General features: G+C 36.5%; 9 protein-coding genes and 4 pseudogenes across 12 annotated transcripts; 9 read left to right on the plus strand and 4 right to left on the minus strand.

Annotated features, from left to right (window-relative positions):
• The first annotated feature begins 11,380 nt into the window (after positions 1-11,380).
• Positions 11,381-14,489, plus strand: LOC110759117 (uncharacterized). The gene is made up of 5 exons (XM_021961147.2): positions 11,381-11,571; positions 11,684-11,710; positions 11,954-12,076; positions 12,660-12,891; positions 13,033-14,489. The coding sequence occupies exons 1-5, from the start codon at positions 11,513-11,515 to the stop codon at positions 14,179-14,181; spliced, it is 1,590 nt and encodes a 529-aa protein (XP_021816839.2). The 5' UTR covers positions 11,381-11,512; the 3' UTR covers positions 14,182-14,489.
• A 2,202-nt stretch (positions 14,490-16,691) lies between these two features.
• On the plus strand, positions 16,692-19,908 carry LOC148292382 (uncharacterized). The gene is made up of 2 exons (XM_088245994.1): positions 16,692-17,069; positions 18,027-19,908. The coding sequence occupies exons 1-2, from the start codon at positions 16,848-16,850 to the stop codon at positions 19,440-19,442; spliced, it is 1,638 nt and encodes a 545-aa protein (XP_088102120.1). The 5' UTR covers positions 16,692-16,847; the 3' UTR covers positions 19,443-19,908.
• Positions 19,909-20,244: 336 nt separating this feature from the next.
• On the minus strand, positions 20,245-22,309 carry LOC110759107 (uncharacterized; annotated as a pseudogene). The gene is made up of 2 exons (XR_015826135.1): positions 21,554-22,309; positions 20,245-20,524 (listed from the first exon to the last, which is right to left on the minus strand). The product of XR_015826135.1 is annotated as an uncharacterized LOC110759107 (transcript).
• A 1,585-nt stretch (positions 22,310-23,894) lies between these two features.
• LOC110759106 (B3 domain-containing transcription factor VRN1-like) lies at positions 23,895-25,959 on the plus strand. Its single transcript, XM_021961137.2, has 3 exons — positions 23,895-24,357; positions 24,964-25,488; positions 25,564-25,959. The coding sequence occupies exons 1-3, from the start codon at positions 24,262-24,264 to the stop codon at positions 25,798-25,800; spliced, it is 858 nt and encodes a 285-aa protein (XP_021816829.2). The 5' UTR covers positions 23,895-24,261; the 3' UTR covers positions 25,801-25,959.
• A 4,134-nt stretch (positions 25,960-30,093) lies between these two features.
• Positions 30,094-31,638, plus strand: LOC148292383 (uncharacterized). Its single transcript, XM_088245800.1, has 4 exons — positions 30,094-30,159; positions 30,429-30,638; positions 30,775-30,843; positions 31,100-31,638. Exons 1-4 carry the CDS (start codon positions 30,094-30,096, stop codon positions 31,481-31,483), a joined length of 729 nt encoding a protein of 242 aa, XP_088101926.1. The 3' UTR covers positions 31,484-31,638.
• Positions 31,639-38,999: 7,361 nt separating this feature from the next.
• Positions 39,000-41,634, plus strand: LOC110759105 (uncharacterized). Of its 2 annotated transcripts, none has more exons than XM_088246016.1 (4): positions 39,000-39,449; positions 39,586-39,654; positions 39,911-40,453; positions 40,984-41,634. In XM_088246016.1, the coding sequence occupies exons 1-4, from the start codon at positions 39,153-39,155 to the stop codon at positions 41,632-41,634; spliced, it is 1,560 nt and encodes a 519-aa protein (XP_088102142.1). In that variant the 5' UTR covers positions 39,000-39,152. The 2 variants fall into 2 exon arrangements, with proteins under 2 accessions (XP_088102142.1, XP_088102144.1); XM_088246018.1 differs by having other exon boundaries at positions 39,911-40,435.
• Positions 41,635-41,678: 44 nt separating this feature from the next.
• On the plus strand, positions 41,679-43,417 carry LOC148292384 (uncharacterized). Its single transcript, XM_088245801.1, has 2 exons — positions 41,679-41,693; positions 41,970-43,417. The coding sequence occupies exons 1-2, from the start codon at positions 41,679-41,681 to the stop codon at positions 43,035-43,037; spliced, it is 1,083 nt and encodes a 360-aa protein (XP_088101927.1). The 3' UTR covers positions 43,038-43,417.
• An 821-nt stretch (positions 43,418-44,238) lies between these two features.
• Positions 44,239-44,962, minus strand: LOC148292385 (uncharacterized; annotated as a pseudogene).
• Positions 44,963-52,588: 7,626 nt separating this feature from the next.
• On the plus strand, positions 52,589-54,998 carry LOC148292386 (B3 domain-containing transcription factor VRN1-like; annotated as a pseudogene). The gene is made up of 3 exons (XR_015826418.1): positions 52,589-53,128; positions 54,014-54,519; positions 54,595-54,998. The product of XR_015826418.1 is annotated as a B3 domain-containing transcription factor VRN1-like (transcript).
• Positions 54,999-56,028: 1,030 nt separating this feature from the next.
• Positions 56,029-60,022, plus strand: LOC148292387 (uncharacterized). Its single transcript, XM_088246019.1, has 6 exons — positions 56,029-56,295; positions 56,412-56,438; positions 56,702-56,824; positions 57,787-58,033; positions 58,174-58,242; positions 58,800-60,022. Exons 1-6 carry the CDS (start codon positions 56,240-56,242, stop codon positions 59,769-59,771), a joined length of 1,494 nt encoding a protein of 497 aa, XP_088102145.1. The 5' UTR covers positions 56,029-56,239; the 3' UTR covers positions 59,772-60,022.
• A 4,406-nt stretch (positions 60,023-64,428) lies between these two features.
• On the plus strand, positions 64,429-68,230 carry LOC148292388 (uncharacterized). Its single transcript, XM_088246020.1, has 6 exons — positions 64,429-64,663; positions 64,762-64,788; positions 65,044-65,166; positions 65,991-66,237; positions 66,410-66,478; positions 67,074-68,230. The coding sequence occupies exons 1-6, from the start codon at positions 64,608-64,610 to the stop codon at positions 67,920-67,922; spliced, it is 1,371 nt and encodes a 456-aa protein (XP_088102146.1). The 5' UTR covers positions 64,429-64,607; the 3' UTR covers positions 67,923-68,230.
• A 683-nt stretch (positions 68,231-68,913) lies between these two features.
• On the minus strand, positions 68,914-75,930 carry ALDH6B2 (aldehyde dehydrogenase 6B2). Its single transcript, XM_021961146.2, has 19 exons — positions 75,786-75,930; positions 75,604-75,701; positions 75,180-75,251; positions 74,919-75,080; positions 74,740-74,818; positions 74,483-74,637; positions 74,033-74,096; positions 73,367-73,446; positions 72,688-72,753; positions 71,884-71,934; positions 71,620-71,771; positions 70,649-70,739; positions 70,344-70,424; positions 70,080-70,157; positions 69,766-69,801; positions 69,624-69,667; positions 69,452-69,530; positions 69,255-69,345; positions 68,914-69,111 (listed from the first exon to the last, which is right to left on the minus strand). Exons 1-19 carry the CDS (start codon positions 75,808-75,810, stop codon positions 68,999-69,001), a joined length of 1,617 nt encoding a protein of 538 aa, XP_021816838.2. The 5' UTR covers positions 75,811-75,930; the 3' UTR covers positions 68,914-68,998.
• A 5,899-nt stretch (positions 75,931-81,829) lies between these two features.
• Positions 81,830-83,330, minus strand: LOC110759113 (UPF0481 protein At3g47200-like; annotated as a pseudogene).
• Between the last annotated feature and the right edge of the window lie 28,560 nt (positions 83,331-111,890).

Below are 111,890 nucleotides of genomic sequence, written 5' to 3' on the forward strand. Positions count from 1 at the left end.
TCGTCGCCGCCGTCGTCGTCGCCGTCGTCGTCGTCGTCGTCGCCGTCGTCGTCGTCATCGTTATCATGGTTTTTTTTACCTTTCTTACGCAAGTATTTGATATGGGCTTGCATCTTCCGGATGACGCCAAGTAATTCGTCGTCGCCGTCGTCGTCGTCGCCGTCGTCGTCGCCGTCGTCGTCGTCGCCGTCGTCGTCGCCGTCGTCGTCGTCATCGTTATCATGGTTTTTTTTACCTTTCTTACGCAAGTATTTGATATGGGCTTGCATCTTCCGGATGACGCCAAGTAATTCATCCACTTTGCCTGACAACTCATCCACTTTATGCTTTGAATCATAAGAGGTGTTGGTGGCATTAGATTCAGAAATTCTACAGGAAGTACCCTGCACACGAAGACTAGAACCCACACCACGTATCTTTTTGTCCTTTCCAACCCCAAGTTCTGCAGACAAGATCCCTAATTGTAGCTTCTCAGGCACCATGATCTGATATGGTGGAGTATCATTCGGTGCACTTGAGGCCAGTTGTTCTTTCACTTTCTCCAATTCGGCTGCCATATTCTTCTGCAAGCAGAAAATTAACATGTTAGACATAAGTCAAAAGTATCTATAATAAACTTGTGAATTACTAAATTTATAGAACATTTAACAATTTAACTTTACCCCTTTTGCCTCAGCAACCTCATTGACGTATACGCCACCCTTCTTTCTGTACTGATGCATGGCTTGCCAGTTGCTGATATAAGTAGGGTGTTCTCCTTTCTACATTTTCTCAACAATAAAAAAGAAAATGAGTATTTCCACATATCTGAAAAACATTAAACCAAGAACACAAATTACCGTTTCAGCAAGTTCTTTATGTTTCAGGAATGGACGTGAACCCCCTGTATGATTAAATTTTATATTTTGCCTGTTTTTGGCATTGGCTTTGCACCGTCTCTGCATTAAGAGCGCATGTATAAAAATTGCATATTCAATCACATTAATAATTCTTTTCTTATTACTATTTAATTAAATTAACAACGGAGCCACTTCGTAAATCAAGTCAATTTATTTTTCATTTCAACTGTTTGAGGTCCGATATATGAACATGGAAGACAGACGACAACAATTATAGAGGTTGGGATTTGAAATTTACAACAAAGAACAAAGTATACGGTGTGTCATGTTCCGACACAAAAAAAATTTGTCATGTCATCTCCAATTAGGTCATTGTAACACTAGAAGATTAGCTCATAACCTTGTACAATTATTAATGCTAGGATCTATGTAGGACACCAATAGCCGAGAAAAAATAGGATCTATTATAGGTATATATTAATTATATATATGTATATTATAATATATAATATATATGGATATATTATAACAACAATATATGCGTATATAAGTGTCTATATGTACATTATAATATATTTAATACATATGTGTATATTGGAAATATTGGAGAGAAATATTGGAAATTTTCAAGTCAACCAAATTGATTCAAAGTTTACGGTTTACTCCGGTCTTTTTTACAAGAATCGAGGAAGAGAGAGAATGAAGATCAAAAGTTAAAGAATCACAAAGCGAATATTCTCCCGCGAGAATTTTTGCACAAACACATACTTTGAGAGATGCAATCCCATACTATAGAATTAATTAATTCTAAAAACCATTTTGTTTTTTAAAATGTGGCAGCATATGAATTAAGAACATATTAGATTATTATGGGCAGTGGCGGACCTATTAAGGCGCAAGGAGGTGCAGCTGCACCTCCTCTTGCAGGAAAAACCATTGTAGGTGCTTCAAATTGCCCCTTTGCTCAACTGGTGTACAGATTACCTTATTTCCATTTAACATTTAAGTAAATGTCTTTGTCCTTTTACTTTCATTTATTTTTATATTACTCCATTTACTTAAGTTTACAATGTAAATAAGGAAGTACCCCCCATTTGGATTCAAATAAAAATACTAGAAAATTAAATTCCCACCAAATCAAAATATGAAAAATCGGTTTTAGTGCTGTGGGGGTCTTTTTGTTCCAGCAGCCTGACGAATGGGCTTGGGCTACTGTAAGAGGAAGGGGGACAAAAGAACCTCCTGAAGCCTGAGTTCGAGCACTAGACTCCCAAAAGAATTTTTAAAAGACTTGTTGAAGCCTTAGAAAAATACGTTTGGGTTCTTTTCACTAATGACCAGAAGAATGTATTAAATTCATTGATGACTTAGCGTGAGGAGCTTGTGGCATGGGAGCTAAGTTCTCATGAGTTTAGCAATTTAAGAGAGAGAGAGAGCAAGGCATGAGCTTCCTACAGAGGACAAAAATTAAGACTAGGGCAGAGGAAAATTAGAAGGATTTTATCTCAGGGGAAGAGGAAAACAACGGAGGAAGAAGATTGGGTAGCTTGAGTAAGTTTCAGATCGCTTGACAAAGCTTGGTCGAGCTCTAAAAACTGGGTTGGCTTTCTGGGTAGCTAAGGTCCTCTTTTATAGCCACGAAGAACCCTAATTTTGGCTTAGTTTTTCCCCCTCTTTCATTGTTTCATCCCACTATAACTTCTTTGGTGAATTTCTCCCTTTCAAAGCGCATGGGTAAGGAACCCTTCATGGTTCCAAGGGTTTGACGCAGTTGGACCTCCCCCATGAGGGTGAGGCGCCACCTGCTTTTCTTATCAGTTTTCAAGATGGAACTCACAGAGGAAAAGAGAGATGGAGGGAGTTGTTTGTCCACTGGGTATTTCTTCTACATACATGGGTTTCCTTTGGTTCTTGCGATGGTTCCTTGTTGCTCACATGGGAGTTTTGATATGGGTAGAGCTCGATGTTGAATTTCTTATGAAACGCTGGGCTGGGCTTCGTGTAAAGCATTGGGGTTGTTGATGCTCTTCTTTCCACATGCTTTTGTCCAGCTGCTGGAAGTGGCTTATTTGTTTTTGGGCATTCTAACTACCGTGGATTTTCCTAAGTACTATAGCAGCCTATGGGATATTCTCCTAAGGCATTGGACCCCATTCTTCTCTCTCATGCTAACCCATGTATTTGGGCCCGGGGAATAGGCCTGAGTTCTAGTGCCCCCAAGTGGCCTAAAACTTCCATTCCTCGGTCCCTCAATAGGCCCCGTGAGCGCTCATACCCGTCCATACCACAACCCTCTCAGCAAGCCCCGGATAATTACGTGGCTTGGGCCCACTTGAGCTTGTAGCATGGCATGATGGCATCGCGTGTTGATGTGTCGCGCTTGTGCCCGAGTTTTATTGCACCATATTAAACCAATATCGAATTAAATGGCACCGGATAGGTTTATGGGTGCGAATTTATGAAGCCGTTGCGTTTTTGGCATGCTTGATTGGCGTGAGGCGTGGCCCATGGCTCGTGTAGGCGTATCCTACAATTTCCATTATGCCCCAATCGGGTTCCTTTTGCGATTAATCATTTGCGCCGGGCCGAGAATAAGCTTGGGCCTAGCCCTCTGGATTTTTGGGCCTCAACAAGTGCAAAATACGATTTAGGCTAAAAATGATGGCTCATTAAGTCAATATATACTTCATATTAAAATCCCATAAAATCAAGTTTTCTTATTTGATGTGTAAGGAATAAAAGCCGCCAAAAAATATCTTGAGAAAATGATTATTAAGAAAAACCATTTTTCATACTTAGTCAATATTGCACCTCCGCTAAAAAAAATTTGGGTCCGCCAGTAAATGCATGATGGATGATTAAGCTTCTGCTCTCATCGACGACGATGGACACAGCCTGCTCTTTTGCACAGAAAGCTCTCTGTACAGACACTCAAGTTTAAATAGAAATGGGTAGAAATGTCAATTGACATTCAAGTTAAATAAGACCAAAAGGACTTGTGAGGCCATTGACCTTAAGCGAATAAATTTTTTTTAAACAGATGACTAAACCCAAAACAGAACTTGCACATTTACTATATCTTAATTAGTTTCCATTTAATTGAGTGTTACCAAATTCTTCTTTTGTTTTGTTTTTTTAGTTTTGGTAATGGAGACCAATAGTTTCGATAATTATGTTGATTGTAATAACACTAGAGTCATCAAATTTATTTGTCAAATTCATTTGCTAACTATTCTTTCAGTTTATATATATAGTTATTCTCTCATCCGGATGTTCGCACGTAATTTGTGCGGATGCCATTGTAAAGAAGAAGGAGAGCACGGTGGGGTACTAGAAAATACATAGAGTCTGCACGATAATACATAGAGTCCTACTAATGCCAAATTGATGATAGATAGAATTAGGTCCAAGCCTTCCGGCTGGAAGGCTCAAACCTTATCTAGGGCGGGGCAGCTCACTCTAATTAAGGCTAGTGTCACGGGTGTCCCCAACCACATGCTATCGTGTTTCAAATGTCCTAAACAAGTCTGCAAGGAAATGAATTCATGTTGTAGACGTTTCTTCTGGGGCAATAATACTAAAGTCCCCCATGTTGCTTAGAACGACATCTGTTTGCCTCAAAATTTGGGAGGGCTTGGGGTCCGATCTGCAGACCACTTTAACCAGGTTGCTTTAGCAAAATTAGGCTGGATCTGTTTAACTAATTCTTCCAATTGGTCGGCTCAGATCATGGCTAAGAAGTACCTAAAGAAGGATGGTTTTCTTGAGGTTGCTAAAAAGACTTCACATTCGTCAGCTTGGAAAGCCATCCTTGATGCGCGTTCTGTGCTTCACAAAGGTATAAGATGGATTGTTGGTAATGGTCACTCCATCCCTTTTTGGACTACTAATTGGGTCTTTCCTTTTCCTTTACTAGATTTAATTCCTGTCTTTTTGAGAAATAATCTGAATTTGAATGCTTAAGTGTCAGATTTTATTCAAAACTAGGTTTGGCAACAGGACAAGCTCTCTCAAGTGATTGATGATGATATTATAGAAAAAATTTTAACAATTCCTTTGCCTTTATACCCTCTGCAGGATAAGTTAATCTGGGGGCCTAACCCCAATGGAAAGTTCTCTATAAAATCTGCTTACAATTTACAATTGCAGGATGAGCTGAGTCACCGAAAGGCCCCTCTTTTGAAGAAAATGTGGAGTTTAACCCTCCTCCCCAAAGTCAAGATTTTTTCATGGCTTCTTATCAGGAAAAGACTACAAGTTCGAAGCCATCTATACAAATATTTACCCAATATCAATCCAGAATGCCCTCTTTGTAAGAATCATATGGAGACTATTAATCACTTATTTTTTGAATGTCAGTTTGCAATGAACATTTGGAGATGCACGCATTTTTTCCCCAAAGATGCTCAACAGAATTTTGATGGTATTGATTGGTTGGCTATGCTACCTCATACTAAGGCTCCAGATGGCCCTAATGTTCTATCCAAAGCTCTTCTTCTTTGCTGGCATATCTGGGAAGCTAGGAACAATTGTGTTTTTAAAGATATTGCGCAGCACTGTTAAGCTCATAATTTCATACATATACATGCCCTATTTACTTACTTCTTTTGCTTAGTTTCCTAGATTTCTAAGTGATTTGCCTCCCTTTGTGTGTTTTGTAGGCCAATAGAGCAAGAGAGCATAATTCATGCAATTCAAGCATGTTAAGGCCTAATTTGAATGAAGGGAAGAAGAGCTTAATGACAAACTCATTTTGGCTACAGCCCCCTGCCAGTCCAGTTCCGTAGGTCACATTGCAAGCTTTGTTTCAGCAACCTACACAGCTCGGATGAGGCCGCATTCTTCATGAAAGTTGTTCCAATGGGTGTGTACTATACCATATCCAAACTTCAGCCCCATTGGATAAATATGGAGTCTGTTACCTAGCAAACACAGATCCATGCTCATGATGGATTTTATCAGCGCGCAAAATGAGTTAGCAATTTGTTTTGGCCTTAACTTCTTCCTCCGACCTTGGATTGGCCCCAATAACATATGGCTGGAAAGAAGACATTCTGAACTTCAATTTCGAGTGCTTAAAGTCCTAATTTGATTAAGAGAAGCCCAAGTTGTAAGCCCTTGAAGTTGCTGGTCATGCTGACCTCAGCATGTGCTGGTTGGATGCTTGGTCATGGTGAGCTAGGTATGAGCTATCATTTCTGGTTGGAAGCTTGGTCATGGTGACATGAAGATGAGCTAGGGCTGCTGGTGGGATCTATTGGTGAAGTGCATCAACCAATTCAAGATTTTCTAATACAAGTGCATCACCCAATTTAGATTTTCTAATACAAGTGCATCAACCATTTCAGATTTTATAAAACAAGTGTTGTATGCATTAGCCGTATTGAATTCAGATTTTCACTTCCCCTAGGCCTATAAATAGGGAAGTTCTCTAAGCTTGTAAACACACCCCAAGGGGGGGAGCTCTCAAACACTTCTCTAGAGCTCCCTTCCCTTCTCTCCTTCAAATTCTCTTAGTTTCTCTTTCTAGTTTTCAATTGTTATAATGAGATCTTTGTGCTGAAATTTTCCTTTAAGTCTTTCCAAGTTCTACTTTAATTTTCATTGTTATGTAAATTCTTTTCTTTAGTTTCAAGTTTGATTAGTTTCCAAGTTTCAATTATGATTTTTGTTCTTATTCATTATGCTTATAAGTTAATATGCTAGTTTGAATGATTGATCACCATTTAGGCTTGCATGTTAGCTATCTTGGTTTGAATTAAGAGTAGACACCATACTTTAATTCGAATTGAACTATGAATAGGAAGAGTATGTATGGACATTCGACAACAGGGATTAGATACATGCTTGGTTGTTTAAATTGTTCTTCTATGCTTAATGGGTTCCTAATGCTTAATTTTAGGTTAGACAACAAATGATCAAATTAGGGAATTAGGAACACAAGGTTATGACCACACACCATGGCTTAATCATACATTAGCTAGAATCAATCCGTTAATCTAATTGAACTTGGGAACTTATCTGCTTGAGTTAGTTATTTTCTTTCTTCCTTGTTTTATTTATTTCCCTTCTTTTTCATTTCTGTTTTGTGTAGGGAAAATGAATTGAATCATTCAATCACCAATCCTCGTGGGATCGACCTCGCACTTACATACGCTATACTACCGAACGGCTCGTGCACTTGCGAGTATCACAAGTTGAGGATGCAGCTGAATCCATTTTGGTGCAGTTGTATCTACACAACAAGCACCCCGCTAGAGCCCTTCTTGTGGCTGGGCGCATTGGGTTGGATTACTGGAAAATTAATTCGTGTCCTCCTCAGAAGCCCAATGGGTTAATTAACATCAAGTGGAAGCCTCCACCTTTGGACTGGATTAAAGTGAATTTTGATGGTTCGGTGCGTGGAAATTTGGCTGCAATTGGTTTTGTGATTCGTGACTGGAATGGTAATGTCCGGTTAGCTGGTGCTAAAAACTCAGGTCAAATGTCAATTACAGTTGCGGAGTGTTTGGCTCTTCAGGATGGCCTGGCTCGTGCTATTCATAATGGATGGAGGAAGATCCTGGTGGAAGGTGATTGAAAGCTAATCATTAACTGTATCAACAATGTGGCTTCGGTTCCCTGGAGCATTAGTCTCCTTGTGCAAGACATTCGATTGCTGAGTTCTTATTGTGAGGAGATTTCTTTTCAGCACATCTTTCAGGAGGCTAATTTTACTGCATATGCTGTTGCTAGTTTAGGCCATAATCTTGCCCCTTCCCGGTTGTGGGATCGTGGGCTTCCTCTAAGTTGTTTGGTTCCGTTTTATTTTGACTTGGTGGGGCCTGCGTGCCCGCGTGGCTTTCGGTTGTAGTTTATTTTGTTTTCCTTATCAAAAAAAAAAAAAAAAAAAATCGTGTATGAAGGACATTTTTATCATTTTCTGAAGAAAAAAAAAATTAGGGGCTTTAAAAATCAAGGCTTTATGTGATGGCACCCCAGGGCCGACCTTAAGTGAGAGGATGAAAATAGAAATGATTTAACTTTTGCTGTGAGTCTGTGAGGTTGGAGAACAAAAACTCAAGTTTTGTTTGCAAGGGAGAGGATGGTACCTAATGTCCAGGGGCGGACATATATAGGGACAAGAGGGGTCAGGTGACCCCATGGCAGCTGGAAAGGTAGTTGTGGAAGTCTTAGACGACTCTATGGCTGGCTGGTGTGCGACTCCAAAGGTCCACACCAGATGTTTGACAACAGGTTTGAAAGACCTTGCGATGCTGCTGCTGCGTGCAGCATACGCGAGGTCTTTTTTTAAAAAATCTCCTGGCCAAAACGACGTCATTTTGGTCCAGGCGCATTCAAGTTTTTTTAATGACCTGGCTTCAAAACGACGTCATTTTAAGCTAGCTTTAAAAAATAAAAAAATAAAAAAATAAAAAACAGAACAGAACCCACTCCTTTTTATCACATTCACGCCAGGTCTTAAATATGCTGATCTTTATATAAATTTCTTCATATATTACAATTGTACTAGTGCAAACACCCCTTTCACTTGCCAAGCCAGACTCACCCCCCAAATGAATATTTCTTCCTCCTCTCGTCAACAATTGCTTAAGGGGTTATTGATAGTGTTTTCATTAATGGATTAATGTTTGTGTTTTGATTAATTGATTAAGGCTTTGTGTTTTGATTACATGGACACTATTAGGTTTTTTTTTTATACATGTTTTGTGTTTTGATTAGTTGATTAGGAATGAAAATGCTATTGTTTAATTTTTCAATGTTATTTTTGTTTTTAAAAAAAATTTGAAACCTTTACACTATGTCTATGACCCATATTCTAAGTGCCAGTTTGGCATTGCTTATTTGGGGTAATAAGTGATTTTTTAAAAATTTTGGGAAGCCCAGCCCGTTTGGTAAACTATGAGAAAATCACTTATTGTTAAAAATTGCTGTGAGAGAAAGCTATAAGGGAAATCAGCTAATGAGGTGCTTTCATTTTCTGATTATGCGGGAATCAATTTCGAAGAGGCGCTATGTTTAATGATTATGCAGGAATCATTTTCTGATTACGCGGGAATTAGTACCAACAACACTATTAACAAAAAGTTTACCAAACGCCAAATTGCTTTCTGTTACAGCTAATTTCTCTCACAGCAAATTTGACAGCGATTATTTTCACAGCACAGCAATGCCAAACTGGCAGAATCCTGGATCCGCTGCTGCTAATGTCAAAGTGCTTTCTCTGTTTTGAACATTTTAATAGGATTAACGAGAGATGAGTTTTAATAGGATTAACGAGGGTTGAGTTCAGTTCATTGGAGGGACATATGATTTTTAAGTAGATGATATTAGAAGTCTCTTTTTTTTTTTTTTTTTCCAAATATTTTCCTTAACCAATCCTTAATATGAAATCTTTTTGGGCCATTTGGGAATGTTTATATAAGAAGCACTTACGCTAATTTTTAGTGCTTTGAAATTTTTGTTAAAGATATCAAGTGGTTCCTCGAAATCTGACAAGTACTTTTCAAAAAACGCTATTTTTTCAGAAAGCATTTTTATGACGCATATAAATTTTTCTGCAAAACAGAATCATAAATGTTTTTAGCTCTTCTAAAAGCACTTTCAAATGGTTTTAGCTCTTCCGTATCTTTGTACTAGAACTCAATTCAATTCAAGCTCCTCACACAATTAAGAGCATCTCCAGCACAGCAATAGAACCGGGCAAAAGGCCCCCTTCGCAAGCCCAAGGCAGCTCCAACGCTGCAGCCTGCAGCCCAGTTTGGCGTGGGTCCCACCAGCCCGGGCAAGCCCAAGGGCAGGTTTCGCCTGGGCTTCAGCTCGAGGGTTGTGATGTCAGCGAGCAAAAAAATATTTTAAATATCCAAAAAAATTCAAAAAAAATCCAAAAAAATTTCAAATTTTTTTTTTAAAATACCAAAAAATTATAGATGCTTTCCCTATAAATACATAACAATTTTATTCACTTTCTAAATTGTTTATATTTTGTTGCATAATCTTTTTTTCCTTTCTTGCCTTTGCCCTAGCCTTTTGGGATGGATTCTTGCCCTAGACTTAGCCCTCATGGGTGGAACCACAAATGGCAAGGCTGACACTATTCACATGAATAGTGGCAGCCCTTGCTTGCCCTTGCCCTTGCCCTTGCCCTAGACTTAGCCCTTATGGGTGGACATGCTCTAAAGCAAGGTCTTAAATATCGGAGGTATCAGAAATATCGGAAGTCAAAAAACATGGAAATATCGCAGGAAATATCGGGATATTATCTGTATCGGAAAAAATTGAATAAAAACCATGGAAATTGTAAGAAAAACTTGGAAATTTTTATTGAAACTTTGCAGGATGTTTATTTAGTCAATTATCTATTAGTTTATCACAAAAAATTGGAAGGAAATGCATTGCATGATGGATTTAACTGATTTAAGTTGATTATATAGCGAGCTGACAAACACCGTAAGTGTAGAAAATATGTAGTAATTAATGAAAGAAGATTAAACACACCATAATCATTTATATATAATGAATTACTACAATATTTTACACTTTATACATTGCATGGTAAGATACATGAGTGACTTAGTACCACATAGAGTTCCTATGAGGTTCAAAATTTTCACTATCTTCATCATCTCTATGTGTAGAGTAAGTATATTTTGAAGAGTAGTCATCAAATGATAAATCCCCAAAATAGTTTTGCATGTAATTGTTAACATGCCACTCATATGGATCCGAGATTGGTTGACATTGTCCATAAGCAAAATCATTTGAAGATTGAGTCTCGGATTCTTTCCATGAGTCGCTTGATTCCATCCCAACAGGAATGGGATATGAAGGGTAGGGAAATGGTTGGTTATGAGTATAACCATAGTTACTACTTATCTCATGTGAAAATTTGTTTCTTGCAAAAAGAATTCAAAACAAAATCATGTATATATATAAATATTTTAGTATTTTCACAAAAACATAAGTGATATGGTGGTTAAGGTGTTGAAGGAGTAAAATGGTTTTCACAAATACCATGTATATAAATATTTTTGGGTTTCATATCGGGATATTATCGATAATATCTCGATATATTGCCCAAATCATTTATAAAATATTGAAAATATCTTCCCGATATTATCGGGATAATATCGATATATTGACGATAACACTATAGTTAGTTGTTAAAATATCGGACTCCCAAAAATCAAATATTATCGGGATAATATCGGGGATATTATCGATATTTAATACCTTGCTCTAAAGGAAAAAAAGGAAGAAAGCAAAAAGTCATTTTCGTATTTGAGACGAAACAGCGGTGTTCATTTATAATATCGGGATAATATCGATATATTGACGATAACACTATGGTTAGTTGTTAAAATATCGGACTCCCAAAAATCAAATATTATCGGGATAATATCGGGGATATTATCGATATTTAATACCTTGCTCTAAAGGAAAAAAAGGAAGAAAGCAAAAAGTCATTTTCGTATTTGAGACGAAACGGCGGTGTTCATTTCCACCAAGCAGCGTACAATTACTATAGGTGACTACTCGACTCCCCAGTCCTAGTGAAACTTACTCATTAAGGCACTGTACGGACACAAGTCTTTATTTGGTTCACAAGGGGTCTTTCTTTCTCCAAGACTTTCAAATTCCAATCCCAGAGGACAGAGAAGCTGAAACTCAAGATGGGTTTTGTGGGTCTTCTTGGAATTTCTCTTCTTCCGTGCTTTGATGTTCTTGCATGGTATGCTTTCTCTCTGACTCTGCGAATTAATGAAAAACCTTGGTACATTTGAATTGCGCAAATTTTCTCAGAATATGATAAGATTTCATTTTGTTTGTGATTTACTTTGTAGGCCTCTCCTTGCTTTGGTCTATCCTCTGTAAGCCTCTCTTCCAGACATACATATCTAGCTATTCTGATGATGAGATACTCTGTAAAACGTTTTATTTTTTATATGTGTTTATAGTTATTTTGATCATGATGATATGATGAGGATAATAATAATGTGACCTTTGATTTAAAGATTTTGAAATGGGGTTTTTCCATAGGCTTAAGGCTGTATTGTTCATGTTGATACAATGATGATGATGTATTCTTTGATGATTATTTTTCTTTTTGACAGATATTGTTCCATTAAGGCGATTGAAACGAATTCCATTTCGGATAATCAGAAGTTGAATACTTATTGGGTTGTCTTCTCATTGATTTTGCTCTTTCAAAATGCTTTCTTGAAGTTCCTAGAATGGTAATTCTCCTGTTTTATTTAATTCCATAAATTGCTCTTTTTTGTTTGCCTAGTACATAAAAGAAATCAAAATTTGAACCATTGATATTGTAGGAAAGAGAATCAGTTGAACTTCAGCCAAATTTTCTTATTTTTAGTTGTAATAGTTTCACAGACGATGTGAAGGAACCATGCTCTGTTTAGATGTGGATGAAGACATGCCTAAAAGTATAGCATTATTTCAAATTTTCTTTTCATTGCTTTTTTCTAATTCATTTCAAAATATCAGATACATGTAATTCGTCATTCTGCTTCAGATTGTATTTGTTTCACCAAATCTCACATATCACTCATGTTTTTCAGAAAAATTTGTCTGTAAGGAAACTTCGTTTCGTATCCTTTTCTTTTTAAACTTTTCTTCCACTTGTGTGTTCAGAATTATAGAAATTAAAAATCTACCTAGTTAAACATCAGTTGAAGTCCTTTTGGATAAAATGCTGAAATTCGTTACAGCTTTTCAATATGCTATTATAATGAGGCTATTTCGTTACAATATTGGTTTCATCTATTTATGTTTCCTATTTGCCAATTCTGGACGTGTCAGGCTCCCGCTGTGGCCATACATTAGGATAATGATCGTCTTCTGGTTGGTGATGCCTCAGTTTGATGGTGCCTTTTATGTCTATAAACACCTTGTCTGTCCATGCCTCACCATGGACTCCCAAAATTTTACCAACTGGTTCAACGAGCGAATGAAGGAGTTGCTGTTTTGCGCTGAGGGGGAGAGATATGTAAAGGAGAATGTACATGAAGCTTTGGAAACTATTGCTTGCAAGGTAAGTAGGTAAAATTTGGTGAGAAAGATTTTAAATATCGGATACTATGATGATGTTAGTTGAACTAATGCTTCAGCCGTAAAGAGGCAAACAATTGAGCAACAATTTTCTTTTTGAAGCTCATTTTCATTGCATTTGTAGGTTAGTCAGGCAGAGCCTAATCTCACTGGGACTGAAAACAGCAAATATACTTCTAGGGAGACTAAAGAAAAAGCCATGGAGGTCGCAGCTGATAAAGAAGTTCTGAACACTCCACCTTCAAAGAAATCCCAGAATGAATGGACTTGTGTCATCAGTCAGGTAACCACCCAAAGTGGTACAACTGTTAATTCCCAGCTAGACTGTCAAAAACATAAGGCTGCATATGACGCACTAAAAATAAAGAACGAGGTAGAGCCCACACTTACTCAGATTGAAAACAGTACATTTGCGGCCATGGAGGTCGCAACGGGTAGAGAAGTTCTTGAGTCTTCAGTAGAAGTCCAGAAAGAGTTAACTCATGCTCTGTGTGAGGTAATGACTCCAAGTGAAGCAACTTTGGATCCGGAATTGGAAGAGAGGAAACCTAAGGTTATTATTAATGAAATGGTGCAAGGCCATGAAAATACTATTCCGGCTTCAGTTGCGAAAACTTCTGATGAATCTAAAGAGAAGCAAGCAGAGGGTGTATCCGGTGATGGACTGAAAAGAAACATTATTTTAAATTTTAAGGAAAACGTGCAATGCCAGCAACAGAACCCAAATGAAGTTTTAAGGATGAAGGGTTCTCGTCTGTGGTGTAATATTTGTCTTGTGGGCTGCGGTGGTAAGATTGACTTGATGTCTCATCTCAATGGAAGGAAGCATAAGGAAAATGTGCAAGAACTACAACAACAAAATGCAAATGAGGCTCCAAGGAAGAATGATCCACCTCTACGGTGCAATATTTGTCGTGTAGGCTGCTCCGAGATTAACATGGCTTCCCATCTCAATGGAAGGAAGCACAAGGAAAATGTGCAAGAACCGCAGAATCCAAGGAAGAATGAGCCGCCACCTCTGTGGTGCAAAATTTGTAGCGTGGGCTGCTCGGGTAAGATTGACTTGGCATCTCATCTCAATGGAAAGAAGCACAAGGACAAAGTGCAAGAACGACAGCAGAATGCAGATATAGTGCAATGGAAGAACGATCCCCCTCTATGGTGCAAAGTTTGTGATGTAAGCTGCTATACTTGGTTTGACATGGTATCTCATCTTAGTCGAAGGCAGCACTGGGAGAGTTTATCAACTAGAATGCAGGTTGTGGTGAGGTAGAGTTGGTAGTTCACATAACTCACCAAGATCCTATTTTGAAAGATGTGTGCTTGTGTTTCTTTCTGCTCTGTCTTTCTCTTTGTAGTAAACTTGAAGGACATTGCCTGGACCTAGAGAAGCGTTTTTCTGAAACAAAAAAAAAAAGGTGGGTTTCTCTTCTGTGTTTTCCAGGGGTAGGAATTTGTATCAACGGGTCGTGTTCTTGTCATGTTAAGCTATGATGAGTTTTAGAGGATACGAGTTTGCAAGAACACGATCCGTTTAACCAAATCATGTTAGCGGTTTATAAAATGAGTATTATTGCACAATTTGTGTAATGCACTAATAATTGTGTCATGCTAATCGCATGAGATGACTGAACCTGTTAACCTGTTTAGTAAACAAGTTAAGCCTTATGAAGAAAATAAATAAACAAGTTATTAAAGATTACACAATCTACTCAAATGCAAAGGGTTTGAAGCTCAAGTGGTTAAGAGAAGTTACTTATGCACCTGAAATTCTGTGTTTGAATTCCCTATCCCCAATATTGCTTGTCTCAAAAAACTCGGTTATACCAAATCAAATCACTTAACCTCTTTTTTTAATATAAATAATAGTCTAAACTACAAGGGTAAGAGAGGTTTCTCACACACATACACTACAATGGTGTCATGGGATTTGTACCTAAGACCACTGATTTACAAGTCAATACTGGGCTTAGACAGTTCACTTAACCTAAATGCAGAGGAGGGTTATTTTGTGAGTATTGTGCTTTGTGCTCATATCATTTCACTAGCATGGCAATTTCGTAATTAAATGAAACCAGGAGGGTTATTTGTCACTAGCAAGCACCGTACAAATTACAATTGCTGAAGGCGACTGCTCGACCCTCCCGTCCCTAGAGTGAAACTTGGGTTTTAAGGTTTAAGGTTTTTAAGTTCCCCACTGTACGGACACAAGTGTCTCTTCGTCAAGTCTTTCAAATTCCAATCCCAACGGAGGACAGAGAGACCAAACAGAAACGCTGAAGCCCAAGATGGGCTTTGTGCTTCTTGAATTTGCGCTTCAATGCTTTACTCTACTTGCATGGTGTGCTTTTTTTTTTTTTTTCTTTTTCTTTCGTTCTTTAAAAAAAAAAAAAATCTTTATTTATATGAGAATGAGTTGAGCCAATTTTCTCACAATTAATATTAACATAATAAGGTTTTCATGTTGTTTGTGAATTTTTTTTTTGCAGGCCTCTCCTTGCTTGGGTGTATCCTCTGTAAGTTTCTCTCTCCTACATACATATGTAACTTTCTGATGAGATATTCTGTAAAGCTCTAGGTTTTCTTTTTCAAAAAAAGAAAAAAAAATTATGTATATATACACTCTTTTAATCAGTGTGTAGAGTTCACTTTAGTATCTTTTACTTTGATGTTCTGCATAATTTTTTTTCAAATAAAAATGCAAGGAAAATGGGCGTGGTTTCGAAATTACAATTTATTAAGATGATGGTTGTTGATGCCTGAAATTGGTTCAACAGTCAGGTCGACCTGTCGACGAGATTGAGGTCGGGCAGGACCTGCCCGACCTGGACGTCCTCCAAAACCCTCAAGAGAGTTATGGTGCTTAGGGATTGCAACTTCTAAGTAGAGATTGAGCTTGGACTCACATTTCGGCCGACCTATCTTAGGTCTAGCCTGAGATAAAATGGCCTCTTAGGCCCAAATTCATACTTGGCCTTTATGGTCTTCCAATACAAGTCGAAACACATCTCAACTATGAAACAATAGTGATGATGTTAATAATAATGGGATCTTTAATTATTGATTTTGAAATGGATTTTTTTTATTTTTTCCATAGACTTAAAAACTGTTATTTTCATGTTGATACAATGAGGATGATTATTTTCTCTTTTGACAGATGTTGTTCCATTAGGGCGATTGAGAACAATTCCATTTCAGATACTCAGATGTTAAATACTTATTGGCTTGTCCTCTCATTGATTTTGCTCTTTGAACATGCTTTCTTGAAACTCCTTGAATGGTAATGCTGTTGTTTTATTTAATTGCATATTGCTCTTTTTGGTCGCCAAGTAAATGGAAGAAATTAAAATTCTGAACCGCGAATATTGTAAGAAACAGAAACTCAACTGAACTTGCAGCCAAATTTTTTGAAATCCTTTCTGTAATGTGGATCTAAAGTTGTTTATTTTCCCCCCAGAATTTTCTCAATTGAGTTGGTCATCCATGTCTCTTTTTATTTCTTAGTACGTACATTTAAACTAATGAAATACGTACTATTGAGAAGAAACAGAGAGTTTCACAAACAATTTTAAAGTTTTTCTTTTTCTTTTTCAAAATGATTGTGCCATATTCTGTGCGTTCAGCTTCAGACTATTTGTTTCACCAAATATTACATCACATTCATTGTGCTTAGTTCCATGGAACATCTACAAAGAAACTTCTACTTTTTTTCTTTTTAATACTATGCTTCCACTTTTTTTTCAGAATAATGTAACTAAATACCCCATCGAGTTAAAATATCAGTTAGGTTCTTTTTGATAGCTGAAATTTGTTACAACTTTTCAATGTGCTATGATCATGAGGAGGCTATTAGGTTACAGTATCTGTTTCGTCTATTTATGTTTTGCATTTGCCAATTCTTGATCTGTCAGGCTCCTGCTGTGGCAGTACATTAGGATAATGATTGTCTACTGGTTGGTGATACCTCATTTTGATGGTGCTGTTTATGTCTATAAACACCTCATCTGTCCATGCCTCACCATGGACCCCCAAATTGTTATCAAATGGTTCAACAAGCGGAGGAATGAGTCGTCGTGTATCAGAGAAAGCTTTCTTGCTGAGCTCGAGAGATATGTACAGGAGAATGGACCTGAAGCTCTGGAAAGAATTGTTGCTTGCAAGGTAAGTAAGTCAAATTTTGTTGTGAAGAAAATGTTTTATGTTAGATGCAATATCGCTGTGAAGTAAATGTAAGTTCTAGAATATGCCTGCGTGAAGTGGTGCATTCATGAATTCTTACTTCAATGCTTTGAACTGTGGGAAAGCACAAATTCAGTTTTGGTTGTTAAATGAATCATTGTAATACTTTCTGATATGATACCTTGCTCCACCTTTCGCTTAGTTTGAGAGAGCAAGGTCAAATTTTGATGTAATAAAAGAGTTGAAAATAGTTTCATCCATAGAGAATGTGTACGAAATAGTTGGATGTTTGATAGTTTCATCCCTGATTAGATTCATACTAATTTCTTGGTACTTTCTATACATTTTAGCGGTTAGTAGTTCTTGTTTGACTTAGATGACAGTGTACAATAATCTCAAAGGGTAAGTGTAGTGAATGAAGTTCTCATCATGACAATATTTTAGAGCCTAATTCATACAGTCAAAATCCGGAGAGCGTAATGTTACACCGAAAGATATCAAAGCAGTGCAGGTAATAGTGAAAACAAAAGAAACAGAAGCTGACCAAGTAGAGGTTTTGCATATACTAAAAAACTTCTCAGAACATTTTGCATTGTCGACGCATTTTGACATTCATAAAGAGTTGAAATGTACTAGTTGTAATTCATTTATGAAAAAGGTACAGAACTATCTTCACTAGTGGTTCCATTGACTTTACTGTTCAACTCTTTGGTGGCGAGCAGGTGGCCTTCTCATTTTTCCATCTAATTTTATACTTATAGTCCCTTCTGTTATCCAATTTCATCATACAAAAATTGATAGGTTTAAATTTTTTATTTTTGACATCTTGTACATGCTCATTTCTATTCTCGCAACATAATTTATGCTTCGTCTCACACGAGTGTGTAAACAATACAACAACAATTGCTCTTTTGAACCTTGTTTTCATTGCATTTGTAGGTTATCCAGACAAAGCATAATCTGACTGGGACTGGAAACAGCAAATTTGCCGCTATGGAGATTAAAGAAAAAGCCATTGAGGTTGTAGCAGATAGAAATATTATGAAGACTCCACCTTTGAATGAAGTCCAGAAGGGGTGGACTTTTAACTCCGACCTAGACAGTAAAAACCTCAAGAATGCAATTGAGGCACCGAAAGCAAGGAACCAGGCTGAGCCTAGGCTCACTCAGATTGGAAACGGTGCAGTTGCAGCGGTGGAGGCTAGTGTAAACCCTATTGAGATTGCAACAGGTAGAGAGCTTATTGAGTCTACCCAAAATGTCCGGAAAGAGTGGACTGGTGCTCTTGAGGTAACAATTCCAAGTGAAAGAACTTTGAATTCCAACCTAATAAGGATACACAAGGCATCACATGAGGCACTGAATGCAAAGAGGCAGGCATATGTCCCCAAAATGGCCCTAGCTAAATCTGATAAGCATGAGGAGCCAGGAAAAAGTATACCGAGCATTGCATCAAAACCCAAGGTTATTATCAATCGAGAGGTGCAAGCAGAGGAGCCAGAAAACAGTATACCAAGCAGTGGATCAAAACCCAAGTGGATAATCAATCGAAAGGTTCAAGCTGAGGAGCCAGAAAACAGTATACCCAGCAGTGGAGTAAAACCCAAGGTTATTATCAATCGAAAGGTGCAAGCAGGGGAGCCAGAACAAAGTACACCGAGCAGTGGATCAAAACACAAGATTATTATCAATCGAAAGGTGCAAGTAGAGGAGCCAGAAAACAGTATACAGAGCAGTGGATTAAAACCCAAGGTTATTATAATTCGAAAGGCACAAGCAGAGGAGCCAGAAAACAGTATACCAAGCAGTGGATCAAGACCCAAGATTATTATCAATCGAAAGGTGCAAGCAGAGGAGCCAGAAAACAGTATACCGAGCGGTGGATCAAGACCCAAGATTATTATCAATCGAAAGGTGCAAGCAGAGGAGCCTGAAAACAATATACAGAGCAGTGGATTAAAACCTAAGGTTATTATAATTCGAAAGGCACAAGCAGAGGAGCCAGAAAACAGTATACCGAGCAGTGGATCAAGACCCAAGTGGATTATCAAACGAAAGGTGCACGCAGATGAGCCAGAAAGCAGTATACCGAGCAGTGGATCAAGACCCAAGATTTTTATCAATCGAAAGGTGCATGCAGATGAGCCAGAAAACACTGTACCGGGCAGTGGATCAAAACCCAAGGTGATTATCAATCGAAAGGTGCAAGCAGCTGAGGAGCCATCAGAGGGTATATCCAGCAATGCACTGAAAAGGAAACTTATAATAACTCTCAAGGGAAAGGTGCAAGGCCAGCAACAGAACCCAAATGAAGCTCCAAGGATGAAGGATCATCGTGTGGTGCAAAATTTGTAATGTGCACTTCCCTGGTGAGATTGACTTGGCATTCTCAGTGGAAGGAAGCATTAGGAAAATATGCTAGAACACCACAAGGCAAATAGTGGTCTAAGGATGAATGGTCCTCCTCTGTGGTGCAAGATTTGTGATGTAGGCTGCTGTACTGAGTTTGACATGGTATCGCATCGTAATGGAAGGAGGCACTTGCATCGTTTATCGAACGGAATGTAGGGGTTGTGGACAAATAATGTTTGACTGCTTGCTTTCGTGCTCGTGTATTTTCAAATTGTTTTCTCATTTGTAGGAAACTTAGAGATGACCCTGCATGCCTTTAGAGGTAGTTGGATTTTACCACTGTTTTGTCAAGTAGTGAAAATTCGAATTAACTGAACGTGTGGCCCCATGTTTTTGAGTGCTGAAAGGTATTAAATATCAATTTCGATGGATATGGAGAAAATATCGATAGTGGTAAAAATTAGACAGAGAATGGAAATTATTAGAAAAATATGGAAATTTTGAGTAAAACTTTGAGACATTTTTACTTAACCCACACCCTTTGATTGCAGTAAAGTTCACATATTTAAATGTTATTACATCTTTGTGTTGGATGGTTTGTTAGGCCTTCTTGTTGTAAAAAATAAATAAAAGGAACCCTTTTATTCTCTACCCCTTTTTTGTTTTTGTTTTTTTCTTGCCAATGTTGTTTAGCTGTATTTTGACTTCCCAAAGAGCTGAGTGGGGTTTTTTTTTTTTTTTTTTTCCTGCATCATGCCTCTGCTTTTCTGAAAAATTTATGCCTTGTTTGGCAATGGTTTAGTACTAGCCTCAATCTGGTCATAATGCAATATACCAAAACCATTTGTTGTGGTCAAAATTCAAACAAAATCATTCTCTTAAAGTCACTTGGCACAGCTTTGTCCTCCGATCTCCACAATGAGTCCAGTCTTTCCACAACCCTACAAGATTTTCCTCTTTCATGTTAAGTGCTTGTGGTTGGCAGAGCCTTCATAACTCACTGCCACTGTACTTCACTTTGGATGAGATGACACAACTAAATGCAGAATAAAACAAAGCTCAGATACGATCCTTTGCCATCTCCTCTGCATCAATAGAAAAGCAGAATAAATTTAGATAGACATACCAAATTCTGGTTTTGCAGAATAAATTTAGATGAAAATTTAAAGGTCCAACACATAACTGGATGTGAGTTTTCTAAGGCTTAAGGGCGAAAATCCAAATTGTGCCCCCCTTATCACAAAATAATTTCACCTATGACATTCAAATAGGAACTCAAAAAAACCCTGGAAATTGGACTGAATTGTAGTCTTTATAATGAAATATTGATATCAATATTTGTTAAATGCATCTTACATCTCCAAGCTCACATTGGCAGAGAAATAAAGCATATGCTGCATTTACTGTCCTGCAATTCTGATAATAGGCTAAAATATAGATCATGTTTGTCCTTCTACGATTACTCTTCATTTCCTATATATAAAACTTTGCCTGAATTTTTGTTCTTTTCAATTGGTGTCATAAGAGTAGTCACCGAAAAAAAGAAGACCGAAAAAGCATTGTAACTCAAAAATGAAAGAGGCAACGCGCATGAAATAGCTACTTGACAAGCTTTTGTTTTGTGCAGAGGGTGCCAAGGAGCATCTATCAGATCACAAACACCTTAAGCTCCCAAGTGGTTCAGAAGATGTAATGGTGAGGTTTGGTTTGAAAAGGGTTGGCCAGAGTTCATTGAGTTTTACCCTCTCAAAAAAGGAAACTGTTTTGCCGGTATGAAGATGTAATGTTAAAAGCTGCCTGCAACGAGTTCGTCTCAAGCCACCCATTCTTCAAAGTTACTTTGGGGTCATCCCTTAGAATGGTAAGGGTCATTGACAACAAATAATTATACAACTTCATTTGGTTCAAACATTAACTTATAAATACTCCATGCAGGACTTTATTCAATACTAATATGATCTATGTTATGCAGCATTTTCCAGTTAGTTTTCGGAAGCATTTCACTACAATGAACCAAATCATGAGGCTTTGTCACTACGCTACACACGCTACAACCCACACCACACAATCAAATTCAAATTCACAAAACGTATGAGCAAAATTGCACAAATTACCTCACTCCATAGAAACTTTGGCCCCAACTTCCTTCATCTTAGCGACAATTGAATCCGCCTCCTCCTTCGTAACCCCCTTCTTCAACAGGGTAGGCGCCTTCTCCACCAAGTCCTTGGCCTCCTTCAGCCCCAAACTGGTAAACGTCCTCACCTCCTTAATCACTTTGATCTTGGCTGCAGCATCAAAAGAATCGAGCTTTACATCAAAAGCCGTCTTCTCCACCTTTTCCTCGCCTTTAGCCGCCGCCGGACCACCCTTGCCGGCCCCTTTCAAGCCGCCAAATCCCATCCCTGGCATCATCATCGCCATCACCGGCATCTCCTTTATGCCCAATTTCTCCCTCAGAACCTCCGTGAGGTCCGAGACTTCAAGCAAAGTCAGGCCCGAGATCTCATCCGCGATCGCCGACACCGTCTCAGACGGAGGTGGCCTTTGCTCCGGTGCACCAGTGGTGTAATTGCACACGAAATGCGAACAAATCTGGGGCTTTGATTGGAGAGAGGATAGAAGATTAGGGCTTTGGGGGTTTAAGGTTTTGTGAATACGAGAAAAATGTGGGGAAATGAACCGTAAATATCTCATTTTGTTGGGGCTAGGGGTGTGATTTCAGGGAATTGAGGATGTTATCTGGGCATTCTGGTCGTGATTAGGTTAACATAAGCTTGGTGCATCCATGGCTTCTGAAGCTCAGAAGAGAGTGACTGGTATGGCGCGAGAGGTTGCAGGCATAAACCCTACACAGGGACGGAGGCTTAAGTTGGGCTCCACCACGGTCTGTGAAACTCAGACAAAAATTGATAATGGGTCCAAATCCATTTCTTGGGCCTCGAACCTCCCTTAGCCCAAACGTTTTTGGGAAATTCTATTTACAATACACCCAACAAGTTAGTCAGAGCACCCAACACCTAATTTTTAAGATCATAGCATGTTCACATATTAGACTGCATGGTTATTGAGGAAATTTGGAAAACTAACTTTTTAGTAGCACACTAAAGACTTTAGTTTCTTTCTTTATTTATTTAACGATTTAAAGATATAGTCACTTAAGGTTATGCACGAGCTCTTTCGAGAACGCTCGAACGATGCTCAAACTCCTTTGCATGTCATACGCATTATTGGTTTTTCGGTGATGCATTGTAGTCTTATGGCATGTATTGATTAGAGAAGATTACTTTAGGTTCAACGAAAGCAACAACCCTGCTATTATTACTCATACGCTATAGACTATAGTCCTTGCCTTAAAAGAAGCAGCACAAACAACACCTTACATAGCTAAGTATGTTTTAACGTTACCACCAATAATGGAGCATCTCAAGGTTAAAAGGATTTTGTAATTAGAAAAGTTCCTATGATTGTCTTTCAGTCATGCTAATGAGAACTTCACTTTTTTTATGATTAAAGGATCATGGAATGTTGATAGAGCCTTGAACACTGATTTGAGCCCATAACTCGTTGTTGTTTCGAAGAAAACACTGAAATGAGTCAAAATAACGTGGCAATTTGAGATAATACTAAAAGTAACTTTAGCTTTGTGATTAGCATTGTTATTCCTATTATTATTCAATAAGTTTTGAGGTTTCTCTCATTATTGCATTACGTTACAATAAATAAATAAACGAAGATTTAGTTTGTTGATGATGTTAACTAAAATCAAAACTTTTAAAGATTGTTGAAGAAGAAAAAAAAAATTGTACAATTTCCATGGAAACACATCAAGCACTAATTGCATCACTGCATGTCCACAATATAATGGCCACATCAAGCTTTTCAATCAGAATTTATTTTGGAGCAGAAAAACACACACTACTACATGAACTTTTTGGATGGTGATGGAAACTGTTCACTTTAATAAAAAAAATTTGCATTTTTGCTTTATCAATTTCCTTGGTGTTCAATGTGTTTAATTCCTTAGCCAAATAAAAAAAAAATTAACAATCTAGCCACAGCATGTGAAAGCTTTGGGATAGAAACAATCTTAAACTCTTGTAAATCTTGGTATGCACAAAGAAATCAAAGCAAAATTTGTGTCTCTTCCAGCTTTCAGAGTTGCAAAGTCTGTTATACAAGAATGGTAACCCTAAAGAGGAAGACAGAAAAAGAAGGGTATCTCAAAACTCAAAGAGGCAAAGAGCATTTAAGCAAAGTCTGGTTCGCCTTTTGCATGCTGACATATTATTGGATGGTCAGGCTCAGGCCTTGCTAGCTAAAAAGCACATCTTGGTGAAAATTTCTCAAAAAGGCAAAAGCATGCTGGCATATGTTAGGTGCTCTAGCTAGCTTAGCACATTTTGGTGAAAACTTTCTGCTTTCTGCTTAAAAAAAAGCCTCTCTTCATCAGTTTTGTGGGCTTGAATCTGCAAATCCTGAACGTAGCCTTCATATTCATATGGCTACAGCTGTATTCTGACTCCCCAAAAAGCTGTTTGGATGATAAACAAACATTTAAATCTCTCTACCTATATAGGAAAATCTTCAATACTCCCCATCCCAGTTTAAATCTCTCCCTACACTCTTTTCAGCTTTAATGTCAAGTGCTTGTGGTTGGCAGAGCCTTCATAAACTTGACAACTTCCTGCCCCTGAACTCAATTTAATTAGCTGAGATGGCACAACAACTCAGCATAAAAATGAAGTGAAGCCATAGCTGCCTCCTACATTGGCTTTATCTTGAAGCAGACACATCTTAAAGTTTTCAAGTGCTACCTACAATGGCGCCTTCACCTCACCAGAAAATTGATCATCAAGGTCCGAAGTTTCGTGCTACAACTCCCCATTTTTTTAACAAGATCGTAGACAAAAGACTTGTAAGCAAGCCCAACTCTCTCTTCAACTAAATACGTACATGCTCTGCATTACAAAATACTTGAATGCTATGTTCTTGGTTGCTGACTAGTCACTACTTAGATCTGGTGTTTTACTCTTATCCAATCTTAGAAAAAATAGTTTTTTTTCTTTCTCTTTCTTCCTTCCTACTCTCCTCACCTTCCCCTATACATACACTGCTCATCATAGTAATTTTATGGGCCACCAAGAAATTACAACTCTTATTTTTGCTTAGTTTGACAGATAGTAAGTGTTCATGTTTCTTCTGTCCAAAATCAGAACTCATTTTTGCTCATTGTTTGAATAATATATATATATATATATATATATATATATATATATATATTCTTTTTCGAATTTAAATTGGTGCCTCATTAAGTTTTCGAATTTAAATCGGTGCCTCTATATTTGTTAATTGCATATCCAAGCTCACATTGGCAGAGAAATAAAGCATATGCTGCATTTACTATCCTGCAATTTTGTTCTTTTCAACTGGTGTTATATAAGACAGAAAAAGCGTTGTAACTCAGAACTGAAGGAGGCAAAGCGCATGAAATAGCTGCTTGACAAGCTTTTGTTTTGTGCAGAGGGTGCCAAAGACATTTCTGGACAAATATGCTGAGCATCTATCAGAGCAAATACACCTTAAACTCCCATGTGGTTCAGAATGGAAAATCAAACTCAGAAGATGTAATGGTGAGGTTTGGTTTGGAAAGGGTTGGCCGGAGTTCTCTGAGTTTTACTCTCTCAAAAAAGGCAACTCCTTACTTTTCCGGTATGAGGGGAACTCAAAATTCCACGTTTTGATATTTGATGAAAGCGGCACAGAGATGGATTATCCCATAGCTATAACCCTGATTGAAGAAACTGATGAAGAAGATGATGTTAAGTCTGTTGAAAGTTTGGAGTATTTTCCAACCTTCCCAAAAACAAAGCACAAAACTGGTCCTTTGCTATCTCCTCTGCCTCAAGAGAAAAGCAGAACAAATCCTCGTTCTTCATCAAAGCCATCATCTTCATCTTCATCTAAAAGGGTTAATGTTGAAGCTGCCAATGAGTTCGTCTCAAGCCACCCATTCTTCAAAGTCACTTTGGGGTCACACCTTGGGATGGTAATGGTCATTGACAACAAATAATTATACAACTTCGGTTGGTCATTCAATACTAATATTATCTATGTTATGCAGAATGTTCCAGCTAGTTTTCGGAAGAATTTCACTACAATGGAGACCCAAATCGTGAGGCTTTGGGTCGGAGATAGATCGTGGCCTGTGAAACTGAATTTTCATCGTTACAACGGTCAATTAAGTGCTGGCTGGAGAGCATTTTCAAAGGAAAATTCGTTGAAAAAAGGAGATGTTTGCATCTTTGAGCTTATCGACACGAACAACGTTGCACTGGTGGTAAACATTTTTAGATGCTGATTATTCGGGGGTGCTTAGGGTTGATTTAAAGTGGCAGATTAGTACTGTTGGGGTATTTGTTAGAACTGTTGTTGCGAGGGATACCGTAAAAGATGATTTTCCAATGTAGCTGTCTTTTTAATTTCCTTTAAAAGTATTTTAAGTATAACATGTACCGTTAGCGAGAAATTATCAGAAAATAGTCTTCATCGAAATTTTATTAATCTAGTAATTTTCTCCTCTTCTGAAAGCATGAAAGTTTCTACTACACTACCGGAAAATCAAGATGATTGAACCTCATGAAATAGATGATAAAAAAATTTGTCAATTAAATAAAGAGAAAAACTACAAAGTTCATTTGAACAAACCTTGCCTCAATATGGTAATGTGGCTAATGAATCACATAAAGAAAGTTGTTTTCCACCATGCTATGTCTTTCACATGTAGTTTGCTTTCATTCTTTTTGTCTGTCATTTCCTTTTTCTCTCTTTGTTTCCCTCATGCATCTCTTCATTTGGCTCCCCCTATATATTCTTTATTTTAGTGCCTAGCCAAAAGCAGCCTCAAGAAGTTAAAGCTTAAACCAAGACAAATTTACTCACTTGTTCAAATAAAATGAAATACAAGAATTTCAACTAGGCCAGTATATAAAATGAAGATCATACTCGTGAAATACATAATTTAAGGACAATAAATCAACACTTTTAAACTATTATTAATGTGCGATCTATCGAGTTATCATGAAGAATTATAGCAACGGGCATGGTATGTGCCAACCTTTCATCCAATAAATGTATATCCCTGTGCCAAAAGTCGAGATTTGTTGTATGCATTAGCTCTAGAATCAGTATAGTTATTTGAGTAGCATATATTATTAAAGAAACTATAACTGATTTAATAAAGGCTTATTTATTGTAATGCCCCTTGAAACTTTGGTCCAATCTCATTTTGCCCCCCGAAAGTTAAAATGACCCACTTAACCCCTTTGACCTTGGTTTTGTGTTCCACTTTATCCCATGTTGTTATCTTCATTCATAACTCTGTCAATTTTGATGACGTGGCAGGGCTATTTTCATATTTTTACCACAAATGATGATGTGTCATGCACATGGCCCACTTTTTTAGCTGAAGTGAAATAATATATTAATAAAAATTAAAATAATGTAATTACTTTTTAATTAAAAAAAATAATGGAAAATTTAATTTAAAAAAATATCTTCTTCTTCATCTCTCTCAGTTTCTATGCGCCCTCTCCTTCCCTTAACTTCACCATCAGACCACAACCACCACCCAACCCAACGCCACCCAAAGCAATCACCAGTCAAAACCCTAAACCTCACCGCCACCTCCTCACCTATCAAATCAACCACCTTTTACAACCACACCTCCACCACCACAACTACCTCATCTCCTTCTCCCCAACCCTCGCCAAGATCAATGGCCTCTCCAGCTACGACTTTGTCGTCGTCGACATGGGAGCACGACCATGGCGTCGTGTCCCAAGCGCTCCCAGCCTCCACACCTTGGCAACCGCTCAAACCCCCGCCATTCTTTCCTTGCTCGAGACCTCTGCAGCTTGGGCCAAGAAATCCCTAAATTTGGGCCTACAAGTAGAATTATACAAAATTCAAAGATCCATTCCACAAGTGGAAGTTGCAGACAATCTACGTAGCATCAGATTTTGTTAGCCGGTTTGCTTTTCCTCATCATTGAACATTTTCTTCAAAACTCAAAATAAACCCCAACAGAAAACAAAAACAGGGCAATGCTTCAGAAAATTAGCAGAGTAATTTTGTCCACATTTATTTGGGTGTGTAGTATAAGAGAATGTTGTTTGTAGCATCATATGCATTGCCCTACATGATTGAGTTAATGGGTTTTCTAAATTAGGCTCAATTGTGTGATTTTTGGTGTTTATTATTGTTATAATATGTTGATTTTTCTTTTGTTTACTGTTTTTGGGTTGTTAAACCAAAACTGGAGGCTGAGCAAGTTGGGGAGCTTGTGTCTGTAACATTCACATGGACGATTGATAAATTCTCTAGGTTGAAATCCCATAAGCATTACTCAGAGGGTTTTTCTGTTGGTGATTTTCAATGATATGTCTTTGCGGGGTTGAAGATGGGTGCACTATACTGTGGTGCAGGTGGGTGATTTTCCGGTGGGGTTGGAGTGGTGGTGGTGAGCGTAGCTTTGTGTTGGGTGGTGGTTGTGGTATGATGGTGAAGTTAGAGGAAGAAGGGGAGAGGTCGAGAGAGAGACGAAGAACAAGAGATTTTTTAATTAAACAACAAATACATTATTTAATTATATTATTTTAATTTTTATTAATATGTTATTTCACTTCAGAAAAAAAGTGAGTCATGTATATGACACATCATCATTGTGATAAAAATACAAAAATAGCCCTGCCACGTCATCAAAATTGACGGAGTTATGAATGGTGATAACAGCAAGAGGCAAAGTGGAACACAAAACCATGGTCAAGGCGGTTAAGTGGGCCATTTTAACTTTCGAATGGCAAAATAAGATTTGACCAAAGTTTCAGGGAGCATTACAGTAAATAAGCCTTTAATAAATGAATAACTTAATCTTTAAGACAAACTTATGACGTCTACATTATGCGAGAAAAATGACCTTGAGAGTTGAGTGACAGCAACAGGCACAATAATCGTGCATATAAAATGACAAACACTTTAAAATGCACAGTGGGTGTAGCCTCTCCCTCCCTTAAACTTTTTTTGAAAAAAAATTTGAAAAAAAAAAAAAAAAACCTGGACAGTGGGAGACACCTATCCCTTTCGAGAAGTTCGCGTTGAGGCTACATTGATGATGTTGCTCCGTAGATTCTTCCATTTCTAAGCTTGTTTATGTTTTTTTAGTAAACACTGTTTGTTTCGATATTTTCTTTTGGACTCAATTTACGAATATCCTTCCAGTTGTAGTGAAAGTTTACCTTTTAAGGTTTCATCGTAAACTTGACCCCGCTGTACGGACAAGACTTGCTTCTTCACAAGGTCTTCTCCAAGACTTTAAAATTCCAATTTCAAAGCAGAGGACGACGACAAGGAAAACATACAAAGAAGCTCAAGCTCAAGATGGGGTTTGTGGGTCTCGTTCAATTTTCCCTTCAATGCTTTGATGTCCTTGCATGGTATGCTTCTCTCTAAGAGAACGAAAATCTTGGCACGGTTGAGTTGAGGAAATGTTTCTCATACTACAAAATAATTTTTCATCATTTCATGTTGTTTGTGATTTCTTTTTTTGCAGGCCTCTACTTTCTCTGGTGTATCCTCTGTGAGCCTATCTTCCCCCACCCACATTTTTATTTTGTTTTGAAGAAACTCTGTTTTCATCCTTGTAGAATCCACTTTAGCATCTTTTACTTTGCTCTTGTGTATAATTTTGATTCTGGGTATTTTATTTTCTTTACCAAATGAGAGTAATTTTTCGTTATTACAATTTATGATGATGATGATTTTGATAATAATTTTATTTTTTTATTGATGTTGATACAATGATGATGATTTCCTTAATGTTTATTTTATTTTTTTGACAGATGTTGTACCATTAGGGCGATTGAGGCCAATTCTGTTTCAGATTCTCAGAAGATGAATACTTATTGGGTTGTCTTCTCATTGATTCTGCAATTTGAACATGCATTTATGAAGCTCCTAAAATGGTAATTCTGTTGTTTATTTTATGGGATTTGCTTTTTCTGGTTTCCAAATAAATGAATAGAAAAGAATACAAAAGTTGAAACCTTGCATATTTTAGGCAACAGAAGCTTTAACAGAACTTTCAGCCAAGTTATTAGGAAAGCCTTTCTGGAATGTGAGTTTGAGTGAGGTGGTGTGTTTCCCCCCAAATTTTGCTAACTTAATTTGGTTGTCCATAATATTTGTTTCTTAGTACATACATGGGAAAGAAACGGAGATGTCGAAATAAAATTAATTTGGTTGTCCTTGTGTTAGAATCACAAGGAGAACAGAAATTTTCAAAATGTGGCTGTTGTTCTCAATAGCTATGGAATTTTCAGATGTGAATTTGTGAGGCTATCAATTCATTGTGGTTTATTGAGACAAAACAGAGTCTCATAAAGAATTTTGAAGTTACTTTTTAAGACGGTTGTGATATATTGTGCATGTTTTCAGATATGTGGTAGCTTTCTGGTAATACATTCACAATTATATGGAGTCACATTTGGTCGTAAAAACACATGTTAAAAACTAACAAATATGAAAACATGCCTAAATCATAGGTTATTTGAAGTTGTTCTCGTTGCTTTTTTCGAATTCAATTTAAACATATGAAATGGATGTAGTTTATTCGTTCAGCTTCAGACTTTTTGTTCCAGAAAATGCCACATACCACATCTATGTACATAGTTCCACAGAATTTTTACACAGAAACTTTTGGTTTTTCTTCTTTTTAAGACTATGCTTTCATTTGTTTTTAAAAAATGAAAACGAAATCTATCGAGTTACCGAGTTAGATATCAGTAGGTCCTTTGGGGCATAGTGCTGACATTTCTTTCAACTTTTCATTGTTTAATGATCATGAGGAGCTATAAAATTTGTTTCATCTATTTATGTTCCCTGTTTTTCCATTTCTGTACCTGTCAGGCTCCCACTGTGGCCATTCTTTAGGCTAATCATTGTCTTCTGGTTGGTGGTGGTGCATTTTATGTCTATAAACACCTTATCTGTCCATGCCTCTCCACGGACCTCCAAATTGTTGTCAACTGGTTCAACAAGCGGAAGAAATCCTCGTTTAACACAGACAATGTTTTTACCGAGGTGGAGAGATGTGCACATGTGAAAGGACCTGAGGCTCCAGAAAAAGTTGTTGCTTCCAAAGTAAGTATGTTGAATTTGGTGAAGAAAATATCTTATTATGCTACTTGTGTGCACTTGTATAAATGCTTTTAACTGTGGAAAACACATTCTATGGAATCGTTGTCAGAGATGGACTAATAATCCTTTTTTGCTTCAGTCTGAGAGAACAAAGTCAAATCCCGATGCGAAAGAGTTCAAAGCAGTTTCATCTCTGGAAAATAAAGAGGTACACTGTGTGAGATCCCTGATGCAACTCATACAATTTTCATAACACTTTTCTATACACTCCAGTTGTTTGTAGTTGATGTCTTTTGTTCGATGAAATCCTAGAACTGTGATCGTAGCAATAACCCCTGAATTTTGGCATCTTGTACATGCTCATTTCTATTCTCGCAACATAATTTATGCTTTGTCTCACACTAGTGTGTAAACAATACAACAACAATTGTTCTTTTTGAACCTTGTTTTCATTGCATTTGTAGGTTATCCAGGCAAAGCATAATCTGACTGGGACTGGAAACAGCAAATTTGCCGCTATGGAGATTAAAGAAAAAGCCATTGAGGTTGTAGCAGACAGAAATATTATGAACACTCCACCTTTGAATGAAGTCCAGAAGGGGTGGACTTTTAACTCCGACCTAGACAGTAGAAACCTCAAGAATGCAATTGAGGCACCGAAAGCAAGGAACCAGGCTGAGCCTAGGCTCACTCAGATTGGAAACGGTGCACTTGCGGCGGTGGAGGCTAGTGTAAACCCTGTTGAGATTGCAACAGGTAGAGAGTGTTGTGTGGATTTCAGCTGCACCAAAATGAGTTCAACTGCATCCTCAACTTGTGATACTCGCAAGTGCACGAGCCGTTGGTAGTTTAGCGTATGTAAGTGCGAGGTCGATTCCACAGGGATTGGTGATTGAATGATCCAATTTAGTTTCCCTACACAAAACAGAAATGAAAAAGAAAGGAAATAAATAAAACAAGGAAGAAAGAAATAACTAACTCAAGCAGATAAGTTCCCAAGTTCAATTAGATTAACGGATTGATTCTAGCTAAAGTATGATTAAGCCATGGTGTTTGGTCATAACCTTGTGTTCCTAATTCCCTAATTTGATCATTTGTTGTCTAACCTAAAATTAAGCATTAGGAACCCATTAAGCATAGAAGAACAATTTAAACAACCAAGCATGTATCTAATCCCTGTTGTCGAATGTCCATACATACTCTTCCTATTCATAGTTCAATTCGAATTAAAGCATGGTGTCTATTCTTAATTCAAACCAAGATAGCTAACATGCAAGCCTAAATGGTGATCAATCATTCAAACTAGCATATTAACTTATAAGCATAATGAATAAGAACAAAAATCATAATTGAAACTTGGAAACTAATCAAACTTGAAACTAAAGAAAAGAATTTACATAACAATGAAAATTAAGTAGAACTTGGAAAAACTTAAGGAGAATTTCAGCACAAAGATCTCATTATAACAATTGAAAACTAGAAAGAGAAACTAAGAGAATTTGAGGGAGAGAAGGGAAGGGAGCTCTAGAGAAGTGTTTGAGAGCTCCCCCCCTTGGGGTGTGTTTACAAGCTTGGGAAACCTCACTATATATAGGCCTAAGGAAGCTGAAAATCTGAATTAAGTATGGCTAATGCATACAACACTTGTTTTATAAAATCTGAAATGGTTGATGCACTTCACTAATGCATACAACACTTGCATTATAAAATCTGAAATGGTTGATGCACTTCACTAATAAATCCCACCAGCAGCCCTAGCTCATCTTCATGTCGCCATGAAAGGTATGGATAATACAAAGTCCAAGGAACTCAAAATGTAAGAACATAAAATAATTGTTTACAAGACTTCGAATCATCACGATTAGATTTTTTTTCTTTTACATGATCAAAACTCCTTATACCTTCATTTACATTGATTCAAACTCCTTTCCAAACACCAAATTATTTTGAAGGCCCAAAAATGAAACCCAAAAACAAAATTTCATTCAACTACCATTTAATCATAACTTTTTTCTTTTCTTTTCTTTCACCAATTGTGTGATTTTCTTTTTTTTCTTTTTTTCTTCTATGTAATATCCCTTCCCAAACTTAGCATGAAAAACACATCCGAATTAGAGCTCATGAGTTCCTTAGAAAGGTAAATATTTGTTTTTCGGGCTAAGGCGAGGAAATATAATTGGTAAAATGAAAGAAAAGGTTTACATGTAGGCTCAAAATGGTTAACAATGGAAAATCATGCTTAAGCATGCATAAGGTTAGCTTGAAAGGCACAAACGATCCAAAGAAGGCCTTAATATCATTTCTTTAAATGTCATGAAATCAAATTGCATAAGAATGAATGACTTTTAAGTGTTCAACCAAATCAATGAATAATGAGATCAAACAACAACTTTGATGACAAGAAAATAAGAGTATGTGTATAACACTCATGAAATGAAGCACAAGGCTCAAAAGCTCACATTATATGGTTATATAAGTCTAATTTATGCTTGATACAATTCTTTGGGTCATGCAAATCCTTTAATTGGAAAATTATGAAACAAATGGCAAGTGCAAAGAAGGTTTCGAACATACCATGCTAGAACGATGCCAAATTAATTAATTAATGAATTATTTTTTTATTTTTTATTTTACAAGAAGAATTTACAAGGAACAAAAAATAAATAAATAAATAAATAAATAAAATTCAATTTTCATTTAAGTCATGCAAACATTTATCACAATCTCATCAAATGTGTTCGGAAAGTGACTCAAAACAAAACAAGACTCAAAATATATAAATAAAAAAAAAAAAAAAAAAGCGCAAGAAATATATATATATTTTTTTAATAAGAGAAACTAAATTTACTTGGTAAACTCCAATACCCCCAAATCTAGATATGAACATTGTCCTCAATGTTTAAAAATTAGGAACAAGCAATGTCATAACAAGAAATGAAAGGTACTAAAGTAAATATAAAATCACAAAACACACAAGAATTGAAATAAAATAATTACAAAATAAAAATTACAAACAAACAAAAAAAATAAAAATAAATAAAAAAAACGAAACAGTAAAACACTCGAAACAGAAAACAAACAGTCTTACACAAACCAAAACCCAAACGATTGAAAGCCCAACCCAAAAGAAGTTAACACACTTTGAAACCTAACAACGGTGAAAACCCGAAGCCCACAATGAAGTCCGAAGCCCACATGTTATTAATTTATTTATTTTTATTTATTTATTTTAATTTAATGAAACGTGAATTGGGAGTGCGAAGGCGGGTATTTACGAAACAGAAAAAGTGTGGTCCTTGATGCCTTGGTTCCTGGGAAGTCACGGGGAAAATAGGTGAGGGACGTGTCGGCGTGCAGAGGCCGCTTTCACATCCCCCAAGCTAGAATTATTAGACTCGTAGGAAGGCGCGACGACTTTTTCACTTGAAGGTGGTGAAAGGTGAAAATGCAATTAAGGGGGTTGGGAAACGGGTGCGGCGACATATAGAGATAAGCCGTAAGGGCCGCACAGAACTCAGAACCGCAATGGCTAGGGTTAGCAAAAACTAAGTCTATAAAAGGTAAAAAAAAGAAAGGGTAAAAAACACAAACTCAGAAACACACAAAAGAGAAAAGAAAGAAGATAAGAAGTGAGAAATCAAATGGCCTCTTCCTACCCCTTTTCGTTGGATCTCAACCTAGCTCCACCGACTCAAACACGAGGCCAAGCAGCGGCACCAGTATGGATGCCCTACTTTGCTTCCGCACGGGGGCCTGTGACAGTAACTGACTCAATACTCCTGGACAACGATGTTGCCATTGGAGTGGGCAGAAATCTGGTGACTCCTAAAGATATACGTGTTCTGGGGACAAGGGATGACAACCGGGTCGTGAGCGATGCCCTGGCACTGAGCGTGCAGAGTACGGCAACAGTCGCAAGTTTGGGTCATCGCCTACTTGCGAAGTCCCATGAGGTAGAGGTGCTGAAAGGTCAGTTGGCGGCGGAGCGAAGTATGGTTGAGGAGTGTCAGACTGCTATAAAAAGCTTGAAAAGGGAGAGGTCAAGGATAGTGGAGGTGAATCGACACCAGCTAGAAGTATTGCGGGACGAGAATAGAAACCTATCAAAGATGGTAGAGTTGTACTCTCGCGACATGCGAAAACAGCTGGAAGACCTAGACCGACCGGGTAAACGCAAGCAAGCAGATCGTGAGAGTAGTTACGCTCAAGCTAAGATTGCGATCTTTGGGAGCTCAAGTGGTGAGCCCCAAGAGGCTGTGCATGAAGCCCAGGAAGAGGACAGCCAGAGGGCCAAACTCAAAGCTCCAATGGTCGAGACACCGAGCACTGTGAAGAAATGACTTCTACTGCATTATTGATGTTTTTATTTTAATTTATTTTATTTTTTTGGTTGTTTTTGTCTTTATTTTGTTTTGGAAATAAAAGAGTAAATTTGCAGAAGGAAAAAGAAAACGGAAAAGAAAGCACACTTTCCAAACTTAAATCAAACGAAGACGACAAACGGAAATGGAAGCACAGTTCCCTAACTAAAATAAAATAAAGATGACAGCCGAAAGGAAAAAGCAAAAACACAAAGCTCTAGAAAATGAAAGTAACGGGCAAAAACATAAAACACCAGAAAACACGGAAAAAAGAAAAGTAAAGTGAAAGTAAAGGTGCTCCCCCTTGAAGCGATTAGGTCGAGCATGCCCGGGAAATCCGAAATGGTGTTGGCTCTCTCTCTCATCAGCGTATGTCTATTTAAACCACACCTCTGCAAACGGATGATACCCAGCATTTCTTCCTGCAAACTCAAGGAAAAACATCAAAAAATTCAGAAGCAAAACAAATGGCATCCTCATGCACTCACCTTGATGATCTCAACCTTGAGCTCTCACTTGCACCACCGAATGCCCAGACAAGGGCTCCTCCAACTCCTGTCTTCCCAAACTCCACATATCATCACGGCACGGCCTCAAACTTTGCTGAGATAATACCAAACTTTTCTGAGGCAATGCCGAACAGAGCAGCGCTGCTGGGAGGCATGATTGGCAGCAAGCTCACACCGACAGATCATCTGCATGTGGCACAGAGGTCTGACAAGGCAGCGGTGGAGGAGTCCCACAATTTAACTGTGCTCCACGCGGTCTCCGCTACCAATTTGGGCATGCGCCTACTAGCGAGGACAAGGGAGTGTGCCGCGATGAGCGAGGAAATAGCTTCCTTGAAGGCTATGGTGGCGGACTTGCAGAAGCGGCTCTACTGTGCCAATCAACACGTGGAAGCACTGCAGAGGAAAAATGAGGACCATGTCGAGCTGCTGCAGATTCTGCAAGTAAGAGAAAATAGAGGCAAGCCATGATGATGATGAAGATGAAGATGAAGAAGAAGAAGAAGAAGAAGAAGAAGAAGTTTTTTTTTTGTTTTTTTTTTGTTTTTTTTTGTTTTGTTTTTTTTTGTTTTTGTTTTTGTTTTTGTTTTGTTTTTAATGCAGCGTTTGAAATAAAAATGTGTTTTAACACTCAGAAATAAACTAACTAACCATACCACGTAAATAAATAAATAAACTAACTTAACAAAACAAAAACAAAGACTATACAGAAAAGAAAACAAAGAAAATAAATAAATAAATAAAACTTAATTTAAAAACACACGAATATACAAGCAACTCACGGATGACCAGTTAAGGGCCTCAGAAAACACAGCCAGGGGATCCGGGAAGGTTGGAGGGGTCACAATGGTCCCGCTTAAAACCCAAACTTCTTAGACACCGAAGGTGTCGCCTAAAGAACTCCTAGACACTGTATTAACGGAAGTGCTCACTGGGGTTACCATAAGTCGGCTCATATGAAAAATAATTTTTTTTTTTTTTAAATTTTTTTAAAAATATATTCTCGTAAGAAAAAGAAACAAAAACAAATTAAGATAACATGAAACAACAAACCATAAACGAAAATGAACTAAGTACTCTAAACAAACTCAAACAAACGATATAAATTATTGTACTAAAAGAAACAAACCAAGAAACCAAAGAAAAAAACAACCAGCACTTTCTATCACCTATTTATCACCATTTGGACAGATTCGTTTCTATGTTTTTCAGCTTCGACCTATGTTCAGTTTTTAGGCTATAACTTTCCAACCGTAAGTCCAAATTTTACGTTCTTTATATGGTTGGATTCAACATAGAAAAACAAAGAACTCAACGCGGACCAAAAGGCAAAAACAACTACGAAAATAAACAGAATTCAAAGAAGAGAAAGGATTGAAATGCTCCCCCTTGAAGCGATTAGGTCGAGCATGGATGCACTTGGAGGTCACGACTTCTCCCACTACTCCACACTTCCTATCTTTGAAGTTGCCATCTCTCTCCATTTTTATTGAGCTATTTACATTGCTAAAACAAACACATACAAAAACTTGAAACGGAATTAAAGGATTACGAAATATAAAAAAAAACTAAAAATAAAAGGGAAAAATCAACACAAGTCCAATTCCATGCTTCAAAGCAACAAGCACCAATGGATTGTGTAAGCTGGGACTTAAACCCAGTTCTCCTGCTTGTTGGGCAATTGTCCTTTTCTGTTGGACTACAAACACAACTTGTCCATTAACGTCATTAACTTTAAAACAAGAAATTGTCTAGTTAAGAAAAAAAAATAAAGTAGGAAAGTCAAATAGAATCAAACAATGTTACCGATCCCCGGCAACGGCGCCAAAAACTTGTTGTGTGGATTTCAGCTGCACCAAAATGGGTTCAACTGCATCCTCAACTTGTGATACTCGCAAGTGCACGAGCCGTTGGTAGTTTAGCGTATGTAAGTGCGAGGTCGATTCCACAGGGATTGGTGATTGAATGATCCAATTTAGTTTCCCTACACAAAACAGAAATGAAAAAGAAAGGAAATAAATAAAACAAGGAAGAAAGAAATAACTAACTCAAGCAGATAAGTTCCCAAGTTCAATTAGATTAACGGATTGATTCTAGCTAAAGTATGATTAAGCCATGGTGTTTGGTCATAACCTTGTGTTCCTAATTCCCTAATTTGATCATTTGTTGTCTAACCTAAAATTAAGCATTAGGAACCCATTAAGCATAGAAGAACAATTTAAACAACCAAGCATGTATCTAATCCCTGTTGTCGAATGTCCATACATACTCTTCCTATTCATAGTTCAATTCGAATTAAAGCATGGTGTCTACTCTTAATTCAAACCAAGATAGCTAACATGCAAGCCTAAATGGTGATCAATCATTCAAACTAGCATATTAACTTATAAGCATAATGAATAAGAACAAAAATCATAATTGAAACTTGGAAACTAATCAAACTTGAAACTAAAGAAAAGAATTTACATAACAATGAAAATTAAGTAGAACTTGGAAAAACTTAAGGAGAATTTCAGCACAAAGATCTCATTATAACAATTGAAAACTAGAAAGAGAAACTAAGAGAATTTGAGGGAGAGAAGGGAAGGGAGCTCTAGAGAAGTGTTTGAGAGCTCCCCCCCTTGGGGTGTGTTTACAAGCTTGGGAAACCTCACTATATATAGGCCTAAGGAAGCTGAAAATCTGAATTAAGTATGGCTAATGCATACAACACTTGTTTTATAAAATCTGAAATGGTTGATGCACTTCACTAATGCATACAACACTTGCATTATAAAATCTGAAATGGTTGATGCACTTCACTAATAAATCCCACCAGCAGCCCTAGCTCATCTTCATGTCGCCATGACCAAGCTTCCAACCATAAATAATAGCTCATCCTGAGGTCAGCATGACCAGCAACTTCAAGGGCTTACGAATTGGGCTTCCCTTAAGCAAATTAAGACTTTAAGCACTCAAACTTGAAGTTCAGAATGTCTTCTTTCCAGCCATATATCATTTGGGCCAATCCAAGGTCGGAGGAGGAAGTTAAGGCCAAAACAAATTGCTAACTCATTTTGCGCGCTGATAAAATCCATCCTGAGCATGGCTCTGTGTTTGCTAGGTAACAGACTCCACAATTATCCAATGGGGCTGAAGTTCGGATATGTTATAGTATACACCCATTGGAACAACTTTCATGAAGAATGTGGCCTCATCCGAGCTATGTAGGTTGCTGAAACAAAGCTTGCAATATGACCTACGAAACTGGGCTGGCAGGGGACTGTAGCCAAAATTGAGTTTGTCTTTAAGCTCTTCATCCATTCATCCAAATTAGGCCCTAACATGCATGGATTGCATCATTTACTATCCAAAGCCATCATTATTACCTAAATCTCAATGAACTGAAAGATAAACACAAAAAGGATTAAAAGCACAAGTTTAACTCAAAAATATAACCAAATCATAAGCTAGAAGGGTACAAAATGATATACAATTATGAACCGATCAGAGAGCTTATTGAGTCTTCCCAAAATGTCCCGAAAGAGTGGACTTGTGCTCTTGAGGTAACAATTCCAAGTGAAAGAACTTTGAATTCCAACCTAATAAGGATACACAAGGCATCACATGAGGCACTGAATGCAAAGAGGCAGGCATATGTCCCCAAAATGGCCCTAGCTAAATCTGATAAGCATGAGGAGCCAGGAAAAAGTATACCGAGCGTTGCATCAAAACCCAAGGTTATTATCAATCAAGAGGTGCAAGCAGAGGAGCTAGAAAACAGGATACCGAGCAGTGGATCAAAACCCATGTGGATAATCAATCCAAAGGTGCAAGCTGAGGAGCCCGAAAACAGTATACCCAGCAGTGGAGTAAAACCCAAGATTATTATCAATCGAAAGGTGCAAGCAGGGGAGCCAGAACAAAGCATACCTGAGGCTCTAGAAAAAGTTGTTGCTTCCAAAGTAAGTATGTTGAATTTGGTGAAGAAAATATCTTATTATGCTCCTTGTGTGCACTTGTATAAATGCTTTTAACTGTGGAAAACACATTCTCTGGAATCGTTGTCAGAGATGGACTAATAATACTTTTTTGCTTCAGTCTGAAAGAACAAAGTCAAATCCCGATGCGAAAGAGTTCAAAGCAGTTTCATCTCTTGAGAATAAAGAGGTACACTGTGTGAGATCCCTGATGCAACTCATACAATTTTCATAACACTTTTCTATACACTGCAGTGGTTTGTAGTTGATGTCTTTTGTTAGATGGAATCCTAGAACTGTGATTGTAGCAATAACCCCTGAATTTTGGCATCTTGTACATGCTCATTTCTATTCTCGCAACGTAATTTATGCTTTGTCTCACACTAGTGTGTAAACAATACAACAACAATTGTTCTTTTTGAACCTTGTTTTCATTGCATTTGTAGGTTATCCAGGCAAAGCATGATCTGACTGGGACTAGAAACAGAAAATTTGCCACTATGGAGATTAAAGAAAAAGCCATTGAGGTTGTAGCAGATAGAAATATTATGAAGACTCCACCTTTGAATGAAGTCCAGAAGGGGTGGACTTTTAACTCCGACCTAGACAGTAAAAACCTCAAGAATGCAATTGAGGCACCGAAAGCAAGGAACCAGGCTGAGCCTAGGCTCACTCAGATTGGAAACGGTGCACTTGCAGCGGTGGAGGCTAGTGTAAACCCTGTTGCGATTGCAACAGGTAGAGAGCTTATTGAGTCTTCCCAAAATGTCCCAAAAGAGTGGACCTGTGCTCTTGAGGTAACAATTCCAAGTGAAAGAACTTTGAATTCCAACCTAATAAGGATACACAAGGCATCACATGAGGCACTGAATGCAAAGAGGCAGGTATATGTCCCCAAAATGGCCCTAGCTAAATCTGATAAGCATGAGGAGCCAGGAAAAAGTATACCAAGCGTTGCATCAAAACCCAAGGTTATTATCAATCAAGCGGTACAATTTTCATAACACTTTTCGATACACTCCAGTGGTTTGTAGTTGATGTCTTTTGTTAGATGGAATCCTAGAACTGTGATCGTTACAATGACCCCTGAATTTTGGCTTTCTTTGATTACTTCTTATGACTGAGAATTTCATTTTGATTTTGAATTATGCTTGATTTAAAGAGAAAATATTGTGAAATGAAGTTTGCATTTGCAATATAATTTAGAGCCTAATTTATTAATTTGATGAGCTAACCTTTGACTCCCTTGGTCTTCTTCAGAGAGTCCAAATTAATCCAGAAAGCATAATGTTGCATAGAAGGATTTCAAATCAGTGCAGATGATTCTGAATATAAAAGGCCTAATGTTCCTCAGAAAATATATGCAAACATTTTCTCAAAATGCTTCCGTTGACTTTTTAAAACTCGTTGTGTTTGTCAAAACAAATTGGGAGGTTTTACTTTACTTTTTTTCTTTCTTTTTAACATTTTGTACATGCTCATTTCCGTTTTTGCAACAGATTTTCGTATGCATTTGCAGGTTAGTCAGGCAGAGCCTGATCTCACTGGAACTGAAAACAGCAGATTTCCCAGTATGGATATTAAAGAAAAGGCCATTGGGATTGCATCAGAGAGAGGAATTCTGAACATTCCACCTTCAGAGAAGGTTCAGGAGTGGACAAGTGCAGTCAGTCAGGTAACGACCCAAAGTGATACAACTTTTAACTCCTACTCGGACGGTAAAATACACGAGGCTGAAGCTAAGCACACTCAGATGGAAAACGGTACATTTGCGACCATGGAGACTCAAGAAAAAGTTGTTGAGGTTGTTACAAGTATTGAGTCTGCCCTACAAGTCCAGAAAGAGTGGACTTGTGCCCTCTGTCAGCTAACAACTCAAAGTGAAGCAACTTTGAACTCCCACCTCCAAGGCAGAAAACACAAGGCAGCATGTGAGGCACTGAAAGCAAAGAGCTGGCCGTTTGCGCCAAAAATTGCCCCGGGTTCAGCTGCAAAGGAATCTAATCAACCTAACAAGGAGCAAGGAAAGACGACAACGAGCAGTGCATCAAAACAAAAAGTTATTGTAGATGAAAAGGTGCAAAGCCAGAAAAATAGCATTCCAACTTCAAGGACAAAGACTTCTGATAAATCTAAAAAGGAGTGGAGGCCAACAACGAAACCGGAATGAGGTTCGAAGCAAGAAGGATTATTGTATGTGGTGCAAAATTTGTAATGTGCACTGCCCTGGTGAGATTGACTTGGCATCTCATCTCAGTGAAAGGAGACATGAGGAAAATGTGCTAGAACAACAACAGAAGGCAAATAGTGTTCCTGAATTTTAGTTGATGTCTTTTGTTAGATGAAATCCTAGAACTGTGATCGTAGCAACAACCCCTGAATTTTGGCATCTTGTACATGCTCATTTCTATTCTCGCAACATAATTTATGCTTCGTCTCACACGAGTGTGTAAACAACACAACAACAATTGTTCTTTTTGAACCTTGTTTTCATTGCATTTGTAGGTTATCCAGGCAAAGCATAATCTGACTGGGACTGGAAACAGCAAATGTGCCGCTATGGAGATTAAAGAAAAAGCCATTGAGGTTGTAGCAGATAGAAATATTATGAAGACTCCACCTTTGACTGAAGTCCAGAAGGGGTGGACTTTTAACTCCGACCTAGACAGTAAAAACCTCAAGAATGCAATTGAGGCACTGAAAGCAAGGAACCAGGCTGAGCCTAGGCTCACTCAGATTGGAAATGGTGCACTTGCAGCGGTGGAGGCTAGTGTAAAGCCTGTTGAGATTGCAACAGGTCGAGAGCTTATTGAGTCTTCCCAAAATGTCCCGGAAGAGTGGACTCGTGCTCTCGAGGTAACAATTCCAAGTGAAAGAACTTTGAATTCCAACCTAATAAGGATACACAAGGCATCACATGAGGCACTGAATGCAAAGAGGCAGGCATATGTCCCCAAAATGGCCCTAGCTAAATCTGATAAGCATGAAGAGCCAGGAAAAAGTATACCGAGCATTGCATCAAAACCCAAGGTTATTATCAATCGAGAGGTGCAAGCAAAGGAGCCAAAAAACAGTATACCAAGCAGTGGATCAAAACCCAAGTGGATAATCAATCGAAAGGTTCAAGCTGAGGAGCCAGAAAACAGTATACCCAGCAGTGGAGTAAAACCCAAGGTCATTATCAATCGAAAGGAGCAAGCAGGGGAGCCAGAACAAAGTATACCGAGCAGTGGATCAAAACCCAAGATTATTATCAATCGTAAGGTGCAAGCAGCGGAGCCAGAAAATAGTATACAGAGCAGCGGATTAAAACCCAAGGTTATTATAATTCGAAAGGTTCAAGCTGAGGAGCCAGAAAACAGTATACCCAGCAGTGGAGTAAAACCCAAGGTTATTATCAATCGAAAGGTGCAAGCAGGGGAGCTAGAACAAAGCATACCGAGCAGTGGATCAAAACCCAGGATTATTATCAATCGAAACGGGCAAGCAGAGGAGCCAGAAAACAGTATACAGAGCAGTGGATTAAAACCCAAGGTTATTATAATTCGAAAGGCACAAGTAGAGGAGCCCTAAACCCTATACCGATCAGTGGATCAAGACCCAAGTGGATTATCAAAAGAAAGGTGCACGCAGATGAGCCAGAAAGCAGTATACCAAGCAGTGGATCAAAACCCAAGTGCGTTATCGGTGGAAAGGTGCATGCAGATGAGCCAGAAAGCACAGTATCGGGCAGTGGATCTGTTGGAAAAACAACAATCAGTGACTATTTAAAATAATTATATATTAACAATATATATATGAATCAATGAAATAGATACAAACTGTAATACAGAATACAATAAACAATAACAAATGAAACTGACTTGGATTTGGATGGAGGTTTGCTGATTTGATGCAATGTCCTAAGGACAGTAATTTCACCCCTTCTCGTGCTTCAAGTTCTACAGGTCATTGCCTCCCAAGATTCAACTATCTATATTTTAAGTCCTAGCACTCGGACTTAGAATCTGGCGAATTTTGTTTGTTTTCCTCTCAGACAAGATGAAATGTGCTTGTAGAATGCTTTTTCTGTGTTTTAGGAATGAGGCTTTGTTCAATTTAAATAACCCTCTGAAATCTTATCAGAAGAGTCACAACTGTTAGAAAATAATTAATTAAACTAATTCGAATTAATAAAATATTATACGTATAGTGCTAAATGAATGTAATGCATTTGAGAGGAAGCAGATGTTATATACATCAGAAAAAGTGTCTTTTGGACTTGAACTTACCCTAGTGAAAACATATCGGATTTATTTGGTGACGTAGTATATCTCACACATATTGGTCCTAAACATGTCCCAGGTTTCATGAGAGCTTTAGAGAACTTAGCCTTTTTTCGTTCTCATAAATACGACCCCACATTTACTCCCATATAGGGGACACCAATTAAGAGTTTTCTGCCTAAACTCCTCTTAATAAGATATTAGTGTCATTAAATGCTAAGCATAACCTTCACATCAACAGACAACACACTAACTATCATAGGAATGAGTTAAGTTGTGTGTTCAACTTTTTGAATCTTACCCAACCAGTTTGCCTATTGAACCTAGACCATGGGATCTCTAATCAACTAGGTTAGGTTTCCGCCAGGTTTGATTCATTGGATTGGCTTTAATCCCATTCCCCTCGATGTAGATTTGATTTGCTCTCTTGGTAGGCCTTTTGTCAAAGGATATGCAATATTTTCCTTTGACTTCATATAGTTAATGGATATAATTCCATTTGAGAGCAATTATCTAATTGTATTATGCCTACGCCTGATATGTCTTAACTTTCTATTGTATACACCACTCTTGGCTTTGGCTTCCATGACAAGCACTTCACCCTTATCACCTTTCCCGTGATCCTCCTCAACTCGAAGCCTCAAAATCAGATCCTCCATAGACATCTCTCTGCGCTTGTGCTTCAAGTAAATTTTGAAGTTTTTCCATTATGGAGGCAATTTCTCTATGATTGCTCCAACCTGGAAGTGTTCATTAATAGAACACCCCTCTACAAGCAAATCATGGATCAGAATATGAAGTTCCTCAACCTGTTTAATAACAGTCTTCGAATCAACCATGGCATACTTGAGAAATTTTCCAATCATGAACTTTTTGGCACCAACATCTTTTGTTTTGTATTTTTTTCTCAAGTAATTCCCAAACTTCCTTTGCAGAATTGTATGACAAATAAATGTCATACAGAGTATCATCAAGCATGTTAAGGATGTAGTTTCTGCACAAGAAATCATATTGTTTCCAAGCCTCAATGGTCATCATTGTCTCCTTGGACATTGAATTTTCTCCCGATTTGGGAGCCTCCTCTTTGACAACATGTGCCAGATTCATGGTTGTGAGATAGAACAACATCTTCTATTGCCATCTCTTGAAGTCAATTCCCTTGAACTTTTTAGGCTTCTCGTCATGAGGATCCTTAGTCACCTCATTCACAGTCACTGATGATTGTGAATCCATCGAATTCTGTCTTTAGATTGTTGGAAAAACAACAATCAGTGACTATTTAAAATAATAATATATTAACAATATATATGAATCAACGAAATAGATACAAACTGTAATACATAATACAATAAACAATAAAAAATGAAACTAACTTGGATTCGAGATAGAGGCTTGCAGATTTGATGCAATGTCCTAAGGACAATAATTTCACCCCTTCTCGGTGCTTGAAGTTCTACAGGTGACTGCCTCCCAAGATTCAACTATATGTATTCTAAGCCCTAGCACTTGGACTTGGAATCTGGCGAACTTTGTTTGTTTTCCTCTCAGACAAGATGAAATGTGCTTGTAGAATGCTTTTTCTGTGTTTTACGAATAAGGCTTTGTTCAATTTAAATAACCCTCTGAAATCTTATAAGAAGAGTCACAACTGTTAGAAAACTGGATCACAGTGGGCATGCATAAATTTGTTTGAGTTTATTATTTGCATTGTTTAATGTATTATTTGACTTAAGAGCATTGCTCTGTTTCGAATTATTTGAAGGCCGGAGGCCTATTATGTAAATTGCATGTTGTTAACTTATGCATGCTGCCGGTTGTGGCTAATAACTGTGTTTTTAACAGGTTGAGAAAATTGGAAATATCCAATTTTCAAGGGAGGCTCTGCCGAAATTTTGGCAAAAAGTCTTGTGTCTTTAATAAGTGGGCCCGGCATCGGTATGATGCCTGAAATACCACAGGATTCATCTCGGATTTCGAGGAATTCGGGACGGGTCCTGTCACAGGAGGGGTTGGTTTTGCCTGGACGATGCCTCTCAATTTATAGAAGGTGAAGGCTCTCTTTGGTTTCCAATAGGTAAAAGGAAGTGTTGGAGTTAGTCTATTTCTAAGGGGTAAAAGAGAGCATTGGGATATTCTTATTTCCAACAAATAAAGTTACGCATTGGAAAATGACTATTTCGTATGGGTAAAAGGAAGTGTCAGAATTGACTTGTTTCTAGTGGGTAATAGGGAGTGCTTGAAGAATATCTCATTTGGTCACTCACATTGGAGAACTCCAAGTAATGGGCTTGGACTTTGGTGCTCCCAAGTAGCTAGCCTAACGTCTCCATTATCCAAGAGCTTCTGTGGGCCTTATGGACCTCCATAACCTTCTACACCACAATCCCTCGTGCAAGCCTCGTAAACCACATGACTTGGATTCATGTGAGCTTGGTAAGTGATTGGCATAGGAAAAATGTATTATTGGTTTGACATAGCATACACACTATTTCTATATTTATTTAATAAATTAATTCCCAAACAACTTGGATTAATGTATGACCAATATTATATGTTATATTAGCTTTAAATGTCTTTAGGCTCCCCGTGACTTTTTTTGGGCATCAACACATGTCACATGCATTATTGGTTTTTCTATGATGCATTGTAGTCTTATGTCTGTATTCACTAAAAGAAGATTACTTTTGGTTCAACGAAAGCAACAACCCTGCTATTATTCTTTGATATGGGAACGTGATTTTATATATATATAATTTTTTTTTTTTTTTTGTGATTAAAGGATCACTGATGGAATGTTGATAGATAAAGCCTTGAACACTAATTTGAGCCCATAACTTGTTGTTTCGAAGAAAACACTGAGATGAGTCAAAATAACGTGGCATTTGACATATCCAAAGCTCTTAGTGATTCTAGGGTTTGAAATAATACTAAAAGTAACTTTAGCTTTGTAATTAGCATTGTTATTCGTATTATTATTCAATAAGTTTTGAGGTTCTCTCATTATTGCATTGTGTTTGTGTTATGAAATTACTTGTAGGATGACTAAAAATGCGCAGAGGGGGGTGAATAGGCCAATTTAAGATTATAACCAATAAACAAAACATAAACTTCGGTAGCAGGATTGATATGGCTTATCAATCCTAAAACGTGCGGGCATAAAATAAAAGAACATGTAGAGAATTATTTTACGTGGTAAAACCCCACCTCTGGGGAAAACCCACGGGACTCCTCAGTCCAACACAAATCCACACTACTACAAAAAACGAAATAGACGACGAGGATCCACCGTCATTGTAATCCTTTGAAAACCGTCGTTAAATCGACCGCCATATTTTTGGGTGTCAAACTACAATGGCTTTTCACCGTCGTTGTTTATTTGCAAAGACGACGGTTTTTAAAGAAAATTGTCATTGTTTAGAGGTAAAGATCGTTAATTATAGGAGGAAAGACAATGGTTTTATAACCGTCGTGGATTGTAGGTTAAGATGACGGTTTTTCATGAAAACCGTCGTGGATTGTAGGTTAAGACGACAATTGTTTTATAAAAATCGTCGTTAATTATCTATAAAGCCAACGGTTGGTTTATAAAAATCGTCGTTAATTATCTGTAAAGACTATGATTTATTATGAAAATTGTCATCTAATAAGTTCCCAAACTGCTACATTTTAGTTCTTTTTGATTTCATATGATGCTATACAACGATTTTAACTAGAAAACCAACCATAATGCTTTATTAATGAATATATACACTCAAAAATAGTTTCTTTCATAAAACTTGAAGATTCAATAGTTATTACATAGTTAACCAATCTTTATTCTACAACAAAACATAATTCCTACCAATTAAATACAAATATTCAATTGATACATATGGTAATTAAGTAGTACAATCTTTTCCTAACAAGACCTACGTACTCCTAATCAAGCCTTCCTCATCCAAACATACAAATGATGCACAACTGAAGTCTCCTCCATCATCCCTGTAAATAAATCAAAATGACAGAGAGAGAAAAAAAAGCTAAGATTATAAACATATAAAATTAGGTGGAAGAGAAATTTTACCATTGGACCATATTTCCATAGAAAACTTGTAAAATGAGCATGAAAAAGACCATCGAGAACCTGCAAAAGGAAAAATATATAAATAAAATGATGGTGAAAAGAGAAAGTAACAAATTTTCAACAACAAAAAAATATACGACTCACATAGAAAACCTGCAAAAGAAAAAGTTATAAATCTGCAAGCTTCCTCCTCATCTCCTGAGAACCAAATCAGAAAATCTAAAAAGAGACCAGAAATTAAAAAAATATGTAAACAAACCAGACAAATCAAGAGAGACAAAATCTGAAATCAGGGAGACAAAGAACATACCAGAAACGCAAAGAGACTAATCCAGAATTCACTAGCAAGATATAGAAGGGTATTGAGAGATTAGGTGACTTTCAAATCAAACCTTTAAACCAGCTTTGATTCTCAAATACAGAACCTCCCTCTCCATCTTATGGATCTGCGAAGACCTCAATCTCTCAACTCCTTCATTGATATCGATTTTTTGATGATTTTGTAAAGAGTTTCATGAGGGTGTTTTAGAGAGCTCAGGAGGGTTTCAAGGAGGGAGAGATAAGGTTTTCAGAGACGGGGGAAAATCTGAAAATTTGTCGAGCACAAATTCACTTAAGCACCCTTTTTTTAGCATGTTTTAAAAGACGATGCTTGTTAATGAGAGATAAGGTTTTCAAAGACGGGGGGAAATTTGAAAATTTGTCGAGTGCGAATTCACTTAAGCGGCCTTTTTTTAGTGTGTTTTAAAAGACGACGCTTAAAAAAAAAAAAAACCGTCGTCTTTACATATAATAGACGACAATTCTTTCAAAAAAGAGTCGTCTTTACATATAATAGACGACAGTTCTTTCAAAAAACCGTCGTCTTTACAAAAAAAGCCACTTGATTTTTAAAAGACGACGCTTGTTAAAAGACGACGCTTGTCACTAACAAGCATCGTCTTTTAAAAATTAAGTGACCTTTTTTTGTTCAGCGTGTTTTAAAAGATGACGCTTGTTAGTGACAAGCGTCGTCTTTTAAAAATAATCTAACGCTAGTAGTGTATAAGATGATATATCATGAGGGTTTTAAAAACATTGTCGTCTTTTAAAACATAACGACGGTTTTAAGATGCACCGTCGTCTACTTTGTGTCGTGGTTTAACTATTTTGTAGTAGTGCCACTATAGAACGATGATTACAAGAAGTACTCACACACTTATCCTAGACACATTCTAGATCATGTTTATCGACTTCTTCGTAACTCAACTTCTGTCACGGGATGATCTTCGACACTTCTTATGTTGAACACAATACTAGTCACGATTGCTTCAAGCTCACCGGAGGATAAACGCCACAACAGTCTTGGTGCCCTCAACCGTATGAGTCACCGATATACATATGAATGCAATATGAATAATGGAAGGATTTGATAAATCACCAAGCAAACAAGAACACTTGATGACTTATCTGAAAAATATGCACAGTAGCTTTCACTTGAAAAATTCAATATGCTCAAAAACAAAGTACGTTGAAAGCTCACTCTTTGAAACGGAAAACACACTGTTTTATGCAAGGCAGGTTTTCTCTCAATAGAGAGAAACCCACGTGACCACAACTTCAATTCAACAATAACTCTCAAACCTATTCAACTATGACGCAACCAAACCTGATGCAATATGGACACTAGTTAAAAACGTCAAACAAGAGACCACTAATACTATTCAAGCATGAATATCAGTTTTGATTCAATTTACATGCTATGTTGTGACGTGTTAAGCTCATAATTTCATACATATACATGCCCAATTTACTTACTTCTTTTGCTTAGTTCCTATAATTCTAAGTTATTTCCCTCCCTTTGTGTGTTTTGTAGGCCAATAGAGCAAGAGAGCATAATTCATGCAATTCAAGCATGTTAAGGCCTAATTTGGATGAATGGAAGAAGAGCTTAAAAGACAAACTCATTTTGGCTACAGCCCCCTGCCAGTCCAGTTCCGTAGGTCATATTGCAAGCTTTGTTTCAGCAACCTACACAGCTCGGATGAGGCAGCATTCTTCATGAAAGTTGTTCCAATGGGTGTGTACTATAACATATCCAAAATTCAGCCCCATTGGATAAATATGGAGTCTGTTACCTAGCAAACACAGAGCCATGCTCAGGATGGATTTTATCAGCGCGCAAAATGAGTTAGCAATTTGTTTTGGCCTTAACTTCCTCCTCCGACCTTGGATTGGCCCAAATGACATATGGCTGGAAAGAAGACATTCTGAACTTCAATTTCGAGTGCTTAAAGTCCTAATTTGATTAAGAGAAGCCCAAGTTGTAAGCCCTTGAAGTTGCTGGTTATGCTGACCTCAGCATGTGCTGGTTGGATGCTTGGTCATGGTGAGCTAGGTATGAGCTATCATTTCTGGTTGGAAGCTTGGTCATGGTGACATGAAGATGAGCTAGGGCTGCTGGTGGGATCTATTGGTGAAGTGCATCAACCAATTCAGATTTTATAATGCAAGTGTTGTATGCATTAGTGAAGTGCATCAACCAATTCATCTTTTATAATGCAAGTGTTGTATGCATTAGCCATATTGAATTCAGATTTGTCACTCCCCTCTCCCTATAAATACCACATCCATTCCACATTCAAGACACAACAAAAAATCCTGAGATTCACAACCCCCACAATTCACTCCAACCATCCTCAAACACTCTCAAAATCCCAAACACTCCAACAATCACCAAAACAACTCCAGCAAACCTCTCTTCCATTTCCCTACGAATTTCATCTTCCTTAGCCATCACCACTCACTCAAACTCATCCCAAATCACCTCCATATCCTTCATACATCTTTCTAGAAGTGGGGAAGCTCTTGGAGAAGCATTAGAAGTGGAGAAGCACTTGGAGAAGCCCTGGACACCACAAGAACTTCAGAAAAAGGGTTTTTCTACTCTTATTGTATTCATTATGTTTTCTCATTTCTGTTCAAGTCTCTTTTCCATTATGAGTAGCTAAATCCATAACTAGGGCTTCGATGTAACCTAACATGAATATTCTGGGTTTATAAGTTTGGAGTTTCAAGTTTGATTCATGATTCATGTTCTTATTCATTATGCTTATAAGTTAACATGCTTGTTTGAATGATTGATCACCATTAGAACTTGTTTGTTAACTATCTTGGTTTGAATTAAGAGTATACACCATGCTTTAATTCGAATTGAACTATGAATAGGAAGAGTATGTATGGACATTCGACAACAGGGATTAGATACATACTTGGTTGTTTAAAATGTTCTTCTATGCTTAATGGGTTCCTAATGCTTAATTTTAGGTTAGACAACAAATGATCAAATTAGGGAATTAGGAACACAAGGTTAGGACCAAACACCATGGCCTAATCATACTTTAGCTAGAATCAATCTTTGAATCTGAATTAGACTTGTTACTTGAATCTTTATAACCCAGAATTGAATTGTTATGGTGATTCGAATGCCCTAGTCTCAAAATCTGTTTTCCAACTCTTAAAACCACTCTTTGTTACATTTGTTTACTTGTTTTTGTTTGCAATTTCATTTTGCTTCTTTTGTTCAACAATCACAACCACTCTTGTTTTAAATTCTGTTTTAGACATAACCTCCTACTTTCTTGAATTTGGTAATCTAAGTACATAACTAGTTTTAACTTCTCAGTCTTCGTGGGTACGACCTCGTACTTGTCTTGCTATACTACTAATTGCCCCGTACAATTGCGAGTTAACATAATATTAACAACATGACGCCAGCTAATGCAAGATGTGAGGAAACCTAATGACTTTCCACTACAACTAATCTTTTAAAACAATATCTACCTAAATAAATTAATTAGACCAATCAAGTAGGAAATAATATCAAGAGATAAAATCTAATCCTATTAAAAATAGGATTAACATAAAAATACTTGAGTGAAAATAATTCCAACTAGAAATCCTATAATGAATGCATGATTATGTCATGATTTACCTGAAATCAGTTTCCCCATATTGATCAAGTCACACTTTGGAAATCCGGGATTGAATGTGTTGCGCCAAAACTTCCAATAAACGATATTCACACACTAACTCCCAACCTATGCTAGAGTCTAGGAAATGGCAATACAATTTTCATACTAACACGTTACAAAAAATAAATAAATAAACGAAGATGTAGATTGTTGATGTTAACTAAAATCGAAGCTTATAAAGATTGTTGAAGAAGAAAAAAAAAAATTAGTACAATTTCCATGAAAACACAACAAGCACTAATTGCATCACTGCATGTCCACAATATAATGGCCACATCAAGCTTTTCAATCAGAATTTGTTTTGGAAAAGCAGAAGAGCACACACTACTACGTATGAACATTTTGGATGGTGATGAAAACTGTTTTCACTTTAATAAAAAGTTTTTGCATTCTTGCTTTATCAATTTCCTTGGTGTTCAATGTGTTTAATTCCTTAGCCAAATCAAAAAAATTTAACAATCTAGCCACAGTATGTGAAAGCTTTGGTATGCACATAGAAATCAAAGCAAAATTTGTGTTTCTTCCAGCTTTCAGAGTTGCAAAGTCTGTTAAATGAGTTGCAACGTCAACTGGGTGTTATATAAGAATGGTAACCCTAATGAAGAAGACAGAAAAAGAAGGGTAACTCAAAACTCAAAGAGGCAAAGAGCATTTAAGCGAAGTCTGGTTTGCCTTTTGCATGCTGACATATTATTGGATGGTCAGGCTCAGGCCTTGCTAGCTAAAAAGCACATCTTGGTGAAAATTTCTCAAAAAGGCAAAAGCATGGTGGCATATATTAGGTGCTCTAGCTAGCTTAGCACATTTTGGTGAAAACTTTCTGCTTTCTGCTTTAAAAAAAAAGCATATCTTCATCAGTTTTGTGGGCTTGAATCTGCAAATCCTGAACGTAGCCTTCATATTCATATGGCTACAGATGTATTCTGACTCCCCAAAAAGCTGTTTGGATGATAGACAAACATTTAAATCTCTCTACCTACATAGGAAAATCTTCAATACTCCCCATCCCAGTTTAAATCTCTCCCTACACTCTTTTCAGCTTTAATGTCAAGTGCTTGTGGTTGGCAGAGCCTTCATAAACTTGACAACTTCCTGCCCCTGAACTCAATTTAATTAGCTGAGATGGCACAACAACTCAGCATAAAAATGAATTGAAGCCATAGCTGCCTCCTACATTGGCTTTATCTTGAAGCAGACACATCTTAAAGTTTTCAAGTGCTACCTACAATGGCGCCTTCACCTCACCAGAAAATTGATCATCAAGGTCCAAAGTTTCGTGCTACAACTCCCCATTTTTTTAACAAGATCGTAGACAAAAGACTTGTAAGCAAGCCCAACTCTCTCTTCAACTAAATACGTACATGCTCTGCATTACAAAATACTTGAATGCTATGTTCTTGGTTGCTGACTAGTCACTACTTAGATCTGGTGTTTTACTCTTATCCAATCTTAGAAAAAATAGTTTTTTTTCTTTCTCTTTCTTCCCTCCTACTCTCCTCACCTTCCCCTATACATACACTGCTCATCATAGTAATTTTATGGGCCACCAAGAAATTATAACTCTTATTTTTGCTTAGTTTGACAGATAGTAAGTGTTCATGTTTCTTCTGTCCAAAATCAGAACTCATTTTTGCTCATTGTTTGAATAATATATATATATATATATATATATATATATATATATATATATTCTTTTTTTAAATTGGTGCCTCATTAAGTTTTTGAAAAAGGGTCTGGGAGTGCAAATAGACTTGAAACAAGACTCCCAATGTAGAGAGTGCAAATAGACTAATTTAGATGACATGCCAAATTATAGTTTTGCCTAATTTTGAAATCTTGGTACTGACTTTTCTAAGGTCTAGGGTGCAAATCTAAATTGTGCACCTCTATCACAAAAAAAAAATTAAATAAATTCACTATTACATTCTAATAGGAACTCGAAAAAGCTCTGGAAAACGAACTGAATTGTGATCTTTGTAACGAAATATTGTTATCTGTATTTGTTAATTGCATCTTACATATCCAAGCTCACATTGGCAGAGAAATAAAGCATATGCTGCATTTACTATCCTGCAATTTTGTTCTTTTCAATTGGTGTAATATAAGAATGGTCACCCAAAAAAAGAAGACAGAAAAGGCATTGTAACTCAGAACTGAAAGAGGCAAAGCGCATGAAATAGCTGCTTGACAAGCTTTTGTTTTGTGCAGAGGGTGCCAAAGACATTTCTGGACAAATATGCTGAGAATCTGTCAGATCAAATACACCTTAAACTCCCATGTGGTTCAGAATGGAAAATCAAACTCAGAAGATGTAATGGTGAGGTTTGGTTTGGAAAGGGTTGGCCAGAGTTATCTGAGTTTTACTCTCTCAAAAAGGGCAACTCCTTACTTTTCCGGTATGAGGGGAACTCAAATTCCACATTTTGATATTTGATGAAAGCGGCTTAGAGATGGATTATCCCATAACTATATCCCTGACTGAAGAAACTGATGAAGAAGATGATGTTAAGTCTGTTGAAAGTTTGGAGTATTTTCCAACCTTCCCAAAAACTAAGCACAAAACTGGTCCTTTGCTATCTCCTCTGCCTCAAGAGAAAAGCAGAACAAATCCTCGTTCTTCATCAAAGCCATCATCTTCATCTTCATCTTCTGCCAATGAGTTCGTCTCAAGCCACCCATTCTTCAAAGTCACTTTGGGGTCATACCTTGGGATGGTAAGGGTCATTGACAACAAATAATAATACAACTTCGTTTGGTCATTCAATACTAATATTGTCTATGTTATGCAGAATGTTCCAACTAGTTTTCGGAAGCATTTCACTACAATGGAGACCCAAATCGTGAGGCTTTGGGTCGGAGATAGATCGTGGCCTGTGAAACTGATTTTTCATCGTAACAACGGTCAATTAAGTGCTGGCTGGAGAGCATTTTCAAAGGAAAATTCGTTGAAAAAGGGAGATGTTTGCATCTTTGAGCTTATCAACACCAACAACGTTGCACTGGTGGTAAACATTTTTAGATGCTGATTATTCGGGGGTGCTTAGGGTTGATTTAAAGTGGCAGATTAGTACTGTTGGGGTATTTGTTAGAACTGTTGTTGCGAGGGATACCGTAAAAGATGATTTTCCAATGTAGCTGTCTTTTTAATTTCCTTTAAAAGTATTTTAAGTATAACATGTACCGTTAGCGACAAATTATCATAAAATAGTCTTCATTGAAATTTTATTAATCTAGTAATTTTCTCCTCTTTTGAAAGCATGAAAGTTTCTACTACAATACCGGAAAAACATGATGATTGAACCTCATGAAATAGATGATCAAAAATTTGTCAATTAAATAAAGAGAAAAACTACCAAGTTCATTTGAACAAACCTTGCCTCAATATGGTAATGTGGCTAATGAATCACATAAAGAAAGTTGTTTTCCACCATGCTATGTCTTTCACGTGTAGTTTGCTTTCATTCTTTTTGTCTGTCATTTCCTTTTTCTCTCTTTGTTTCCCTCATGCATCTCTTCATTTGGCTCCCCCAACATATTCTTTATTTAGTGCCTAGGCAAAAGTAGCCTCGAGAAGTTAAAGCTTAAACCAAGACAAATTTACTCACTTGTTCAAATAAAATGAATACAAGAATTTCAACTAGATCAGTATATAAAATGAAGATCATACTCGCGAAATACATAATTTAAGGACAATAAATCAAATCAACACTTTTAAACTATTATCAATGTGCGATCTACGAGTTATCATGAAGAATCATACCAACGGGCATGATATATGCCAACCTTTCATCCCATAAATGTATATCCCTTTCCAAAAGTCGAGATTTGTTGTATGCATTAGCTCTAGTATCTGTACAGTTATTCGAGTAGCATATACTATGAAAGAAACTATAACTGATTTAATAAATGTATAACTTAATCTTTAAGACAAACATATGGCGTCGACACTATGCGAGAAAAATGACCTTGAGAGTTGAGTGACTGCAACAGGCACAATAATCGTACATATCAAGTGACAAACACTTTAAAATGGACAATGGGGGCAGCATCTCCCTCCTTTAATCTTTTTTGAAAGAAAAAAAAAAAAACTGGACATTGGGAGACACCTATCCCTTTCGAGAAGTTCGCGTTGAGGCTACAATGATGATGTTGCTCGGTAGATTCTTCCATTTCTAAGCTTGTTTTTAAGCAAGCCTGTGTTCACTTATGTTTTTTTAGTAAACACTGTTTGTTTCGAATTTTTTTTTTGGACTCAATTTGCGAATATCTTTCCAGTTGTAGTGAAACTTTACCTTGTAAGGTTTCATCGTAAACTTGAACCCGCTGTACGGAAAAGTCTTGCTTCTTCACAAGGTCTTCTCCAAGACTTTCAAATTCCAATTTCAAAGCTGAGGACGACGACAAGGAAACCATACAAAGAAGCTCAAGCTCAAGATGGGCTTTGTGGGTCTCGTTCAATTTTTCCTTCAATGCTTTGATGTCCTTGCATGGTATGCTTCTCTCTAAGAGAATGAAAATCTTGGGACAGTTGACTTGAGGAAATGTTTCTCAGAGTACAAAATAATTTTTCATCATTTCATGTTGTTTGTGATTTCTTTTTTTGCAGGCCTCTACTTTCTCTGGTGTATCCTCTGTAAGCCTCTCTTCCCTCCCCACACATTTTTATTTTGTTTTGAAGAAACTCTGTTTTCATCCTTGTAGAATCCACTTTAGCATCTTTTACTTTGCTCTTGTGCATAATTTTGATTCTGGGTTTTTTTTTTCTTTACCAAATTAGAGTAATTTTTCGATATTACAATTTATGAAAATGATGATTTTGATAATTATTTTATTTTATTTATTGATGTTGATACAATGATGATGGTTTCCTTGATGTTTATTTTATTTTTTTGACAGATGTTGTTCCATTAGGGCGATTGAGGCCAATTCTGTTTCAGATTCTCAGAAGTTGAATACTTATTGGGTTGTCTTCTCATTGATTCTGCTATTTGAACATGCATTTATGAAGCTCCTAAAATGGTAATTCTGTTGTTTATTTTATTGCATTTGCTTATTCTGGTTTCCAAATAAATGAATAGAAAAGAATACAAAAGGTGAAAACTTGCATATTTTAGGCAACAGAAGCTTTAACAGAACTTTCAGCCAAGTTATTAGGAAAGCCTTTCTGGAATGTGAGTTTGAGTGAGGTGGTGAGTTTCCCCCCAAATTTTGCCAAATTAATTTGGTTGTCCATAATATTTGTTTCTTAGTACATACATGGGAAAGAAACGGAGATGTGGAAATAAAATTGAACAAGGAATCTCGAAGATTTCCTAGCCTTCACTAGAATCACAAGGATAACAGAAATTTTCACAATATGGCTGTTGTTCTCAATAGCTATGGAATTTTCAGATGTGAATTTGTGTGGCATATCAATTCATTGTGGTTTATTGAGACAAAACAGAGTCTCATAAAGAATTTTGAAGTTACTTTTTAAGACGGTTGTGATATATTGTGCATGTTTTCAGATATGTGGTAGCTTTCTGGCAATACATTCACAATTATATGGAGTCACATTTGGTCGTAAAAACACATTTTAAAAACTAACAGATATGAAAACATGCTGAAATCATAAGTTATTTGAAATTGTTCTCGTTGCTTTTTTCGAATTCAATTTAAACATATGAAATGGATGTAATTTATTCGTTCAGCTTCAGACTTCTTGTTCCAGAAAATGCCACATACCACATCTATGTACATAGTTCCACGGAGTTTTTACACAGAAACTTCTAGTGTTTTTTTCTTTTTAAGACTATGCTTTCATTTGTTTTTAAAAAAATGAAAATGAAATCTATTGAGTTACCGAGTTAGATATCAGTTAGGTCCTTTCGGGCATAGTGCTGACATTTGTTTAAACTCTTCATTGTTTAATGATCATGGGGAGCTATAAAATTTGTTTCATCTATTTATGTTCCCTGTTTTTCCATTTCTGTACCTGTCAGGCTCCCACTGTGGCCATACTTTAGGCTAATCATTGTCTTCTGGTTGGTGATACCTCATTTCGGTGGTGCATTTTATGTCTATAAACACCTTATCTGTCCATGCCTCTCCACGGACCTCCAAATTGTTGTCAACTGGTCTAACAAGCGGAAGAAATCCTCGTTTAACAGAGACAATGTTTTTACTGAGGTGGAGAGATGTGCACAGGAGAAAGGACCTGAAGCTCTAGAAGAAGTTGTTGCTTCCAAAGTAAGTATGTTGAATTTGGTGAAGAAAATATCTTGTTATGCCTACAGGTGTGTGCACTTGTATAAATGCTTTTAACTGTGGAAAAACACATTCTATGGAATCGTTGTCAGAGATGGACTAATAATACTTTTTTGCTTCAGTCTGAGAGAACAAAGTCAAATCCCGATGCGAAAGAGTTCAAAGCAGTTTCATCTCTGGAGAATAAAGAGGTACACTTTGTGAGATCCCTGATGCAACTCATACAATTTTCATAACACTTTTCTATACATTCCAGTGGTTTGTAGTTGATGTCTTTTGTTAGATGAAATCCTAGAACTGTAATCGTTGCAACAACCCCTGAATTTTGGCTTTCTCTGATTACTTCTTATGACTGAGAATTTCATTTTGATTTTGAATTATGCTTGATTTAAAGAGAAAATATTGTGAAATTAAGTTTGCATTTGCAATATAATTTAGAGCCTGATTTATTAATTTGATGAGCCTTTAACTCCCTTGGTCTTCTTTACAGAGTCCAAATTAATCCAGAAAGCATAATGTTGCATAGAAGGATATCAAATCAGTGCAGATGATTCTGAATTGAAAAAAAGCCTAATGTTCCTCAGAAATATATGCAAACATTTTCTCAAAATGCTTTTGTTGACTTTTTAAAACTCGTTGTGTTTGTCAAAACAAATTGGGAGGTTTTACTTTACTTTTTTTCTTTCTTTTTAACATTTTGTACATGCTCATTTCCGTTTTTGCAACTGAATTTCGTATGCATTTGCAGGTTAGTCAGGCAGAGCCTAATCTCACTGGAACTGAAAACAGCAGATTTCCCAGTATGGATATTAAAGAAAAGGCCATTGGGATTGCATCAGAGAGAGGAATTCTGAACATTCCACCTTCAGAGAAGGTTCAGGAGTGGACAAGTGCAGTCAGTCATGTAACGACCCAAAGTGATACAACTTTTAACTCCTACCCGGACGGTAAAATACACGAGGCTGTATATGAGAAATCGAAAATAGAGAACAAGGCTGAACCTAAGCTCACTCAGATGGAAAATGGTACATTTGTGACCATGGAGACTCAAGAAAAAGTTGTTGAGGTTGTTACAAGTATTGAGTCTGCCCTACAAGTCCAGAAAGAGTGGACTTGTGCCCTCTGTCAGGTAACAACTCAAAGTGAAGCAACTTTGAACTCCCACCTCCAAGGCAGAAAACACAAGGCAGCATGTGTGGCACTGAAAGCAAAGAGCCGGCCATTTGCGCCAAAAATTGCCCCGGCTTCAACTGCAAAGGAATCTAATCAACCTAACAAGGAGCGAGGAAAGAGTACAACGAGCAGTGCATCAAAACAAAAAGTTATTGTAGATGAAAAGGTGCAAAGCCAGAAAAATAGCATTCCAACTTCAAGGACAAAGACTTCTGATAAATCTAAAAAGGAGCCAGCAGAAGGTGCATCCATCAATGGAGGCCAACAACGAAATCAGAAGGAGGTTCCAAGCAAGAAGGATTATCGTATCTGGTGCAAAATTTGTAATGTGCACTGCCCTGGTGAGATTGACTTGGCATCTCATCTCAGTGGAATGAGGCATGAGGAAAATGTGCTAGAACAACAACAGAAGGCAAATAGTGTTCCGAGAATGAAAGGTCCCCCTCTGTGGTGCAAGATTTGTAATGTAGGCTGCTATACTCTGGTTGACATGGTATCTCATCGTAACGGAGGGAGGCACTTGGATCTTTTATCGACTGGAATGTAGGGGTTGTGGACAGATAATGTTGGTTCCTCGCATTACTCATAAAGATACTGTAGAAAAAAAAAACATTCATGCTCATGTATTTTCTACTTGTTTTCTCCTTTGTAGGAAACTTAGGAGATGGCCCTATATGCATTTAGAGGTAGCTGGATTTTACTACTGTCTTGTCAAGCCAGTGAAAATTCAAATAAACTAGTTGTGAATGAACGTGTGGCCACAAGTAGTGAGTTTTGAAGAATTAGGGTTGACACAAACACGATCTCTTCTGACTTGTTAAAGTACTTCGTAAACATTTTGTTGAAATTCTTTACACCATGATGTTGGATTGTGGAAAAAAGTATAGAATCATATCCTTATTAGGCCTCTATTTCAATTTTCTTTTGTAACATTTTTTGATCATCAATGAAGTTATTTGACTGAAAACATTAATTGAGCTCAAGCTTCAACTTTTGATTGAGTGCTCAAACTTCACCTCACTAAAGGACTCCCAAAGTAATAGAAAAATAAATAAATAAAAATAAGCACCAAATGTGGAATACGTACAAATATAGAAGGGAAAAGACCTTGGCATTGATTTATTGTAATGTTCAGACAGGTTTCTAGAAAGGGAAATGTTTGTAAACATGGCACCAGTGCCCACAACTTAAACATACACTATTGGAGTTTGAAGCTGAAATTACTGCGCCTACTAGCTCTGTACTTTTCCTCGTTAAGAGATTTGTATTGTACTTATTCCAATTACCAGAATCATAAAGCCCAGTATTATTGTTATTGTTTTACCTCCCATGGGTAATTTGCATGCATGGTCTTCCATGGACATGGTAGCCGATTCTCAAGCTCCTGCTTCGAAATCAATCTATAATTCCCTGTCACTCGTCACCACCATTGGAAGCTAATGGGGCAGATATTGAATGATGCATCGCAAACATAATGGATGTGTAATTTGTTGAGTTATCACGAATCAACATAACAACGAGCAGATTCCGCGTTGACTTTTTATCCAATAAACCCTTCCAAAAGTCGGGCTTTGATGCATGTGTTAACGCTAGAATCATTGTTGTTATCCAAATAGTAGATAATATCAAGCAAACTATATCTGATTTAATAAGTCATTTGCATTTCACATTTTGAACTGTTGGCATGACTTGACTTGCACACCAAGATTCTCGTATTGATTGTAATTTATTTCCTTTTCTATTTCTGATTTCCTACTGTAAATACAATTAGGGTTATAGTTTGACTTAGCTTCCAAGGCGTGATGTACTATATGTGTCTCTTACAAAGAGAATAATACACTGAAAATTGCGACAATTATTCTTCCATTCATACTTACAAATGCATGGCTTAATTTTTAAGACAATCATATGACTATTGGCCGACATCGACACCCTGGGAGAAAAAAGACCTTGAGGGTTGAGAGCCTGCACCAAGCACAATAGTCGTACGTGCCAAGTGACAAACGCTTCAAAATAAACAATGGGAAACACACTTATCCCTTTTCACAAGTTGGCATTGGGAGGTTAACTACACTATTGTTGCTTGGTAGATTCTTCCATTTCGAAGCTACTGTTTTTAAGTTTTTGTGGGAGTGCAAACAATATTCTAACAAAACTACAGGGAAGGGGGTTTCTCACACACAAAGGCTCCAGCCCAGTGCAAATGGAGGATGAGTATCTCGCTGATTCCCTCATTGTCTACATTGAAAAAGAGCTTTATGTGAATATTAATTCAGATTCAATAATCAAATATTTTGATACACTCAAAGAGAGAAGGGTTCCACTTCACTAGGTAAGCTCTTTAATTTTTTTTGCAATCGACCATATTTTTTTGAAGTTGGACAATGTGTTTGATTTGGTATTTATTTATATTTTATACTTTTTCGTGTTATATTTGCTTGTAATGTGGTCTTATTTGATTTATAAATTTTATTTACATTTTTGTTTCAAAAGAAAAAAGACTTATAGTATATTTCTTGTATAAAAAAGAAATTAGCCTACCCTTATAAAAATTCATGGGTCAGCCATTGCTCACATACACAATACCAAGATGCCAGAGGGTTTTGAACCTGAGACCACTGTTCTACAAGTCAAGATCATTTTCCATTGTATTAGACCAGTTGGCATTTTTAAGCCTATGTACACTTATGTGTTTTTTAGTAAACACATCTTATATTTTTTTTAATAGCTAAAATTACTAAAATACACATGCCATGTCAGCACAGTTAACGGTTTGTTTAGGGGTGGGTATCGAGATCGGAAAACAGAAACATCGAGCTGGACCGAATGAAAAAAAGGGGAAAAAAATCGGTTAACCAAAAAAGTCAACAAACCGACACCAAACCAAACCAAACTAATTCAAACCGGTTCTAGTTCTGATTTCACACCTTACCAAACTGGACTAGACTGGACCGGTTGAGTATATTTTTATTTTTTTTACAAAATTATTTAAATCCAATGTTACATTTTTTTAATCTCATAACTAATATTTCCCCAAGCCCAACTTCAAAACATCTCTCTTTTCTACGCGCCAATATCTCTCTCTTGTATGAAATTGGATCATTTGTAAATTTTCAAGCACAAAAATTAAAATTTTAGTTGGAATTTATATAAAAATAATAATTCGGTCCAAAACTAAAAAAACTGAAAATCAGACTCGAACCCGTTCAAACCGAACTAGTCAGTTTCAATTTTTTTTTTACTAAAACAGGATCAATTAAATAATTCCAGTTCCAATTTTGATTTGATGTGAAAATCAGACCGAACCAAATTGCGCCAAAAATATCGATGGTATTGGAAATATCGGTAGTCTAAAAGCACGGAAATTTCTATGGAAATATCGAGATATTATCGGTATTGATAAAAATTGAATAAAAACCACGGAAATTGTAAGAACAACTTGGAAATTTTTATTGAAACTTTGGAGGATGTTTATTTAGTCAATTATCCATTAGTTTATCACAAAAAATTGGAAGGAAATGCATTGCATGATGAGTTGAACTGATTTAAGTTGATTATATAGCGAGCTGACAAACACTGTGAGTGTAGAAAATATGTAGTAATTAATGAAAGAAGATTAAACACGCCATAATTATTTATATATAATGATTAATTTACTATAATATTTTACACTTTATACATTGCATGGTAAGATACATGAGTGACTTAGTACCACATAGAGTTCCTATGAGATTCAAATTTTTCACTATCTTCATCATCTCTATGTGTAGAGTAAGTGTATTGTGAAGAGTAGTCATCAAATGATAAATCCCCAAAATAGTTTTGCATGTAATTGTTAACATGTCACCCATATGAATCCGAGATTGGTTGACATTGTCCATAAGCAAAATCATTTAAAGATTAGGTCTCAGATTCTTTCCATGAGCCGCTCAATTCCATCCTGAAAGGGAAAGGTCAAAGACTCACATTCTCATGTGAAAATATGATTTTTGCAAAAACAGTTCAAAACAAAACAATAAAAATATACATATTTTAGCATATTATCACAAAAACATAAGCAACATGGTGGTTAAGGCGTTGGATGAGTGAAATGGCAAGGGTTTGAATCCCCTTTGCATATGTGCTTTGTGTTTTTTTTTTCTTCCTTTTTTCCATTACATCGATATTTTCGATATTATAGCGATATTTTAACAAAATATTGTTGAAGTGTGAGCGAAATTATCGACATTGATATTTTCCGATATTATCGATATTTATACGATATGTGTATAGATACATTCCGAAATATCCGTGACCTGAAAAAATGATAATATCCTCGATATTTCGTTGATATTATCGATATTTGAGACTATGACTGCGCCCACCCCTAGTATTGTTGATGGAAACTAACAAAAGTGATAAAGTGAGAAAATTTCAGCAATTTTTAGAGATTCTGAGGGTTGAGTGAGAAAATTTCAATTTCAGGGAGTAATGTGAGACTAAGCACCCGTTTTAGGGGTAAAACAATAATTAAATTTTTAAAAAACTCATTTTGCAAACGCGACTGCTGGCGTTTCATTTTTCATTTTGAGTTTTTCTATTTAAACCATGCACTTCTCTTTGTTCACCCCATTTTCTAAGTTCACCCCAACTTCTAATTCAAATTTTCACAATTTTTAAGAAAACCCCACTATCTTCTCAAACTACCCCTAAATAAACATGTAGCATAAAAAATAAAAAAATAAAAAACTCATCAACCTCACACTCCACACCCAACACCCCACACCCCTAACCCCCTACCTCGCTATCTTGCCCCTCACACAACTCTAAGTTCACATCAATCTCACATTACTTAAAGAGATAAAAACACTGTTGTCAAACTCAATTGACGACCCACAAGCCACTATTTGCATACCGCATTTAGAGTTTGTGAAGAGAATATGAGAGTGCAGTAAGTTTCTTAGATTGAAAGAGAAGAGTAATCTGGAGATAGGGTGTAAAGGAGTTTGTGTTTTTCTAAAACTTAATATGTAGGGTGGTGAGGTGTGTGTATAGATGTACTAGGGTTAAGTATTAAGTTGGATGACATTTTTTGTCTTTTTACACAATAATAAAACTTAAGAGTTTAATAATTTAAGTATTGGGGTGAACAAAGAAAGTGTGAGATTTAAATAGAAAAATTCTTTCATTTTTTCGCCTTTTTGTATTTGTCGGACGACTTACTTTCCAGTTGTAGTGAAAACTTTACCTTTATCATAAACTTGACTCTTTGAACAAAGGTTCCACGCTGTACGGACAAGCCTTGCTTCTTCACAAGGTTTTCTTCTCCGGGTTTTTCGAATTCCGATATCAAAGCTGAGGACGACGACGACAAGGAAACCATACAAAGAAGCTGAAGTTCAAGATGGGCTTTGTGGGTTTTTTTGCATTTTTACTTCAATGCTTTGATGTTCTTGCGTGGTACGCTTTTTTCTAAGAGAATGAAAATCTTGGTACAGTTGAGTTGAGCAAATTTTCTTGTTCATCATTTCATGTTGTTTGTGATTCTTTTTCTGCAGGCCTTTACTTGCTCTGGTGTATCCTTTGTAAGCCTCTCTACCCCCACCCACATATTTATTTTATTTTGAAGAAACTCTGTTTTCATCCTACTAGTGTTTTTTTCTTGGGATAAATCCTACTAGTGTTCACTTTAGCATCTATGGAAATGGGGTTTTTTTTCTTTTTTTTTTGTCTACCAAAATGGGAGTAATTTTTCGATATTGCATTTTATGATGATGATGCTTTTGATAATAATTTTATTGTTTACTAATGTTGATACTGTGTTGATTGTTTTTTGACAGATGTTGTTCCATTAGGGCGATTGAGGCCAATTCTGTTTCAGATTCTGTGAAGTTGAATACTTATTGGGTTGTCTTCTCATTGATTCTGCTATTAGAGCATGCATCTATGAAGCTCCTAAAATGGTAATTCTGTTGTTTAGTTTATTGAATTTTCTTTTTCTGGTTTCCAAATAAATGAATACAAAAGTTGAAACCTTGCATATTTTAGGCAACAGAAGCGTTTAACTGAAGTTTCAGCCAAGTTACTATGAAAGCCTTTCTGGAATGTGATTTTCCCCCCAAATTTTGCCCAATTAATTTGGTTGTCCATAGTATTTGTTTCTTAGTACATAGAAGGGAAACAAATGGAGAAGCCGTAATAAAATTGAAAAAGGAATTTCAAAGATTTCCTAGCCTTCACTATAATCAAAAGGAGAGCAGAAATTTTCGCAATCTGGCTGTTCTCACGAGCTGGAATCTTGTGACTGGTATGGAATTTTCAGAAGTGAATTTGTGTGGCGTATCCATTCATTGTGGTATTATTGAGACAGAACAGTCTCATAAATAATTTTGGAGTTACCTTTTAAGATGGTTGTGATCTATTATGTGGTAGCTTTCTGGTAATACATTCACAATTATATGGTCACATTTGGTGGTAAAACACACTTTTTATATACAATAGTTTAACAGACATATGAAAGCATGCCTAAAGAATAGGATTGTTTAAAATTCTTCTCATTGCTTTTTTCTAATTCAATTCAAACTTATGAAATGGTTGTAATTTATTCGTTCAGCTTCAGAATTTTTGTTCCGGCAAATGCCACTTATCAAATCTAGAGAGTTGGTATCAGTTAGTTCCTTTTGGGCATAGTGCTGACAGTTGTTACAACTTTTCTTTGTTCAGTGGTCATGAGGAACTATAAAATTTGTTTCTATGTTTCTTAATTTTCCATTGCTGTACCTGTCAGGCTCCCTCTGTGGCCATATATTAGGCTCATGATCGTCTTCTGGTTGGTGATACCTCATTTCGATGGAGCTTTATATGTCTATAAACACCTAATCTGTCCATGCCTGTCCATGGACCTCCAAATTGTTATCAACTGGTTCAACAACCGGAAGAAATCCTCGTTTAACAGAGACAATTTTCTTGCCGAGGTGGAGAGATATGTAAAGGAGAATGGACCGGAAGCTCTGGAAAAAATTGTTGCTTCCAAAGTAAGTAGGTCGAACCTGGTGAAGAAAATATGTTGTTATGTATCATAGGAATAAATTAGTTTTTAGAATATGCCTACAGGTGTGTGCACTAGTATAAATGCTTTGACCTGTGGAAAAACATATTCTATGGAATCGTTGTCAGAGATGGACTAATAATACTTTTTTCCTTCAGTCTGAGAGAACAAAGTCAAATCCCGATGCGAAAGAGTTCAAAGCAGTTTCATCTCTGGAGAATAAAGAGGTACACTCTCTGTGATCCCTGATGCAACTCATACAATTTTCATTACACGTTTCTATACACTCCAGTGGTTTGTATTTGATGTCTTTTCATAGATGAAATTCTAAAACTGTGATCGTTGCAATAACCCCTGAATTCTGGGTTTCTCTGTTTACTTCTTCTGACTGGGTTTCTCTGTTTACTTCTGACTCAGAATTTCATTTTGATTTTGAATTATGCTTGATTTAAAGAGAGAATATTGTGAAATTAAGTTTGCATTTGCAATATAATTAAGAGCCTAATTTATTAATTTGATGAGCTAACCTCTAACCTTCCCTCGGTCTTCTTCATACAGTCCAAATCCAGAAAGCCTAATGTTGCACAGAAGGATATCAAAGCATTGCAGATGATTGTGAATTTTAAAAAAAAACCTAGTGTTCCACAAAAAATTTATGCTAACATTTTCTCTCTTTGACTTTCTTTGACTTTTTAAAAACTCTTTGTGCTAGTAGTCTGTTCATTTCCATTATCGCAACAGAATTTTGTATGCTTTATCTGAGAAGACTGGAAGCAGTAAAACAATTTTTCTTTTTGGACCTCATCTTCATTGAATTTGCAGGTTCGTCAGGCAGAGCCTAATCTCACTGGTACTGAAAACATCAGATTTCCCAGTATGGATGTTGAAGAAAAAGCCATTGGGGTTGCATCAGAGAGAGGAGTTCTGAACACTCCACCTTCAAAGAACGTTCAAGAGTGGACAAGTGCATTCAGTCAGGTAACAATCCAAAGTGATACAACTTTTAACTCCCACCTGGACGGTAAAATACACGAGGCTGTATATGAGAAACTGAAAATAGAGAACCAGGCTGAAGCTAAGCTCACTCAGACGGAAAAGGGTACATTTGCGGTCATGGAGACTAAAGAAAAATCTGTTGAGGTTGCAACAGGTAGAGCAGTTCTTGAGTCTTCCCAAAATGTCCAGAAAGAGTGGACTTGTGCTCTCTGTCAGCTAACAACTCCAAGTGAAGCAACTTTAAACTCCCACCTCCAAGGCAGAAAACACAAGGCGGCATGTGAGGCACTGAAAGCAAAGAGCTGGCCATTTGCGCCGAAAATTCCCCCAGCTTCAAAGGAATCTCATCAACCTAAAGAGGAGCCAGGAAAGCGGCCAACGAGCAGTGCATCAAAACAAAAAGTTATTATAGATGAAAAGGCGCAAAGCCAGAAAAATAGCATTCCAGCTTCAGGTACAAAGACTTCTGATAAATCTAAAGAGGAGCCAGCAGAAGGTGCATCCATCAATGGAAGCCAACAAGGAAACCCGATTGAAGTTCCAAGCATGAAGGATTTAACTCTATCGTGCAGTGTTTGTAATGTGCACTGCCCCAGTGAGATTGTCATGGCATCGCATCTCAATGGCAGAAAACACCAGAAAAAGATGCAACAACGACAACAGAACCCAAATTAAGTTCTAAGGAAGAATGATTTTTTGTGGAACATAAATCGCCACCATTGAGAATTGAGTTGTAGTGACACACCACAACCCACTTAACTCGTTTTACTCGTTTTACGTGTATTCAAAGCACTAAAATATTGCCAACGGGGTCAGTCCAATGGAATTGACTTGCAGACCAGTGATCTCAGGTTCCCATGGCACTTTGATAGTGTGTGTTAGAAATCTCATTTCCCCTTGTAATTCCAACTATAGCTTGTATTTGGGATTTTTTTTTTAAACCTATAAAATATTTTAACAATCAAAGGACCTCTTTTATTCCATATTCCAGATTGGTTATCTATCATGTTTCAGTTATAATTTTTAATTGGTTTCTTCTGGATGCTAGTTGACAATGACATTAGCAATTTCAAGTTGTCTCAATACTCACCCCTTAGAGAGCTGGTCTTCTCATTTTTAATATTTTTCTTTTGCTTTTTCAAGACAACTCGACTTTTAGACTCATCTGCCGACAGCATCACTATCAATCATAGAGGTCTACGCAAGTAAAAAACCTTACAGTAACGTTTTGCCATCCTACACTATGACACGTGAAAAAGTTCTATTTGTCATTGCGTTATTAATTAGGGATAGCACAGGGTAGAGATGATACTAATTTCCCAGGGGGGAATGTTTGGTTTGGATGAATATTAATTCCATTCTTCATCAACTTTTAAAAATTATGTAGTTAACATTTTGGTGAAACTCCTTACAGTAATTCGTTATGCCAAATTTCATCTTTTGACTGAGCTCCGGAATGAGTATGCCCAGTTGGATCATTCATTCCCTCATCTGGCCATATTTAACTAAGTGTGCTAGGTCACCTCTTTTTAATGAGTACAGTTTCTTGCTTAAACATATATTTTGCCCTATCAAAACCCCCACCTCACAAAAGGAACTACCACAGTAAAAAGAAAAACGAGAGCCTCGAAACAAAGAAACCAAATGTGGAAGAAAGCACAAAATATAACAGGAAGACGACCTTGACATTGATTTATTGTATTGTTCAGATGAGTTCCAGAAAGGGACATGTATGTTTGTAATCATGGTAACTATGCCTTCTGAGAAGTAGGCATTGCGAGATTAACTACACCGCTGCCGGGTAAATTCTTCCATTGCTGAGTTACTGTTTTGATCTGGGTGAAAAAGTTAACACCAGCCTTACCTGTAATGCATACAAAAACTCTTCATAATTTACCAGAACGACATAATTCATTATATACAACCATTTTTTGAACAATAACTACTCAAAAACAGATTGCTACCATCATAAAAAGAGTTGAGTAACAGGTGGAAGAGATATTTTACCATAGAAATTCAGATCGCCTGCAAAAGATGCCTTGTTGCCAGTAAAAGAGAAAAATGGCAAGGGAACTGGAATAGGAACGTTGATTCCAACCTATTTCATACTCAAAACAAGTTAGAGAGTGATATAACGCGTCTCTATATTTGCCATATTAACTTGCAAATTCAGCAGCAGCAGATGCTCAAAAGACTTAGTTTACCTGTCCAGCCTCTATCTCAGTCTGAAATTTCCTTGCAGCTACCCCAGATGTAGTAAAAATAGAAGCTCCATTGCCATATCTGTAAAAAAAAAAAATCACTCATGTAAACCACATAAAATATCTCTTCTAAACTAACGCTATTTAAGGCAACAAGAGAAGCAATAATTAGTACTTGTTTCTGTTAACAAAGCTTATTGCCTCTTCTAAGCTGTCAGCCTGACATTAAGAAGAACAAAGGATGTGTTAACAATCTCCATACCACGCAAGGAGAAAGATGACAGGCAAAGAAACAGGAATCCAGTCAATCAACATACCTCCGAGCAAAGAAGAACTGGACCAAAAATTTCTTCCTGCACAAAAGAAGGTAGAAAATAATCAAGTTCCTTCCAACATAAAGATTCAATTGGTTTTCATCCTTAGAAATTTCAGTCCATATCAACATATACAAACAAATACAAGGTGCTGAATCTCTTGGTATCCTACCAAATATGTGCCTAAGAACTTGGGTCTTTTTAATGGAGAAGGCAACCCCTACTGGTTAGCCAACAACCACCATCTGTTTTGAAAATACAATGGAAAAATTTAAAGGGAAAGAGACTAAAAATCTGAAGAAAAAAAAAAAAGATACCTTGTGGCACTCCATGTCAGCTGTAACATTTGATAAGATTGTGGGGCCAATGAAATTTCCATGCTCATATCCTGGAACCTGTTTGTTACCGATGATGAATAAGTAGATAAATGACCAGTTTATCTTTAGAAAAGCTGAGTCAGGCAAGCACATTAACCATCTAATATAACATAGAGAGGGGAGAGACTTATCATTAAAATGTCAAAACTATTTTGTGCTAGCATGTTAGCAATAAGTGGGAAGCATCAAAATATAAAATGCTACCGCTATATTTCTGCCATCAAGCAATAGCCTCGCACCACTTTCAACACCAGACTGGATTAATTTGCATATCCGTTCCTTTGCCTGTGAACGAATCCAGTAAAAATTCATTAACAGAAACTAAAGAGTGAAGCCAATGTCAACCACATGAAGCATGCACTTTAACAACTAATATGTTATTTGGTTAGTCATTCATGTAAATGTGAATAATTTATAGAAAGAAGACTTAAACAATGTCACTCTTTGGTAACCTAATTGGTAGTCTGGGAAAGGGAGGAAAAAGGAAAAAAGACTTTTAAAGTGCTTACTTGTTTGCTAATTACGGGACCAAGGTCAGCATCAGGTTCTGTTCCAGCACTTACTTTCAGAGCTTTGGCAGCTTCCACAAGTTTGTTCTCCCTGGAAGAGTTTAATAGTTAAAATCTAATGTCAGTCTTCAAACTCAATTTTCTTTTTTCTTTTTAAAATTTTTTAAAAACGCCTAGATTACTTGGAAATAACAAGATATCTGGGACACCAATGATTGAGAAAAAAAAACAAAACAAAACAAAAAACTGCAACGACAGAATATAGGTCACTTCTTAAAATGTTCCATAGAACTGATACTTATTTTACTAAGCACTAATAGATACTAATAAGGTGAGTACAGAATTGAATTCATTTACCCTAAAATAGATAACAAAGAATTGGAACTTAATCATGTTCATTTCCTAGTCTGCTTTTACATTGTGTTTTTTAATAAATTTAAAAGAAGCTTTCATAGAGTTTGTAGAAATAGTAAAAAGTTCCTTTGCTTGACAAGTGAAATGAGCCATTTTCAGGAGGAAAAGACTTGTCACAACAGGGATGGTTAACATGTATAATTCAGATACTTCAAATGTCTAAAGCCATTTTCCAAAGTGAGGAATGTGTAATGTTTTTATTTTGAATCTACATGAAGGTTAGATAAGGTTCTACTAAAACCTTATCTTGGATAAGTTTTTTTGGAGGAGTCATCTAGGAAACAAATAAGGGTGAATATTGGTTGGTCTTCTCAAGCACCACTGAACTCTTTTTGGAGAAGCCTTTTAGAACATAGAACATTGCCAGAGCAGCAAGTGGAGATGGATTTGAAAAGGTAAGGACATCGAAGGTCAATAAAAACCTTACTTTGGTAACACTCTGAAGGTAAGTTTAAAACTTTCAACCTTCAAAGAAAAGGATATGCGAATGTGGAAGGCATAAACCTTAATGAAACTAAACATATGGAAAAAGAAAAGAGAAAAAAAAAACATAATACCATGACTTTGAACCTCCAACAAAGACAACTGTGCTGAGAGCCATGCACCGTTGTCCTGCAGCACCAAAGCCAGCAGCAACTAAAGCATTCAAAGTAGCATCAGCACTTGCATCAGGCATGACAATTGCATGGTTTTTCGCCCCCATATTAGACTGGAAAAGTAGTTAACCAGGTAACCAATTCATTTCACTTTCAACTGGCACAAGGGTATGAAAGCCACCAATTGGCTCATAAGAGAAACAGTTAAATACAAAGCGGACTTACCTGAACACGTTTCCCTTTTGCTGATGCTCTTGAATATATGTGCATGCCAGCCTTTGTGATGTAAACATAAGAACATTGTGTAAGAGTATAGCCAGGCCAACTGATACATCAGAATCAAATTGCAAAAAGAAGAAGAATTTTTCCTTTCAAAAAATTAAATATGATAAGAGCATGCTCCTTTGTACCAGAAACATAGTGGTTGACATGCAAACTTATAGGTCTGAACAAAAGTTCACAACCAAGGTAAGAATAGAAATATTAAATCCGACAGATAAATTTATTCTGTAAGTAAACAAACAATTGTTGGAACAAATTAAAGGTGTCAGAACAGAAACCAACAAATTAATCACTCAAAGCAACATTTGAATTTGTCTTGCCAAAAAAATGTCTGGAAAAACATTTTTATCATACTTCTAACTCTAAGCAACTTTGCATCCTAAAGTAAACATATTGGGGTCTACTTTGAAACTAGGATCACTTCCACAAACAAACTATGAGTTCATAAGAAAATCTCAGTGACGTGATATGCCTGTCAACTGAATTGAAGACTTTATGTAGGGGTGGTGAGTACAACATGAAAACCACAATAGTTAGCTACGTATTGGAATAACTATTGAGTTCAGGTATTTTTAATTTCTTTTTGGGATTGAAAATAAATTGAAACACGCATAACGGTCCAGAATGTTAAGACTACAAGGACTATTAGTGTTGTTAACTTAACATTGCAGATTAAGATGATAAAACTACACATAAAAGTACATACAGAAATTGGAATATGGATGTAATCACTGTGAGAAAACTTACAGTATTAGAACCCACAAATGATACAGCTTTTATATCCTCGTCATCACAAATTGCATTGACAATATCCTGCCACAATGTAATATACATTCAGGGAAACCGATTCCACTAAAGGTACCAAACTTCTGATATGAAAGCTTCCAAAAAATTTAAAAGTTGTCTTTGGAAAAATCATTGCAAATATAAACACAACTGTACAACATATGGTATACGTCACTGTTGGGATTTACAGGTGCAAAACTCTTAGCTTCTCTTGCTCACACTTTTTCATGCAACCAAACTACATTTACATTTCTAAGGTATATATACAGGGTTTAGAAATAATAAGTTATCAATAAAAGTAGCAGCGAAGCTTTCCTTCACAGGGAAGGACATCACGTGTCATCTGCTTCACTGTTAATATTTGGGGCCCACAATAATGATTTACACAAAAAACTACAGCCCCAAGCAAGTGAAAAAATTGGCTTCTTTTTGTGGATCCTTCTACTTTTATTCTCACCAATGACCCATGAGATGGCAAATATATCCAAAATATATATAAAAAAGATTTTCAACATCTTCGGAGTAAATATCAATCAAAATCCTACATGAATCATCAAGATCATCTGGCCATCTAGTTAGGCACAACTTAAGACAATAAGGTATAGTAGGGCTAATAAAAGTAGTTTGAGAACAATCATACATTGGTTCCATGAACAATATTTAAGACACCATCAGGCAGACCAGCCTCCATTGCTAACTCTGCCAGAATTACAGAAGCCCCTGCTCAAAAGAAAATATAACAGATCCTTTTTTAAAAAAAACCATGGAGATTAAAGTGTATCCATGCACGCATGAACTGACCTAAAATAGATGTAAAAGAAAATTTAGAATGCACAACGACCATGCTGTAACCAGCGTACATGCAATGAAGAAAAAAAAAGTAACAAGTCAGACAATCAAGATGACATCCAAGGGAATCTATCAATATATGACTGATGATTTCCGTAGATCCTTGCATCTGATATATTTTAGCAAAGTTACCCTATTTATGCTATTTAAGCACAGTGCAGAAAATAAGCATTTAGAAATATCACCCTTCAAGTTTCCTGAAGATCAAAGTTCTTGTTATAAATTCAACAAGTTCAAACAGAAACAACATCTACAGTGTCAAAAAAAAATCTATAACGATCTATCATCAAATATATTAATATGAAATATAGATTGATATATGAGAACACAAACATCAGGGTGCAAATTAAATTTTTTAATGAACTTTTTCTTGCTTCTATGGTTTTATGAAACAAAAACTTGAGGGAGGTAATGCTCCAGGACTAGATACACTGAGTTCTAAGTAAACCATAATCACCTGGATCTTTTTCTGATGGCTTTAAGACAAAGGTATTCCCACAAGTAACTGCAAGTGGGAACATCTGCAATAAAATCAGGAAAGGATTAGAAACCATTGATGTTTTCTTTTTCTTTATTTGAAGGAATGGAAAGTCAATAAAGTACCATTTAAGAAATAAATTTATAAATAAAATTTTAAAAAAACCCTGGTGTTTGTGTGCTTGTGAGAAGCAACTATAAAGACAGAGATAGAAGGATTCACTGCTCGATCAGATGCATTATTGCAGTTTCAGCATGCTTAAGCATTTAGATGATTGGTGAATATACAATGTTTAAATAAAATTTTGACAAGAAACCAAAAAGAGGGGAGAAAGATAGTAAGGATAAATCATGTATATGAAAAGGAAAGGAAAAACTGATGGTCATTTCGATTCAATCATGTCAAAGGGGAAGAAGATAGTGAGCTCACCCATAAGGGAATCATTGCCGGAAAGTTGAAGGGACAAATACCAGCACAAACACCAAGCGGCTCTCTAATACTGTATGTGTCAATTCCATTTGATACGTTAGAAACATACTCCCCCATTTGCAGAGTTGCCGTACCACAAGCATGCTCCACCACCTCTGAATAAGAAACCAATAAATTCTCAGAGCTTCAACATCACCCACTGAACTCCGTAATTATCCTGCAGAGAATCTTATTGACAACAAAGTACAAACACTGACCTAGCCCACGAAACACATCTCCATGTGCATCCTTCAATGTCTTTCCCTGTTCAGTGGTAATATTCAAGGCAAGCTTATCCTGAAAACAGAATAAAGAGATTTGTATTACTCAACCAACTGTATCCTTATTTAAATGTACAGAGAAAGACTATTTCAAAGTTCAAACCCAGTGCACTTACAATGTCTCTCCGAATAAGCTCTTGGAGCTTGAACATGACACGTTGACGGGCCGTAACTGGTGTGTGGCGCCATGATTGAAAAGCCTGCTTTGCTGCAGACACTGCAGCTTTAAACTCTTCATTTGTGGTCAAAGGAACTTGTGAAACAACTTCTTGTGTTGCCTATGACCAAGTTTTAAATACAAGATAACAACCATGAATTCTGTAAAGTTACAAAAAGAGAGAAAAGAAAAGAAGAACTGAAGCATATTATGCACTTACAGGGTTGATAACATCAATGGACGCAGATGATTGTGATTTAACAAAACTACCTCCAATTAGATTGGGAACGCTCTGATACAACATAACCAATTAAAATTAGATTAAATGAGAAAAATGAATATACATTTTACAGTAATTCTCCAATCTGAACCTTCCCAACAGCTGCTTCCATTTCATTTCTCTTCATCTTTTCGATTTTAGACTATTTTCTCAACGGCCAAACAAATCATGATAACCGAAGTCTACTCAGTAACAGTAACCATGAACCCACTTGAATACAAACAAATCATGTACTCGTCAAAATAAAAAAATACATAGTCAAAACTACAAGCTACATGTGCGCGAATGAGACATCATTTTCCCGAGAAAGAGTTTATTTTTCCTAGAAAACAAACAGGAGCTAAGCCAGGCTAAGATTGATTACCGGAGGGCTACCCTGCTTGGAAGACGGCTCGGCAGCTGTGGAGAAGTGAGAGCTTCTGAGAGCAAAGATCGCAGGCCTCAAAGCCTTCAAATTTCTCACTGCAACACAACAATATTAACACGTTGCAATCAAATTTCAAATCTTTTTTTTTATCAAAATCATCTTTGTTTTAACTTGTGTACCTCTTTGAATTGAAAGCTGCAACATTTTTCCTTCTTCCCTGTTTTTTCGTTTCGCTCAATTTGATGAAAAGTGTCACTGACTTGGAAGCTTTTATGAGTTGGCGAGAAACAGCCACCCTTGATGACTGAGTAACTGCAGTGTATCAATCTCTTCGTATGTTATCCGACGGCCAAAATTTTGCTGACTCAACTGGGCCCACCTGTCTGATTGGAGGGACTTTCTGATTAAAAATTTAGGGGGGTGTATTCAATTATGATTTTAAAAGATTATTTTGGGATAAATAAGTCTTGTGGTATTCAATTAAGACTTTTAAATAATCTAAACAAATCTTGTAGTATTCAATCAGGACTATTATGATTTTTTAAAGAGGGTGTCCAAATCTAGTGGTATTCAATCAAGACTTTAAACAAGTAACAAAAAGTCTTTTGGTATTCAAAACCTTGTTAATTTCGAATGATTTTTTTTAAATATAGAATTGGTGTGACTTTTTAGTGGGAGGTATAAATATCAAATCCTATAAAAAAATCTCACCCTAACCCATCAGACTTTTCACGTGAGATTTTTTTCGGCTCTTCGTGAACAAGGTATTGCTTCCTTCTCGTGCTATGTCTTCTTGCGTTTATTGTCTGTATATTTGTTCATGTATATGTTCTGTGTCTATGGCCCTTCGTGGGTTAGTTGCTACCTTTTCCATGCTTCGTAGGTCTGTGTCTGTGGCCCTTCGCAACAATAGCTGTTACCTATTGCATGCCACGTTTGGTCAACCCAGTCGAGAATACTATTGTTTATATGTGGCGTCTTTGTTTATATGGCGTCTTTGTTGCCACAATTGTTTTTGTCTTTTGGAAAATTTTGGTATTCGTTTTCTATATCTTTATCGAGGACCAAGAGATTGACTTATTCCATTAACCATGCTGACATCTTACAGTGATGGTTGCTTGTTTTGAAAAATCAACTGAGAATGAATAGATAATGGAACCATAAAACTTGATACATGTGGACACACACTTGTCGTTTTCCAGTACTCTCTTTCTTTCTTGGTATCCAACTAATATATAGTAGTTTGTATTTCTTCAATGACTTTAATAATAAAATAGCACTCAAGGAATGACCAGACCAACATATGTTTATTATTCTTTTCTTTTTTTTTCTTGTTTGGTATGATATGTATTCTTGTGAAATAACTAATAAATTTATTACATATGTTGTAGTAGTAATTTAATGGAGGATTCACAACAAGGAAATAACAAAGGAAAGGGCAAAGAGAAAGAGAAAGAGAACTATGAATCTTGGACCATGGACGATACCAATGAGTTGTTGCACCTCTTGATGGATGCTATCAATAGTGGATTGTGTGATGCTAATGGGTCACTTAGCAAGGAAAATGTAGAAAGAGTGTGTTTGGGCCTAAATTTGGTGCGCCCAGTCCAAAGTCAAAAAGCCCACGTCCATTTTGACAACCACCAACAAAATCAGGCCAAGACCGTGTTTTCGAGCCCAACATAGGAAGCCCAGAAACTATTAAAAACCGCAAGGATGGCCTGGGCCTCGAAAGGAACCCAAATTGAGCTTGAACCAAAAATGGGCTTGGCAGGTTTTAAATTAAAGAAAGAAAAGAGAAGCCCAAGGGAGAAACATACCTATGTGACTTACCTGACTTTGAAAAGTCAAAAATTTCAACTAAAGTCACAAAGAGAAGTTACAGGAATTTATGAATACACGCTTGCAGAAAAATTTCTCCAGTCTTTTACAGGCAGAGAAAGATCAAAATCCTTATATATATATATATATATATATATATATATATATATATAGAAAATTTCGGCAGACACTATTCTCAAAGGATACGCAGATTGTGTTTTCTAAAAAGAGAGATAAGCAGGAAACATGGAGTTGCTGAAATGGAAAATCACACTCACCATCACAGTTTGAAAAGCAGTTAGATTGGAAAAAGGATGTATGGCGCCCCATCAAAATACAGGGAAGTGACTATCTCAGGAAATGATCATTGAGGGCCTAACTGCCAGAAATTGATAAAACTCCCTTTCTTTTTCTTTTAAAACTAAAGATCTTTTGAGATTGTTTGCCGCCCATTATTAAAAGAATTAAAACTCCCGCTCCCAAAAAACATTTCTTATAAATACAAGAGAGAGTGAACAGAGGAAAGACAATAAACACAAGATTTATTTGTGTTGAAGAAATGCTTGCAGCTGCAATGAGAAGATGCTAATGCATGGAGGGCTAGCATAACTTTAGATATGTGGAGAAATGCTATTTAGGATGACATGAAGCTACATCAAATTGGCTATTAAAAGATTGGAAAATTTGTATTGGCTTTTACTTTTCTTTATTTTTCATTTCTTTGTTATCTTTTTTATTGACTCTTGTAACTTTGAATGTTTGCTTTTATTTATTGTTCCATTTCTTTGTTATCTTGAACCAATTGACTTTCGTGCATCATTGAAGTAGACCGCCATTGCTCATCATCCGACTAAGTTGGTTGGTTAGCATCATAAAAAATAAAAAATTCATGTGGTCCTTTCAAATCTTATAAATTCTTATGATATAAATCTTTTCAAATCCAAACATAAAAAATCCTGATTATAAAAATCTTTTAAAAAAATCTTGATAGTCATTACATTCCTAAATAGTCTTTTAAAATCCACTGGACTTTTTTATCCATAAATAGTCTTTTAAAATCTCAATTGAATACACCCCCATTGCTGACTATGAAGCACGATATATATGCATACACCAAATTTTCATGTTAATCCACTGAGAGAGTGTTTTCTTTTATATTTTTTGGATTAACTACATTTTATACCCTTGAGGTGTGGCCATATCAAAATGGATCACGAAGTTTCAATTTCACGAAGAATGAAATGAGAGCATAGAATCATTGCAGGAATAGATGTATTTTCCCACTTGGGTTACAAATCCTTTGCAATATATTAAAAACTTTTAACAGTAATGTTATGGACATCAACTTACATACCAACTGTTGAAAGTTTGAATGAAATTCAAGGACATTTGTCTTATATTGGTAGAAAGAAGAAAGAGTGAGGTCTTTATAAGTGTGGAAATCCCACACTTAGTAAATAGAAGTTGGACTAAGTGGAAGCCAATTAGGCTTCAAATTCGATTTGGGTATTGAATATTATATAAATAATATTTAATATTTAATTATAAAAAAAGATGGGCCTTGGGGCACTTCAGATTTAAATTAATTTTTTAGTTTCGAATTAATAATTTTTTAAATTCAGATTAGTTTAATTAACTGTTTTCTAACAATTATGACTCTTCTTATAAGGTTTCATAAGTTTATTTAAATCAAACAAGGCTTCATTCGTCAAACACAGAAAAAAGCATTCTACAAGCACATTCATATGTCCGAGAGGAAAATAATCAAAGTTCGCCAGATTCTAAGTCCTAGTGTTAGGGCTTAGAATACAAATATAATTGAATCCTGGAAGGCAGTCACTTATAGACCTTTTCAAGCACCAAGAATGGGTGAAATTACTGTCTTTAGGACATTGCATCAAATATGCAAGCCTCTATCTCAAATTCAAGTCAGTTTATTTATTTATTGTTTACTATATTTCAAATTACAGTTTGTTATAAATTCAATTTCGTTGGTATTTATATATTGTTGATATATATATATATATGATAGCTGACCAGAGAAAAAAGCTCAACGCAGATACTTTGAGGTACAAATTTTCTCCTATTAATTGAAGAATGATGAACTATATGTAAGAAGAAGTAGATTTAATTTCTTCCATATTTATTTATTTTTTAAATCTTTACTAATTATAATTGAAAAAAAAAAGTATGATTCCTTTAGACGACAGGTTAGCTTACAGCTTCCTTTTAATATATTTACGAAAAGTTTTGTTCAGACCTAAAAAAGTTCTAAGTCAACACATCAATTTTCTTTCACACCATGTGAATTCTTATTTGAAAATTTAAAAAACTTAAAACTAAAATAAGTAAATCAACAAAACCCAGCAAGCAGAACACCGCCCATCCCTCCCATGGCCACCCGTAAGTAGAATGACCCATTTTGATCATCATTCAACTATTTTGACCGGTGGCGTTAAAACTTTACAGTTTGACTCTTTGAGCCGTTTTCATATAATAAAAAATACTCTTTTAATCAAGTACAAATTACATTCATAATTCAGTCACAACAAAATAATGCAAGGTTCTCTAGCAAAATAACATTAATATAATATCTAATAAATAAGGTCTTACTTCAGACATAACCACAAATGGCCAATACAAATCAGCCGTGTAACGCCAGCGAACTTTCGTCAAACCAAGAACCACAACATATAAAACAAACTTAAAAGATACAAAACCATGTGCAATAAAAACTTACCAGAAAATCAAGACTTATGCTCTTATTTGCTCATTTACGCGCACCGAAGTCAGTCATTAATATTGTTGTTATAATATACTCCTATATATAATGGCGAGAAAAGAGGCGTTTTTCTTTTTCTTTCAGAACATGCAAAAGAATGTTATTCTTGATCAGTTCTTTACCATCAAACATTTCCAATTATTTGAGCCTTTTTTTTATAAACAGTTTTGAGGTTAATGGAGATGTTCCAAGGGGTGGACTGTGTGCATACATGGGCTTAAGTTGGCTAGAGAGGATGTGCTCCTTATTCTGCAACCGAGTTCGAATCTCCCTCCCCATAATTTAGATTAGATTAAAGTAGAATATCGTTTGTATAAAAAAAGAGTGGACCGTGTGAATAGATTGAATTAATTAGTATCACTCGGAAAGGCTACAGTGGTTCTCGTGCATTTCGTTGGAATAAATTAACTATGAATTAATGGATTTGTTCCTGTTGTATTCATGAAGTAGTGGGAGGCAGACCAACCAAAACAAAAGTTGTGGAGGCTTATAAGCTCAAGAAAGGGACGATATGGACAGAGTAGAGAGACATATATGGGGGATTGAGATGTTTGTTGTGTGTTTGACAATAACCAGATAACTTGCATTAAAATCCATGTATCCAGAGAACTATTTGGTTTTATGCGTAGCTTCCGTAGATCATTTCTGATTATCTTTATTCATTTTATTAATCATTTTATCAATCATTAGTGTTGTTGAATAAAAAGTTCTGAAGTCATGCCTTAGGGCTTATAACCTTTAAAATAGGTGTGAACCATGGTGATTCATCAAACTTATCCTTGTCTCAGTTTGTTATTTTTGTACTTGGACATATATATTTGTTCTTATCTTTGACATTTAAATGTTCTTCTTTTTTCTAGCTTTAAGATCTACTCTAACTATATTGTGTGTTTGACAATATAAACAGATGGCGGCTTGCATGAAAATTAAAGGGCCGATCCTTCATCCTAACCCAGACCATACGTATACGTATAGATGGCTTGTACGTATCACCATTTGTTTTTCGAGGTACGTAGCTTATATTAGAGAATCTATAGAGATCATTTCTGATTATCTTATCCATTTTATTAATCATTTTATCAATCATTAGTGTTGAATGGAAAGTTCTAAAGTCATACCTTAAGTTAATTACCCTTTTAAAATAGGTGTGAAACCATGGTGATTCATCAAACTCTTGTCCATGTCAATTTTTTATTTTTTGTCTTTGAACATATTTGTTCTTATCTTTGAAATTTAATTGTACTTCTTTTACCTACTTTTAGAGGTGTAGATATATCGAATTTTCTTGAGTACACTTACGTACTAAGTACATATATGCAGTATCCACCATTGTGTGCCCAAGAAAAACCGGTAGATATATAGCTTCCCCTTAATTGTAATAACTATAATGTGATCTACTCGAGATCGTCCAACAAGAAAAGGCTATAAATATTTCAACACAAATATGAATATCATTATCACACACAAGAGAAAAAGTTACCACAAATATGTATTTCAGTACCATATAATAATTTTTTCATACTCGCAAAGAAACCACTATACATATATATATATATATATATATATATATATATATATATATATATATGAACCTATTTTTTTTCCTTTTAAAACCTCTCTCACGCTTATTTGAAGGAAACTTGAGCTTGCTAACATAACGGTGAGGAGAAGGATATAGAGAACACGATAAATGAGAGACTTGTCATGGCCCGCGTCCATGCTCATCAGCAACAGACATAATAGAGCACACTGTTTGTATTATGGTGAGTATGAGGAGAATAACAGCTGCAATGACAGAGATAGCTGCCCAAGGAGTGTTGAAATAATTTTGCCTCAAATTTGTCATCATTTTGGGCCACGTCAAACTGCAGTACTTGTTCAGGCCTTCACCAAGATCACGAAACGTGAAGTTTTGAGATGCATAAACCCCAATGGCAATGTTGCTAAACAGATTAACCACCTGGCTGCTGTCGCCTAGAATATTTTCAACAATTTTATGTTCAACAAGCAAATCCACGTCCTTTGGGCTCTTCACTAAACAGCTCATGACAATCATAAAATCACCTACACAACAGGACATAAGCATTCAATGACATTGTTCAAAGGCAGTAATATTTCTAAATGAAATCTCTGTGTCATCGCATATTATCATTTTTGAAATTTCCAGAATCCCATTACTGAATCGTATGTCAAATCCGTTTTCACTTGACATCACCTGAAGCTTCACTCCCGCATCCAATAGGTCTGTAATGCTGGGTATGGTAAAATCAGGTCCACGTACAAGTACATGTGATTTCGTGAGTGGTTGGCATACCAATCTTATAAGATCCAGAAAATGTTCTGCTTTATAAGGAGAAGAACTTATTCTCTTCGTATTGACCTCTAGATCTTTGGCCACTAGACTCGATGAACAAGTTAATGATGCATCAGTTATTGAAAGCCTAGTCTCAGAATCAGAAGAGAGTGTAGTTTCTTGTAGGTCAAAAAGATCCTCAAGAATGAAGAATGGCAGTTGATTTTCAAGCAAAAGCAGGTCAGGCAATAGATCCAGAACAATCATTGGTTTTCCAAATATGCGGTCTTTTTCAAAGTTCAGTATCTTCTTGACACCGTCGAACCTCAACAAGAGCTCAATGATGAACGTGGCATCCACTAGAATGATTCTTACAAATTCATCACTGCTGAACTTAATGGTTTCTGGATAACAACTTCTTAATCTTGCTTCTTGGTCCCTTATTTTCGTAATGTAATCCTCCAAGCTTACCTTGGTCCAACACAGAAAATCTTGTAGGTACCTCTTTTTGTGCTCTTCCATGGCTTCTAAGGCTTTCTCGCCATGGTGGAGTGGACCTATAGAGACTAGTTTTGGTGTGTATGCGTTTTCATTTACACGTCTTAGTCGCTCAGGAACTCTGTACATACAACCTGAAGAGGATAGAGGAGATAAGCTAGCCAGTTCCTTTCTCATGGAACTTTCTAATGGAATGTATTGGTTTTCTATGTCAGCTGGAACAGCATGATTGCTTCCATTTTCCTGTTGTGATTGTATTAGATGATGATCGTTATATAATTCTGGCAGAAGAATCAACAAATCTTTCAACATTAAAACTCCAAGATGCATGCTCCCACTAAATTAAATTTTTTGTTTAAAAAAAAAAAGCTAATAATGAAACCTCTATGCATGATGACTTTGTTCTTTTACAAAAAACCAACAAAATCTAATTACAATTGTTTAGTCATGTACTTCTTGTATGCTAATTAAATAGATGAAAAATCATTATGATAGTCATATGGTTAAACTATTTTGACTTTGACAGAACCTTTCATATATTCTTGTTTTGCATGGATGTTTTGTTAAATTAGACAGTTTGGATCAATATATATTGTGGATGTCTTGAGAATATAGTGGGAATTCTAAGTCTTGCAAGAAAAAATTTATGTGTCAAGCTCAGTCCCGTACCTCTTGAGGACTTCTAAGAGGATCCAAACAAGGTGATCTTTGCTTTAAATTATTTAGATCTTATGCTTCCAATCAAACATTGCGAGAAAGACCAAATTTCCATTAAAGAGAGAGAAGAAAATTACAATATCCCATAACCTTTGTTTAATTCCAATTCCCCCACTACCATGAACATATGTAATTAACAACCTAATTTGAATTGAAAAAGAAAAGAGATGGAAGTGATTGAAGCACACCTCTAAGCTTGTTTTGCCTTTGGTAGCTGACCAGAGAAAAGCTCAACGCAGAAAGTTCGAGGTATAAATTTTCTCCTATTTATAGAAGAATGATGAACTATATGTAAGAAGAAGTAGATTTAATTTCTTCCATATTAAAAAAAAAAAAATCTTTACTAATGACAATTATTAAATTAAAAAAGAAAGAAAGTATGATTCCTTTAGACGACAGGTTAGCTTACAGCTTCCTTTAAATATATTTACGAAACGTTTGGCTCGGACCTAAAAAAGTTCTAAGTCAACACATCAATTTTCTTTTAGACCATGTGAATTCTTATTTGAAAATTTAAAAAACTTAAAACTAAAATAAGTAAATCAACAAAACCCAATAAGCATTTAGCTGTATTTCTTTCTTTTTTTTTGTTTGAACCACAAGGTGGTCTTGGATGGGCCCCAACTATGGGTGGCATCTTTAAACCTTAACCACAACCCAGACTAATCCCCGCTCACACCGGGTCGGCCCGTAAGGGGTAAAGTGCTGGCCAAAGTGGTGACTCCATACGAGAGCAGGAATCGAACCCCTGACCTCTCTTAAGGAATGATAGTGCCGAACCACTCACACCAACCACCTTGGTTTAGCATTTACCCGTATTTCACTAAACAGAAGAGTTAAGTTTTATTTGTGGGTAACTAAACTCTTATTTAGAGCATGTTTTTTTTTTCTTTCTTTCTTTGTTCTGTGTAAAGTATAATGGGTTAGATTATTATTTGTGGGCAGGGGCGGTCCTACGCCAAGGGCTGAGTAGGCTGCCGCCTACTCCAAATTTTCCCAAATAAATAATTACCCATATACAATTATGTGGGGCCCACTTTAGAATTACACTGCCTCCTACTCTATTATTAAGATATATGATTTATACACCACTTCAAAAGTACAATCATGTGGCTCCTGGACTAAACAAGTGGGAAAGAAAAAAATAAAGAAAAGAAAAACATACCCCCCAAGGTTTATACCTATTATTATTATGTATGACCTTTTGACATAAATTGTTAAAAATTTATCATTTTTTTTCTCTTTTCTTGGCACAGACATGTATCACACTTTTTTATTGCTTGTGAGTTTTTCTCTCAAACTCCATATCAAATTTACTTAGTTTAATTTATTTAATTACAGTTTGTTAATCTTTCTCTTGTTTTATCTCTACCTATGTTCTTTTTAGTTTGTGAAATTTTGATTTCTTCTTTCTATTGATTGTATTGGGCTTTTAGAGATATTTGCTAATCGCTATTCAACTCTAAGTATGTACTTGTCTATTCCTTATAAAATTTCTTGCTTAGTATGTAATTGTATGTCCCTTTTTTGCAATTGTGAACTTGTGAACTTGTGTTGGTGAATTTTAATTTAATTTTATGATTTCAAAATATGAAAATTAGTCGAGGACAATTATGATTGTAATGAATGGTTTTTTTTGGGTTTTTGTATGTCTTGTGAGAATTTGAATTTTTATTGTTTATATGTTGTGAGAAGCCCCCACACATATGAAAACTTTGTTTCGTATAGAGATGCATATTTTAGGATAAGGCTTAGTATGTCACTCATGTCTAGTTAGGTGTATATTTTTATGTGTATTAATGAAATTCACTCGTACCGATAAGTTTTTAACGTAAGCTTCGCCTACTTGACTTTTGAATCCTGGATCCGCCACTGAGTAACTAAAATATTGTTTAACAACAATAGTTAACGTTTGTTTAGAGAAGGAAAAAAACCTTGATGATGTGTCGAGTTCTAAAAGATTAGATTATTTTAATGTCCTAAATTTAGTGAAATGCAGGTAAATGCGTAGTATCTCAATGCAGAGGCTCAGAATTCCTAACTACCATTGAAACATAAGAAACTAAAATCTTCAAGAAAATGCTAACAATTGAAAAACCAATAATTAAAAAACAAAAAAATAAAGGGAATTCGCACCTGCTATGCAAAAAAGAGCAAGTCGGTTCAATGATTTGTTCTTCTTCTTTTTGTTGATGGCTATATATAGCAAGAAGCTCAATGATTGAAATAATTTCTTCTACCTACCCTCTTCCTCGGTATTTACACAAATGGTGCACGCCAGTATGGACTTGGGTTGGCATGAATAAGACAAACAGCGACACATACTTCTTTTTTCTCCTTTTCTTTCTGGTTCTTTAGATCCAGTTGCACGTACCAAAGATAGTTTGAGGTAGAATTTTCTCCTATTTTAATAGGACAATGATGAGCTATATGTAACAACAAATTGCTTTCATAATGATAATTAAAAAAAGTGTGATTCATTGGATATTTGCGGTTCAAAAAGTTCTTAGTCAACACATCAAATTCCTTTTACACCATCAATTCAAAAAGTTTTATTCAACGACCTCGACCTTTAATTTGGTGAAAGCTTCTGTCTACCTACGGTGCACCTATCCCAATAATTTGGTGAAAGCTCAATCTGGACCAAACTTGCAGGACGTGTTTAGTAAGCTTTGTTAAACTCGTAGGAATTTTCAAATCGGAAATCGAAGGTCTTGGGCCCTGCGGGCCCGATTAACCAAGTTTGGGAGGTTTGACCACTCGGTTGATCGAGCGTCTTTTAAGGTTATTCCACCACTCGAAACACATAGTTGGACCTTAGAAACTTTTCGTTCATTGCTCACACTTTGAATCCCGGAAAAACTAGGAATTTATTTTAAAGTTCTCATTCGAAGTATTTTATTTTAATGTAGCCCTTGTGTTTTTAAATAGATACTCCAACCCAGCGTACGCAACAGGCGAGACCCTCTTAGGGTCAAGCAACGTGGGATTATTTGTGAGTTGACTTTGTTTTTAAACAATAATTATTATTTTCAAGGATAGAAAAATATGCATAATGGTTTCTTTGATTATTGAGTTATTATTTATTTAAAGGTTGAATATAATATTATTATGAAAATATTTGAAGTATATTCGAATATTTGTGGATTATGATTATTTTGAATGGATATATGTTATTTTTTAGAGTGATTATTTATACTTTGATATGTGTTGGGTACATGGGGTTGTTGGTAAGAGATTATGGAATGAGAGTAGGTTGTGGTTTATGTCAGTTTGGAGTGCTATTAGCACTACCCTATGTACCTCCCCAGATTTGGAATACTTGGATTAGATACTTGGAATGTTGGGACACTTGGATTTGTGGGAACCTGGGCACCCTTGTCAGGGTGTTTCATAGACCCTTAGCGGGGTTAGTTTGCTTGCGTAGGACTTGTCACAGACGTACGAGTATTGAGGATTCTGCTATACATGCTGGTGAGCCCAGTCCCCTGGTTGGACGGCTCGTTCCCTAACCACATGGTCAATTGAGGATTCTTCCATGTGGATTAGTCAAACAATCCCCTGGTTGGATTGTTTCCCCAGTACCTATACATTCATTCTTATTTTTCGATGAGGATCATTCATCGGTTGTTGTGCCAATGTGCACACGTTTCGAGAGAGTAGTTTGGGAAAAATGGGAAAGGTTTTGAATGGGATGAGTGTTAGTATACTATTACGAGAATACGGATTTCATTTTGGTTTTGATTTAACTTTATATATATATATATATATACCAGGTACTGGCCCAGACTCTTAAGAGCAAAAATTTTCTCAATCAATTTTAAGCTTTCGAGCGGAAGGTAGTGTAGAGACGTAGAGAATAAACATAATTATTATGAGGAATTCAAACATACAAAGCCAAAACCAAGGATAATAATATAGAGAAATTAAATACGATATCAAACGTAGTATCATTAATATTCAACAAACTTACATAGAAGCAGGGAAAGCAGTAGTGCTTAACAGAAGCTTCGCAGAAGCAGCACTTGAAAACACTCAAAAACACTCCAAAACACTCAAAACACAAAGTTTATTTTCTGCTTGAGAGGCGATCTTTTTCGGTACTTCGCAAAGGAGGAGAAGCCCTTCATTTAAAGCCTCCTGGCTGTTGATGTGTCAATTAGAGGCAGAAGATCACAAAGCAGCCTACAGTAGAGCGGCATCTTCACTTTAATGATTCTGTCTGAACGTTCACGCAAACGGCCAAAAAAGGAAAAAGGCGGACTCTTACAAAAGGCAAATAAAAACAGAGTAAAAGCAGGAACGTCTTGCTTTTACCAGAAAAACGTAAAAGTAAAAAGCTTTATCACAAATTACAGTAAACACAAATTGTCTTCTTATCAGACATAATATTACTTGGGCCCACCATAAAGATCCGAATGGAGATCTGGATGAAAGTGGTCAAGCATGTCTTCATTAGCAAAAGGGTCCACCTCATCTTCAGGTTGAGTGGCGGAAGCTGATGCCATCGACTCGTCATCTAAATCCAGGATCTCGAGGACTTTCTTTTTCAAATCTTCTTTTGATGAAGAAGAGCCTGGCTGATCTATCAGCATCTGTAGCCTTTGCGAAACACTTAGACTGGCAGGAGAAGTGACCAAAGGCTGAGCAGCAACAGGATCAAAGGAGGGAATAATTGCTGGGGTAATCTTGACAGGAACTAAGTGGTCTCTTGTGAATTTGTCCCACCAACGAATTAAGATGCTTCGGACTAAGTTAGGAATATAGGTCCATTCTTCATCAATGTCTTCCGAGATGACATATTCCCATTTTAATATCCAAGGTAGCTCATACATTATCATGAACCACATGAACAAAGTCCTTTGATCAGGATGATTCTTATTCCATTTAAAAAATTTCATTTGAAAAGACTCCTTAATTTCAGGAGGAAGGTATTCCATAGTAGGACCCCAGATAAGGAAAATGCTCTTGAACCAATTTGGGAGTTCTTTCAGAGCCCGAAGCTTAAATTGGATGAACCAAGTATGAGAATAGTTTTGATTTTGAAAACATAAGACATATTCCCATGCTTTTTTATAATCCCAGAAATTATATGAATATGGCCTAATTTCAGGATGGATAAATCTTTTAGCCCTTTCAGGGCTAGGACCCCATTCTTCCAAGGAAATAACATTTAGAATTTGGATTTTGGAAAAGGCTATTGTGTTGGTATTTTCACCTCTATGACGATGAACTATATTAACAGATTTAGTTTCAATTAGGAGAGTTTCATAGAATAGACGGGGCTTATTTAAGGGAGGAAGGTTATCCCTTAAATATTTTTCAGCTAGAAAATTCGGATGTTTGTCCAGATCATTCATTTCAATAATTGCTACAGACATATTCATATATTCACGGAATGGATTTTCAGCAATCTGCTTCTCCTTACCCTTATTATATGGAGAAGAAGTCATCAAGGGCTTTGGATCAGTCGGGGAAGACCTAGCAAGAGCTCCTGAAGAGCTCCTACTTGGAGTCATTTGTCCGGAACTCCTGGTTCGCACCCTGCAAAAATTCTCGAGTTAAGAAATCAGGGAGCGCATTAGTTTCACCTTTAATAAATTCAATATCAAAATCGAAAGCAGATAGTATTCCTTGCCATCTTGCGAAAATTTGTTTTGATGCTAAATTTTTTACATCTTTAAACAGAATGTCTTTTGCAGCCTTGCAATCCACTCTTATCAGGAATTTTTTATTTAAAAGATCACTCTCGAATTTAGAAACAGCATGGACTATGGCTAGCATTTCTTTCTTAACAGTAGAATAATTCTTTTGAGCCGGTTTCCAAACTCCAGAAGTGAATCTAACCAGTTGTTCTGAATTATTGACCTTCTGTTTTAGGATTCCTCCATACCCGATTTCTGAAGCATCTGTTTCTACTATTTTAAAGGCTTCGGGGTTGGCTAAGGCTAAGCAAGGAAGTTCTTTGACTTTAATTTTCAACCTTCTTACCGCTTTAGTGTGTTCTTCTGACCAGGGCGTTGGGTTCTTTTTCAACCTTTGGTATAACAATTTTGAATCTTGAGCCAAATCTTTATAAAAATCTTTTATATAATTAAGACTTCCTAAGAACCTTTGTAACTGTTGCTTGTCCCTTATCTCATCAGGGAATTTTTCAGCAAAGGATATTGCTCGATCAATAGGAACTATCAGTCCCTTATTAATATTGTGTCCCAAAAAACGAATCTTTGAAGAAAATAATTTCATTTTCTTTGCCGAAACCACTAATCCTGCATGCTTCACAACTCTCAAAAAGATATTCAGATGTTTAAAGTGTTGTTCTAAAGAATTAGAATAAACCAAAACATCATCAATATAAACAATGGTGAAAGCTGTGTAAGGATTAAATATATCATTCATAATATTTTGAAACTCAGAGGGAGCATTTTTTAGACCAAACGGTAACACATTCCATTCGTAATGTCCGAAGGGGACATTAAAGGCTGTTTTGTACCTGTCTTTTTCCGCAATTTGAATTTGCCAATATCCCGATTTCATATCAAATTTAGAAAAAATTACTGCCTTATTCAATCTATCCAAAAGGTCCTTTTTATTAGGAATTGGATATCTAACCCATTTTAAGGCTTTATTAAGAGGTTTGTAGTTTATCACCAATCTAGGTACCCCTCTTTCTAATTCTGCTGCGTTTTCTACATAGAAGGCAGAACAGCTCCAGGGAGATGAGCTTTTCCTAATTAACTTTTTCCCTAATAAATCTTGAATTTCAGATTTACAAATTTCCATTAGCCTAGCATTCATTTGAATTGGCCTAGCTTTGGTTGGGATTTTCTTTTCATCAAAATCAGGCTCATACGGCAATTCCACTATGTGTCTTTTCCTATTCCAAAAAGCATTGGGTATTTCGGCACAAACTTGATTTTCAAACATCTTTTGGACTTCTTCTACCTTTTCTTTTACCCTATTGTCTTGCAGTTGTTCCTCTATTCTTTTGTACTGCAATTCTTCTTTCAGGTGATATAGATAACTTTCTTTCTTCTTTATCTTTTCTTGAATTTCATTAATATACTTATGCTTGGGTGGTTGAGAGAACCTAAAGACTATAGGTTGACCCTCTACCTCAGTTCTTATTCCCTCTTCAGAAACAGAGAAAGGATAAAGCATATTAATGAAAGGGGTTCCTAATATCAGGGACTGGTTTAATCCTTTCACCAAGACAAAAGGGGTTTCAAAGCAAATTCCTTGATTAAGTACAGCAGCGTTAGATAATTTAAACTGAATCCCCATCCTTTGACTATTGACTGCTGTGTGTAGGACTTGGGTAGTTTTCTGAAAATACCTCGTTGGTACAACACCTTCATTTATACAATTAAGATCGGCTCCAGTGTCTATCAGCCCTTCAACAGTAAACTTGTAGGTTTTATTAATAACAATAGTTATCATTGCATACCATTTTTGTGATATTACCTTATCTATGCTATTAATGAATCTCATAGTATTAACTTGTTCTTCCTGTAGGGTTTCTCTTGTTACAGGTTCTATTTTCTCTTGAAATTCTTCCATTAGGTTTTCGAATTCTAATTGCTCAGATTTTTCTTCTGTATCTTTTTCTGAAAAAGGACGATAGAGTTCTAAAACTCTAACCCTATTTTTTAACTCTCTAAGTTCTTCTTTCACATCATGGACCTCGCACTGAAGGTCGTTGAGCGTAGGTTCCTTTTTATGAATTTTATCATTCATTCTGTTTACTATAGTCTTAAAACTATAGTTTTCAACTGGTTGTCTTACATTAGCTATGGTCGGTTGGGGATTATTTGGTCTGGTTCTAGCTAGCGAAATATAACTTTCCAAAGCTTCTCTCTTCTTTTCTGGATCTTCTATTTTATCAATTAAGTCTACTATTAGACTTTCTTCTTTTGTTAAGACACATATTCTCAGATCTTTAAATTGACAGGCGCATTCTTCCTCGCTACCTGAGCTAGTCTCAGTATCTGATTCAAACAATTCTTCATTTTCTAGTTGGGCTAGTTCGTCATCACTATCTTGTTCAGAACTAGATGAATTAAGCATTATTTGGCAAAGCTGTTGTTTAAGGTCTTCACTAATGCTTAGGTTACTGATTTTATCCTTCATTTTGCACTCAGATTTATAATGTCCTACTTTTCCACACTTATAGCATGTAGGGACAGCTCCTTTCTTTCCTTTACTAGCCTTTTTGCTAGTATCTCCTGTGTATTTCCTTTTTCTGAAAGTTCTATATGGCTTCTTGGGTTCAGACTTATATTTCTCGTATTTTTTAGTCTTACGCCCCCCAAATTTCTTTCCCTTCTTGTATGTTTTATGTGAATATGATTTTATTAGTTCAAAACCAAATTGTTCACAAAAGTCACCTAATTCCTTTTTTCCTAGGGCCTTTTGCTTATCAAGCTGTTTTCTTAATTTCATATCTGTGCAAAGAGCTAATCCTTCTGCGCAGATTTCAGAGGACAATTCCCCATAGGTGTAAGACCCATAAGGAATGACACCACCATTTTTCTCTTTAATTCTATTCCTAACCTTTTCAGCGAATAGAAGTGGCAATCCTGAAAGAAATTTCTCTTTCCAAAAGTCAGCATTACAGTCTTGCCTAGTGAACACCTTGGAGTAAAACACGTCCTTATACCACCTAAAATGGGACAAGGTAGGACACTTAAGGTTCATTAAGAGTTCTCTAGACTTGTCATGCTGTAATTCTGTAGTTCCTACAAAATGTAGAGTAATTGTGTAAATTAGTGAATTTACCGCATCTTCCTGGTAAATGTTTTCACTTTTGATTAATCCAGTTACTGGGTCTTGTACATTCTGCTGACCAATAGCCACCTGGGCGTTCAGGATTTGGGCTCTTGCTGAGTCGCTTAGGTGGAAATCCCACCATCCTTTTAATTGACCTACAAAGCCTGCGATGATAGCTTCAGCCACCCTCTTATCTCCATTTCCTTTTATCTTAGAGGCTGTAGCGTACATCATCATATGTTTCATTGCATTAATGATCTGATATTCCGTTAGACCATCAATATTCCATTCTACTATGGAGCTTCCATCATACTGAGCGGAATTCCACATTCCATCTTCCTCAAACTGTAAATCTACTGGAGTGGGTCTGGGGTAGTAATTTCTTGTTTTAGCAGTTTGAGTGAATTTCTTTTCATTTGTTAACTTATTAATTTCAGGTCGTTCTTCCTTAAACATCGTTTCAAGGTCTTCTATTTCTCCTTCAGTGAGAACTGACACTTGAGGTCCTTTTCCTTTATCTGACAATTTTACTTCTGATAATTTCTTTGCCAGGATATCAACAAAATTTTCATCTTCTGACAATGTTCTTCCCATCTTAAAGTTTTTATTATCTAAAGGGGGAGATATAACCCTACCAGAAAAGTGATATAACCCTACCAGAAAAGTGGATTTTGGATGAAATAGTCCCAAAGAAGCCCCTTGAAAATCAAGAACCTACTCGGATCTCCCAATTCGCTGATGGAGAGGTAGAAATACAATTCTCCAACGCTAGAAAAACTAGGATTGATCTAGCGCCCTTTGGATCTAACCTAGAACCACATAGGTCGAGTACCTCTAGGATTGATCTAGCACCCTCTAGATCCAACCTAGAACCCCATAGGTCGAGCACCTCCTCTGATATAGCTTACGATCTAGACCATGACAGAATGATCTTGGCAGGTCTTAGGAGAACCCAGGAACAGACACAAAGGCCAGCCTACAGGTTTGAGCAAACCCTTCCAAACCCAGGAATTAGGATGAATCCACCTCAACCCGAGCCTTCCTTCTCGGATGTAGAATTTGAAATAAATATGTTAAAATCCTTCGAAATAGAACACGAAAAGATAAAAAGGAATTATCTGAGTATTGAAAATATTAATAAAAGAATCTGGTTTGAAACAGCCTTTCAGGAGCATAGGCAAAATCATCTCTGGAAAGCCCATACCGCATTTATGAAAGAAAAGAAATTCAATTGTTTCTTTTTTACGTGGTTAGATTGGTGTGCTCAGAAATATGACATTCCTGAATATAGGAGCCATATAGAGATGATAGGAAGCCCATTCTCGACTTACACTTCCAAAGATGGGAAATCAGTAAAAGCCGTACATCCACCCGAGATGGTAATTAAACAGAAAGATATGATAGCGGCTCCCTACAAAGAAACCACTTTCCTTGATGATAGCGCCAATAATTTTCGCACAGCGAGTAAAGAGGATATAGGCGCAGTTATTCAGCAGAATAATTACACCAACCTGTTTCTGCAGTCTCTAGGAAAGCAAGTCACTAGGATTGAAACGTCTGTTTCTGTAAAGGAGCAGAAATCCGACCCCGGTCCCTCAGAAACTAAAAGGATCAAGGAAATGAGTAGTCAGGTGTTCTTCAAACCACCTCCCCCTTTAGATAATAAAAACTTTAAGATGGGAAGAACATTGTCAGAAGATGAAAATTTTGTTGATATCCTGGCAAAGAAATTATCAGAAGTAAAATTGTCAGATAAAGGAAAAGGACCTCAAGTGTCAGTTCTCACTGAAGGAGAAATAGAAGACCTTGAAACGATGTTTAAGGAAGAACGACCTGAAATTAATAAGTTAACAAATGAAAAGAAATTCACTCAAACTGCTAAAACAAGAAATTACTACCCCAGACCCACTCCAGTAGATTTACAGTTTGAGGAAGATGGAATGTGGAATTCCGCTCAGTATGATGGAAGCTCCATAGTAGAATGGAATATTGATGGTCTAACGGAATATCAGATCATTAATGCAATGAAACATATGATGATGTACGCTACAGCCTCTAAGATAAAAGGAAATGGAGATAAGAGGGTGGCTGAAGCTATCATCGCAGGCTTTGTAGGTCAATTAAAAGGATGGTGGGATTTCCACCTAAGCGACTCAGCAAGAGCCCAAATCCTGAACGCCCAGGTGGCTATTGGTCAGCAGAATGTACAAGACCCAGTAACTGGATTAATCAAAAGTGAAAACATTTACCAGGAAGATGCGGTAAATTCACTAATTTACACAATTACTCTACATTTTGTAGGAACTACAGAATTACAGCATGACAAGTCTAGAGAACTCTTAATGAACCTTAAGTGTCCTACCTTGTCCCATTTTAGGTGGTATAAGGACGTGTTTTACTCCAAGGTGTTCACTAGGCAAGACTGTAATGCTGACTTTTGGAAAGAGAAATTTCTTTCAGGATTGCCACTTCTATTCGCTGAAAAGGTTAGGAATAGAATTAAAGAGAAAAATGGTGGTGTCATTCCTTATGGGTCTTACACCTATGGGGAATTGTCCTCTGAAATCTGCGCAGAAGGATTAGCTCTTTGCACAGATATGAAATTAAGAAAACAGCTTGATAAGCAAAAGGCCCTAGGAAAAAAGGAATTAGGTGACTTTTGTGAACAATTTGGTTTTGAACTAATAAAATCATATTCACATAAAACATACAAGAAGGGAAAGAAATTTGGGGGGCGTAAGACTAAAAAATACGAGAAATATAAGTCTGAACCCAAGAAGCCATATAGAACTTTCAGAAAAAGGAAATACACAGGAGATACTAGCAAAAAGGCTAGTAAAGGAAAGAAAGGAGCTGTCCCTACATGCTATAAGTGTGGAAAAGTAGGACATTATAAATCTGAGTGCAAAATGAAGGATAAAATCAGTAACCTAAGCATTAGTGAAGACCTTAAACAACAGCTTTGCCAAATAATGCTTAATTCATCTAGTTCTGAACAAGATAGTGATGACGAACTAGCCCAACTAGAAAATGAAGAATTGTTTGAATCAGATACTGAGACTAGCTCAGGTAGCGAGGAAGAATGCGCCTGTCAATTTAAAGATCTGAGAATATGTGTCTTAACAAAAGAAGAAAGTCTAATAGTAGACTTAATTGATAAAATAGAAGATCCAGAAAAGAAGAGAGAAGCTTTGGAAAGTTATATTTCGCTAGCTAGAACCAGACCAAATAATCCCCAACCGACCATAGCTAATGTAAGACAACCAGTTGAAAACTATAGTTTTAAGACTATAGTAAACAGAATGAATGATAAAATTCATAAAAAGGAACCTACGCTCAACGACCTTCAGTGCGAGGTCCATGATGTGAAAGAAGAACTTAGAGAGTTAAAAAATAGGGTTAGAGTTTTAGAACTCTATCGTCCTTTTTCAGAAAAAGATACAGAAGAAAAATCTGAGCAATTAGAATTCGAAAACCTAATGGAAGAATTTCAAGAGAAAATAGAACCTGTAACAAGAGAAACCCTACAGGAAGAACAAGTTAATACTATGAGATTCATTAATAGCATAGATAAGGTAATATCACAAAAATGGTATGCAATGATAACTATTGTTATTAATAAAACCTACAAGTTTACTGTTGAAGGGCTGATAGACACTGGAGCCGATCTTAATTGTATAAATGAAGGTGTTGTACCAACGAGGTATTTTCAGAAAACTACCCAAGTCCTACACACAGCAGTCAATAGTCAAAGGATGGGGATTCAGTTTAAATTATCTAACGCTGCTGTACTTAATCAAGGAATTTGCTTTGAAACCCCTTTTGTCTTGGTGAAAGGATTAAACCAGTCCCTGATATTAGGAACCCCTTTCATTAATATGCTTTATCCTTTCTCTGTTTCTGAAGAGGGAATAAGAACTGAGGTAGAGGGTCAACCTATAGTCTTTAGGTTCTCTCAACCACCCAAGCATAAGTATATTAATGAAATTCAAGAAAAGATAAAGAAGAAAGAAAGTTATCTATATCACCTGAAAGAAGAATTGCAGTACAAAAGAATAGAGGAACAACTGCAAGACAATAGGGTAAAAGAAAAGGTAGAAGAAGTCCAAAAGATGTTTGAAAATCAAGTTTGTGCCGAAATACCCAATGCTTTTTGGAATAGGAAAAGACACATAGTGGAATTGCCGTATGAGCCTGATTTTGATGAAAAGAAAATCCCAACCAAAGCTAGGCCAATTCAAATGAATGCTAGGCTAATGGAAATTTGTAAATCTGAAATTCAAGATTTATTAGGGAAAAAGTTAATTAGGAAAAGCTCATCTCCCTGGAGCTGTTCTGCCTTCTATGTAGAAAACGCAGCAGAATTAGAAAGAGGGGTACCTAGATTGGTGATAAACTACAAACCTCTTAATAAAGCCTTAAAATGGGTTAGATATCCAATTCCTAATAAAAAGGACCTTTTGGATAGATTGAATAAGGCAGTAATTTTTTCTAAATTTGATATGAAATCGGGATATTGGCAAATTCAAATTGCGGAAAAAGACAGGTACAAAACAGCCTTTAATGTCCCCTTCGGACATTACGAATGGAATGTGTTACCGTTTGGTCTAAAAAATGCTCCCTCTGAGTTTCAAAATATTATGAATGATATATTTAATCCTTACACAGCTTTCACCATTGTTTATATTGATGATGTTTTGGTTTATTCTAATTCTTTAGAACAACACTTTAAACATCTGAATATCTTTTTGAGAGTTGTGAAGCATGCAGGATTAGTGGTTTCGGCAAAGAAAATGAAATTATTTTCTTCAAAGATTCGTTTTTTGGGACACAATATTAATAAGGGACTGATAGTTCCTATTGATCGAGCAATATCCTTTGCTGAAAAATTCCCTGATGAGATAAGGGACAAGCAACAGTTACAAAGGTTCTTAGGAAGTCTTAATTATATAAAAGATTTTTATAAAGATTTGGCTCAAGATTCAAAATTGTTATACCAAAGGTTGAAAAAGAACCCAACGCCCTGGTCAGAAGAACACACTAAAGCGGTAAGAAGGTTGAAAATTAAAGTCAAAGAACTTCCTTGCTTAGCCTTAGCCAACCCCGAAGCCTTTAAAATAGTAGAAACAGATGCTTCAGAAATCGGGTATGGAGGAATCCTAAAACAGAAGGTCAATAATTCAGAACAACTGGTTAGATTCACTTCTGGAGTTTGGAAACCGGCTCAAAAGAATTATTCTACTGTTAAGAAAGAAATGCTAGCCATAGTCCATGCTGTTTCTAAATTCGAGAGTGATCTTTTAAATAAAAAATTCCTGATAAGAGTGGATTGCAAGGCTGCAAAAGACATTCTATTTAAAGATGTAAAAAATTTAGCATCAAAACAAATTTTCGCAAGATGGCAAGGAATACTATCTGCTTTCGATTTTGATATTGAATTTATTAAAGGTGAAACTAATGCGCTCCCTGATTTCTTAACTCGAGAATTTTTGCAGGGTGCGAACCAGGAGTTCCGGACAAATGACTCCAAGTAGGAGCTCTTCAGGAGCTCTTGCTAGGTCTTCCCCGACTGATCCAAAGCCCTTGATGACTTCTTCTCCATATAATAAGGGTAAGGAGAAGCAGATTGCTGAAAATCCATTCCGTGAATATATGAATATGTCTGTAGTAATTATTGAAATGAATGATCTGGACAAACATCCGAATTTTCTAGCTGAAAAATATTTAAGGGATAACCTTCTGTTGGTTTTAAAACATTTTTAAGAAGTTCATTTGAATATTAAACATGCATTTAATCAAATTAATCGCAGCGGAAGAATATGGTGGTTGTTTAAATTCAAAAACAAAACTTCTTCCAAGTATCTTAAGCCATGAACATTGATATGTTTTTCATAAATGAAAATTCAAGAGAAAGGACAAGATATAATTACCCTTGAAGCAATTATATGAACCAATTTGTGTTTGGTCTTCTCTTGATGATTTCCCTTTGTTGATCTCCTCTTTGATCTTTCTCCTCCTTGTGAGCCACAAAAGTATATGGCCTCTAAGTCTCCACACCAATGGAACCTTGAAATGAGAAGAAGTATCTTGAGAATACAAGGATGCTAGTGCAAGATCCTCAAGATTGGTTTCAATCTAAACCCCTTTGAAAGATGATTGTGTTTCACTCTTGAAAACTCACAACTATCTCTCTTTGATCTCCCAAACCTATTTGGTTGATGTTGGATTGTGTTTGTGTGTAAATTGAGCTTATGGAAACAATTCTCATAAACATGCACTTAACCATTTTCGGCCAAACCCCATTGGGCTTCCAAAATTGGGCCTTATGACACTTAAACGATAATATTTAGGTGTCTTAAGCCCTTGGGCTTGATACCCAACCATTTGGGCTTCCCTCTAACTATTATCGAGGCCCAAATATATTTTTACACGTAGTAAATCATCCACATCAAATCAATCAAATTGATTTCCTCATTCTCATTTGTATTACTCAAAGTTAACCATTTAAGGTGTGCGATCCATTAGGTTCTAATTTAGCAAGGCAGTGGGAAAACATTAGAACTCTTTCTAACCAACTGGAATTAAAACCCCTTTTTAATTCTTCCTTTATTTTGGATTGATCACAATCAGTCCTAGGACTTCCACAAGCCAAGAGTGACATCTAGCAATATATCATGGCTACCCAAGCTAATTAGAATAGATGAAGAACCTATTCAGTTGGAATTGCAATGCAATACGGTCCTTCTCTTATACAATGTTTCCAATCATATTGTTAGGGTACGGATTGATAATGTCAAACCCCTAATATGATTAAACTCATATGATTCAATAGAACACAATTAAAAACCACTTTCTAAATCATGTTCAAGTACTTCGGCCGAAGATTCATTGAATCATATCTTGAAACATTCTCCTTTCTTTATCAAGGTAGAGATTCCTTATTGTACATTCACATGCCTCTATGATGAATTAAGAGATCCCAATAACACATAAGGAAAATCTTTTACGACTTGCCTTTGTGAGCTATCAAAGATCAATAACGCATCACAAGACAACCATGATGCCTCAGGTCTAAGGACTAATTTGCATTATTGCAACTATGAGTTCTCGTTTGACATATAGATAAATACTCCATACGAGAACTCCGGTTGATCGCGTTCAGTGTACTCATTCACTAATGAGCACCCACATACTTGTATTAGTGTCAACTACACAAATGGTTTGAGACCAACCATCCTCATCATTGAGCATACATAGTATGTGCCAATCTTGACGGTTTATCAATGCCCATTTGATAACCTTATGATTAGGAACATTTTGGGATACTACAATTAGAGATTAAAGGTCTCCCGAATCTAAACTTCTTTAGATTACTTTATCTCTTATTTAGTACACCCTGGACTTTTGTTTCTTTACACGACATAAAAGATAACAAAATAATATTGCCCTTTATTTATCATATACGAAATGTATTCTAAGGAGATTACATCAAATGTATTGGCTCTTAGGGCACATTTCTAACAATCTCCCACTTGCACTAGAGCCATTTAGCCATGTATCTAATACCCATTTTCTCTGTATGTCTATCCAGTTGTGACTGTGACATAGGCTTAGTGAGTGGATCTGCTACGTTGTCTGCTGATGCAACCTTTAGGATGCACACATCACCATTCGAAATGAGTTCTCGAATCTTGTGGAATTTTCTTTCAATGTGTTTGGATCTCTGATGAGACCTTGGTTCCTTGGCTTGAGCTATCGCCCCATTATTGTCACAGTGCAAAGGCACCGGTGACATTATGGTTGGAACCACATTTAGTTCGGTAATGAACTTTTTCATCCAAACAACTTCCTTTGCCGCTTCTGAGGCAGCAATGTACTCAGCTTCAGTGGTGGAGTCAGCCGTAACACTTTGTTTACAGCTTCTCCAACTAACAGCGCCTCCATTCAGAATGAAGATATACCCAGATGTGGATTTACGATCATCAACATCAGATGCGAAATCAGAATCGGTAAACGCTTCCACTTGTAACTCTGATGTTCCTCCATAAATAAGGAACATATCCTTAGTTCTTCGTAAGTATTTAAGGATACACTTAACGGCTCCCCAATGATCTAATCCTGGGTTTGACTGATATCTACTTGTTATACTAACAGCATAACTGATATCCGGTCTTGTACAAACCATGGCATACATAAGACTCCCTATTGCTGATGCATAAGGGATTTTACTCATCTGCTGTATCTCTTCAAGAGTTTTCGGACACATGTTCTTGGAAAGGTGAAGTCCATGTCTAACTGGAAGTAACCCTTTCTTAGATTGTTCCATATGAAATCTCTTTAGCACCTTATCTATATACAAGGATTGAGATAATCCAATTATTCTCTGAGATCTATCACGATAAATCTTTATACCAAGTATATAAGATGCCTCTCCTAAATCTTTCATTGCGAATGATTTAGTGAGCCACAGCTTCACTGAAGATAGCATTCCTATATCGTTTCCAATAATTAGTATGTCATCTACATACAACACTAGGAATACTACCGAACTCCCAATGACCTTTTTGTACACACATTGGTCATCCATGTTTTGCATGAAGTCAAACGATTTGACAACTTCATCAAAGCGGATGTTCCAACTCCTAGAAGCTTGCTTCAACCCATAAATGGATTTATGTAGCTTGCATACCTTATGCTTATCAGCTGTAGAAATGAAGCCTTCAGGTTGATCCATGTATAGTTCTTCCTGAAGGTGGCCATTAAGAAAAGCCGTCTTCACGTCCATTTGCCAAATCTCATAATCATGATATGCGGCTATTGCAAGCAAAATCCGAATAGACTTTGTCATAGCGACAGGAGAGAAGGTTTCTTCATAGTCAATCCCTTCTCTCTGCTTGTAGCCCTTTGCTACTAGCCTTGCCTTGTAGGTTTCTATTTTCCCATCTGAGCCTATCTTCCTCTTAAAGATCCATTTATTTCCTATTGGTACAATACCAGGAGGCGGATCAACTAGAGTCCAGACTTGGTTGGTATACATAGAATCCATTTCGGATTTCATGGCTCCAAGCCATTTCTGTGAGTCAATGTCTGACATTGCCTCATTGTAGTTCGAAGGGTCTTCAATATCCTTACAATCACTTAGGAGATTTAACTCTCCTTCGTTTTCATGAAGGAAACCGTAATCTCAGGCATTCTTCTAACCCTACTTGAACTACGCGGAGTTTGTGTCATATCAGTTTGTGGATCTGGGATTGCATTCAGTTCAGTGTTGAATTCTAGCTCTTTGGACAATTCCTTGAGTTCTATCTCATGTCCCCCTTTCCCATCAAGAGCGTATTCTCTTTCCAGGAAGGTAGCTGACCTTGCGACGAACACCTTTTGCTCGTCGATGTGATAGAAGTAATATCCCATAGTTTCCTTGGGATACCCGATAAATCTACACTTCACTGACCTTGCATCTAGTTTATCCACATCTTGTCTTTTGACATATGCTGGACAACCCCAAATCTTGATATAACCAAGACTTGGTTTCTTCCCAAACCACATTTCGTATGGAGTTTGTGTAACAGATTTGGAAGGCACTCTATTTAACAAATGAATTGCTGTTTCAAGTGCATATCCCCAAAAGGATATAGGTAAATCAGTATAGCTCATCATGGAACGAACCATATCCATTAAGGTTCGATTTCTCCTTTCAGAAACCCCATTATGTTGTGGAGTCCCTGGTGGAGTCCATTGTGATAAGATGCCATGTTCCTTGAGGTAATCAAGAAACTCTGTGCTTAAGTATTCACCTCCTCGATCAGATCTAAGGATTTTAATACTCTTGCCTGTTTGGTTTTCAACTTCATTTCTGAATTCCTGAAACTTTTCAAAAGATTCAGACTTATGCTTCATTAAGTATAAGTACCCGAACCGTGAATGATCATCAGTAAAGGTAATGAAGTATGAATAACTTCCCCTTGCGTTTGTAGACAAAGGTCCACAAACATCTGTGTGGATTAACCCCAACAACTCTGTAACTCTTTCTCCTTTTCCTGTAAAAGGAGACTTGGTCATTTTACCTTGTAGACAAGATTCACAAGTAGGCATAGGAGCAGGGTCTAAAGATCCAAGGCATCCATCTTTTGCCATCCGGTGAATCCTATCTTGGCCAATGTGTCCAAGTTTGAGGTGCCACAATTTAGTTGAGTTATCCACTTCTCTAGGCCTTTTCGGTCTAGGTGCATCTTTATCTATACAGTTAATACTACCATTCATTTCTAAATGAAAAAGACCATCAATCAAATTTGCATAAGCAATAATTCGATTATTATGTGAAATAGAACAAAGTAGTTTGTCAAACAAAACAACAAATCCGTCTCTTAAAAGCATAGAGACAGATATTAAGTTCTTTACACAACCAGAAATGAAATAACAATTATTCAAATTCAGGGTCTCCCCGGAAGGTAGATTGAGACGATAGGTGCCTACAGCTTTGGCAGCTACCTTAGTGCCATTACCCACAGTTAGCACCATTTCTCCTTTTCCGAGTCTTCTACTTCCTACTAGTCCCTGCACACAATTGCAAATATGTTGACTAGCTCCTGAATCAACTATCCAGGTAGAAGTATTAACTGTAAAAACTGATTCAAGAACAAGAGTGTTACCTTCCGAAGGCTTGTTCTTTAAGCTTGCGAGGTAATCCTTGCAATTTCTCTTCCAATGTCCATCCTTTCCACAGTGAAAGCAAGTTCCTTTCGGTTCCTTGCCTTTCTTTGTTATTTTTCTTTCCTTGGGTTTTAGAAAACCTTTCTTCTTCTTTCCCTTATCCTTACCTTTCGGTTTGGATTTGGAAGAGGAGGAAGAACTCTTTTCAAACACCGCAACTGTCCCTTTCAAACCTTTATCCTTTGAGATATTCTTTTCAGCTACTATAGCCATATTGAGTAGCTCAGTTAAGGAACTTTCCATTTTTCCCATATTATAGTTCATAACAAATTGGGAAAAATCTGATGAGAGGGACGAAAGAAAAAAATCTTGTTGAACTTCAGCATTAAATGGACAATCCAATTTTTCCAATTTCTCAAGCAATGATATTATCTTGAGACCATGCTGATTAACCGGAGTCCCTCTTGTCATCTTTGTGTTGACAAGTTCACATATTGTATTGAATCGCAAGCTACGAGTAGCTTCACCATAAAGCTCTTTAAGGTGAAGCAATATGGAAGCACAATCATCCATATCTTCATGTTGTTTAAGTAGCTCATCATTCATGGATGCTAGTAAGTAACATTTACCTCTACTATCATCCTTAACATGCTTCTCATAAGCAGTTATCTCTTCCTGAGTAGCTTCTTCGTCAGGAGCAATATGTGGTGGGGCTTGTGTCAACACATAATCAATCTCATCCATTTTAAGGACAAGTTTCATTTTGCGAAGCCAACCCGGATAGTTCGTGCCATCAAGGATGTAATTGTTAAGTATCGATGAGATTGGGTTTTTAACGGCCATTTGAAAATTCTGCAACAACGTAAACAAATTTTAGTTTAGATTAATCTTCTACCAAAAACTTAGGGTCTTTAAGTCATGATGGTAGCTCCCACTATTTTTGGCAAATTTCATATCCCTCTTGAAATCCGAGAGTTTCCATTGAAACTCTTAGTGGGGATGGGAGTCTCATTTTCATATAGTTTTCCTCAACCTAACAGTTTGTTGGATTGCTATCTTACTAATGAGAGGATACTCTTATCCAATCACATCATTCATGTGAATACCCATCACTATGGCCTCTAGAGAACTAGACCTCAACCTAACAGTTTGTTGGTTTCGTTCGTCTTAGTTAAGTTATTCCCACCATGCTTGTGGGTATAGGGTTTCAAGCATGACCTCAACCTAACGATTTGTTGGCCACACTCGTTATCTATCCGCACTACATCAAGTATGTTTAATAGGCTTCCCTTGGATGGTTACAAGTACTGGATGTTGCCTCACTGAGGTACAACAAAGTGTAAATGTGCCACCCAATAAGAGACTACCATGGTGGAAGGCCACAAAATAGCATTCAAAATGCCATTTCGCTTATCAACTTAATATTGCTTTGAGGGTAGTTAATTTGGTCTCATTTTAATCCAATTTTAATCCTGTTAAAATTACCTATCTAATCTCATTAAATGGTTCCCAATGCAACATATTAGTAGCACATAATACTCCCACTAAATATTTTAGAAACCATTTGCTTAAGATAGCGAGAATACATGGTGCTACTAATTGGTTAATTATTGTCATTACCGAACATTCAAATTGCATTGGGCTTATAGGATGATTATGGACTTTCTTGTTGATCCAACACGAGCCACCATGTTGGATCATGGTCTTGGAAGGTGATTCATTTTAATTACGCGCGCATAAAAAATAAATTAGGCATGAAAGCCATTTCATTATTACATAGCCAAATAAATTAGGCATGAAAGCCATTTCAATATTACATAGCCAATCAAAAATGAATACATATCCAATAAGCGGCCAATCACATAGCTCAATTGTTTGGTCTAAGTCCATAACCATCCTTTAATTATTTAAACGCTTTAAACAATTAAACTAGCAATGTAAATACATGCTCTTGGGTTGCATACATATGTGGGTTTAATTCAAGTGGTAACCATATTCAAAATAAATTTACCATGGAGTGAAAACGTTTTACTACAATAGCAAAAGTAATTGTGTAAATCTTTTGGACATAGTTACACTTATCATATATAGTAATTAGTTCCAAAACCATTCAACAATTAATAATGGATCCAAAGTTGATCCACTAGGGAGTGGGGTTAAAGCATACATTTGTATAATACAAAGTGGTGATCATGATTATTCCAACAAGGTGAATAATCATGAATGTGACTAGGTAGGCCAACCACACTCACCAAAGTAATCAAAAATAATTTTAGTGTGGTAGGAAAATAATTAGTGATATGAATAAATTGATCAACTTTTGCATTTTATATCAAATCACCAACATTTATACCTAGAAAGCCCCACACACTCACCAAAGTAATCTTATTAATTTTAGTGGTGGGTAAAAGTTTATTAAGTGGAAACATTTTTTGAAAAACTTTTAATTTTATAATAAAACACCATCATCATCTTTTGACCTATTTTGGTGGAAAATTCCACTAAACACAATCATCAAAATTAGCCACCTAACTTATGGATCAAAAAGATCCCATAACAAGAACATCAAGAACACCAAGAACATGCATATGAACTTATATGAATGTTCATGCTATTTCCGGAAAAATCCATATTCCATTTTAACCATCTCATGCTCTTAATATCATATATTTCATGAAGTTAAAATCATGGGGGTTTTAATGCAACTATGCTCTAATGTTCATACATACATATATGCATTCAAAGAGAGCATCAATCATCAAAACACAAATCCGGAAATTCAAAATCCCAAACAACCCCTTTCACTCCATTTGATTTTTATTCAATCAAATCAAAATAAATCAAGTATAACTATTATACTTTTAAATGAATTCACAACCCACATATGCATCTCTAAACCCAAGAAACATATCAAGTTCATGACCTATGGCTCTGATACCAATTGTTGGTTTTAAAACATTTTTAAGAAGTTCATTTGAATATTAAACATGCATTTAATCAAATTAATCGCAGCGGAAGAATATGGTGGTTGTTTAAATTCAAAAACAAAACTTCTTCCAAGTATCTTAAGCCATGAACATTGATATGTTTTTCATAAATGAAAATTCAAGAGAAAGGACAAGATATAATTACCCTTGAAGCAATTATATGAACCAATTTGTGTTTGGTCTTCTCTTGATGATTTCCCTTTGTTGATCTCCTCTTTGATCTTTCTCCTCCTTGTGAGCCACAAAAGTATATGGCCTCTAAGTCTCCACACCAATGGAACCTTGAAATGAGAAGAAGTATCTTGAGAATACAAGGATGCTAGTGCAAGATCCTCAAGATTGGTTTCAATCTAAACCCCTTTGAAAGATGATTGTGTTTCACTCTTGAAAACTCACAACTATCTCTCTTTGATCTCCCAAACCTATTTGGTTGATGTTGGATTGTGTTTGTGTGTAAATTGAGCTTATGGAAACAATTCTCATAAACATGCACTTAACCATTTTCGGCCAAACCCCATTGGGCTTCCAAAATTGGGCCTTATGACACTTAAACGATAATATTTAGGTGTCTTAAGCCCTTGGGCTTGATACCCAACCATTTGGGCTTCCCTCTAACTATTATCGAGGCCCAAATATATTTTTACACGTAGTAAATCATCCACATCAAATCAATCAAATTGATTTCCTCATTCTCATTTGTATTACTCAAAGTTAACCATTTAAGGTGTGCGATCCATTAGGTTCTAATTTAGCAAGGCAGTGGGAAAACATTAGAACTCTTTCTAACCAACTGGAATTAAAACCCCTTTTTAATTCTTCCTTTATTTTGGATTGATCACAATCAGTCCTAGGACTTCCACAAGCCAAGAGTGACATCTAGCAATATATCATGGCTACCCAAGCTAATTAGAATAGATGAAGAACCTATTCAGTTGGAATTGCAATGCAATACGGTCCTTCTCTTATACAATGTTTCCAATCATATTGTTAGGGTACGGATTGATAATGTCAAACCCCTAATATGATTAAACTCATATGATTCAATAGAACACAATTAAAAACCACTTTCTAAATCATGTTCAAGTACTTCGGCCGAAGATTCATTGAATCATATCTTGAAACATTCTCCTTTCTTTATCAAGGTAGAGATTCCTTATTGTACATTCACATGCCTCTATGATGAATTAAGAGATCCCAATAACACATAAGGAAAATCTTTTACGACTTGCCTTTGTGAGCTATCAAAGATCAATAACGCATCACAAGACAACCATGATGCCTCAGGTCTAAGGACTAATTTGCATTATTGCAACTATGAGTTCTCGTTTGACATATAGATAAATACTCCATACGAGAACTCCGGTTGATCGCGTTCAGTGTACTCATTCACTAATGAGCACCCACATACTTGTATTAGTGTCAACTACACAAATGGTTTGAGACCAACCATCCTCATCATTGAGCATACATAGTATGTGCCAATCTTGACGGTTTATCAATGCCCATTTGATAACCTTATGATTAGGAACATTTTGGGATACTACAATTAGAGATTAAAGGTCTCCCGAATCTAAACTTCTTTAGATTACTTTATCTCTTATTTAGTACACCCTGGACTTTTGTTTCTTTACACGACATAAAAGATAACAAAATAATATTGCCCTTTATTTATCATATACGAAATGTATTCTAAGGAGATTACATCAAATGTATTGGCTCTTAGGGCACATTTCTAACACCTTCCTCCCTTAAATAAGCCCCGTCTATTCTATGAAACTCTCCTAATTGAAACTAAATCTGTTAATATAGTTCATCGTCATAGAGGTGAAAATACCAACACAATAGCCTTTTCCAAAATCCAAATTCTAAATGTTATTTCCTTGGAAGAATGGGGTCCTAGCCCTGAAAGGGCTAAAAGATTTATCCATCCTGAAATTAGGCCATATTCATATAATTTCTGGGATTATAAAAAAGCATGGGAATATGTCTTATGTTTTCAAAATCAAAACTATTCTCATACTTGGTTCATCCAATTTAAGCTTCGGGCTCTGAAAGAACTCCCAAATTGGTTCAAGAGCATTTTCCTTATCTGGGGTCCTACTATGGAATACCTTCCTCCTGAAATTAAGGAGTCTTTTCAAATGAAATTTTGTAAATGGAATAAGAATCATCCTGATCAAAGGACTTTGTTCATGTGGTTCATGATAATGTATGAGCTACCTTGGATATTAAAATGGGAATATGTCATCTCGGAAGACATTGATGAAGAATGGACCTATATTCCTAACTTAGTCCGAAGCATCTTAATTCGTTGGTGGGACAAATTCACAAGAGACCACTTAGTTCCTGTCAAGATTACCCCAGCAATTATTCCCTCCTTTGATCCTGTTGCTGCTCAGCCTTTGGTCACTTCTCCTGCCAGCCTAAGTGTTTCGCAAAGGCTACAGATGCTGATAGATCAGCCAGGCTCTTCTTCATCAAAAGAAGATTTGAAAAAGAAAGTCCTCGAGATCCTGGATTTAGATGACGAGTCGATGGCATCAGCTTCCGCCACTCAACCTGAAGATGAGGTGGACCCTTTTGCTAATGAAGACATGCTTGACCACTTTCATCCAGATCTCCATTCGGATCTTTATGGTGGGCCCAAGTAATATTATGTCTGATAAGAAGACAATTTGTGTTTACTGTAATTTGTGATAAAGCTTTTTACTTTTACGTTTTTCTGGTAAAAGCAAGACGTTCCTGCTTTTACTCTGTTTTTATTTGCCTTTTGTAAGAGTCCGCCTTTTTCCTTTTTTGGCCATTTGCGTGAACGTTCAGACAGAATCATTAAAGTGAAGATGCCGCTCTACTGTAGGCTGCTTTGTGATCTTCTGCCTCTAATTGACACATCAACAGCCAGGAGGCTTTAAATGAAGGGCTTCTCCTCCTTTGCGAAGTACCGAAAAAGATCGCCTCTCAAGCAGAAAATAAACTTTGTGTTTTGAGTGTTTTGGAGTGTTTTTGAGTGTTTTCAAGTGCTGCTTCTGCGAAGCTTCTGTTAAGCACTACTGCTTTCCCTGCTTCTATGTAAGTTTGTTGAATATTAATGATACTACGTTTGATATCGTATTTAATTTCTCTATATTATTATCCTTGGTTTTGGCTTTGTATGTTTGAATTCCTCATAATAATTATGTTTATTCTCTACGTCTCTACACTACCTTCCGCTCGAAAGCTTAAAATTGATTGAGAAAAATTTTGCTCTTAAGAGTCTGGGCCAGTACCTGGTATATATATATATATCGGTTTTGAATGCATGGCCTTTTTAGCATCGTTTTCCAAACTGTGGGGTTATATTATATTATTTTCAAATATGAAATAAACTTTGTTTTTGTCCACTCAAAAGTTTTCTGTTTTGTGCCTCCCATGTAGTAGTTGAGCTGAGTTGAGCGGCCGAACCAAGATTTGCACCATCGATCCCCGAACTCTTGTAGGATAACATTTATTCGTTTCCATTTCCGTTGAACTTTATATTTCGCTTGTAATATGAATTTCCTTAGATATACTCTGTTTCACCCATGTTAGGGTTGATTGTAAGGCCAAAGGCCTAATATGTAAATTGCATGTTTTATATTGTGCTTGTTGTTGTTGCAACTATTCAATCGTATTTTGACAAGTTTAAAATTTGGAAAAGTCCATTTTTCAGGGGAGACTCTATCGAAATTTCGGCAGAAAGTGTCATCCCTCTTTTCCCTTATTTGGATAGAGGGCATGATTAGTAAGTGGGCCCGACATCAGTTGATGTCGGAAATACCACAGGATCCGTCACGGATTCTGAGGATTTCGGGGTGGGTCCTGTCACTATGTCTCAAATCCTAATTAGTAAGAATTGTTATGTCTAATACCTAATTTTTCTTAAATTGTAATGGGAAATTTGCATAAATACCACCTGAATTATTGGTCATGTGCACTATTACCATCTAAACTATTAATTTTTATTTTTAACCACCTGAAATTTGTAAAGTGTTGAAATCTACCACTTACGTCTAACTCCATTAAATGTTCTGGTAAATTTAAAGGCATTTGTGTCACTTCACTATAACTAAAAATAATTTTAAAATAATAATTAAAAAGAAAAAAAAGTTAACCACATTAGAGCATCTCCAAGGGAATAGGCAAAACCGTAGACAAACCTCATTTGGCTTGCCACATCAGCATTTTCATGATCAAAGATAAGAGGCAAATGAGTAGGCAAAATATACATACTCTCCCCAACAAGGCGATATTGACCCTTTAAAACGAATAGGTATATTTAACCCCACATATTTTTATTATTATAAAATACAAGTTTCTTTTGTTTTTATGTTGGGTGAAATGAGGTAAATGTAAAAAACGAAAAATAAATAATATAATATTTTATTACCTAGTTAATTTGCCTAGTCCATTGGAGTGAGCAATTTTTTCCAAGAGGCAACTAAATAGACAACATGGGACATCAATCTATGTAGTACACTTTTGCCTACTTCGTTTGCCTATACCATTGGAGATACTCTTATATCAGACTTCCCCTACCCCTTTACCAATGCATGGTCTCCCACTCTCTGCATACACCATACAATACTCCATATTTATCTTTTCTCTTGGCGTGGATTTTTTCTCTCTACTCTCTACTTCATATCTCTCCTACGAAGCTAACTTGCGTTGCACTTGTTGAACCTCAAATTCCAGTGGTCGACTTAAGAACCTTGACCACCCCAAGGTGTGGGAGTATGGAAGATGGAGACTTCTAAAAATAAAAAACATGGACAGGAAAGGACAAGTATCTGAATATTCTCTTAATTGAAGGTGGATAGGAATATAATTACAAAGATGATGCTTCTAGCCTTTTCTGGCTAAGAAATGGTGTGTCCTTTATTTATGAGGATCCCCTCTATTTATGGGTTTCTTTTACAAGATATTTGTAAGTTGTGTTAAACGGCTTGGCCACGTTTCAGTCATGATGGTTTCACATGGTTTTAGTAAGGGTTGGGCTGCGGAGTAGTCTGTCCTTCGTCACATCTTGTTTGGGGGCGAATGGCAGATCTACAAGTGGGATTAGAGGTGACAAGAGTGGTGGTTCTAGAGGTGGCGTACTGTTCTTCTGTTAGGAGAGGCCTTATCATCGATGTGGCTCCTTCGTGGTCGTTCATTCTTTTTGTGTGAATGCTCGGGTCAGTTTCTGAGCGGATATGACAGTTGGTCCGCCCGTTGAGTGATTGACGACAATATGATCCTCAGGCGGCAAGGGTGATCACTCAGGTTAGTCCCCGAACTAATGCCTATCTGCGTTCTGTTTGGAAAGAGAGCTGATGCCTATCCGGGCTGATCCCATGTCTCTTAAAACGCTCCCAAGAGGCTCCGCCAGCTCTTTAAATGCTTGTGAAGATACTTCGTATTTTAGCCATGGTCGCGGCTAAAATACAAAGTATTGCATGCTGCTGGTAAGTCTGCACTACTTTATAATTTCTTCACATCCATGGAAGATGCGCACGAAATCATGTTCTATGTGATGGGGTGGGCACGGTCCAGATTGGATCAGTTTCACTTAAAAACCACGACTGAACCAATTATAATATAATGGTTTGATTTATTTTGGTTTTGACAAAAATCACAGAGAAAACAAACCAAACCAAACCAATTTAAGACAATTTAGTTTAGTTAGGCCCAATCTATTTCCTTTTGCATTATTTCAACATTGTTTGTCCAATTACGGTTTGAATCGGCCAATTTCATCGGTTTCGCCGGT

Source organism: Prunus avium, chromosome 8, assembly GCF_965620075.1.
Source record: "Prunus avium chromosome 8, drPruAviu1.hap1.1, whole genome shotgun sequence".
In the NCBI taxonomy this organism is placed as follows: domain Eukaryota; kingdom Viridiplantae; phylum Streptophyta; class Magnoliopsida; order Rosales; family Rosaceae; genus Prunus; species Prunus avium.

Bases quoted from the DNA above. Each gene is read 5' to 3' on its own strand.
- LOC148292382 (XM_088245994.1), top strand. From the start codon at position 16,848: ATGATTGTCTACTGGTTGGTGATACCTCATTTTGATGGTGCTGTTTAT. The intron at 17,070-18,026 runs GTAAGTAAGTCA...TTGCATTTGTAG, and splicing joins AAAGAATTGTTGCTTGCAAG to GTTATCCAGACAAAGCATAA.
- ALDH6B2 (XM_021961146.2), bottom strand. From the start codon at position 75,810: ATGTTGCAGCTTTCAATTCAAAGAG. The intron at 74,819-74,918 runs GTAAGTGCACTG...TTCTGTTTTCAG, and splicing joins AGCTTATTCGGAGAGACATT to GATAAGCTTGCCTTGAATAT. The intron at 70,158-70,343 runs GTAGCATTTTAT...GGTAACAAACAG, and splicing joins TTGATGGCAGAAATATAGCG to GTTCCAGGATATGAGCATGG.
- LOC148292388 (XM_088246020.1), top strand. From the start codon at position 64,608: ATGGGCTTTGTGGGTTTTTTTGCATTTTTACTTCAATGCTTTGATGTT. The intron at 64,664-64,761 runs GTACGCTTTTTT...CTTTTTCTGCAG, and splicing joins TGCTTTGATGTTCTTGCGTG to GCCTTTACTTGCTCTGGTGT. The intron at 65,167-65,990 runs GTAATTCTGTTG...TGTACCTGTCAG, and splicing joins TCTATGAAGCTCCTAAAATG to GCTCCCTCTGTGGCCATATA.
- LOC110759106 (XM_021961137.2), top strand. From the start codon at position 24,262: ATGGCGCCTTCACCTCACCAGAAAATTGATCATCAAGGTCCGAAGTTT. The intron at 24,358-24,963 runs GTAAGCAAGCCC...TGTTTTGTGCAG, and splicing joins AGATCGTAGACAAAAGACTT to AGGGTGCCAAAGACATTTCT. The intron at 25,489-25,563 runs GTAATGGTCATT...TATGTTATGCAG, and splicing joins TGGGGTCACACCTTGGGATG to AATGTTCCAGCTAGTTTTCG.
- LOC110759117 (XM_021961147.2), top strand. From the start codon at position 11,513: ATGGGTTTTGTGGGTCTTCTTGGAATTTCTCTTCTTCCGTGCTTTGAT. The intron at 11,711-11,953 runs GTAAGCCTCTCT...TCTTTTTGACAG, and splicing joins CTTGCTTTGGTCTATCCTCT to ATATTGTTCCATTAAGGCGA. The intron at 12,892-13,032 runs GTAAGTAGGTAA...TTGCATTTGTAG, and splicing joins TGGAAACTATTGCTTGCAAG to GTTAGTCAGGCAGAGCCTAA.
- LOC148292387 (XM_088246019.1), top strand. From the start codon at position 56,240: ATGGGCTTTGTGGGTCTCGTTCAATTTTTCCTTCAATGCTTTGATGTC. The intron at 56,296-56,411 runs GTATGCTTCTCT...CTTTTTTTGCAG, and splicing joins TGCTTTGATGTCCTTGCATG to GCCTCTACTTTCTCTGGTGT. The intron at 56,439-56,701 runs GTAAGCCTCTCT...TTTTTTTGACAG, and splicing joins CTTTCTCTGGTGTATCCTCT to ATGTTGTTCCATTAGGGCGA.
- LOC110759105 (XM_088246016.1), top strand. From the start codon at position 39,153: ATGGCCCTAGCTAAATCTGATAAGCATGAGGAGCCAGGAAAAAGTATA. The intron at 39,450-39,585 runs GTAAGTATGTTG...TTTTTGCTTCAG, and splicing joins AAAAAGTTGTTGCTTCCAAA to TCTGAAAGAACAAAGTCAAA. The intron at 39,655-39,910 runs GTACACTGTGTG...TTGCATTTGTAG, and splicing joins CATCTCTTGAGAATAAAGAG to GTTATCCAGGCAAAGCATGA.
- LOC148292383 (XM_088245800.1), top strand. From the start codon at position 30,094: ATGGATGTAGTTTATTCGTTCAGCTTCAGACTTTTTGTTCCAGAAAAT. The intron at 30,160-30,428 runs GTACATAGTTCC...GCCATTCTTTAG, and splicing joins ATGCCACATACCACATCTAT to GCTAATCATTGTCTTCTGGT. The intron at 30,844-31,099 runs GTACACTGTGTG...TTGCATTTGTAG, and splicing joins CATCTCTGGAAAATAAAGAG to GTTATCCAGGCAAAGCATAA.